At 43.4% G+C, this 142487-nt stretch overlaps 6 protein-coding genes, 1 long non-coding RNA gene and 1 pseudogene across 14 annotated transcripts; 6 read left to right on the top strand and 2 right to left on the bottom strand.

Annotated features, from left to right (window-relative positions):
• Window positions 1-15269: 15269 nt before the first annotated feature.
• Window positions 15270-16481, top strand: LOC110223120 (glutamine synthetase-like; annotated as a pseudogene).
• Window positions 16482-52004: 35523 nt separating this feature from the next.
• On the bottom strand, window positions 52005-64460 carry FBRS (fibrosin). Its single transcript, XM_021008560.2, is given in 20 exon segments — window positions 52005-54006; window positions 54241-54448; window positions 54641-54724; window positions 55444-55524; window positions 55765-55891; window positions 56479-56550; window positions 56698-56727; window positions 57296-57364; window positions 57540-57635; window positions 57904-57948; window positions 58262-58467; window positions 58851-59140; window positions 59962-60109; window positions 60112-60261; window positions 60387-60435; window positions 60576-60605; window positions 60720-60755; window positions 61726-61905; window positions 62784-63239; window positions 63242-64460. Coding segments are annotated over 20 exon segments (2898 nt in total). The 5' UTR covers window positions 63266-64460; the 3' UTR covers window positions 52005-53489.
• A 1121-nt stretch (window positions 64461-65581) lies between these two features.
• PRR14 (proline rich 14) lies at window positions 65582-72632 on the bottom strand. 4 transcript variants are annotated; one of them, XM_021008561.2, is made up of 12 exons: window positions 72059-72632; window positions 70924-71007; window positions 70473-70665; window positions 69745-69842; window positions 69437-69650; window positions 68839-68882; window positions 68219-68325; window positions 67307-67910; window positions 67054-67123; window positions 66868-66959; window positions 66280-66351; window positions 65582-65974 (listed from the first exon to the last, which is right to left on the bottom strand). In XM_021008561.2, the coding sequence occupies exons 1-12, from the start codon at window positions 72238-72240 to the stop codon at window positions 65725-65727; spliced, it is 2010 nt and encodes a 669-aa protein (XP_020864220.1). In that variant the 5' UTR covers window positions 72241-72632; the 3' UTR covers window positions 65582-65724. The 4 variants fall into 4 exon arrangements, with proteins under 4 accessions (XP_020864220.1, XP_020864222.1, XP_020864221.1 ...); XM_021008563.2 differs by lacking the exon at window positions 72059-72632 and adding an exon at window positions 71921-72011; XM_021008562.2 differs by lacking the exon at window positions 70924-71007 and having other exon boundaries at window positions 72059-72631.
• Window positions 72633-73442: 810 nt separating this feature from the next.
• On the top strand, window positions 73443-84885 carry LOC110223195 (uncharacterized). The gene is made up of 3 exons (XR_002328616.2): window positions 73443-73532; window positions 74785-75505; window positions 79314-84885. It is a non-coding gene; the product is annotated as an uncharacterized LOC110223195 (long non-coding RNA).
• A 3696-nt stretch (window positions 84886-88581) lies between these two features.
• On the top strand, window positions 88582-100261 carry LOC110223194 (uncharacterized). Of its 2 annotated transcripts, none has more exons than XM_021008566.2 (3): window positions 88582-89197; window positions 89290-89406; window positions 90790-100261. In XM_021008566.2, exons 1-3 carry the CDS (start codon window positions 89044-89046, stop codon window positions 92073-92075), a joined length of 1557 nt encoding a protein of 518 aa, XP_020864225.1. In that variant the 5' UTR covers window positions 88582-89043; the 3' UTR covers window positions 92076-100261. The 2 variants fall into 2 exon arrangements, with proteins under 2 accessions (XP_020864225.1, XP_020864224.1); XM_021008565.2 differs by having other exon boundaries at window positions 88583-89197; window positions 90787-100261.
• Window positions 98873-109809, top strand: LOC110223133 (uncharacterized). Of its 2 annotated transcripts, none has more exons than XM_021008478.2 (3): window positions 98873-98953; window positions 106730-106846; window positions 107799-109809. In XM_021008478.2, the coding sequence occupies exons 1-3, from the start codon at window positions 98881-98883 to the stop codon at window positions 108629-108631; spliced, it is 1023 nt and encodes a 340-aa protein (XP_020864137.1). In that variant the 5' UTR covers window positions 98873-98880; the 3' UTR covers window positions 108632-109809. The 2 variants fall into 2 exon arrangements, with proteins under 2 accessions (XP_020864137.1, XP_020864136.1); XM_021008477.2 differs by lacking the exon at window positions 98873-98953 and adding an exon at window positions 106337-106633.
• A 257-nt stretch (window positions 109810-110066) lies between these two features.
• On the top strand, window positions 110067-119457 carry ZNF688 (zinc finger protein 688). Of its 3 annotated transcripts, none has more exons than XR_013486052.1 (4): window positions 110067-111204; window positions 111340-111456; window positions 112119-112724; window positions 115821-119457. XR_013486052.1 is itself a non-coding variant. In XM_021008482.2 (3 exons), exons 1-3 carry the CDS (start codon window positions 111051-111053, stop codon window positions 112649-112651), a joined length of 807 nt encoding a protein of 268 aa, XP_020864141.1. In that variant the 5' UTR covers window positions 110096-111050; the 3' UTR covers window positions 112652-112938. The 3 variants fall into 3 exon arrangements, 1 of the variants encoding a protein (XP_020864141.1); XR_002328602.2 differs by having other exon boundaries at window positions 110097-111204; window positions 112116-112724; XM_021008482.2 differs by lacking the exon at window positions 115821-119457 and having other exon boundaries at window positions 110096-111204; window positions 112116-112938.
• Window positions 119458-128850: 9393 nt separating this feature from the next.
• Window positions 128851-139986, top strand: LOC110223156 (uncharacterized). Its single transcript, XM_078151740.1, is given in 9 exon segments — window positions 128851-129227; window positions 129371-129478; window positions 130340-131252; window positions 136492-136671; window positions 136876-136996; window positions 137092-137424; window positions 137585-137933; window positions 138107-139002; window positions 139005-139986. Coding segments are annotated over 9 exon segments (3408 nt in total). The 5' UTR covers window positions 128851-129067; the 3' UTR covers window positions 139353-139986.
• Window positions 139987-142487: the final 2501 nt, after the last annotated feature.

Genomic DNA, 142487 nt, shown 5'->3' with positions numbered 1-142487 from the left:
AATGGGTGGTATATACTTAGAAAAGAAAGTGAGCACAAAGAGCCAGTGTAACTTCAATGAGAAGGCTAACCTTATTTTCCTTTTTTTGACCAGGTCACTGAACTGATAGATCAGGAGAATGCTGCAAGATTAGTTCACCTGGCTTTTAGTGTAAAGTTTGCTTGACCTCATTTTATTTTGCTTTGCATTTACCTTGCACTGTCCCCATCCAGGAGAGATCTTAGTCCTTTCTAGCCACAGGGAAGAATTGCTTGAGTAACCTTAGACAGCTAATACAAACAGAGTTTACATTGACATGAAGTCAATTGAATTTGGGGCTGCATTGGGACTTTTGGTCAATAAGCATTTCTTTAGCGCATACTATGTGCCAGGCACTATGTTAAACTTTGGCCATACAAGGAAAGGCAAGAGACAGTCTCTGTTCTCAAGGAGCTCATAGTCTAATGGAGAGACAACATGCAAATAATTATGTACAAGCAAGATATATGCAAGATAAACTGGGGATTATCAATCAATAGAGGGAAGGAACTAGCATTGAGGGGGATCAGGAAAGTTTCTTGCAGAAGACGGGATTTGATCTGGGATTTGAAGGAAAAACCAGAGGCGGAGGAAGCATTCCAGGCATTTGGGACAACTAGAGAAAATGTCTGGAGCCAGGAACAGAGTGTCCCGTTCAAAGAACAGCAAGCAAGTCAGTGTTATCGGATCCTAGAGTGTATGGCGGCGGGGAGTGGCGAGGGACAGGGAGGAAGATATTAAAAAACACTGGGAAAGTAGAAAGGATCCAGGTTATCCAGGGTTTTAAAAGTCAAATGGAGGATTTCCTATTTGATTCTAGAGGTGATCCTAGAGGTTCGGTTTATTCAATAGGGGAGTGATACCGTCAGATCTGAGCAGAAGATAGACTGGAATGGCGGGAGAATGGAGGCAGAGAGACCAATCTGCAGACTATTGCAACAGTGCAGGCAGCAGGTAATGAGGGCCGGCACCATGGTGATAGGGGTGTCCGAGAAGAGGAGTCATACATGAAAGATGCTATGCAGGTAAAACAGACGGGCCCTTGTTTCTTCTTTCACAACATGACTAATATGGAAATATGTTTTACAGGACTGTGCATATATGAAAGTTTGGAACTCAAATTTTTTTAAATGAATGTTAAAATTTGACTTTACATGTAATTGGAAAAGATACACTAAAAATAATTAATTAATATTAAAAATAATTAATCCAAAAAATGGGTAGGCCTTGGCAACAGATTAGGTAGGAAAAGGGGGAGAGAATGAGGAGCGAAGGATTCCACCTAGGTTTAAGCCTAACTGGGAGAAAGGTGGTACACAATAGAGAAGTTTAGAAGGGAGAGTTCCATTTTGGACATATTGGGCTTAAGATGTCTATGGGACATCCAGTTTGGGATGTCCAAGAGTCCGGAGGGCAGGAAAGAGGATAGGGCTGGCTAAATTTATATGAAAGTCATCAGCACAAGGATAATTGAAACCATGGAAGCTAATGAGATCACCAAGTGAAATAGTCCAGAGAGAGAAGAGAAGAGGACCCAGGACAGCGTCTTGGGGGATCCTTATCTTTACTGGGCATAGTTTGGATGAAGGTCCAGCAAAGAAGACTGAGAAAGAGTGGTCAGACGGGTAGGAGGGGAACCAGGATAGAACAGTGCCCTGAAAACCTAGTGAGGAGAGTATCAAGGGAAAAAGGGAGATCTCAGTGGTGTTAAAAGCTGCAGAGAGGCCAAGAAAGATGAGGACTGAAAAAAAGCCATTAAATTTGGCAATTAAGAGATCATTGGTCATTTTGGAAAAACTGATTTTGTTTGAATGATGAGCCAGACTGTTAAGAACTAAAAGGAGAGCAAGAGGAAAAGTAGTGGTGGCACTATTGTACACGGCCTTCTCAAAGAACTGAGTTACAAAAGGGAGAAGGCATTTGGGACAATAGGTAGTGGGGATGGATGAGTACAGTGAAAGTCTCTTCTGTTAGAGGAAATACTCCATCCAGAGGGAGCTAGAGAAGAAAACACAGAAAACGCTCAAGATATGCCAAATAGATAGACTGACCCTACAGCACTAATTCTTGGAAATGGTGTCATCTACCCTTGGGGACAAGACAGATTGGTGATTATCCAGGAAAAGAATGTCTTCTCTACAGAAATCTTATGTAAATAATTACCTAAGAGATGTAATGAGGTGGTTCCCTTTTGCCCCACTTGTAACTTGGATATGGGGGTGGGATACACTTGGAAGCATTTTTCTTACTCCAGTGCCTTTCCTCTGTTATTTCCAATATAGCTTGTTGTACCTAGCTATTATTTTTTTTTTGAGGCAATTAGGGTTAAGTGATTTGTCCAGAGTCACAAGCTAGTAAGTGTGTGAGGTCAGATTTGAACTCAGATCCTCCTGACTCCAGGGCTGGTACTTTATCCACTTTACCACTCACTGTCCCAGTACCTAGTTATTTAAATGACATCTCTCCCATTGTACTGTGAGATTCTTGAGAACAAGGTCTTTTTACCTGTCTTTGTTTCTACAGCAGTTAGCATAGTGCCTGGCACATAGTGGACAATTTTAAAATTTTCACTGACTGACTGGCTGACTGAAGACCTCTGAACACCTCTCCTTTCCTTATGAGAGCCTAATAGCTTGCCCCAAATGAGAGGGAGGGAATTCGATGGAACCACTACAACTTAGAAGTCTCATTTAGAGACATACTTTATTAGTTTCCATTCACTAAAAAATCCTTTTCACCTGCATACGTACAATTAACTCTCTTTTTGGTCAATCAATATTGAGAAGTAGATAAGAATTCCATGGGAATGAGAACAAAAGCCATTTGGATAAATTTTAAATTGCTATTGGAAATCTTCATGTTTGATGCTTTAAACTAAAATAAAACAGACCTTGATTTTTGTGAGATACTGAAATAAAGGCTAGATCTGAGGAAAACAGCTTGTACACAGGGAAAGGGCTCGCGCAAGATAACTCAGGGCTTGGAGCACCACCTGGTGGTTCAAACAGAGATTGCAAAAAGAGTGGCTGTCACAACCCTATCCCCAGGAGGCTCATGAACTTAGCTTGCCCTTTCCCCACCAAAGTGGAAAAGGTGTTTTTGTGGGGAGGAGAGGTTTCAGGCTGCCTCAGTGAAGGGTTTGATGAGTTCTCTCATAATGTTCTTGTCGACAAGATGGAGAGATGGAGGCTAAACTATATTACAGATAAGTAGATTTTAACCTGGTTGAATGGCCAGAGCCAAAGAGAAGTCATTACAGGTTTAATGCTAGCTAAGAAAGAGGTCTCCAGTGGAGTACACCAGGAATCTATGTTTGGGCTGTGCTAATTAACACTTCAATTAATACTTTTGATAAAAGCAAAAACAACGTTTATCAAATTTGCTGATAACATTTTAAAGCTGCTAACACATTGGAAAACAATGTCAATTTTCAAAAAGGTCTTGGCAGGTCAGAACATCGAGCCAAATAAAATGAGATTAAATTTAATAGGAACAAACTTAGATTAAAAAAAAACCTTCAGAAGTATAAGATACTGGGAAATAAGGCTAGAGTGCAGCTCATTTTTTAAAAATTTGAGGATTTCAATGGATTCTTAGCTCTTTATGAATCAACAGTCTGGTATAGAAAATAAGAAAACTAATTAAATCTTAGGCAATATTTAAGGGAAGACTTTTTTAATTATTTGGACCTTTGATTTCATTGAAATACATAACTTCCAGTGTGTAAACTTTATTCACCAATACATAATCACTCATCCACAATCTACAGTCTTGGAGGATTGCCCAGGACATTAGAAGTTAAGCAAGTAGGTCATAGAGGTAATATATGTCAGAGGCAGGTGCAGAATGTAACTGATAATAATAATGATAAGGATAATGAGGCAATAGCCCTACTGTACTCTGACATGATCAAACCACATATTGAATATTATATCAAATAGTTCAAAGATATGAACAGGAAGTTTTCAGATGAAGAAATCAAAGCTATCTGTAGTCATATTAAAAAAATGCTCTAAATCACGATTGATTAGAGAAATGCAAATTAAAACAACTCTAAGTTACTACCTCACACCTCTCAGATCGGCTAATATGACAGAAAAGGAAAATGATAAATGTTGGAGGGGATGTGGGAAAATTGGAGCACTAATGTACTATTGGTGGAGTTGTGAACTAATCCAACCATTCTGGAAATCAGTTTGGAACTATGCCCAAAGCACTATAAAATTGTGCATACCCTTTGATCCAACAATGCCACTACTAAGTCTGTATCCTGTAGAGATTTTTTTTAAGAGGGAAAAGGACCTATATGTACAAAAATATTTATAGCAGCTCTTTTTGTGATGGCTAAGAATTAGAAATTGAGGGGATACCCATCAATTGGGGAATGGCTGAACAAGTTGTGGTATATTATTGTAATGGAATACTATCATGCTATAAGAAATGACAAGTAGAATAAGAAATGACAGATTTCAGAAAAACCTGGAAAGACTTACATGAACTGATGCAAAGTGAGGTAAGCAGAACCAGGAAGACATTGTACACAGTAACAGCAATATTGTATGATGAAGAACTGTGAATACTTAGTTACTCTCAGCAACACAGTGATCCAAGACAATCCTGAAGGACTGGTGATGAAAAACGTTATCCACTTCCAAAGAAGGTTGAGAAGGATGGAGTCTGAATGCAGATTGAAGAACACTATTTTCACTTTCTTATTTTATTTCACTTATCTTATTCATTTTTTTTTTGTTGTTCGTGTTTTCTTTCACAACATGACTAATATGGAAATCTGTTTTGCATGATTGCATATGTATAACCTATATAAAATTGTTTACTGTCTCAGGGAGGAGGAAGGTGAGAGAATTTGGAACTCAAAAATGTTTTAAAGAATGTTAAAAATTGTTTTATATGCAATCAGGAAAAAATAAAATATTAATTAAAAAAAGAATATTATATCAGTTCTTGGCACCATATTTTGGGAAGAATATTAGTATTCTAGGGAGCATCTAGGCGGCAGCTAATTGTAACCAAGACAATGAAGGATTTAGAGTTCATGATATGTAATGGTATGTATGTTCAAGTAGCTTGGGATATTTAGCCTAAAAAAGAGGTGGGAAACACATGGTAACTATCACTGACAAGGTGGAAAAAGTTGGGAAGAGACAAATTTAGATTTGAATCACAGCTGTTGAAAAGTGAAAGGGGCTGTCTCAGGTTCTTCTTCATTGGAGGTCTTTAAACAAAGACTAGATAACCACTTTTCTCGTAAATTGTAGAGATTATTTTTCAGGAATGAGTTAGATTAGATGGTCCCTGAAGTTCACTTTTCACCTTGCAATTCTGTGATAAATTCAAAAAGTAGTCTCCAAATTGGGGTATATAAACTATTAGAATTTCTACTTTTGTTTGTTTCTTATCTGAAAAAAAAACCCTTGTATTTCATATACAGGCTGTCCTTGGCAGCTTGATTCAGGCAATATATCAGATTATTGGCACACAAAGTATTCTGGGGTCAGAGTGGTAGTTTCACAATGCAGAGGAAGTGACAATGGTGCCCTCTTTCATTCATTCACTTTAAGCATATTGTCAAGTCTGAGAAGGGTTCTGAGTTGTTAGGGGTTGGCCTCTTTATGCCCTGAGTGATGAGGAAACCACATCAATGGTTACAGCTCTAATTCTTCTGACCAATAAAAACTTGGAGATATCTTCCCTACCTTTTAGGGGAAAACTAGCCCAGCCAACACGGCAGGGACTCTAGTAGATATTGCACCTACCACATAGGTTTAGTGTTGGAAGGATCTTAGAGATAATTTAATCCAACTCCCTCCTATTGCAGGTGAAGAAAAAGGTTCAGAGAGTTTACACATCACGTGGGTAGTGAATAGCAAAGTCAAAATTCAAACCTAGAATTTCTGATTCCAAATCTAGTATTCTTTCCACTTCACCACTCAGTCTTTTGTTTCTTATCTGTTAAGATATAAGTAATTTTGTGATGTTTAATGCTTGCCACATCCAGTGGCTTCTGACTCTTTTTGAAGAAAGTACTCATGATAGACTGTGGGAACTGAGAGATTAAATAATTTACCCATAGTACATCACATAGTTATTTAATGTCTGTGGTGGGACTTGAACACAGGTCTCCCTGATGCCAGGTCCAGAATTCCACATTACCTCTTATTTTCTACCATATTTTTTTTATCCTCCCTCATGATCATTTTTTCATCAGTCATCAAGAATCAGGTTGCATGTTGACTTCATTTGGGGGATCTTATCAAGGTTCTCATTGAATTTCTCTACTTTTTTTTACCTTATGCAGCAAAGTTAGCACAGAAGCTGCTATCATCTTCGTTGTAGTTCATTTCATTTGCATTGTAAGCCAAGATGACCAACTGCCCCACGGAAAAACGTAATCCACCTAGTCCTTTATTCATCTCTCTGGGGGAATCCTGTTAGCCATCCTTACATATAGCTACAATAACTTTACATATTCCAGTTTCTTTTATGTCAACGTGGAGATGGTTCAAGTCCACCAGTATTGTATCAGTAGAGTAGTCATTAGATGAAGACCACACATTAAGAGTATGAACAGATAAATAATTGCAAACAGTCCAAGAACTGTTCACTTTAATTGTTTTTCTGCCATCCTGTAACTATTACTACAGAAAAAGAATGGAGTATGCAATGTCAGGGGACTGTTTTTACATGCTACATGGGTTGTCATGGCCCAAAGAAACTCATAACCTAGTGACCAAACACTGATGCTATGCCCCTCTCTGTCTATAGCTAGACCCTTAGATGTGAGATACTGTCTGTCTCTGAGACCGTAATCAAAGCTTTTTCAATTGGTAGAAGCTTGCAGTCTGCTGGCATAACCCTCAAGATCTCATAATCACCAGGATGATTTCAAAAAACCTGAAAAGACTTACATGAACTGTTGCAGAATGAAATGAGCAGAACCAGGAGAACATTGTACACAGTAAAAGCAATATTGTACAATGAACAATTGTGAATGACTTATCTATTCTCAGCAATACAATGATCCAAGACAATCCCAAAGGACTCATGATGAAAAATATTATCTGCCTCTAGAGAAAGAAATTTTGAAATATGAATACAGACCAAAGCATCTTATTTTTCACTTTCTTTCCTTCTTTCATTTTTGGAGGTTTGAGTTTTCTTCCACAAAATGACTAATATGGAAATACATTTTAAATTATTGCACATGTATAACCTACATTAGATTGCATACCATCTCAGGAAAGTGGGAGGAAAGAGAGGGGAAGGGGAGGGAAGGAAGAAAGAGAGAGAGAGACAGACAGAGAGAGAGAGAGACAGAGAGAGAGAGAGAGAGAGAGAGAGAAGGAAGGAAAGAAGAAAGGAAGGAAGGAATAAAAGAAGAAAAGAAAGAAAGAGAAAAAAGGAAGAAAGGAAGGAAAGAAGAAAAAAATAGCATACTTCAGTCAATATTCAGACAATATAATTTCTTTCTCTGGATACAGATAGTATGCTTCATCATGAGTCCTTTGGGATTATCTTGGATTATTGCATTGCTGAGAGTAGCTAAGTCATTCACAGTCCTTCATCATACAATATTGCTGTTACTGTGTACAGTGTTCTCCTGGTTCTGCTCACTTCACTCAGCATCAGACCATACAAGGCTTTCCAGGTTTTTCTGAAGTCCGCCTGCTCATCATTTCTTATAGTACGATAATATTCCATCACAATTATATACCACGTCTTGTTCAGCCATTCACCAATCAATAGGCATTCTCTCAATTTCTAATTCTTAGATATTACAAAAAGAGCTGCCATAAATATTTCTGTGCAAATAGATCCTTTTTTTTTAAATCTCTTTGGGATATAGACCTAGCAGTGGTATTGCTGGATCAAAGGGCATGCACAGTTTTATAGTCCTTTGTTGCCAGCGGATTCTTGAATAACTGCAAGATTCATTACCCCACAGACAAGCCGAAGTTCTTGGTTTTGAAGTGGACTTTCACCGAGAAGTACCAATATGTTGCAAGTAAGGACTGCTACAGCCCAATTAATTAAATTCTCACCAATGCTAAATTAGGTGCTGCTTGCAAGAGAGAAAAGCGATACTAGCCAACCACCCATTGAGGATACAATACTAGTCAAGAAAGAATAGTATGGCTGCAGATGTTCTATCCCAAAGGCCATGACACAAAAGTTACAGTGATACCAAAAGAAGTGAAAGCTTATAGTTTTCCTTTACAATTTGAACCCTCCCTGGTTTAAGCAAACCATAATTATGTCATTGAATTTGGTAGGACTTCTTCCTTTCCTATTTTTTTAAATAGCTTTTGTAGTATTGGAATTAATTGTTCTTTAAATGTTTGATAGAATTTGCTTGTAAATCTATCCTGGTTTTTTTTTCTTCTTTTTGGTGCTCACTAATGGCTAACTCTATTTCTTTTCCTGAGAGGTTAAGGCTTCTACCAGATAGCATGCAAGCAATGTCAATGACTCTCACTTCATTGAACCAATGTTCTTTGCCTCAGCTGATTTGTAGATGACCACCAGTAAAAGCAGATGGCTGATGACGGACAACAAGAAGCAATACAAGTTAAGAAATGAGGTGATGATGTTAAGAAACTCAAATCCCAGTCTTATGAAGACACCTTACTGTTGAGACAATGGCGGAAACTAGAACTGGGAACTGAACTGAACTGCCACTTATGGTACCAATAAGCAGTTAGTGCTCCTCAGTAGATGTTACCCTATAGCTATGAAAACTAACAAATGACATAATATTTGTAAAGCACTTATCACAGGCATGACACAGAGTAGGCATTGGATAAATGCTTGCTCCCTACATCAATTTACATGATAACTTTGGATATATGGGTCAAGAGAAGACCCTGGAGCTGATAAGGAACAGATTCTACTGGTCTAAGAGGGCTATGGATGATACCAAGAAATGGGAGATCTATGCCTGTTGTGTAGAAAGAAAAGTGCTAGAGACTCATGCTTCCTATCTGGAGAATATGAATGCTAGCAAACCTTTGGAACTTGACTGCAATGCCTTCCTATCTCTGAGGGGAAATAATGAGAATATAAGTCTTATATTAAAGGTGAATGGCCATTTAGCAAAATATGCCCATGCATACTCATCTAGAAGCCAGAAAACTTCCCAGATTGCTAATATGTTGTGGAAGATGTATTTATCAGTGTATGGACTTCCTGTCAAGATCCATTCAGGCCAAGGCATTAAATATGAAAGTGCATCATTTAAGGAGATGTTAGCTGTGGCTGGAAAGAAAATGTCTAGAACCCTACCTTCTACCCTCAAGGGTACCCATACCCTGAACATTTTAACCATATACTACTGAATTTGCTATAGGCATCTGGGTGGCACAGTGAATAGAGTGCCAGCCCTGAAGTCAAAAGGACCTGAGTTCAAATGTGACCTCACACACTTACTAGCTATATGACCCTGGGCAAGTCACTTAACCCCATTTGCCTTACTTCCTCATCTGTGAAATGAGCTGGAGAAGGAAATGGCAAACCATTCCAGTATCTTTGCTAAGAAAACACCAAATGGAGTCAGGAAGAGTTGGGCAAACCTAATTGGCCAATGAACATGATAGAGACATGGAGACCAGAATGAAAATCTCAGTTGGAAAAAAAAAAAAAAAGAAAATTTCAGTTGAATTAACATGTGACTTTCCTAGAACATGCCTAGGACTCCCTAAGAAATGGTGCCCGCCACTTTATTTCCTACCTACTGACGTTTGGGGAAGACCTATGTTTATGCATCAGCTTATATTTCTGAGAAGGAGAAATCATAGATACTCACAACCAATACATTTCTCACATAAGAAAAAAGCTGAAACTTACTACTTTACAATTTCATTTTACAATAGTGCTGACAGAAAAAAAAATAATAGTATGATACCTGAGTTCATGGTCAAGACCTTCAACAAGGAGGCAGAGTTTTGCTGAGAAATTTGGGTATTCATAGGACACACAAGTAAGTAAATTGGTGGAAAATTCCTCCATAGATAACTGTTGAGGTCATGGATACCTTGCCTGTTTACAGGGAAATCATAGAAATAATTGATAATTTCACTAAAGATGATGACAGCAATGAGATGATACACCAACCACCAAAGCAGTCCTTCAGGGAAAATATGTATCTCCAAACATTTTCATCAAGAGAGAAAGAACAGAGCACCGGCCCTGAAGTCAGGAGGACCTGAGTTCAAATCCGGCCTCAGACCAAACACTTGACACTTACTAGCTGTGTGACCGTGGGCAAGTCACTTAACCCCAATTGCCTAAAAAGGAAAAAAAAAAGAGAGAGAGAGAGAAAGAACAAATTAAAAAATTGACCATGCAACTAAAAACAATGAAACTAGAAAACCAACAAATTAAAAAACTACAATTAAATGCAAAATAGAAATCCTGAAATGGTCATTCAGGTGGCGCAGTGGACAGAGCACCAGGCCTGGAGTCAGGAAGACCTGAATTCAAATCTAGTTGCAGATATTTACTAGCTGTGAGATCCTGGAAAAGTCACTTAACCCTGTTAGCCTTAGTTTCCTCATCTGTAAAATGAGCTGGAGAAGGAAACAGCAAACCACTCCAGCATCTTTGCCAAGAAAACCCCCAATGGGGTCACAGAGTCGAGCACAACTGAAATCTCTGAACAGCAGTAAGAAATCATGAAAATCAAAAAAGATATTAATGAAATTAAGAGCAAAAATAAACAACAACATTGAATTAATAAATAACTCTAACAGCTGCATTTGGGAGGGAGGAAAGTAAAATGGGCAAAGCATTAGCATGGTTTGCATACTTGTGGACTATAACTATTAACACGGTGAATTGCTAATTAATTTATGAAAATACTGAATGGGGCAGGCCTGCTACGATGGAGGTGGAAAGTGAGACTGTAATCACACTTTAATAAGGCACAGAGGATATGTGGACAAAGAGCACAGAAAGTACAGAGACAAGTGGTGGAAAAAGGCACAGACTCAATGGCTGGGGATAGAGTGGTAGAGGAATGCAGGTAGCAAGAGGAAGAGGATGGGGAGGGGGAGAGGCACTGAGATTCACTTAGGTAACCATGGATTAGACTTGGGAGCACTGAGCATCATGGTCCTGATGGAGATGGAAGAGAGCTACATGGGGTGGGGGCAGGAGTTTGAGGTCTCATTTTATAGGGTTCAGGGGGAACAGACTAACTCTTATCTGTGCCACTTTGGGGTTAGTTCATTAACATCCAATTCCTCTCAAAGTTGTTGGTAAAATGTTAAAGTTAACATATCCATGTCCATTTTACATTTTTCATTCGGTCCTAAATTCTTCTCTTATCCATGGATCTGACAGGCAAATTATTCCATGGTCCTCATTTTAAAAATAATTGTGATTAAAATTAAAACAGATTGTGCACAAACAAAACTAATGCAATCAAAATTAGAAGGAAAGCAGAAAACTGGGGGGTGGGAGGAAATCTTGCAGCAAGTATCTCTAATAAAGGCCTCATTTCTCAAATATGTAGAGAGCTCAAATATATAAAGTCAAATTTATAAGAATACAAGTCACTCCTCAATTGATAAATGGTCAAAGGATATGAACAGGTGATTTTCAGATAAAGAAATCAAAGCTCTCTATAGTCATATGAAAAAATGCTCTAAATCACTATTGATTAGAGAAAATCAAATTAAAATAACTCTGAGGTACCATCTTATACCCATCAGATTGGATAATATGACAGAAAAAGAAAATAATAAATGTTGGAGGAGATATGGGAAAAATGGGACATTAGTGTACTTTTGGTAGAATTATGAACTAATCCAATCATTCTGGAGAACAATTAGAACTATGCCCAAAGGCCTATAAAACTTGCATACTCTTTGATCCAGCAATACCACTACTAGGTCTATAGCCCAAAGAGATTTTTTAAAAAAGGGAAAAGGGCCTGTTTGTCAAAAATATTTACAGCAGCTCTTTTTTGTGGTGGCTAAGAATTAGAAATTGAGTGGATGCCCATCAATTGTGGAATGGCTGAACAGGATTATGATTGTAATGGAATACTATTGTGCTATATAAGAAATTAGCAGGATGATTTTAGAAGAAACCTGGGAAGATTTACATGAACTGATGCAGAATCAAATGATCAGAACCAGGAGACCATCATACATAGTAATAGCAATAGTGTATGACAAACTACTATGAATGATTTGGCTACTCTCAGCAATACAATGATCCAAGACAATCCCGAAGGACTCATGATGAAGCATGGTGTTTGCCTCCAGAAAAAGAACTGATGGCATCTGAATACATACTGAAGTATATACTGTTTTTCCCTTCCTTCCTTCCCTCCTTCCTTCTTTTCTTTCTTTCTTTCTTTCTTTCTTTCTTCTTTCTTTCTTTCTTTCTTTCTTTCTTTCTTTCTTATTTTTTTCTTCTTCTTTTTTTGGCTAGGCAATGGGGTTAAGTGACTTGCCCAGGGTCACACAGTCTTTCTTTTTAGCTCAAATTTTCTTCCACAAAATGACTAATATGGAAATATGTTTCACATGATTACACATGTATAGCTTATATCAGACTGCTTACCATCTCGGGGCGGGGAGGACAAAGGGATAAAATTTGGAGCTCAAAACTTTTAAAAAAATGAATGTTAAAAATAGTTTTTATATGTAATTGGGAAAAAATAAAATATTATTTTTAAAAAGATATCCACGTCACTGGTGTTCTGAAGGTCTTACTGTGAGTGTCTGGAATTTATCTAAGATGTACGTATCATACAAAAGGCACTCACAGCAAAGCATAGATGACTTCTTCTGATGTAGTACACATTACCAGGATGTGATTTTTGATTAATATATGATATAATTTGTAAATTATTCTCCTTTAATCTTTGGGTCAGTTTGTATGAGATTTCTAGGTTCTCCTTTGCAATCTTACTCCCTGTTATTGCTACTTTATACTGGCTACTTACAAACTTGCCTACTATACTTACTACAGGGGGAGAGGGATGGTCACAGAAACCAGATACAATTTTAACACACATAATCAGTCTGATTAAAAAAAGAAAGAAGAAAATCAAATTGCCAGTATCAAAAATTTAAAAGATGAATTCACAACCAATAAATTAGAAATAAAATTAATTATTAGAAATTATTTACCTGATTATATGCCAATAAAGTTGACGATCTAAACGAAATGGATCAATGTTTATTAAAAAATGTGGAGAGCTCTGATTAGCAGAATAAGAAATAGAGGACTTAACTCTGATTAGCAGAATAAGAAATAGAGGACTTAAATAAATCGATCTCAGACAAAGAAATTGAATAAGCCATAAGTGGGTTCCCAAAGGAAATAACCCCAGGATAGATTTATAAGCAAGTTCTATCAAATATTCAAAGAATAATTAGTTCCAGTACTACAAAAGCTGTTTAATAGGAAAAGAAAGTATTCTACCAAGTTCCTTCTATGATAAAAATATTGTTTTGCTACCTAAACCAGCGAGTGTCTAAATAGTAAAGGAAAACTATAGGCCAATATCATTAATAAATACTAATGCAAAACATTTTAAATGTAATTCCAGAAAGGAGACTATAGCAACATATCACAAAGATTATATGATATTATCAGACTGATTTTAGACCAGGAATACAAGGTTGGTATAAGATTAGGAAAATGATAAACATAATTGAATGTATTATAATCAAGAACAACAAAAATTATGTGATTATATTAATAGATGCAGAAAAAGTTTTTTACAAGATACATTTATTGCTCTTAAAAAAACACCGTAAAACATAGGAATAAATGGATTTTCCTTTAACATGATGAATAGTATATCTAAAACCAAAAGCCAGTATTATCTGAAATAGCAGTAAACCAGAGGCCTTTGCAATAAGAGCAGGGGTAAAGCAAGGATATCATTATCCCCATTACTATCTGATATAATTCTAGAAATGGTAACTGTAGTGATAAGACAAGAAAAAGAAATTGAGAGAATAGGCATAGGTACAGAGGAAACAAAATTAATGGTTTGGTTTTGTTTTGTTTTGCAGATGATAAGATAGTTTACTTAAAGAATCTTAGAGAGTCAACTAATAAATTAATTGAAATAATTAACAACTTTAGCAAAGTTGTAGGATATAAAATAAACCCACATAAGTCTTTGGCATTTCTGTATATTGCCAACAAAATCCAGCGAGAAGAAATAGAGAGGTTCCTTTTAAAATTACTACAGAAAGCATAAAATACGTGAGAGACTTCTAGTTAAGATACAGAGTTGTATATGAATAAAACTACAAAACACTCTTTATACAAATAAAGATAGATCTAAATGATTATAGAAATATTAATTGCTCATGAGTAGGTTGAACCAATATAATAAATTGACTTAGTAAGTATTCAGTATCATACTAAATAAACTGCAAAAAAGATTGCTTTATAGAGTGCGTAAAAATAAAAACAAAATTCATCTTGAGGAACAAAAGGCCCAGAATCTGCAGGTAAATAATGAAAAAAGAGGGGAAAAACATATCCTAACAGAACTAAATCTCAAACTACAGTGCAAAGCCATAACTATCTAAACAATTTGGAACTGAGTAAGAAATAGATCAGTTGATCGTGGAACAGATTAGATATACAATACATAGAAGCAAATGAGTACAATAGCTTCATGTTTGATAAAGACAAAGATCCCACTTATCTGAGCAAGAACTCACTATTTGACAAAAACTGTTGGGAAAACCAGAAATCAATCTGGCAGAAACTAGTTATATACCAACATCTCATACCCTATAGCAAGACAAGCCTCAAATGAATACCTGATTTAAATATAAAGGATGATACAGTGGAACAAGGAAGAAATTACTTGTCAGATCTATGGATAGGGGTATGTGCAAACAAGAGATAGAAAGGTTTGCAGGAGATTAAATGGACAGCTGTGGTTATTTAAAACTTAAAAGTTTGTTCACGAGCAAAACCAATTCAGTTAAAATTAGATAAGAACCAGGAAAGCATGTGAGGGGGAGGAGGGTGGAGGGAATACTTACAGTAAATTTCTCGGATAAAGGCCTTATTTCTGATATGTAGGAAACGAATTCAAATGGAGAATGGAAGCAGGGGCCATGGCCTTAGCCACAACACCATGCAAACCACCAACTAGGACAGCCAACAGCCATCAACACAAACATCCCACACTCTCCACTTTGACATGTGGTTCCTGTATGCTTCCCAGGCCAAGGACAGTTTTCCACATGGCCTCCTCAGCCAGTTCCCATTTGAACAAAAATATCAAGCAGATGTATTTGACCCAGTCTCAAGGTAACAAAGGCCTGGTTATATGTGTCTGGATTGAAGGCATTAAACTGGTACAAAACCCAGACTCTAGACTATGACCCTAAGAATACTTGGATGAAAGTATTTATAGCTCCAACACTTTTCAGGCTGAAGGCTCTTAGAGTGACAAGTACTTTATTTCTGCTGCTCTGTTCTGAGACCCCTACTGAAACAAATAAACTGGCTTTCTGTGAGGTTTTCAAGCACAGCTATAAGACTGCAGAGACTAACCTGAGGTGTACCTATAAACAGATAATGGATATGGTGACCAATAAGAAACCCTGATTTGGCATGGAACAGAAATATACTTTCATGGGAACAGATAGGTAACTTTTTGGGTGGTCTTTCAATGGCTTCCCTGGGTCCCAAGGTGTGTGTTATTATGATTTAGCAGCAGATAAAGCCTATGGATGGGATGTAGAGGAAGTTCATTACTCTACTTGCCTATATACTGGACATCAAAACTGGGGGTACAAATGCTAAAGTAATATCTAATTGGTGGGAGTTTCAGGTAGGAGTAGGACCCTGTGAAGGGATTAAAATAGGAGATCATCTCTAGGTTGTCCACTTCATCCTCCATTGGGTGTGTGAATATTTTGGGATGATCATAATGTTTGATCCCAAGCCCATTCCAGGGAACCAGAATAGAGTTGATTGCCACACTAACTTCAGTATCAAAGTCATGAGAAATAAGAATGATCTGAAGCATATTGAAGAAGCCATTGAAAGACTAAGTAATCAGATTGTGCGTTGTCTTGGGGAGGGTGGGGGGGGGGAGGAAGGGGAAGAAAAATTTTAAACTCAAAATAAATTGATAAAATTTTTAAAAAAACGAAAGAGTAAGTGAGCAGTACCAGTAGCACATGCCACCCTATGAACCCAAAAGGGATCTGTACAATGCCCATTGCCTGACAGTTTTCCATGATACATCCAACATTAAGTTCTCTGCCAGCATGGCTAACTGCAACGGCAGCATCCTCATCCCCAGCATAGTTGGCCAGGAGAAGAGGAGCTGTTTTGAAGATTGACATCTCCCTGCTGACTACAACGCTTATACAGTTACAGAGGTACTCATCTGTACATGTTTTCTCAATGAAACAGTAGAGGAATGCTTTCAGTACAAAAACTAAATGGACTAGACAAACAGATACCTTATGTATCTCCCACCCCTTTCCTCACACCCTCTTCTACCCCGCCTCTCCTTCTTCCAAGTTTCCCTACTAGATACAGGTCAGAGAGTACAAAATAACATGGTGTTTTTATGCCCACAGGGAAAAAAAAGAACACGAGCCACTCCCTAATTGACAAATGGTCACTGGATATAAACAAGCAGTTTTCAAAGGGAGAAATCCAAATTATCAATAGCCATATAAAAAAAATGCTCTGTCACTAATGTTTAGAGGAATTTAAATTAAGACATAGGCAGTTAGGTGGCACAGTGGATAGAGTGCTAGGAACCAGGAAGACTTGAGTTCAAATCCAGCCTCAGACACTTAGTAGCTGTGTGACTCTGAGCAAGTCACTTAACCCTATTTGCCTTAGTTTTTCATTTGCACAATGAGCTGGAAAAAGGAACTGGCAAACCATTCCATTGGTATCTCTGTGTCTCTCCCAAGAAAACCCCAAATGGGGTCAAAGAGTCTGACACAACTGAAAAACAACTGAACAAAAATTAAGACATCTCTCAGGTATCACCTTATTCCCATCAGATTGGTAAAGTTGACAAAAAAGGAAAATGACAAATGCTGGAGGGGCTGTAGGAAAGCAGGTATAGGGGCAGCTAGGCAGTGCAGTAGATAGAGCACCGGCCCTGTAGTCAGGAGGACCTGAGTTAAAATCTGGTCTTAGACACATAATACTCACCAGCTGTGTGACTCTGGACAAGTCACTTAACCCCAATTGCCTCACACACAAACACACAAAAAAAGGAAAGCTGGTATACACTGTTGGTGGAGCTGTGAACTGGACCAACCATTTGGAACTATGCCCAAATAGCTATTAAACTTTGCAAACCCTTTGACTGCTACTAGGTTTATACTTCAAAAAGATCAAAGAAAGAGGAAAAGGACCTCTTTTTTTTGTGGTGGCAAATAATTGGAAACTGAGGTAATGTTTATTAATTGAAGAACGGGTAAACAAGTTTTGGTATATGAATGTCACGAAATACTATTGCTGTGTAAGAAATGATGAAAAATGTTTAGTATGAATATCTATATAGAGCCTATATCAGATTGTACACCATCTTGAGGAGGGGGGAAGGGAAGGAAGGAAGGGGAGGAAGTTTAAAATTCAGAATCTTATGGAAGTGAATGTTGAAAACTAAAAATAAATTAATTAAAAAAAAAAGAAATGATGAAAAGGATGGATTCAGAGAAACCTGGGAAGAGCTGCAGGAACTGATACGGAGTGAAGTGAGCAGAAACATCAGAAGAATTTATAGAAAGACAGCAGTATTAGAAAGCCAAATAAGTTTCAAAGCTTTAGGAACTCTAGTGTAATGACCAGCACTGATTCCAGAGGTCTTGTGATAAAGCATACTGCCCATCTACAGATTGAGGCATATTTTTATAGCCATGGTCATGGGAATGTTTTGCTTAACTATACATGTTTGTAGCAATTTTGTTTTTCTTATTTTTCTTGGGGTGAAGGAAGGATGGTGCAGGAGGGAAGCTGGAAGCAACAAATGTTAACCTGAAAATAAAATAAAATTGAGTTTAAAAATGTAATCCAAATCTCTTATGCACAGGCAGCTAGGTGGTGCAGTGAATAGAGCACTGGGCCTGGAGTCAGGAAGACTTCAGTTCAAATTTGACCTCAGACACTTACTATGTGACCCTGGGCAAGTCACTTAACCTCTGTTGCCCCCGTTTCCTCGGCTGTAAAATGGGTATACTAATAGTATCTATCTGTCAGGGTTGTTGTGAGGATCAAATGAGATAATATTTGTAAAGCACTTAGGACAGTGCTAGGCACATAGTAGAGGCTATATAAATGCTCATTCCCTTCCTTTTCCCTTTCTAATCGATATGCTAAGTGTTGGGCTTCAGTGAGACAGTCCTTGTTCTCAAGGAGCTCCCTCTTTAATTGGGGGAGACAAAGCATAGTAGGGATCAGGTTAGATTATGAGGCCCAGAGGACTTTAGAAAGCACTGGCAGGGAATCCTCCATCTTACCAAAGGCCAGTTTTGTTTGCTCTTCAAGTTGGGGGACTGGTGGCCTAAGTCTGGTGGGGAAGAGGGAGAGAGGAAGAAGGAAAAGGGGAAAGAGGAAGAATACTCCCCCACCCTCACCCCCATCACCAAGTGATGGGATCTGGATAACCTGTGTTGGGAACAGAAGGAGGGAAAAGAGGAGGAGGTAGAAGTATGGCAAGCGGAGGGAAAAAGAAGGTTACCGGTTCCTCTTTCCAGCCTGATTAAGCCCTGCCTCAGGACTCCCCATAGACTCATAATCTCCAGCCTGCTCTCCATGGTGTCTGCTCCCTCCTTCTTTCTTGCTTCCCTAAGACCTCCTTTGTTTGGCTTCTACATCTTTTACCCACAAGTCTCTTCCCAAGGCCAGGCTCTTGAGCCCTCTAGGTAGTTTGTCTCTAGATCAAGTCTGAAACTCTCCTGGAATTTATGTAATGTTGGAGGGAAGACTGTCCAACTTACAGGAACCACTCCATCCCCCTTGGTTTTGTGTTCAGGTCTTTTGGCTGAGCATAATTAACTAAATGGCTATTGCTAAAGCCCATAATGACCTCACTGGTGTATATAGGATGTAGTAGAAACAGAAGCAGAAAAGCAGGAAAGGTCAGTTTGTCCTGAACCCTCTGAAACTATTTAGAGATCATTGGAATGAGAAATGAGAACAAAGTTTTATTTTCATTCTGAACTTAGCAAACACCAAATGAAATGAGCATATCCACACACATGCATATAGTAAAACTGAAAAGAAGATTGTACGGTGAAACTGTAAATCTCTATTATGTACAGCTCAGTTTTCTTTTTTTAAATATAATAAATTTAATATGTGTAAATTAGCTTCTGGAAAACAATGCCCTGTAGCCATCCTTACTATCAATCAGTACATTTATGTCTGAGAGGCTGCTTTCTTTCAGGTCCTCTCAGAACTGTCTGTTTCTCTTCAAGCTGCTTTTCTCTACATTTCTCGTACAATTGTTTTTTTATGCCCTGTTCATCAGACTTCATCTGGGGACAAACTACTAGAGGGCTGAAGAGCCTGACCTTGGGAAGAGACTTATGGGTAAGAGATATAGAAGCCAAACAAAGGAGGTCTTAGGGAAGCAAGAAAGAAGGAAGAGGAAGGGATAGCTAGGTTGCCCAGCAGTTAGAGCACTGGCCCTGAAGTCAGGAAAACCTGAATTCTAATCTAGCCTCAGATACTTACTAGTTGGGTGACCCTGGGCAAGTCACTTAACCCCAATTGCCTAAAAAAAAAAAGATCCACTCATTTTGGAGAGCAATTTGGAACTATGCCCAAAGGGCTATAAAAATGTGCATACCCTTTGACCCAACAATATCACTTTGGGGCTGTATCCCAAAGAGATCATAAAAATGGTAAAAGGACCCACATGTATAAAAATATTTATAGCAGCTCTTTTTGTGGTGGCAAAGAATTGGAAATTGAGAGGATGCCCATCAATTGGGGAATGGCTGATCAAGTTGTGATATGTGAATGTAATGGAATACTACTGTGCTATAAGAAACGATGAACAGTCTGACTTTAGAAAAACCTGGAAAGACTTGTATGGTCTGATGCTGAGTGAAATGAGCAGAACCAAGAGAATGTTGTACCCAGTATCAGCCACGTTGTGTGATGACTAACTCTGATAGACTCTTCTCAGCAATGCAAGGATTCAAGACATCTCCAAAAGTCTCATGATGGAAAATGCTATCCACATCCAGAGAAAGAACTATGGAGTCTGAATAGATTGAAGCACAGTAATTGCTCTTTTTTCCCTTCTGTTTTTTTTTCTTCTTTTTTGTGGTTCCTTCTATTAGTTCTAATTCTTCCTTACAACATGACTAGTGTGACAATATATTTAATAGGAATGTATATGTAGAGCCTATATCAGATTGCACACCATCTTGGGAGAGGGAGATGAGAAGGGAGGGGGAGAAAAATTTAAAACTCAAAAGCTTATGGAAATGATTGTTGTTAAATCAAAATTAATTAATTAATAAAAAAGGAGGAGGAAGTGGACACCATGCAGATCAAGGAGGAGATTATAAATGTCTATGGGGTGTCCTGTTGAAGCCTTGATTCATGACTGAAAAGGTAGACAAACTGGAGGAGTATAACGTAAAAACTGACATTAAAAGCTAAATCTAGAATACAGAATACAACTGAGCTGAGAAACTAAAGTGCACTGAGAAGTTGACAGAAGCAAAGGACAGTGGAGATAGATAATACTAGCACCTGTTCTCAGCTGATATCAGCTAATTAGAGACAGGTGAGCTCTGCGTTTGTTGCAGGGTGATGATCTGATTTAGAAACACTCTAATGCTGGAAGCTGATTAGAGAAAACAGAATCTACTGCTGTTTGAACAGCTAACTGGGGAAAAACTGACTGCCCTGTTTTGAAGCATCATCTACATCTGCAGAGAAAAGGAACTCCTAAGAGGTTTACCTACTTTTCCCTTTTAGTGCTTTCTTTGGCTCTAGAAGGGGTAGACCTTAGATTTCTGAAAGTAGACCTGAAAAGCATTGCAGATCCCAGGCTTAACAGCCTTTTTTCACTGAAAGTATCTATTGCAGCACAAGGGAGCATCCCTGGGACATCCTGATGATCCAGGCTTCAGGCTGATGTTTGCTCAAAAAATTCAACAGTGCTTCAACCGTCTGAGAATAGCAAAAAAGTAGCTTCATTCAGCAGAATAGAAAAGACCCAGAAGAGGTCATATGCAACAGATGATACATGATGCAGACTGTTCCCTGAGGAAATCCAGGACATCAAAGCTTACAGTCCAGAGTTGTGAATTGCCCTGGGTATGTAGATTTCCCTAGTCATGTGTCTTACTATTAGGTTTTTATAAATTTGTGGCCACTTTCTTCCATGGATGTTGTCTGCATTGGTGGGAGTGTGACTTGGGTTTTTAAATGTATAGTTGTGTTATATTATTGTAACACAGGACTGGCCAATAAGCCCAGTCACCATGAGCCTGTGCAGAGAGCATTAGACTGCTGCTGATACAATTCCAGAGCAGAACTGAACCAGTTTCAGAATGTCTACACATGCTCCAAAGTCTCTCCAATGTACTACCGTTACATATTACCATGATTCCCCCTTAAGCAGGCTTCCCAGCCTCTTCGTTATTATACCAGCAGAGCATACTGATGAACTCTGTGCAGGTTCGTTAGGACTGGGCTTATTGACCAGTCTTCTATTGCATTTATGCCCTGTAAATTCACAGAGTAAGGTTTGCCTAGAAGCCCCAGGTACTTATTTGGGGCCTGAAAGTTCTCGTCCTGGGTTTTGGTCTGAGCAATAGATTTTGGGCTTGTCCCTGGTTGGAGTTTCAGGAGACTGATGCTGGACTCAGCCAACTACCAGCCAGTCTGCTGGTTGAGTAACAGAACTGCAGGTTCCCATTAGGCTTGGAGTTCCTTCACTGTGTTTTCTGCTACAGGCGTCAGACTGGCCTGGAGGCAGACCTCGCTCAGCTTCTGGGGTCAGAGCCACATAGCTGCTAGCTGATTTAAACTTGTTACTCATTCAATACACAGCATGGGACCCATAATCACCCCTCACTCTGAACTGTCACCCCTAGGCCCAGCTTCCCTCCTCAGTCTACTCTGGCTCTGTGACCACAGCCTGGGGAGTGAGTGACAGCTGTCAATTAGAATCTGTTCTCTGCACCCTGTGCAAAGTCAGGCCTCTCAGTGCTGGATCTGCAACATCTTCTTGCCCTGGTGTATAGCCTCTCTCTGTCCTGGAATGCTTTGAACTGCCCTTTCTGACTAGACTGCACCCCTAATGTCTACAGACTTCTCTGTTTGTCTCTTTTTGCCAATCTTGGCTTGAAAGAATGACTCATTGTTGGGGCAGATAGGTGGCGCAGTGAATAGAGCACTGGCCCTGGAGTCAGGAGGACCTGAGTTCAAATCTGTCCTCAGACATATAAAACTTACGAGCTGTGTGACTCTAGGCAAATCACTTAACCCCAATTGCCTCACCAAAAAAAAACCAGAGTGACTTGCTGTCACTTTTTTCTTGGGTTTCCCAGTGAGGACTCAGTCTGGTGCATTTTCTAGATCCTTGTGGAAAAGTCAAGGGATAAAATTCAACTATACTTCTTCCTACGACTCCACCATCTTGGGTCTGCCTCCTGGGTGTTTTCAGTTTGGGACTTCTTTCAGTAAATGACTGGCAGATTCTTTCTGTTTTCACTTTGCCTTCTGGTTCTAATAGATCTAAGCAGTTTTCAGTTATGAATTCTTAAAATATGTTATCTATTTTGTCTAGTCATGGTTTTCAGGGAGTACTATGAATCTTAAATGATCTCTCGTTGTCCTGTTCTTTAGGTCGGGTGTTTTTGATAATAGATACCTTTCATTTATTTATTCTTTCAATCTTTTTACTTTATTCTGATATTTCTTATTGTCTCATGGTATCATTAGTTGTGTTCACTCCATTCTGGTTTTCAAAGTGTCTACTACTTGGATAAGGATTTCCATCTTATTTTGTAAGCTATTTATTCTCCTTCCAATTTCTTCCTTTAGAGTTCTTATTTTTTTATTTACTGCTTCATTTCTTCCAGCCATTCTTACAGTCCTTGTGGTCGAGTGACTTTTTTTTTCTCTGTGGCTCTGCCTATACCTTTTACAATGTTACTCACTCCTTCTGGGTGTACCTCCTGGGGTTCTCTTAAACCATATAGTATGTCTTCTCTGCTCTTGGTGTTTTCTTCTGTTTATTCCTATCTCCTTGAGATTTTATGCTAGAGTCAGACATCAGACCCCTTCCCTTCTATACTATTTGATGGGATTAGAGCCCCTGTTTAGACCCCTCTGGAGTCCAAATGCTATTGCTGCTCTGTATGGAGTAGCTTGGACGACTCTGCCCTCTTCCAGAACCTCTGGCTTTCAGCTCCATCTTCTGGTGGACCAGCACGGATTTAGCACCCTGTCTGGTCTCTGTCTGCTCTTAAACAATTCTTAAGGGGCAGCTAGATGGTGCAGTGGATAGAGCACTGGCCCTGGAGTCAGGAGGACTTGAGTTCAAATCTGACCTCAGACCAAACACTTGACACTTACTAGCTGTATCACCCTTGGCAAGTCACTTAACCCAAACTGCCTAATTAAAAAAAAAAACACACAATCCTCAATGGGAAGCTGACTTTATCCATTAATGTGGCCCTGACAGGTCTCAGTCGAATGTTGTAGATTGCTTCAGTAGCAGGTCTCCTGTAAAGGCCCTCCACTGCATATGCTTCCTGGGCATTGCACTGGTCTTGTAGGGTTTTGGGGTTTTTTTGCTTTTTTTTTTAGTTACAACAGAATACAATGTTTATTTTAAATATTTCTATGGGAAGAAGGTTTTGGTTTTGGTCTTTTTTTCTCTCAGGTGGTTTTGTTTTGGTTTTTTGTAATTTTTTAAAAATTTTACACTTAAATACAAAATGAGAAAAAGAAAAAAAAAGCATTGTCATGTGGACAGCAGACCAGAAGAGAGGATTTATTATAAAACAATAAATATCTATTTCAAGAAAACCATATAACAAATACTACACATTGTCTTCAAAGCTGCCCATGCTTTTCTTTGCTTCCTTGTTGGTTTTCTTTTCTTATCTGCTGTGCACTTTTTACTTTATTTTTCCCCTCACTCCCCCATCCATCCTAAAGAAGGATACAATTTAGTGTGGATATATATACATATACATAGATATCTATATACATAGACATATATACACTCATACACATATATGAGTCCAGGTCTTTCCATGTTTTTCTAAATCAACCAGCTCATCATTTCCTACATCACAGCAATATTCCTTTCTAGGTTCAAATAGCAGCTTCTTTCATAGGATCTTTGAGATTAGTTTGGATATTTACAATAGTCAGAATAACTTGGTTGCTCAAAGTTGTTCTTAAAACAATACTGCTGTTACCATATACAGTGTTCTCTTGGTTTTACTCATTTTGCTCTTTATTATTTTGTAGCTTTTCTAAAATCATTGAGCTCATCATTTCTTATAGCAGAGTAATATTCCATCATGAACATATACCACCATTTGTTTAAGCCATTCCCCAATTGATAGGCATCCCTGAAATTTCCAGTTCTTTGCACCATAAAGAGAGCTGCTATAAATATTTTAGAACCTGTGGGTTCCATTTTCCCTCATTCTCTTGGGAAACAGACCTAATAGTGGTATGGCTGGGTCAAAGGGTATAAGGCAATTTAATGACTCTTCAGGTATAATTCTGTATCGGATCAGCTCACAGTTCCACCAAAAAATGAATTAAGGTCCCAATTTTCCATATCCCTTCCAATATTTGTCACTTTCCTCTTCTATTATTTAGCCAATTTGATAGGTGCAATATGATATCTCAAGCTTGTTTTACTTCGCATTTTTCTAGATTTTTTTTACATGACTATAAGTTATTTTGATTTCTTCGTTGGAAAACTGCCTGTTCATATCCTTTGACCATTTATCAATTGGGGAATGACTTGCATTCTTATAGATTTCACACAGTTCTTTATATATTTGAGATATGGACCTTTATCTAAGGAACTGTCTGTAAAATTTTTCCTCTAGTTTTCTGCTTTCCTTCTGATCTTGGCTACATTTGTTTTATTTTTACAAAACCTTTTTAATTTAATGTAATCAAAATCATCTATTTTACATCCTACAACACTATCTCTTGTTTGTTCAAAAATTGTTCATAAGTTTGATAGGTAATCTGTTCCATGTTCTTCAAATTTTCTTGTAATATCTTCCTTTATATCTAAGTCATGTATCCATTTTGACCTTATCTTACTAAATGGTGTAAGATATTGGTCTATGGCCAATTTCTGCCAGACTGCTTCCCAGCTTTCCCAACAATTTTTACCAAATAATGAATTCTTATTCCAAAAACTTAAGTCTTTACACTTGTCAAACACTGGGTAACTATATTTGTTTGCTACTGTAGATTGCATGTCTACTCTGTTCCACTGATCTACCTTTTTATTTCTTAGCCAGTACCAGATGGTTTTGATAATTATTGCCTTATAATATAGTTTAAGATGTGGTGCTGCTAAATCTCCTTTCTTTATGTTTTTTTTCCATTAATTCCTTTGATATTCTTGGCCTTTCAGTCTTCCAAATGAATTTTGTAATTTTTTTTCTAGTCCCTTAAAATAATTTTTTTGGTAATTTAATTGAGATAGCATTGAATATATAGATTCATTTTGGCAAAATTGTCATTTTTATTATATTGGTCCTGCCTACCTATGAACAATTAATATTTCTCCATTAACTTAAATCTGATTTTATTTGTGACAGTTTTTTATGATTTTGTTCATATAAATCCTGGGTTTGTTTTGGTAAGTGCATTTCCTATGTATTTTATACTGTCTAGAGTTATTTTAAATGGGGTATCTCTTCCTGCAGGAACTCATGGTAATATATAGGAATGCTGGTGATTTATGTGGGTTTACTTTGCTACTTTGCTGAAATTCTTATTTCAATTAACTTTTTAGTTGAATCTTTAGGATTTTCCAATTATATCACCATATCATTTGCAAAATGAGATAGTTTTATTACCTCATTCCCTATTCTGATTCCTTCTATTTCTTTTTCTTCTCTTATTGCTATTGCTAGGATTTCCAGTACAATGTTGAATAATATTGGTGACAGTGGGCATCCTTGTTTCCCACCTGATCTTACTGGGAAAGCTTCTAGTTTATCCCCATTACAAATAATGTCTGCTAACAGTTTTAGGCAAATGCTTCTTATCAATTTAAGGAAAAGTCCATTTATGTCTATACTTTTAAGTGTCTTTAATAGAAGTGAGTGTAGTACTTTATCAAATGCTTTTTCTGCTTCTATTGATATTATCATGTGATTTTTGTTACTTTTATTATTGATATAATCAATTATGTTAATAGTTTTCCTTACATTAAACCATCTCTGCCTTCCTGGTATGAATCCCACTTGGTCATAATACATAATTTTTGTAACATATTGTTATAATCTTTTAGCTAGTATTTTATTTAGGATTCTGGCATCTATATTCATTAACAAAACTGATCTATAATTTTCTTTTTCTGTTTTTGCTTTTCCTGGTTTAGGTATCAGTATCATATTTATTTCATAAAAGGAGTTTGGTAGGACTCCTTCTTTGCCTATTATTCCAAATAATTTATTTAATATTGGAATTAGTTGGTCTTTAATAGTTTGACAAAATTCACTTGTAAATCCATCTGGCCCTGGTGCTTTTTTCTTAGGAAGCTCATTTATGGCCTGTTCAATTTCTTTTTCTAAAATAGGTCTGTTTAGATATTCTATTTCCTCTTCTGCAAATCTGGGAAGTTTGTATTTTTGTAAATATTCTTCCATTTCACTTAAGTTGTTAAATTTATTGGCATGTAATTGGTTAAAATAACTCCTAATAATTGCTGTGATTTCATCTTCTTTGGTGGTATATACAGCCTTTTCATTTTTGATACCACTAATTTGGTTTTCTTCTCCCTTTTTTTAAATCATATTAACCCATAATTTATCTATTTTATTAATTTTTTTGTAATATGAACTCCTAGTTTTAGTTATTAATTCAGTGGTTTTCTTATACTCAGTTTTATTCATATCACCTTTAATTTTTAGAATGTCCAATTTAGTGTTTAATTGGGAATTTGTTATTTTTCTAAGTTTTTTTAGTTACATGCCCAGTTCATTGGTCTGCTCTTTTTCTTTTTTATTGATGTAAGTACTTAGAAATATAAAATTTCCCCTGATTACTGCTTTTGCTGTATCCCACAGGTTTTGATATGTTGTTTCATTATTGTCATTTTCTTTAATGAAATTACTGATTAATTCTTTTTTTTGTTTTGTAAATTTTTAAATTTTATATTTAAATACAAAATGAGAAAAGAAGAAAAAACATTGCCATGTACACAGCAGACCATAAGAGAGGATTCAGTATAAAACAATACATCTCCATTTCAAGAAAACCTATATAATAAATACTACACATTGTTTACAAAGCTGCCCAGCTTTTCATTGCTTCTTTGTTGATTTTCTTTGTTCTCTGCTGTGTACTTTTTACTTTATTTGTTTTTCTCTCTCCTCCTACCAACCAAAGAAGGCCACAATTAAATGTGAATATATATATATATATATATATATATATATATATATATATGTATGTATATATATACACACATATACATATCATAGATACCTATAAACATACACATATACACTCATTCACATGTAAGTAAGACCATAATGTTATTTCCTGCTATCTCCTGTATCTCTAAAGGTGGATAGCATCTTCCTTCATAAGTCCAACTCTTTCCATGCTTTTCTAAATCAACCAGCTCATCATTTCCTACACCACAGCTATAAACCAACCCAATTACATCCTATATGAGAGATAGTCCATGAAAGTTTTCCCCCCATTTTTCTGCATTCATTCTATTCTTGGCTACATAGGTTTTATTTATGCAAGAAAATTTTAATTTAAAATAATTGAAATTATCCTTTTTTACACTTCAACAATGCTCTCACCTCTTAATATAGTTTAAGGTCTGATACTGCTGAGTCTACTTTCTTTATGTCTTTTTTCCTTGGTTTCTTTGAAGTTCCTGACCTTTTGTTCTTCCAAATGAACTTCATTATTATTTTTTTCTAACTCTGTAAAATAATTTTTTAGTAATTTAATTGAGATGACATCCAATAAATAGATTAGCTAGGTAAGATGGTTATTTCAAAAATTATATTAGCTTTACCTACCCATTAACAGTAAATATTACTTCAATTATTTATATTTGAGTTTATTCGTATAAAAAGTATTTTATATTTGTGTTCATATAGTTGCTGTGTCTGTTTTGGCAGGTATACACTCAGGTATTTTATATGGTCTAGGTATTTTAAATGATCTAAAATAATATTGAATAATATTGCTGACACATGGTTCCTCCCATTAGTTCTAATTGTTCTTTACATCATGACTAATGGGAAAATATGCTTAATATGAATGTATAAGTAGACCCTATATCAGATTGCACGCTGTCTTAGGGTGGGAAGGAGGAGAGGGAAGGGTAGAAAATTTAAAACACAAAATTTTATGAATGTTGAAAATTAAAAATAAATAAACTGATAAAAAAAATTGCTGACACAGAGTGTAGTTTATTTTTCACTTTTGATTAAATCTGTTTTAACTTTTGCTTTGTCTGAGATCATGATTACTATCCCTGCTTTTTTTTTATTAAATTTTATTAAATTCTACTCCTACCCTTTATTTTATCTTTGTGTGTCTCTCATTTTTATGTTTCCTGAAAGCCACATATTGTTGAAATCAAATTTTTAATCTGCTACCCATTTGCATTTTATGGGTAAATTCATCCCATTCACATTTTAAACTGCCATTGCTTGTGTATTCTCCTTACCATCCCTCTCACCATATTTACTCTATCCCTTCTCCTTTGTTTTACTTCTACCTGCTACCTTGACCTCCTATTCCTTAACCTACCCATCCCTCTAATAGTCCCTCCCTCATCCTCTCCCCTACACCCTTATAAATTTTAATTCACACACCCTTCTATGTTCCTCCCCTTATCCTGTCTCCTCACCCTCTTATTTCTTCACAAATTTAGAAGACTTTTATACCATTCTAGACATATATGTTGTTCTCTCTTTAACCCAGATCTGATGTGAGTAGGGTTCTAGCACTACAAGCCCTCCTCCCCCATTTGATTACTCTGTATCAGTTCTTCCTCTTGCACCTCATTTGTATGAGATAATTACTCTTTTTACCTTTTCCTGCCCAGTTTTGCTTTTATAGGATCATATCAAACTCAGCTCTATCCCAATCTTTTTTTTTTCTTAGAAAGTAGAATAAAATTTATTGTATTGAACCTGAATGCCAAAAATACAAGAATTCATAGCATCAGAATTTTGGAGCTAGAATGGACATTAGAGCTCAATAAATCTTAGAGAACCTTAGAGTTGTAATTATGATTTGAGATATGGAAATAGTAAAAATATGTTCTCTCAAGGGAGCAAAAGTAATTAAATTATGTGTTAGGAAACCTTATATAATGAAACAATGTTAGTATTGGATAAAATAAATCAATCGGCATAACATTTAATTACTTAAAGCAAAAGAAATTAAAATACCCCAAAACTCAAAGAGTAAAACAAGAATTGTAGGTGATTTTAATATGCCCCTTTTAGACCTTGACAAATACAAAGTAAAGACAAAGAAATGCAAGAAACAAGATGGAAACTTCAGATTTAACGTATAAAAAATGACATTTGAATAGATTCATGACAATTATTAAATGAAAATCTTAAAGATCATCTTTTTAAAGTATACCAACTTTTCAGAGTCAATGGGATCTTTACAGAATTTTATCACATGATATGGCCTAAAAATTCATAAATTATCACAGAATGGTAGAAATATTAAATATATCTTTTTATAGATCATAGCACAATGAAAATTAAAACCTTAGAAATAAGGAAAAAAGATGAAAATATGGAGACAATGATATTATAAAAATGAATGGGTTGCCCCAATCTTTCTTTTGAACTGCCCAATTACTAATGACAATCTCAGGCATATGGTTTATATTTCCACATATAAAAAGTAAACAATTTGTCCTTATTGAATCCCTTGTATTTAGTCTGTGATGTTTACCTTATATTTCTCCTGGATCTTGTATGTCAAATTTTCTATTAAGTTCTGGTCTTTTTGCAACAAAATCCTGAAAGTCTGTCAACTCATAAAATGTCCATTTTTTTTTTGGCTCAGGATTATGCTTAACTTTGCTAGGTATGATATTTTTGGCCACAACCCCAGTTCTTTTGCTCTCCAATATATAGTGTTCCAAGACCTGTAGTCTTTTAGTGTAGCCGCTGCTAGGTCTTGTATAATTGTGATCATGGCTCTGATGTATTTGAATTGCTTTTTTTCTTGTTGCTCTTAATATTTTCTCCTTAACCTGAAGGTTTCAGCATTTGGCAATGATATTTCTATAGGTTTGCATCCCAGGATGATTGGGTAATGATTGGTGGATTTTTCTATTTCTATTTTCCCTTTTTATTCTAAAACTTCAGGGCAATTTTCTTTAATTATTTCTTTTATTATTATATCCAGATTCTTTTTTTGATTGTAGCTTTCAGGTAGTCTGATTATTCTTATGTTTTCTCTTCTTGATCTGTTCTCCAAAGCAATTGTTTTTCTTATGAGAAGTTTCACATTCTCTTCTATTTCTCATTCTTTTCATTTTGTTTTTATTATTTCTTGGTCTCTTATAATGTCATTGGCAATGTCATTGCCCAATTCTAGTTTTCAAGGAGTTGTTTTCTTCCTTAAGATTTTGGATCTCCTTTTCCAGTTGGTTTTCTTGGATTGTTCTTATTTTTAAAAATGTTTTCCTCAATCTCTTTTATTTGATTTTTAAAGTCTTTTTTAAGTTCTTCTAAGAATTCTTTTGGGGCAGGTGACCATTTGACATCACTCTTTGCGGTAGGAGAGGCTCTTTTTGCTTCAGTATCCTCCTCTGAAGATGAACTCTGGTCTTCTCTATTCCCATAGTTAATTGTCTATGGTTGGGTGCTCTCTTCTTTGATTGCTCTTTTTTGTTTTGTTTTGTTTTTAGCAGCTTGTTCTGATAATCATCTCTAGTCTTGGGGTGTAGAGGATGGTGCCTCTGGCCTCAGATCCTTCTGTTCTTTTTTGAGCTTTGTCCTGCATCCAACCTCTGCACTCCTTTCTCCCTCTGAGCCACAGCTAGAGCCCCCCACCACAGTATGCTGGAAATGCTTTTGCTCCCTGAGGACACTCCAGTGATTATAACCTTCAGTTCTCCCCTCTGGCCTGGAACCAAAACCAAGAACTCAGCTCTCCTGTAAGTGCCCACAGCCAGCAGCTTCCTGCCCCAGTGCTTCTACACTCACTGGTCACTGGTTCCTTCTCACCTTCTGCCACAGCCCAGGATGCATTTTCACAACACAGCTGGGCCTGGTGTCCCTCTGCAGCAAAGGTTCCTTCAATCTTCCTGCTCATGTGTCTGACCCCTAACACTGTCTGTGAGGTGAGAATTCCAGTGGCTGAGGTTAAGGCCACCTCCCAACCCAGCTGCCCCCAGGGCTTGTTGTTTGTTGTTTCAGCAAAGATAGCCTGGAAGTGTTTACACTTCACTCAGGCAAACCCCCATCCTGGGGTCTTTCTTTGGATCTTCTCCAGTTGTCCCCCCAACTCTTGTTTATTTTTGCTGCTCTGGTTCACCCTGAGGTACGGTTTTGTCTTATTTGTAGAGTTCTACTATTTATTCTTTAACCCATACATTCTCTAATATTAGGTTGTTTAGTCTCAAATTAGTTTTTTCCCATGTCTCTTATAAAATATAATTTTTTTATTGCATTGTGGTTTGTACAGGAAGCAATTAGTATTTCTGCTTTTAGCTATAAAATTTTTGTGCACTAATATATAGTCAGTCTTTGCAAAGGTACCATATGCCACTAAGAAAAAGGTGTATTCCTTTCTATTTCCATTCAATTCTCTTCAGACATCTATCATTTCTAACTTACCTAAAATTCTGTTCACTTTCTTAACTTCTTTCTTATTTTTTGCTTAGATTTGTCTAGTTCTGAGAGGGGAAGATGAAAGTCTCCCACTATTATAGCACTACTATCTATTTCCACCTGTAATTCATTTAATTTTTCTTTTAAAAATTTAGATGCTATGGTATTTGGTGCATATAAGTTTAGTATTGACATTATCTATGGTACCTTTTTATCATAATGTGGTTTCCATGTTTATCTCTTTTAATTAAATTTATTTTAGCTTTGACTTTGTCTGATATCACGATTGCTACCTCTGCTTTTATTTATTTATTTTTTTGCATTGGCTGAGGCATCATACATTCTACTCCAGCCCTTTATTTTAACTCTGTGTGCATCTCTCATTTTTAAATGTTTTTTTGTAAGCAGCGTATTGTTGGATTCTGATTTTTAATCCATTCTGCTTTCTACTTCTGTTTTATGTGTGAATTATGGGAAGAAGTTGTAGAACTTTCAGAGAGAATACATTTGAAGGGCTACTTAGAAGATCATCGTGTGACTTCAACAATTCATTCAAAATGGTTAGCTTCTTCAATTTTTTAGAGTTGATGGAGTTCCCATTCTCTCATGTTGTTTGCTATACTTCCCATCTTGAATTGGCCTTTTCTTTCAGAAGGGTCTTTTATTCTAGCTCAGGGGTGGGGAAGCTGTGGACTGAAGGTCACATGCTTGGGTACAAGTTCCCCACCCCTGTTCTAGGTAATCAATAACAGTGCCATTTTCTAAATGCTCTAAATCACTATTGATTAGAGAAATGCAAATCAAAACAACTTTGATGTACACATCATACCTATCAGGTTGACTAACATGACAAAACAGGAAAATGATAAATGTTGGAGAATATGTGGGAAAATTGGAACATTAATACATCGTTGGTGGAGTTGTGAACTGATCCAACCATTTTGGAGAAGAATTTGGAATAAGGGCTATAAAATTGTGCATACACTTTGACCCAGCAATATCACTTCTAGGTCTGTATCCCAAAGAGATCATAAAAAGGGAAAAGGTCCCACACGTACAAAAATATTTATAGCAGCTCTTTCTGTGGTGACAAAGAATTGGAAATTGAGGGGATGTCCATCAATTGGGGAAGGGCTGAACAAGTTGTGGTATATGAATATAATGGAATACCATTGTGCTATAAGAAATGATGAGCAGGCTGACTTCAGAAAAACCTGGAAGGACTTGTATGGACTGATGCTGAGTGAAGTGAGCAGAACCAGGAGAACATTACACATAGTACCAGCCACGTTGTGCGATGACTAACTTTGATAGACTCTTCTCAGCAATGCAATGATTCAAGACAACTCCAAAAGTCTCATGATGGAAAATGCTGTCTACATCCAGAGAAAGAACTATGGAGTTTGAATGCAGATCGAAGCACACTCTTTGCCCTTTTTTTTCCCTTCTGTTTTGTTTTGTTTCTTTTTTCTTGCAGTTCCTCCTACAAGTTCTAATTCTTCTTTACAACATGACTAATGTGAAAATATGTTTATTAGGAATGTATATGTAGAGCCTACATCACATTGCAAGCCATCTTGGGGAGGGAGATGGGGAGGGAGGGAGAGAAAATTTAAAACTCAAAAGCTTATGGAAGTGAATGTTGAAAACTAAAAATAAATTAATAAAAAATTATTTAAACAACATCCAAAAACAAACAAACAAACAAAAACTGCCATTTTCTGAAGGACATCTTACTTCATTTCTTTGCTAATGGAGCTCTAGCTCAAGCTGCCTGGACATTGCACTGACTGGATGTTTTTTCTGGCCCCATTCCTGCTATAGTTCTAATATGAGCTGCCCAGCACCTGTAGCTTTGACCTTCTCTGGTATGTCTTTCCTCTGTGGGCCAACCTGGACTTAATGGAAGAGCTTAATGTTGTTTCTCTTCTAATTTATATGTAAATGTTCCTCGTGGAGCACTTTTATGGGAAAGCTGGATTCCTCTACAATTTTTTACATTGCCATCTTAACCAGAACCTTCCAAGTGGAGGGTTTCTGGGATTTTCCATTCATTACTCTCTTTCCTATATTCTCAAATGAATGAATGAATAAACATTTATTAAGCACCTATTATGTGCCAAAAAATTATGCTAACTGCTGGAGATACAAAGAAATAAGTGAGACTGTACCTGTTCTTTCAGAGTTTATACTAAGTTGGGAAGACAAAATTTAAAAGCAGCTAAAGGGCAGATGGAAAGGCCCAGAAACTGAGTACAACAATAAGTCAGATAGCTAGGCTTAAGAGTCCACTTTGTGTTTTTTTTTTTCAGTACCTCTATATGGCAGGAAAATGAAAATGTACAGAAAAATCCAGCCAAGTACATATATTTAAATATCTGTTTACATGTTATATCCCCCCAGTAGAATTCAAGTTCCTGTTGGCAGGGACTGTTTCTGGTTGTCTTTGTATTCCTGGTGCATAATTTCACGCATTGCACATGGTAGGTACCTAATTAAAGATTGTTGAATTGGATTAGATTGGTTTAGATCTATCATATTTATGGTAAATACTTTATAAAGGTGGTGATCAATAGAGTTTCTGATCAATTTAATAAGTTCCCTTGATCAACTTAATGAGGAAGTAGATATTCCCCAAGGAGCTGATTTTCATCATTAAGCACCAGCCATCTAGAGAAAGTATGTCTTTTACTTATTGTTTTGCTTTTCGGTGAGGCAATCAGGGTTAAGTGACTTGCCCAGGATCGCACAGCTAGTAAGTACCAAGTATCTGAGGTCACGTTTGAACTTAGGTCCTCCTGACTTCAAGGCTGGAGCTCCATCCACTGCGTCACATAGATGCCCTGAAAGTATTTCTTTAAAAGCATGCTTCTTAAAAATATTTCTTAAAAAAAAATTTAAAAATTAAAAAATATATTTCTTTAAGAACTTACTTCTCAAAGGTGAAAGGGACCACCAGTGGAAGGATCCTAGAGCTGGAAAAACTAAAACCAAGTCAGGAAGAACAAGGAGAAATGGACTTGGTCAACCATCCATGATAGTGCCATGGGCCTGCTCAGACGATGAAGATCTGAGGTGAATGGAAACTATTCATTCATTAATCCTGCAAAGGAGCTTACCTTCTGGAGGAGTCTAATGAGTGCAATAAGCTATCTGAGCATTTTACGCTACCTTGAATTTACCTACATTTGTTTATGCGGGTCTGTGAATCCTTTGCATCTTATATGTTTTCAGTGGTAGGTGAAACACAAGCATCCGATACCTGATACTCATATTGCACATTGAACAGCTGTCTAAGAGGAGGGCAGCTAGGTAGCAAAGTGGATAGAGTGCCAGGCCTGAATGCAAGAAGACTCATGTTCATGAGTTCCAATCTGGCTTCAGACACTTACTACCTGCATGACCCTGGGCAACTCACTTAACCCTGTTTGCCTCAGTTTCCTCATCTGTAAAATGAGCTAGAGAAGGAAATGGCAAACCGCTCCAACATCTTTGACAAGAAAACCCCAAAAGGGGTCATGAAGAGTCAATCATGACTGAATATCATCATCATCATACCCATTTTGGGAAAACCTGGACGTGAACCTTACCACAGCATTGTTCTGGAGGTTTCCTTGGAGTTTTACTAAGAAGAGGCTGCAAAGTCAAAGACAGAAAATAAAACTTTGGGGATAAGATCCCTAAAACAATACCTGGTTCCTATGAGCCAAGAGCGTTGGTGGGCCCTGAGCTTTGGTGAAAACTTTTTCCTCCATTCTGTAATCTGTTGTGTTTTTTTTTTAAACATAAAAAACAAGCACATCTATCTTTTCCATAATAATTCCTTCTATTCATTGAAATGAAAAAAATTCATCTCCCTATCACAACTAAAATAAATACTTTAATTGATTTTCTTCCATAATTAATTTTGTTTACTTTGGTTCTAATTGGACATCTAGCTGGGATTCAGTGAATTATGTGATATAAAAAGGGTGTTAAAATCAAGGGTTCTTAACCTTTTTTGTGTCATATGCCCCTTCAGTAGTCTGGTGAATTCTATGGACCTCTTATCAGACAAATGTTTTTAAATGCACAGAATCACAAAGAAAACCCAATTATATTGAAATAGTTATAAAAATATTTTTCAAAAGACAAGATCATAGACCTCAGGTTAAGAACCCCTCGCCTAGGATGTCAGAGTAAAAGCAGGGACTCACCTGAGCTCTCCCCCAAACTCCTCCAAATACCTGCAAAAAATTACTTTAAACAAATTCTAGAGCAATAGGACCCACAAAAAGACAGAATGAAACAAATTTCCAGCCCAAGACAACCTGGATAGTCTACAGAAAAAGTCTGTTGTGCCAGGGTGGGAGAGGAACACAGTTCAGTGTGTGCCACCCCAGCAAAGACCCAGCTCCAGCAAACCCGGAGCAGGCCTCAGGGGGCTGAATCATGGGCAGCTGTGGCACTTTCCAGACTTCTCAACCCACAAACACTAAAGACAACTTAGAAGGTCAGTGGAAAAGGACTGTCAGACCTGGGTGAGAGAGGAGCTCAGTGCAGCCCCCCAAGCAGCAGCAACAGCAGTGGCAATGGCTGCTTCCAGAGCTCTCAGTCCACAGATAGTAAGGGGATCGAACAACTGATCACAAGGAGATTACAGGGGTCTCTTTGCTGGCACTGAGGCAGGATTCTGTTGCTTTGCCAATACTTGGATCTGGGTTGCAGTCCTGCATGGCAGTCCTAGGGTGAGGAGAAGCACTGGCACAGCAAAGCTTGTGGCACCAGTGGAGAGGGAACCCTCCTCACAGGTCCAGGGCAGAAAAGAGCACTTGTGGTCACTCACAGACCAGAGCACAGGCCAGGAGAGGAGTAAACACCTCACACTTGATCATACCAGTCTGGAAGAACTGAAAACTTACAGATCCCTAGAAGTATCTCTGAAAACAGCTGCACAAAACCCCCGAAGCTTGGGACAGTATGCCCTCCAAACCGGAAGCAGAGCCCTACTTTTAACAAAGAGTTAAAAAGTCAAGTAATTGGTTGGGAACATGAGCAAACAGCAGAAAAGAAGTCAAGACTATAGCATCTTACTTTGGTGACAAAAAAGATCAAAACATACAACCAGAAGAAGACAACAAAGTCAAAGCTCCTACAACCAAAGCCTCCAAGAAAAATATGAATTGATCTCAGGCCATGGAAGAGTTCAAAAAGGATTTTGAAAATCAAGTAAGAGAAGTAGAGGCAAAATTGGAAAGAGAAATGAGAGTGATGCAAGAAAATTATGAAAAACAAGTCAACAGCTTGCTAAAGTAGAACCAAAAAAATAATGAAGAAAATAACACCTTGAAAAATAGACTATACCAAATGGTAAAAGAGGCCCAAAAAGCCAATGAGGAAAAGGAGGTGTTAAAAAGTAGAATCAGCCAAATGAAAAAGGAGGTCCAAAAGCTCACTGAAGAAAATACTTCCTTAAAAATTAGAATGGAGCAAATGGAAGCTAATGACTCTATGAGAAATCAAGAAATTATAAAACAAAATAAAAAATGAAAAAATAGAAGACAATGTGAAATATCTCACTGGAAAAACAACTGCCCTGGAAAATAAATCCAGGAGAGATAACTTAAAAATTATTGGACTACCTGAAAGCCATGATCAAAAAAAAAAAAAGAGCCTAGACATCGTCTTTCAAGAAATTACCAAGGAAAACTGCCCTGATATTCTAGAATCAGAGGGTAAAATAGAAATTGGAAGAATCCATTGATCACCTCCCTAAAGAGATCCCAAAAAGAAAATTCCCAGGAATATTATAGCCAAATTCCAGAGTTCCCAGGTCAAGGAGAAAATATTGCAAGCAGCCAGAAAGAAACAATTCAAGTATTATGGAAACACAATCAGTATAAACAAGATTTAGCTGCTTCTACATTAATGGATCAGGGGGCTTGGAATATGATATTCCAGAGGTCAAAGGAGCTAGAATTAAAACCAAGAATCACCTACCCAGCAAAAGTAAGTATAATCTATGAGGGGGGGAAAATTGTCATTCAATGAGATAGAGGAATTTAATGCATTCTTGAGAGGCCAGAACTAAATAGAAAAATTGACTTTCAAATACAAGACTCAAGAGAAGCATGAATAGGTAAACAGGAAAGAGAAATCATAAGGGCCTTATTAAAGCTGAACTGTTTACATTCCTACATGGAAAGATGACATCCTGTAATTCATGAGACCGTTCTCATTATTAGGGTAGTTGGAGGGAATATATATAGATAGTGGGCACAGGGTGAGTTGAATATGAAGGGATGATATCTAAAAAATAAAACGAAGGGGTGAGAGAGGAATGTACTGGGAGAAGGAGAAAGGGAGAGGTAGAATGGGGTAAGTCATCTCACATAAAAGAGGCAAGAAAAAGCTTTCACAGTGGAGGACAAGAGGAGGGAGGTGAGAGGGAAGGAATGAACTTTACTGTCATTGGATTTGGTTTAAGGAAGGAATAACATACACAATCAATTGGTTATGGAAATCTACCTTACCCTACAGGAAAGTAGGGGAGAAGGGGATAAAAGAGGGAGGGGTGATAGAAGGGAGGGCAGCTTGGGGGAGGGGGTAATCAGAAGCAAACACTTTTGAGGAGGGACAGGGTCAGAGAGAATAGAATAAATGGACGGCAGGATAGCATGGAGGGAAATATAGTTAGTCTTTCACAACATGACTATTATGGAAGTGTTTTGCATGACTACATATATATAACATATATTGAATTGCTTGCCTTCTTAATGAGAGTGGGTGGGGAGGCAGGAAGGAATATAATTTGGAACTCAAAGTTTTAAAAACAAATGTTAAAAACTGTTTTTACATGCAACTGGGAAATAAGATACACAGGCAATGGGGTAAATAAATCTATCTTACCCTACAGGAAAATAGAAGGGGAAGGGGATAAGAGAAACAGGGAGTGATAGAAGGGAGGGCAGATTGGGGAAAGGGGTAATCAGAATGTATGCCATCATGGGATGGGGAAAGGAGAGAAAAAAAATAAAATAAAAAAGAACCCCTAGGCTACATACTTTCCCTACCAAGTTGCTAACCAATTTTCTCAAGTATATTTGTTAAATAATTATTCCTTTCCCCAGGCTTTATTTTCTGTATGGAGTAGAGATTGATTGGATTGGAGCTCTGAGTGTGCACTCTCTGCTCTTCTAGTAAGAAATGGATTCTAGCCCCTTCCTACAGAATATATGTTAGTCCCTTTGTGATGCCCTAACTAAAGGTTGTGTTGAAGATTATTGGTGAATAAACCAGAAAGAGCTGCCCTTTCAGTAGGTTATAAGACCAGACATTCTAAAAAACAGACATTTCTAGTTCTGGCAGCTAACTTGCAAATTCAAAAATTCTTAGGTCCCTGAGGTGATGCTTATTGTCCAGAAGGAGTTTTTTCCAGCAACTCCATCACTGCTCAGAAGAAATGACTATTTCAAGGAGAATGATTCAACTCAAGGCATGGCATGGCTGGCCAGGATACCTTGTCCTTGTAAGTTGCCCAGGCAGACATGTCTGAGATGAAAGTGAAATATTTATTCTATAGTTCTAAAAAGTTGTCTTTACCTTCCAGCAGAATATAATAGGTATGATGAGTTATTGATTTATTTTTAAGTATTTTTTAATGTAGGCTTATGCATTTTTTGTGTTTTAAGGGGTTTTTTTGTGGTAGAAGAATAGCTGTCCTATACCTGATATCAACTTTGTACATTGAGAACCTTCCTGGAAGGGTCCTATTGCTCCCTTTTAGGGGATAAAGTAGACTAAGCTTACTGTACATATTTTCCTAGGAGTTCTACCACGCAGCTGAGGCCACAATGTACCAGAGGAATAAAGAAAACTGAGTCCCCTTTTCTAGGTGTCAGGCTCACCCAGGATAAAGACTGATCTGTTTGAGTTCAGAATAGGATTTCCTTGTAGAAGAGCAGCTTCCCTCTAAACCATGGGTGACATTTCAGTGATCAAACATTAGTCTTTTGTATACATTTGGTGAGATGTCTGATTTACCTATTCTAATTCTTGGATTCATACCTCTATTTTTCGTTTAGTACCAGATAGTTTTGATCAGAGGTATCTAACATGCAGCTGGGATACCAGCCAGAGTAAGGTGAACCAGATTTAAATGTATTTGGAAAATATTTAACAAAATAAATAGAAATACAAAAGAATATAGATCATGTTAATATGTGGTTTTCTAAGTCAATATGTGGCCCACAGGGATCCTTATATATATATATATATACATCCTGTTTCTATTTGAATTTGATACCACTGGTTTTGATGATTGCTTTAGAACACGTTTTAAAGTCTAGGAGTGCAAGGCCACTTTCATTAGCTTTTCTATTCAATGCATCCTTTGAAGCCATCTCCACCTGCCACCCTTACTCTCCTACTCCCAAAGCCCCATCTTCTCCTCTTAGCTGAGAACCAGCAGTTTTCAGCCCTTGGCTGTGAGCTATTTAAGGTGGGGGGTAAGGACTGAAAGTCTCCCCACCACTTTTGATTGATGTGAGACAAGCAGGTCAAGGAATCCTAAGGATTTGGTTGGTGAATGTGGTGGATGAGGATATGGACTACACCTTTGCTCAGTCCTAGCTGATCTGAGAAAGGAATCATACAGCTCACTGGAGCTTCACTGGCTCTGGGTTTGGGACTGGAAGCCAGTCCTGGGCTCCACTTTAGGTGACTTCCAGCAGTTATGCCTCTGAACCCAATAAGCTCAGACCAAGGCGGGACAAGAAAGAGTACCAGAAATCTCTATTCCCCCCATCCCCAATACTATCAGGCAGGGAGATGGAAGGGAATAGACGGAAGGGCTGAAGAGGGCAAAGGCCAGGTCAGTTGCTACAATTTGTTTATTCATTCCCTAATTAATGAATAATTACTTTGTTCAGGGTTTCCCTCCCCATACCTCAGGACCTGTTAACAGGAGCTACATGGACAATATAATTCCTGAACCCCTGCTTTCTGCTTAGAGGAGAAGAAGAGTCCTAGACAGGGTGATGACAGGATCTAGCCTTCTAGCAAAAAGAAGGAGATTGCTAGGGCAGCACTAGTCTTATTGGGGGCCTCACTGGAAATGACTGGGTGAGGATAGAGGCAAGATGGTGGAGTAGCAATCAATCATTCAAGCAATAAACATTTATTATGCTCCTACTCTATGCTAGCCACTGGGATAAGCACTGTGGATCCAAAAAGAAGCAAAAGACAATCCCTGCCCTCACTCACAAAGACCTCACAATCTAATGGAGGAGATCAAAAAACAAATATAATATACAAAGAAGCTATATACTGGACAAATAGGAAATAACTAACAAAGAGAAGTCACTAGAATTGAGAGGGGGTTGGGAAAGACAGTGTAGGAGATAGGGTTTTAGTTGAGACTTGAAGGAAGCCAGAGAAGCAGGGAGGCCGAGATGAGGAGGAAAAGCATTTCAGGCATGGGGGACAGGGGGCAGCCAGTGAAAATGCCCACAACTGAGAGACAGGGAATGTCTTGTATATGAAACTGAGACCAGTATCACTGGATCAAAGAGTATACGGCGAGGAGTAAGGTACAAGAAGAATGGAAATAGGGCAGCTAGGGGGCACAGTGGATAGAGCACCACCCTGGAAATCAGGAGGACCTGAGTTCAAATCCAGCCTCAGACCCAATACTTAACACTTACTAGCTGTGTGACCCTGGGCAAGTCACTTAACCCCAATTGCCAAAAAAAAAAAGACAGGAAAGGTAGGAGGGGTCTAGGTTATGAAGGCCTTTGAATACCAAACAGAAGATTTTGTATTGATTCTGGAGGCAATAGGGAGCCACTGGAGTTTATTGAGCAGGGAAGGTAACATGGTCACTCCTGAGCTTTAGGAAAATCACTTTAATAGCTAGATGGAGGATGGATTGGAGTGGGGAGAGATTTAAGGAAGGCAGACCCACCAACAGGTAACTGTAATAGACTAAGTATGACGTGATGAGGGTCTGCACCAGAGTGGTGGCAGTGTTAGAGGAGAGGAGGGGGTGCGTTTGATATTGCAAAGGGGAAATTAATAAGCCTTGACAACAGATTGGATATTGGGGAGGGGTGGAGATTAGGGTAAGGAGAATGAGTTCAATTTGGGGCATGCTGACTTTAAGATATCTACTGGATAACCAGTTTGAGACATCTGAAAGGCAGCTGGAGATGGGAGGTTGGTGGTCAGAAGAGAAGTTGAGGTAGGATAGGTAGATTTGAGAATCATTGGCATAGAGATGGTACTTAAATCCAAGCGAGCTGATGAAATTGCCAAGTAGCAAGAAGTAGGGTAATTAGCTCCCTCCCAACACCGTCCCCCCATCAAAAAAAAAAAAGAACCAAAACTCCTCCAACAGATCTAGAAAATGCACCTGACAAAATTCTGATGGGGAAATGCAAGACAAAGTCCCCGTGAGCCATTTTTCCAGCCCTGGTCAGCACAGGAAGACAGAGAGGTCTATAGACAATGAGCATGAGTGTGGCACACGTACTTCAGCAAGGCTGTGCACCAGGGAAGGAAAAGATTCCAGATCCACACCAAGGCGTTTCAGCAAGGATAGGTGCCAACTGAGCTTTGTTGCCCACTACCTAGTTCCAGGTCACAGATCAAGGGCAGGCTGAAAAGATGCCATATGCCCAGAAGTGGCATTCTGGGGTAGGAGGAGGTGGAAGGCTCCAGGCTATGCACTTGAGAGAGGACGTTTAACAAGCAGCAAAATGGGTCTCTGATCCCAGAAGCAGAATGGAGCCTCAGTTACTGCAGCTAACCCAGTCTGAAGCTGGCATAGGAATAACCCGGGCAGGGATGTCAGGTCAAAGGGAAACCTTAAGCTCTGACGCTGAAACTGTAGAGTTTTCTGAAAGCGGCCAAGTCCAGAGCAGGCAAGTCCACAGGTCTGTTGCTAAGACCCAAACTCAGGTTGGCAACATATAGAACTCAGATGGGGAAGGGTCTGGGGCACAGAAATCAGACTTGCACTAGATCAGACCACTCTGGAAGCCCTGAAAGCTTTCAGGTCCCAGCCTGAGCTGGCCCTAAGATCCTGGAATAACACAAAACTCAGTATCTCAAGAAAGCATCAGGATCAGCTCAGACATCCTCTCCAGAATATGGCCCTAACAGAAAAGTCCAAAGCCAGGAAGCAGACTAGAAGAATGAGCAAACAAACAAAAAAAAGAATTCCTCCATAAAAAGCTACTGTGGTGAGACAGACACGAAAGACACAAAATTAGATGACAAGAAAGACTCCAAAACATCTACAAGCAAAGGCTCAAAGAAAAACAATTTGGATTGTGAAATTCAACTAGAATTTCTGGAACAGATGAAACAAGAATTTCAGAAAGTTTGTTTGTTTGTTTTTTAATATATAAATGATTTACAAGAAGTATAAAAGAAAAATCTGGAAAGGGAGTTAACAGCTTGGCATAAAAAGTACAAAACCTTGCCCAAGCAACAAGTTCCCTGAAAATTTAAATACAGTAAAATAAGCATGAACTCAGAATCAAAGCTTAAAAAAAAAATCCAAACAGAAACAAGGGGAAACATTTAAATGTGAAAAAACAACAGGTATATGGGGGAGACACAGGGTTCAGGGTAAAAAAGGAACAAATTTTTGTGGGTTAGACAAGAAAGATGTTCTCCAGCCTTCACACAGGTTTTTGTTTTGTTCCCTTTTTTAAATCAAAATGAAAACTCTTGCAAGATAAGAAAGCAGGAATTATTACAATATTCCTGTGGATAGGCTCCCACATGTAAGATATGCACATATGCTCTTGTAATATAGGGATATATTCACATGGATTGTATAAAAGCATAGATATGCCTCACAAGAGGCATATTTGGATAATATATGAGACCTGGCCTGCCTCTTTGGAAAGGAGGAAAGCCTAGGTCAATGCCTGCACCACAGAGAGCATACTACCTGGGGCAGGAAGAGGAAAAAGCCCCAGGAGTGCTGAGTAGGTGAGCTCTCTTTTCTCCAGTCTCCAAGAGATGTACATAACTAGAATTATAACAATCTACCTTGCTAAATATTTCCGGTCTAGGGGTATGTGTCTGGTTCAGAACAAAAGCCAGTTCCTGGTCACTAGCCTTTACCTTCCATTAACTCTTTCCAACCAAATGCTGGTTACATAAAAAACTATCATGAATAGTGGAAAAACTCATCTATCCAAGCAAACAGCAAGCATAAATCAGAGAGGTTATACAGATTAGAATATACCAGAAAATACAGAGGAGTGATTGAGCTCTTTAAATGGAATTGAGATGAGATCTCAGCTCAATCAGCAGAGAGGACCCAATCTCACCCATAGAAAAATTGTGTCTCTGAAGTCTTTAGGGAGACAAGCTGGAAATCAAGGGATGAGTTGAGGATTTGGCTGCCTCTACATGTCTGCCGTTTTCAAAGTCTTTCCCTATTTAAGTGTCTGTTCTCAAAATCTGTGATATATTCCAAAAATCTTTCATCAATTTTACCCTTAAGCAGGTACTTAGCATCATATCACACTCTGCATTCTCTCCATCAGTCCTAGTAGTTTTGTCTCCTGTGCACGCAGCAGCACACAGAATGCCCCGGGCTTGGGTGAAAGCCCAGATACATGGATAAGTGAAATTCCTGAGCAGTTTGCCTGGTGGAGAGAAGAGGATTTCCCCCCAGGTCTCTCGCAGTTGATAGATCAATAAGGAATTAAAATCACAAAAAGGAGGAAGTGAAGACCTGTAATTTGTTCTCCACTATTATTGCTATTTAGACAATAATGATTGAATGGGAAAGGGGTCACCTTCTAGCAGCCCCAAAATGCTTGCTGGGTGGATTCCAAATCACAGAGTGGCTCGTCCGAGAACGACTCTATAGGACCCTTTGGGATAGCTCAGGATTCACCAGAATATTGCCCTACTGGCAACTTAGAAGTCATTTCCCTTTTGAGGGGAATTCAAACCATAGGGTGACACTAAATCAGGACTTTAGGACCCTTGTAGAAACTTGAGACCCACTGGAGAAGGAATATTGTGTTGACTGTTTATGGGCTACTGAGAGGATTTTATGTGTATTCTGCACATTGGCTCATTCCAGTTCTTTGCATCTTCTGCATGAGGAAATAAAGGCTGACCTGTACACAACAGCTTTTGTTAGTTCGAATATTCAGGCCAGGATCTGGGGACTCTGGCCACGCATTTGTAGACATTTAGCGTAGTGCCTGCCTAGGTAGGTGGTTCCTTCCTTCACATTTCTCTGGTCTTGCCTAGGACTGTATCTGAGATCAGAACCAGAGTTGGGGGGGGAGGGGAGAAGCAGCCATGTCATAAATAGTTGCTCAAATGAGGCGCTTTAAAGGACTGCAACATATGGCTACTAGCTGCTAGAAGTGGTAGGACAGAGTCAGGCAGGATCCCCAAGTGACAGCCAGACCCGACTGCCATACAACACACAATGACATATGACTTTGTATATCAGTGAACTCCATATCCCCCTCTCATGCATCCTTGAGGGCAGACATAGGACTGCCTGGGATCCTGGAGAGGTGACAGAGATTTACCTTAGTGTAGCTATTGGAGAAACAGGGATTGTGTGCCTGAAGTGGAAGTTGCTGAGTCCTGGGTCACAGGGAGCCAGAATTTGAACATCAATTGGCCAGGAACAAACCATAAATTACAATTCACAAGAGTCAGCTAAGAGTTGCCAAACATGCTAAAGAACAGACCATCTTTTTCCCCCTATGTGTGATGGTAACCTGGGGAATAGGGGAGGGTTGGTGCAAATGAACGATATTTTTCCTTTGCCAATAGCTTCCAGGTGATGTCATTCCTTTGGGAGGATCTCAGTTCTCTTTGGAAGAGAAAATATGTGAACTCAGCTATTAATGGGACAGCAAGTGCTAAACACGCAGACGGGTGACCTTTTTACCCATAGAGCCTAAGAGGTCATTTGTAAATCTCTATTCTATTCCATTGTTTATTTCTTGCAGTGATTGTATCTAAAATATAATGTATGTTTTCCTTTTGGATCACACAAAGTTGGGCTAAATCTTAATAGGAAAATGAGAAAGATTTCCCCAGAGTTTTATGCCAGGGTGAAGTTCGAGTCAAGCTGTGATATTTATGAAACATCATATGCAAATGATCTTTTATGAACATCATATGCAAATAAGCCTTTAAAGTTTAAAGATCCTAGATCATGCCTAGAGGAACCTGGGTCAAAGTTGGGGAGATGGGAGTGGAGCATTTGCTGCAATTTCTATCCTAAACAAGTGGAATAAACTCTTCCTCTCCTATTCTTAGCGATGTAATGAAATCTCACCTCTTATGAGAATCCATACCAATCGATATACATGAAATAAACATCACTTTCACACTATTCATGAACTACACACAAACAATATTTGGAAAATTTCCTAAACTCTTGGTGGAGAAAAACCAGCCAAAAGATTGACCTTTTGGAGTCAACCCCCGCCCCCTTGCAAATCATAACTGATTTATTTGAGCTTGGGAGCACTGGGCAAAAGATTACATCTCTGAGATTCATGTGGGTTGTTGGTTTTATTTACTGGGTAACCTTCAATCTATCCTCCTGCCCAGGGCCAAATCCCTTTTAAGAGGTAATCAGGGCCTAAACCAAGATGGTGGCAATGTCAATGGAGAGAGGAAGGGACAGATGCAGCAGATGTTGGCAAGGTAGAATTGACAGCTTATTGAACCCAACAATGAGGGAGTCGATGGTGATAATTTCAAACCTGGGTGATGGGAAAAATGATGGTACCATCAATAAAGAAGGAAGTTCAAAAAAAGAGGCAAATTTGAGGGGGTGGAAGATGAATTTAAGTTTGAATATATTGAACTTGAGAAGTTAGCAGAATATACAAGTGGAGATAGATATACAGAGGATAGTATGGAAATGGAGGACTAGAATACAGGTAGAAAGATTGGAGCTAAAGGTAGATTTAAGAGATATCTGCATTGAAGTGATGACTGAAGCCACGGGAATGGATGAGATCACCAAGGACAAGAGATGAGAAAAGGGATAATGACAGATCCCGGGGATACACACTGAGAAAGCAGAAGGGAGAAGATAAATTACTGAAAAAGACCAAAGAGGAGTAGTCATGTAGGGAAAAAAACCACAAAAGGGCAGTATTATGAAAGCCAAAGCAGTAGAGTATGTCAATGAGTGAGAGGCCAACTGTCAAAGACTGCAAAAAGGTCAAGAAGCAGAAAGAATGAGACAAATTCACTGGACTGGTGACTGGGTCATGAGTGCCCTGGCAGAAAGCATTTTGTGTAGAATAGTAAGGACGGCAGCCAGATTCTAGGGGTTAAGGAGTCAGTAAGAAGTGAGAAAATGGAGCCGTCAAACATGGACTACTCTTTTTGGAAGTTTAGCAGTGAAGGGGAGGAGTGAAATATATTGATTTATAGTAAATAAGTCTGACAACTGATATAGATTTTTGTTAAGGGACAGCAGGGTATCAGGATCTTTAGGGTTCCAGACATGCAGATTCACGTAATGTTCAGGCAAGCAGTCCAGGGCTACTCAACAAACAAGCAAGCTCTGGTGTGCTGTCCTAATTTACCCCATGCTAGGGCAAATAGTCCAGCTACAAAAAGAATCAAGTAATGGAAGGCTACTCCAAAGAAGTATGGTTCTCAGAAAAGGGATTTGGCACTGAGGAGGATAACTTATCCCACATGAACCTCAGAGATGTAATCTTTTGCCCAGTGCCCCCCAAGCTCACATGAACCAGGTCTGATTTGGGGGTTGACTCCAAAAGGTCAATCTATTGGCTCACTTCACTCTGCATCGGTACCTACAAGTCTTCCCAGGATTCTCTGAAACTATTCCCTTCATCATTTCTTACAGAATAGTATTCTATCACATTTATATAATTTGTTCATCCATTCCCCAATCAATGAGCACCAGTTCAGTTTCCAATTCTTTTTTTTTTTTTGGCTAGGCAATGGGGTTAAGTGATTTGCCCAGGGTCACACAGCTATTAAGTGTTATGTGTCTGAGGCCAGGTTTGAACTCAGGTCCTTCTGAATCCAGGGCTGGTGCTTCAGTTTCCAATTCTTAACCACCACAAAAAGGTTATATTTTTGTATATCCATAGTTTGTTTTTCTTGGTACTAATCCTTCCCATAACCTATCCTCCCTCTAATTCCCCTTTCCTCCTTCTTGCTTTCCCTGTTTTCCTGTTGAATGAAACACATTTCTATAATCAACTGGGAGTGTGCATATGCTTCCTCTGACTACTTCAGAAGAGCATGAGATTCAGGTGTCACCCCCTCCTCCCACCCTTCTCCTAGTTTGTATAGACTTCTACTTGCGCACTTCGTTTTAAGTGAAATAATTGTCTCTAACCTAACCTAAACTCCCTTCTTCCCCCAACCAATGTATTTCTTTTCTTCTTCCTTGCCATTCTTCTTTTAAGATCATCAGTCAGTCAATAAACACTAAGTGGTTACTATGTACCAGTTACTGTGCTAAGAACTGGGGACACAAAGAAAGGCAAAAGACAACCCCATCCCTTAAGGAGCTCACAATCTAATGGAGGAGACAACACACAAATAGCTACGTACAAACAAGTTATATACGGGATAAATAGGAAATAATCAACAGAGGAAAGACACTAGAATTAAAAGGGTTCAGGAAAGGGTATTACATAACAGAACCACTCCCAGTCCTTTTGTCTAATCAGACTCCTTCCTAGAACAACTAATGATGATAGGGTTCAAAAGGGACACATATCTTTTTCCCATTAAAAAAAATGTAAGCAGTTTAACCTTTAGTCCTTATGATTATTCATTTATGTTTACCTTTTTCTGTTTCTCTTATCTCTTGTGTTTAAACTTCAAAGATTCTATGCAGTTTTATTTTCATCAGGAATACTTGGAAGTCTTCTATTCCATTAAAGTTCCATTTTTTCCACTATAGGATTATACTCAGTTTTGTTGGGTAAGACATTCTTGGTTCTACATCTGTATCTTTTGCCTTCTAGAATATTCTATTGCAAGGTCTCCACTTTATATTAGTTGTTCTAAATTGTGTGTTATACTGACTGCGGCTTCTCAGTAATTGAATTCTTTCTTTCTGGCTGCTTGTTGTATATTTTCTTTGACCTAAGAACTCTAGATTTTTGGCTATAATGTTCTGCGGATGTTTCATTTGGTTTCTTTCAGGAAGTGACTGGTGGACTCCTATTTCTACTTCATCCTCTAGTTCTAAAAAGTCTAGGTAGCTTTCTTCTACGATCTCTTGAAATATGATGTCTAGGCTTTTTTGGTCATGGTTTTCAAGTAGTGCAACGATTCTAAAATTTTCTCTCCTTGATCTATTTTCCAAGTCAGTTTTTCTGCTATGAGATACTTCACATTCTTTTTTTTTGGTCTGACTTTCAGTATTTCTTGTTTTATGAAGACATCGGCTTCTATTTGCTCTGTTATAATTTTCTGGCAGTTTGTTGCTTAGGCAAGATTTTATACCTCTCATGCTGAGCTGTTAATTCTCTTTCCAATTCTTTTTCTCATTGATCTTGTTTCTCTTCCAATTTTTTCTAGTATTCTCATTTCATCTATAAAAACCTGTTTAATTTTTATTTTATATCTTCCAGGAAGTCTAGTTGAATTTGTGCCCAACCTGCGTTTTTCTTTGAGGTACCGTTTGAGATGTTTTGGTGCCATTCTCTTTTTCTGGGTTTGGGTCTTGAGTGTCCCTGTGTCACTATAGTAACTATGGAAGAATTGTTTGACGATTTTTCCAGCTTACTTCTTGATTTCAGACTTGAGGTTAGAGCCAGGCTCTGCACAAATCTGGAAAGAATGTCTGGGGCCAATTCTGCTGCTTTCTTGGGGTGTTGGGTATTGCGTTATTCCAGGATTTCAGGGACAGGTCAGGCTAGGGACCTGCAAGTTTTCAGTGCTCCCAAAGTGGCCTAATCAATGTTTCCCTGGTCTGAGCTCTGCAAGTTGCCAACCTGAATTTGGGTCTTTACAGCTGACCCGTGGACTTGCCTCCTTTGGAGTTTCAGTAGATAGCTGCTGCTGGACTTCGCCACTAAGGCCAGCTGGAAAACTCTACTGGTTTACAGTAACAGAACTGCAGGGCTCCTTCTGGTCTAGGACTCCTGCCCTATTATTATTCAGCAGACTGCAGACTGACAGTAAGGTGATGAGACCCCATTCCACTCCTGGGATCAGAGCCACACAGCTGTTTGCTTCTGAACTTGTTCCTTACTCAGGACGCAACTCAAGCCCACAAATTCTCCTTACCCTGAGTGCCACTGCTCAGCACGGGTCCCTTCCTCAGTGTGTCTTGGATCTGTGACCCAGAACTGAGTAGTGGCAAATCTGCCAGTTGGCACATGTTCCTGCACCCGACACGAGGTCACAGTGCCCTGCTGAGTCCTCAGCTTGCCCTGATGCATCCCTGAGAGCTGGAATGCTCTGCAACTGCAGTTTCTGGCTAGACCACCATCCCGTGATGGCAGACAGACATGTCTGCCTCCCTACTCCAACGATTTTCTTTCAGTTGGCTGGCACAGTGTATAGAGTACAGGGCCTTAAGTCAGGAAGACTCATCTTCCCAAGTTCAAATCTGGCTTCAAACACTTACTAGCTGGGTGACTCTGGGCAAGTCCTTTAACCCTGTTTGCCTCAGTTTCCTCATCTGTAGAATGAACCAGAGAGAGAAATGGCAAACCACTCCAGTATCTTTGCCAAGAAAATACCAAATGAAGTCACTAAGAGTCAGACACAACTGAAAAACCTTGCATCATCACATTTGTTCACATCTTACCCCTCAGCTAAAACATAAGCCTCTTCGAAGCAGATACTGTCAAGTTTTTCATCTCTGTATCTCTAGTGCTGGGCACAGTGGCTTATGCATAGAACATGCTTAACAGATGTTTTAACTTGTTCAATGCTAGACAGTTTACACTTCATTACCTCCAAGTTTCCTTCAAACTTAAGATATTGTGACCCTAAAATCGTTATCATTTCCCCATCTGAGAGTATATAGGCATTTTTCAGTGGCCTGCTGGAGATGTTAATTCCTTTTAAAAAAGGAATGAAGCAAGCATGATGATTTGGTCATCAAGGCTATTGCAAACTTATAGCAAGGTGCAGGTCCATCACCTGCCATCACCTCCGCATCCAGCTTGGCCTTTGTGTTCTATTCAATTCAGCAAAACCTATGTAAGCATGTAAGGCCAAATTTACTCAGCTGTTTTTATTGAGTTCTTTGGAAGGGCAGATGAGTAGCTACAAATGCAGAGATGAGAATGCCTGGGTGAAGAGTGTTCTTTCCCTCAAAAATTTTTGGCTTGAAAACGTGAAACAAAAATATATTTCTACCCCTACTCACAAAGAGTACGAGTAAAAACTGGAAGCAACCTTGGAGATCATTTTACAGATAAGGCTAAGGCTTAGATAAACAGTGGATTGCCCAGGGTCACAATAAACCCTGGGTTAGACCAATAACTCGTCAGAAATAGCTTCAAAACGCGGTGGTTGTTCTTTGGCCTTGGAGCCTCACCTAAATTTTGCTAACTTTAATAAAATGCAAACGGCCAGCCAAAAGGAGTAGAGAATAAGTGATATGGGTTCCTGACTCATGGATCAATGTTTTTGTCATTACATCCTGATGCTTCAAAACTAGGTGTGTACCCCCTATTTAATTGGCTTCATTTAGCGAAATTAATTTTAACATGAGGATAAGATGAACAAAATGGGGGAAAACTGAAAAAGTCCCCAAAGTACCCAGTCTACCTCCTACCCCCAATCCTGGTCATAACGGTCTCAAAAGTTTGTCCCCTGGCCCACACCACCCAGTCCGGGCCCCCTTTTCCTCCCTCCTCCCACCCAGTCCCAGGCATACAGTCAATGAGGAGGAAGATAAGCTGCATTGTAACACTCCTTTTTTATATAAATATCCGCAAATATTACAGAGCCAACATCCCCCATTTACCCCATGGAGGGAGCCAACTGAATATCTTTGTTTTTTAACAAACCCACCACCTTAATAGTCTCTAAGGTGGCCCAGAACACAGGGGTACCTGCAAATCCCTGAGGCCAGGCTGGGGCTAGGGTTATTGTTAGGAAGAGTTCAGGAAGGCAGGTAGCTTCTGAGGACCTGCCTGCCTTGCTCTGCTCCGTCCCCTGTTCTTTGGTCTGTGGGACATGATGAATTCAGCCTCCCTGCCAGGGAATTCAGGGACTCTGAGGGGAGGAAGCAGCATAAAGGTAGCCACCAACTTCTGCCTCAGGACAGCAGGCCCCCAAGATTCTTGGGAACAGGAAAACTGACTCCTGGGGGATGCTTGGTCCAGAGCACCAGGACCTACACATTGACAGGGACAGAATTTCTGAGGCTTAAGAGTTCAGGCTATTGGAAGCCTGGGGATGACAAGAAACAAGATATAAGGCTGGAGGGGAAGTGGCCTTGCCAGCCAATCAAAGAGGACTTTCCCCTTCCTCCTAGAATGGCAGGGTAAGATTAATTCCGAAGATCCTGGACCAACTGAAGGACTCAGGGAGGCCATTCCCATGTTTTTCCCTCACCTAAATCACCAATTTCCTGAGGAAAATAAAGCCAAGTCCCTGGTACCTCCTGCTGGGTTCCCAACCCCAACTCCCCACCAGGCTTTCCCCTTTCCTTCCCTTCTTTCCCCCCTCCCCCCAGACAGAGAGGCGAGAGGCTGGGAACAGAGCACCAGTCTGAGGATTTAATTAAACAAGGGAGGGGGGAAGAGGGGTTGGGCTGAGGGGGCACCCCTGTAAAAATGTACAAAACACCTGGGGGGGCCATGTGGAAGGGGAGATAAATATGTACAGGGAACCCCCCTCCCCCCTAACCCCCCCATCTTCTCAGACCCTATGAAGGAGGGTCACTGGTGACTTCTGATGTCCCAGCAGCCCCACCCTGCTTCCCCCCAGGAGGGAAAGGGGAACAAGAGGCCTGGGTGTGTGTGACTTTGGCCTCAGGCTTGATAAGCCTACTGGAGGCTGTTGGGAGGCTTAGCATCCAAGGGACCCTCTGAGGGAGCCCAGATTTAAAAGGGGAAAGGGGAGTGGATGGGAAGAAAAGGAGAGGGAATAGCACTGCCTCTCAGGTGGTCAGAACCTCTGCCCTCCAGGTGACCCCATCCCTTTAGAGAGTGGCTCTTGCACTTAACCCCTTTGGGGGCAGGTGGGTCTGGGACCTCTATTTTCAGGATGATCCCATCGCTGGGGTAGTGACCTCTGACCCCATGACAATTCCACAGAAGCCTAGGGGTCATGACCTTTGCCCTCCCAAGTAGGGTCAGAACCTCCACCCTAAGGCTGGGTGGGGAAGTGAAAAAGGGGGAAGGAAACGGAGCTCTACCCCCAGCCCCTCCCCTCCCCTCACCTGTCAGCTCTGGGTGGCCCTGGTGGCCTAGGGGGGGAGCCAGGCCGAGGTGCGGGCACCAATGGGGGCGGAGCCCCCAACAGGGCCCCAGGAGGTGTCTTGCTAAGCAGTTGAGGGGGCCCAGGGGCTGCGGTAGGAGGTGGAGGGGCCAAGCGACCATACAGTAGAGGATGAGTAGGCTCCAGACCATAGAGGCGAGCTGTGGCCACAGCTCCTGCCCCTCCCAGCTCTTCCCCTGCCTCATAGAATCGTGGGGGGCGGGCCAGGCGTGGAGGGCCTGGCAGCCAGGGCTCTAAGAAGGGGGCACAGCGGTCCGAAGGACTGGGACCCAGGAAGGGGGGTGGTCGGGGCCGATCAAAAAGCAGATGTAGGCTGGGAGGTCCAGGGACCTCCTCCTTCCTTTCTTCCTTCACCCTCACAGGCTCCTTGGGGGGTCTTACCCCTTCCTCCCCGGCCCGGGACTTGGGGGTGGCTGGGGAGACTCGAAGCTGTGGTCGGGAAAATGGGAGATCCCTAAGAGAAGGGAGAAGACATGTGCTTAATAAATGGTTGTTGCATGAATGAAATGAAGAACTGACAGTCACAAAAGAAAAATGAAATTAAGAGAAGCTAGAAACTAGATTCTTTCTTAATGTGTGGGAGCAAATGACAGAGAAATGTGAAGGAGTCCGGTTAAGGTCAAGGGGAGCTAAAGTCAGAGGTATAATAAAGGAGGTGAAGGGTCACAGTGCCTGGACAAAGCCATACCTATCTTTCTCCTCTTTGGGAGCTGAGGGCTCTCGCCTCTCCACTGGACGTTCTTTGTCCGAGCCAGGCGTCCGTGCAGCCTCAGGGGGTCGGGCCCAGGCAGGAAAGGCAGGGGGGCCACGGTGCAGCCGGGCCCATGGATCAGGAGGAGAGGCAAAGGCAGGAGGGGCCCCTGGGCTTTCTTTCTGGGCAAAGACAGCACCAGTGTCTAGAAAAAGGGAAAAACCAAGTTGGCCAACTCTGAGAACCAGGAGCTTCAGGCTAAGTGTGAAGGGACAGGATCCAACTAGCCAGCTGCTTCACCACTAGATTACGGGACAACACAACCTGAAGAGATCGGGTGCTCTTATCCGCCCGACTCTTTTCCCCATCTCCCTGACCACAGCACCCCCATACTCACTGAATGTAGGGCTGCCCAGGCCTCCAAAGGCCCCATTGGAGAGGGCAGCCAAGGACGCAAAGCTGGTAGGACGCCCAAAAGGATCTGAAGGGGAGACAGGGGAAAATCAGTCAGTGAAGCACTAATGTAGTGCTTGCCTTTCTCTAGCCCTGCGTTTAGGACATAAGAAAGTATGACAAGGTCCCTACTCAGAGGAACTACGAAGTCTTCCAGGGGAGACAAGACTACCACATAAAAAGTCAAATAAGAAATGTAAAATGGTTGTAATATAAGATTTCAAATGAATAGGAAAGACAAGTGTTACACCTTTCCAGAAGGGAGAGGTCACATTAGGCTGGGAAGGCAAGGGATTTCTTAATCCCAGAACAACAGAAAGGATGTCGTTGTTTGAAGGGACCTACACATCATTCAGTCCAACTCCCTCATTTTATAGAGAAATCAAGGCCATGAAAGAAAGGCTTGCTAAATGTTACATTACTAATTCGTGGCAAAGCCACTTTACCCCAAGGCCAGGGTCTTTCCACTAAGTTTTGTTACTTAATGGGGGACAGACTTAAGCTGAACTCAGAACAATTTACAGGCTCTAGATAGGTGGAAGGACAGAGATGGGGATGTCAGGCAAGTGAAGAACAGAACAAGCAAAGACTTAGAAAAACGTGTGTGGTGCATTCAGGGGACACTGAGGTAACTGGCCATGGATAATTGGGAAGAACTAAGGGCTCTTGGCCTCTAGGCATGGGGTCATCATTCCTTAGCTTAGTCTTAGGGCTAACATAGGGATGACCATGAAGAATGGCTCTTACCAATGTGGGTACCAGGGCTCAGAAAGGATGCAGGGGGCCCGGGAGCTGCTGTGAAAGGGTTGGCAGCAGGATGGACAGCACCTGAGAGAAAAATGGAGATAATGCTTTCCACAAAGGAATTCAGAACCAAGACTCAGATTTACTAACCAACAAATGGTAGAGCTGTAAGAGACTCACTTTACAGACACAGGTGGAGAAACAAAAGCTGATAAAGGAGCCTCAAGTGACTTACTCAACATCATACAATTTTAGTTAGTGGCATAGATGCTATTGGAACTGAGGAAAACTGACTCCCAGGCTAGTGCTCAATGGCAGACTCACCTGTTGCGGTGAAGAGGGAAGCTGGGTGGGAGAGCTCCTGCCCAGGGGGAAGGCCTCCATAGGCCCCAGGGAGGCAGGGCAGAAGGTCGTTCCGAAAATCCAGCTTGTGAGGATCACCCTGCATTAACTGGAGAGAAAGAACTCTGGTGAGGGATTTTAGTATCCTCTTCCCTTCTCTATTCCCTTCCCCAAGGTTTCTTTAAGAGGCTCACTCCTTGAAAGAATGGGGAAATGGACAAATCTAGTCTTCGGTCTCCTATCAACATCCTTTTGAGAGTTGATTGCCCTTCACTGGACACTGCGCCAACGAATTTCTCTCTGAAACCTGGCCCCACTCCCACTAAGACAACTGATTAGAAAACAATTTGATAAATTATACCCTGTTAAGAGTTTATGGGAATACCCCTTTTTCAGTATATGGGGTGGGAGAGGGGGCAGGGTTTTGCATTTTTATGGGAAATTCCTGAGAATTGAAAAATTGTCAAGCTCCAAAGGAATGAAGCCTTGATGCTAAAGCTGCAGGCATCCCTACGAGCAGATAGGGGAGTGGTTTGGGAGCAGAGGGTTCTCCTGCTGCTCATCTACCACTTTGTGCCCTAAATCAGTTAGTAATGGCTCTTCCAGCATCCTGTCTTTCTTCAGCTCAGACTCACATGCCGCTAGTTCCCCACTCTTCCTGATTCAGTTCCACCCTCTCTCTACCAGTCCTGGTACCTTCATCTTCTCCTGGTGCCTCAAGATCATATAGGCCACTCGCACATGCATGGCACACCACTTCCCCGGTTTCTGAGGTGCAGAAGTAATGGAAGAGAAGTGATGCCATTAGCCTTCCCCAGACAAACTTCATCCCTTCCCCATCACCCATAAGACCCTAACCCATGCCCTTCTCCATCCCTGTCCCTTTGAACCCACTCCCTTTGCCATCCTACTCACCCTCAGTGGAGGGCGGAAATGGTCAGGAATCTGAAGGGCAGGAACAGAAATGGGAGGACAGTTTAGTCCCATGTGCCAGCACTCATTCTGGCAAACCCAGACTCTAAAATTCCAGCTTCCCTTTGCCCCTGGGGTCCTGGCCTCTGAGCCCAGAGATCACAGTTCTCAGAGCTCTTTCCCCTTAAAATAGCCCTCTCCCTTAGAATAACACATAGCTCTTTTATTAAGCCCCTTCCCTGGACCCTGCTCCCAAAAGCCTGTCCCAAAAAGTTCCAATTGCCTAACGAGCCCCATCAATACTTCAGAGGTCCCAGAACTTTCCTCTTCCGGATACTCTCCCTACCCTGGTCATTTCTTAAAGAATTCTTTCTGTCTGAAACCCCTGCTGCTCATTACTAGGAAAGCAAAGACTATAGCCCCTAGGAAATGCCTACAGTGAGAATATTTTTCCTTTTTCTTCCCTAGGGGGTGGGGGAAAAAAACACAAATCCAATCCATTAAAAGTTCCCTACTTTGCCTATATAGCATTTCATCTTCCCAATGTACTCACACCCCTCACTGCCAAGACCTGACCCTCTTTTGTCTCCCCCAGGCTCACCTGTGTCCCCTTCTGGGGCAGCCCACTGGGGACCGGCCCCAGTCGTGGTGGCAGTTCTGGATTCGTGCTCTGGGGAAAGGAAGGGAGACACGGTGAGGAGACAGAAACAGAGATCTGGTGACTGAAGGCACATCTGGGATTTAAGAGTTAATTTCCCTAGGGCTTTGGAAGTGGGACAAAGAGCACGATTTACTGAGAGATAGGTGGGAAAGCAGAATATAGTATCTGTGTTTTGGACACTCACCTTAGGCTGGAAAGCCCCCTGCAGAGAACCAAAGGAAACAGCAGGAGGCAGACCAGGGGGGAGGCCAGGGACAGCAGGGGGGAAGGCCGCATAGAGCTGTGAAGGAAAAAATGACCAAACTGGGGGTAGAGAACAACAAAAATACCTCTTTTCTTGCCAGTTATATTGCTCCGTTACTCTATAACTAAGAATTCAGTGAGATCTCATCTTCTCCTAGGACAGACTTGGTTGCTGCTGGCAGCCCGTGTCCCTAGCACATTGCGGAGTCCTCTATACCAATCAAATGCTCACTAAGCACCAAGAGAGAAGCTTGTTAGAGTATTCCCACATCCAGTTAGGACCCAGGACCCCTCATGGCACTCACATTATGCCGGAAAAGGCCTTCGATTTTTCCTGGATATTTCTCGAACTATGAGAAAGAAGGTGGGGACACATTAGAAGGCAAAGACACTAGACTTCCCTATCTCCCGCAGGATGGCTTACAAGGATCCAGATGGTTCCCTCCCACCCCAGCCCCAATACACACACACACACACACACACACACACACACACACACACACACACACACACACACAACACACTCCTCCCCACTGTCCACCTCAGAGTGCACTGAACCATCCTTCACCCTCAAATAATCAGGCAACTTCCCCCCAACCCTCCAAAGTTTTCAGATGCCCCTTCCCACCCCTACTAGGTCCTTGAACAGGAGGGGAATCTCACCATGTGGGGGCCGTGGGGGGGCAGCAAACCAGGAGGGTAGGGGGTGAAGTGCTGGTGGGTGTGCTGGTGGGTGTGCTGGTGCTGGTGGTTGTGCTGGTGGAACTGGAAGGCCAGGGGCCGGGCTGAGCCCCCCGCCCCCCCCACCTCGGGGCCTCCCTGGGCGCTCAGGAACCGAGTGCTCAGGTCCTGCCGCATCAACTCCTGCTCTGTTGAGAGGTGACCAGGATGGGGTAGGGTGGAGGGAGAGAGGAATTTATGCTCCCCTCCCCCATGCCACCCAACCACCCTACTCAGGCCTCACCCCCATGGGCTCTGATCCCTTGTTTCTGCTTCTTCCTTCTCCAACCTTTCGTGAATCAGTCCCCCCCTTGCGCTCTTCCTCTCTGGAGTATCTTTATTCTACTTCTATTACCCAACATTTATTCCTTCGTCCTTTCCTTTCAGGCTTCAACCCATACCTTCCTCCTGAATCCATTATCTCTTGAAATCGAATTTTCCCTGATTCAAAGAGAAGAATGCCTGCCCCAGTGCTTCTTTCTCTAGGATCTCTCTCTACCTTTCAAAGCCATACAGGCTCTTGAAGACTCACCAGAGAGGGCACTGGCCGTCGCAGCCCCAGGGTGGCCTGCCACCTGCAGCAAAGGTGGGGGTGGGGGTAGAGTAGGGCCAGGGGAGAACAGGGCAGGATGGGGTGGTGGGGGAGGTGCCCGTAGACCAGTAGGGGGGAAGCCATGGGTGGCCAGAGGCAAGGGTAAGGAGGGTGTTGGAGGCCGATGGGAAAGTTGAGCTGAAGAAGATGAAGAAGAGGAAGAGGAAGAGGAAGAAGGAGGAGGTGGGGCCGCTGGAGGGGCAGGAGCCTTGGGAGGTGGCCTCGAAGAGCTGTGGAAAAAAAGCAGGGAAACATGAAAAACTTCGAAGAATCCCATCTATTTGGGGGAAGGTCAGACCTGCTAACAGCACGCTTCTCATATTCAATGCATTTATAAAGTTTTTCTCCATTATGAATCTTCTGGTGTTTAATAAGAAAAGACCTCAAGATTTAAGCTTACAGACAAATATGAATATGTATCCCCCAAGGGCCCATTCTCAGGCAGAGAAGTCTTTCATTTCTTCTCTTTCTGTTGCTTCCTATCCCTGATCCTTTCCCACCAACTTTTTCCATCCATTCTAATTTACCTGGCCTATACTGATCTCTCTCTTCTCTGACTCCCATGAATATGGACACTACAAGCTATGGCATTTAAGCACAATGCATTGTTTTATATTACTCTAAAACCATACAGCCTGAGACTACAGCATCCCAGGACATTTCTCTCAAGTCTTCCTTTTCCCAGGTTAAGTTCTCTTTTTCAGTATAGCTCCTTTTTAGAGTATGAAGTCACAAAAAGAACAACAAACAGGAAAAAGTCAGAAAACCTAGTCTTGACTTTGTTACTATCTTACAGCATGGTCTTAAACAAATCATCTTCCCTGAGTCTCAGTTTCCTTATCTGTAAAATGAGCCCTAACATTCTATTATTCTTAGTGTTTCACACGAATCTTTTCTCTCCCTGGTGAGAATGATTGGTCCTTTAAGACAGGGACACCAACTTTTTTCACCAGTGCCCCATGGCACCTGGAACAGTACAAGTAGAAAGAATGTACACATATACACATACGTAAAATATGATGCATCAAATCAGCTTTCTGGGGTGACTTACCTGCCAGTGCTGAGGTCCAGGCCACTGCCGTAAGTAGAAGAGCGGATGCCGAAGGGTGAAACCCGGAGCTGCAATTGGGGTGGGGGTGGAGGTGGCAGGTTCACAGGGGCTGGCATCGGGGCTGGGGGGGTGGTTGGGGGTCGGGGGCCGGTGGAGGCAGTGGCTCCTTGGCAGGGAAAGGCACTAGCAGCGGGTCGGGTCCTGGGGGCTGCTCCTGACTCCGCTCCAGCCCCGACACTTTGGGGATCACAGAGAGTTTCGCTTCACAGTTCCCATTTAAGTTGCCATGGGGGCCCGAGGCTGGAAGGGGAGGGGAAGGTATAAGGTCAGTGGAAAACTGGGTGCCTTGCTGTCCCTCCTCCCTTCCTGGGAGCAACTAATCTCCAGGCTGTGCTCAGCTTCAAACCCTGGCCCTGGGAACAAACCTTTGCTGGTTGAGACAGTAAACGATGGATCGAGGTCATCATCAGAGACCTGGCAAGGAAGAGCAGGGAAAGCAGTCAGTTCCTGGTGGCACAAGAGACTCTACCCAGAGGTGTCACAGCCCCAAGTCCAAATAGCCTTTGGGCATCCTTGGCAAGATCTGCCCCCACCCAACACAAGCACCAACTCACCCTCTCGTCCAGGTCACTCTCCGCGTCACACTGGAGAGAAGGAGAGACAGAAGTGTCAGGGGAGGGGAGAAGAGTTGGCAGGGGGCACGGCGGTGTCTGCTGGAGAGAGAGTGGGAAAAAACTGGGCAGGGAAGGACCACTTACTATGTATCCGGCTTCCAGAGAGTTTCGGGAGGAGGCCTATAAGGGAAGAGTACATAGGTGAGGGACACTCTATCAGGAAGAAGTCAAAGGCAGGGTCAAACGGATATTTGACTCCCAGAAGTGGCTGTTGATCAATTCAAGTTCAAACTCCACAAACGTGGGCCAGTTTGCCCTACACTCAGCCTAAATTTGCTTTTATCAGAAGATTTGATCCAGTACTAATTAGTCCCAATCCTAAGGGGTTACGGAATCAAATATTAATAGACATTTTAGGTCACTTAACTCTACCTCCCAACCTGAAGAAATCTTTTCTTTAATGTGACATATGGTCACCTGTAGCTTCTGCTTAAACACCCCCACAGATGGGGAAATCACACCTCCAAAGACAACCTTTCCATTACTGGACAGTTTTAACTGTTAGGAAATTCTTCCTGAGCTGTCTACCCCTTGGGCCTTGGTGCATGACACATTACAATACTTCAAAAGAATGTTTAAAGATATCTGTATTCCTCCTACCCTCTCAATCCCACAAAGAAGTGGAGAACTCTCCTATTTATGAAAGGTCTGCAGCTTTGGCCTGCTCCTTCAAGATTCATGTTCTGAGACCCCAGACCATCATGCCCTTGGAGAGCTGTTTCCTTTGGGTCTCTAAGTTCCAAGATCCATTCCTCTAAAAATCCTTGAGTTAGAAGTAAACTTAAGGATTATGTAATCTAACTTCCCACTGAACACAGGAATTCCTCCTCAACTATGTTCCTAAAAGAGCAGTTTCTATGTAAACTTTCACCCATTGGTCCTAGCTCTGCCCTCTGAAGGGCCATTCTCTGGACCTGCTCCAGTTTGCTCGTATCTCTTCTAAAGTGTAGTACCCTCAACTTAATCACAAAGCACTGAAAGACCAGATTACCTATACAAGGACCAAAAGATGGATTGCAGACATAGTATAGTATAGAACACATAAAAAACTCATGGAAGGATAGGAGAATGGGGGGGTGGCACAACTCACCTCTTTCCTCCTTCGCTTGCTGGACCTTTTTCGGGCACGGTCCCCTGGGGGCCGGCCAGTCTCTCGCTCTGAGCTGTCTCCTGGCTCCCCTCGGCCCCCCCCTACACCCCCCCGCTTCCGCTTTCCGGAATGTTTTAGCCGATGCTCCAGTCGCTCTGGGGGCTGAAGGGATGCATCCTTCTGTGGGCACAAAGTAGACAGTGGGGGTGTGTGTGTGTGTGTGTGTGTGTGTGTGTGTGTGTGTGTGTGTGTGTGTGAGAGAAGAGAGAGAGAGAGAGAGAGAGAGAGAGAGAGAGAGAGAGAGAGAGAGAGACAGGCAGACACTAAATAATAACCATCATTTACTGAGCACTTTTAAGGTCTGCATAGTTCTCTACAACCATCTCATTTGGTCCTCATGTCATCACTGAGGATCAAACAAGTATTTATTAAGCACCTACTATGTACAGGTGCTATGTTCAACACTGGGAGTATAAATGCAAAAGTGTTACAGGCATGACTCCCACTTTATACATAAGGAAACAGGCTGGGAAAAGCAAGAAGACTTATCCATGGTCACACAATTAGTAAGTACCAAGGGTGGGACTGGAACCCAGTTCTCTCCTGACCCCAAAGGCCAGGTTTTCTGCTCCTAGGCCTTGTGACAGGCAGTGCTTGTTTTCTGGGGTAGGCCTGGCTCCCTCCTCCCCCGCCCACCCTGGCTGCTGCTTCTCTTTTCTCCAAGGCCAGCCCCACGGCCTGCTGATGAATGGCCGGCCGGGAGGGCGGACAGCAGCCAGCCAGCTCCGGGGTGTGGTGACTCCATCACAGCCAGGTGGCCCTGGGGATCGGCTCCCCTCCCACCCCCCGGGGAGGCAGAGGCCTGGCCAGAGGAGCCGGTTGCTCTGGTTTGGGATGCCATCCCCCCTGCCCCTCCTGCCAGGCCGGCCCCTCACTCCGGGACGTTGCCGGCCGGGCCTCCTCCCCCGCTTTGCCCCCGGGCTCCAGTCCCTTCCCCCCAGGCTCCGACTCCGGCCCTGACAACCCCCAGCCTGGGTCCGGGCCCGCCGAGGCCTCACCTGCAGGGCCTCAAGGCTAGCGAAGCTGGCGATGGCGAAACCATCGATGAGGTCCTCCTCCTCCTCCTCCTCTTCCTCCTCCCCCTCCTCCTCTTCGTCGTCGTCCTCCTCCTCCCCTCGGCTGCCCGAGCCGGGGGGCCGCTTCCTGCCCCGGGGCCGGGGGGGCCGGCGCCGACGCCTCTTTCCCCGGGGGCTGCCTCGCTCCCCGGAGGAGGCGGACGACCACGGCCGGGCTGGGGGCGGCGGCGGCGGCGGGGGTGGCGGGGGCGGGGGCGAGGACGACGACGACGACGAAGGCAGCAGCGCGGAAGCCGCCCCCAGCAGCGTCCGCGGCGCGTCCCCGGCAGCCGCCCGCCGCCCCCCGCCCCGGCGCCGCCGCTCCCGGTCCCGCCGCGAGCACCGCCGCTGTCGCCGCGGCTGAGAGGCGCCCTCGCCGCCCCAGCCCGGGCCGGGGCCGGGGCCGGGGCCGCCGCGGTCTCCATGGTGACCGCCCTCAGCCCCGCATCCGGGAGCAACCGGAGCCACCCCTCAAGCCCGGAACCCCGGGGGCTACAGACGGAGCAGGAGGAGGAGGAGGAGGAGGAGGAGAGGAGGAGGAGGAGGAGGAGGAGAAGGAGGAGGAAGAGGAAGAGAGGGCCACAGCCTCCCCTTTAAGGCGGGGTTTACAGTCCTCCCGGCGAAAAGCTGGGGGCCGCCCCTTTAAAGAGGGAGCCGAAAGTCCTGAGGAAGATGGGAGCCGGCACCACCCCTTTAAGAACGGGCTCAGAGTCCTCCGGGCGGTGTAGGTCACCCCTTTAAAAGGGGCTTAATGTCCTCCTGAGGGAGAAGGGGGAAGCCACCCCTTTAAAGAGACTTTGAAGTTTGCCAGCAGCAGCCCCTTTAAGAAAGCCTTGTGCTTCTCCGAGAGCAGCGGACTTCCCCCTGGGAAGGGTGGTTTTCAAGTCCTCCTGAGGAAAAGCAAGGTTCAAACCTTTCAAAAACGGCACGAAAGCTCTAAGACAGATGCAGGCCCAACCTTTAAAAGGATTTAAGACCCTCCAGATAACGAAGACTGCTAATTTCAAGGCTTTAAGGTCCTAGTGACAAGAACGATCCCTTTAAGGGAATGAGTTCATTTACAGTCCTTCACATGCGTCAACTTCCCCTTGAAACCGAATTTAAAAGGCCTGGGTGAGGAAGGTAGAGATGAGAAGACACTTTCTCCCTAGTCTTTCCGATGGCCCTGTCCGTGATTTGGCAGCTCTTGTCCGGCAGCTTCCCCTTTAAGATAAACGTTGGTGTCCTCCGAGTGCAAGCAACCTCCCCTTTAAGAAAATTTAAAGGGGCCTCCTCTGAGCCCAGTTTCTCCAGCCTCCTCCTCCGGTCGCCATGAAAGGCGTGAGGGGGGGCGGGGCTGAAGGGGCAGCCCCCAAATCCCCGGATGTGAGGCAATGGTGATGGGGAATGGCTTTGCTTTCCGCCGACATAAAAAGTCCTTCCTTCTTCCCTTCTCTTCCTTTTTCTCTCCCTGACTTGCCCCTTTAAGGGCCTGGGAGCGGCCGTTGAGAGGGCGGGGGTGCTGGTAGCGCTCTCCCGTTGTCTTTAGGTTCTCTCTTCTTCTTCTCCTCCCCTCCCCCGCCCCTCCTCTCTCTCCCCGTCGTCTTCTCCTTCTCCTCTTTTCCCTCCCCTTCGAAGGACTCGATTGTTGATAGGCCAAGACGGTGTTCGTAATAGGAGAGTCTGGGTGGAGATCAGTGGCCCAAGGAAAAGTAATTGGATCGTGTGAGGAGCGGACCCCACCCCTTTCCTCTTCCCGAATCCTGATTAGTCTGACGTATTTCTGGTCCCGGTCCCCCGACTCCCCCGCCCCTTCTTGCTGCTCTCTGATTGATCGGCCCGGGTGACGGAGGCCTTGCGTAGCTGGGAGGTGGCGCGCGCACGCCGCCCGAGTCGGTTGGCTAATTCTTAGCGCGTGAACGCGGACCGAACCAAGTTCTCCTCCTCTTGTCCCCCTCTCCTCGGGGTAGTTTCTTCCCCATATCTCACATGCGCAGTTTCTTCGCCCCACCTCCGTCGAGCCTAGTCCAACCAGTGGGGCTCCCAGGTGCAGCCCACAGTTTTATCTGATGCAGGGGTGGGGGCTGGGGGGTCCTTTGAACACTGCCTCGTGCTGCCGGCCGGGGAGAAAGGTGCCGCCTGGCCGCTTTGGCCGCAGACCTTCCCAGGCCCGCCGCTCCGAGAGTTCCTACATGGGCCGGGAGCTCGGAGCCCACCTCGGACCCTCCTCCGCCTGGCCCGGAACCTTTCTTGGCCTCCAGGCCTCGTCTGTGAACCGAGGTGGAGACCCCTCCCCGACTAAAGCTCTGAGCGTACACCACCTTTGTGGTTGGGAAGCCCGCAGAGCCCAAGTCCCGATCAGCGGCCTAAGTGTAAATCCTATCAAGCGCTACGTCACTGTGCCCTTTCATTCAGGCTCCAGACTTTCCTGATAGAAGAATGGTGGTAACTTCCAGTAAACACACATTTGCTGGGATACTTGGGTCCGACAAGGTACTCAGAAGATCTTCGAGCCATCTCACACTTTATCAACTCCAGGTCTCTGATTACATCGTTCTCTTCACCAGAACGTTCTCCCCCGAGTTCAAATCCCAGGCTTGGCCACAAAGTATCTGTGTAACTAAGTCACTTAACATTCCTTAGCCGCAATCCCTCATCTGTAAAATGAGGGCGATGGCTGGACTAGGTAACTTCAAGGATTCCTCCCAGCTCTAAATAAGAAACTATGATCTGAGGGGTGGGGGAATCACAAAGGGACAAAATAACCATATGAAAAACTTTACTAACATTAGGGAGATAAACAGTCTTCTGACTGAACACCCCTCTCCAGGACCCCTCCTCCCAAGGTCAGGGCCCACTTTCCAAGGCTGGACGGACAAGCTGCTTGACGTAAAAACTAAAGCTCCTAATCCTTGCCTGGCTCTTCTTCCTCTTGCAACAGCAGGGCATCTAGTTCCTCCAGCCTCTGCTGCAGCAAAGGTCCCAGGTCAGGGGTAGGGGCTCGGCCTGGAGCAGGGCGCACTGCCCTGGAAGGCCTTCGATGCCGAGGGAGGCTGCAGTCTCGGAATTCCACTGCTCGTCGAAGCTTCCGAGAACTTGTGAAGACCAGGGTTCCATTCCGCTCTCGTGGCTCTTCAAAGATAGTCTCAAAGGACCTAGAATATCCAGGGGCAAGTTAGTGTTCTCTAGAATCACATCAGACCTGGAAGGGGCCTTGGAGACTAACTTGTACAACTATACTTCATTTAACAGGTGAGAAAACTGAGCCTAAAAGACTTGCCTAACACCATCCAGCAGAGGGTGGGACTTGAATCCATAACTTTTCACAACATTAGTTACCTCCTGTCGAGCCTTTTTGATAACCACTGATGCCCTCTCCATGTTGGTACCATCCCACCATCTACTCCTTAAATGTTACACTCTTTCCCCAACCTTTCCCCAATTCCTCTAGTCCACTCACCTTTTGGCTGTAGGGGACCGATAATTCTTGTTGGTGTAAATTTCTTCAAGGCTGAACTCCTTCTTATTCAACCTGTGGATTAAAAAGGGCAAGAAGCAGAAAATCCACTCAACCTAACTCCTGACAAAATTACTAAATCCCCTCAATTAAGCTGGTTGAAAGACATTAATGTTTGCAAATGGCTGAAAATCTGGAATTCTTAAGTCATGGATCCATTAAAAGTGACAATGGCCAACAGTGATATTAATATAGATAATTTCCTCTCCCTCATCTTAAAAGTCATTGTTAAATACTTTTAATTTTTGTTATTTGAGAACTCCTAACAAAAAAAATATGGTAACTCCCTTTGGCAGGGTACACTGAAGAGCCAAACATAACTTCAGGGCCTCAGAAATAAAAACAGGCTTAGTATAAATGGGTCTTTCCAATGTCCTAGGCAAGAAGATAAGTGAAAAATTAACCCAAATTGAGAATGCTGTAGTATTAGTTCTTCCCACAGTGAGAACAGGCCACACCCACAGCAGATAGCAAAATTATATAGTACTTCTATATAAGGGCAATGGGTGTGGAGCTGACAGAGCCTCTCACCTGATTGGTCGAGGCAGCCCCATTGGAGTGAGGTTGGGCTGAGTCCTGGATGGTGTCCTGCGGATCCGAAAGCAGGAGACCTTTCCCACAGCCTGCCAGCAGGAGGAAGGGAAGGGACAGGTCATGAGGTCTGCCCCAATCCCTTAGTTCAGAACCTCCCCCAGTCCCTCCCTCAAATAGTTCTACCTTGGTCTCAGAGTCTGACAGCACCATGTCCTCTGGGCGTTGTTGCTCCTCTCCTTGGGGGGAGCAAACCCTAGGGGAAAAAAAGAGCACTGCCTGAGCATATAAACCCATCATTTCTCTTAGACCTCTTTATCTAGCCCATATCTGGCCCAAAGCCCTACCCTTGATCCTGCCCCCAGGAAGGGGGAAGAGAACAAACAAGAATCTAGAGAAGAGAGAACAGCCAGGATACTGCAGTTAGATGAGGGGTTACCTGGATTCTGGCAGGTCCGAGAAAGAGGAGGAAGTAGAAGCAGCAGGAGAGCAGGTGGCGACAATGTTTGGGGGTGCACCTGACCCTCCCAAGGGAAAAACCTCTTTTCGAAGGCAAGGACGGGAAGGCGGTGGGGCCCGAGCCAGCTCCCCACCCCCAACTGTGTGCCTTCTGGGCCGAGGCCTATTTGGATGTGGAGGGAAGGCTGACCATGCACATCCCTCTTCCCCAGGGGGCCCCAGGTCCGGGCAGGAGTGGCTTCGACCCAAAGGAGGCCTAGGGGCAGCAGGGAGGCCAGGGTCCTGGGCCCTCCACTGACGAATGGGTGGGCGAGGGCTTACAGGCCCCTCCCCCTCCTCTACCCGGACTCGCCCAGACTCAGGAGCTTCTGAAATGGCAATCTTCAGCTCCAGTTTCATGGGTGAGGCTGGGGATGTGGGGCTTGTGGGTGGGGCCTGGGGAGTTTTGGTTGGGGTGAGGAAGATGTCAGCAAAGCTCTCCAGCTTAGAGCGGACAGAGCGGAAGAGTGGTGCCAGGCCCCAAGGGCTCAGGCGTGGCCGCAAGAGGCTGGAGGGTGGGGGAGACGGGGTCTCTGGCTCTGAGCCTGTAGAGGAGAAAGAGAAAAGGAAGGTGAAGGGGGGGAAAAGATTCTAATATGGGTTCCTGAACAAGAGCTATCCTTCTAAATAGACTTACCCATTAAGGAAAGAAGCCCCAACCCAGAAAGCTAAGCTCCACCTCTAAGGTACCTTTAAGCTACTTTTTTTTGACATTTTCACTGAATAGCCTTCTCTTATGTTTACAAAGACTTTACTTACCTCCTTCAAGAGCCAAAATGTATATGCTATAAAATCCAATGCCACCTACCAACCCTCCAGAAGGATAGGCTAAGGAGTTCAGTGCCCCACCTACCTGGCAAAATGCATTCAGAATGGTCCACAGGAGAGGCCTGCCGAAACACTGAATCCAAATCCATGGAGGAAGGCTTTGATTGGTGAATAGCTGTCATATGATCAACTCTAGGGGAAAGAGAGGGGTAGACAGTATTGGTTTGGGGGAGGAGGGGGGGAGGGAATAAAGCAATGCTGGATGAAATCCCCAGCTACACCAATTCATCCAATCAAAGCCTGTCCCTCTCTCTCCAGAGACTTCATCTCTTCCTAATTACAGACCTGTAAGGGTCACCTTTAAAAAGGGGGTGGAGATGGAGAAACAGAATCCCAAATGATGCCTTCCCCTAATCCACCACATTGGGTTTCAGGTAACATTAAGAAGAAGCATGAAGGGAAAATGGAACTCAGGAAGGGAACCCCACTTTAGACTGTACCCACTCAGAAAGGAGATAGATCATAAAAGCTATAGGAAGCAGTTCCTATCCCCCTGCCACACTAAAACCAAACCGCTCCCCCTGCTTAAAGCCAACTTTCCAGGGCATTCTGCCACTGGGGTTGCCTCCCCAGAAAATGTTGCAGGTCAGTGGGAAAATGCCTGGCTGACTTCTGGGCTAGTCCCAGCTGACCCAGGCCCCTCACCTGCATGCTGAGATCCCTGGGTCTTCAGTCTCATTGTTGAAGCCCTGGGGATAAGCGGAACAGAACTCACAGGGAGGGGAGCCACACAGAGAGACCCCATAGGACTCCATTAACACTTAGTTGTTGCCTGCTACCTTTCTAGAACTTAAAGTTATTGACACCAGTTCTCCCTTATCCCTAACCTCCCCTCTTAAGAGTGACCCCCATTTCTTCATTCATGCTGTTTCTCCTACCTGGAAAGTCCTCCATTCTTCATTCAGCTTATTTAAACCTATTCATCCTTCAAGGCCAAGCTCAAGCGCCAACTCTCCACAAAGCTTACCCCAAATACTCAAGTATACAGTGATCTCACCCTTTTGTGAACTGCTATGAATTTACAGGCAGGAATACACAATTTAGCAATTAAGCTGTTCTATTTTGTACTATTAGTTTTAAAGTGTAATCAGCTGGAGGGAAGGCCCATTTTGTATGTTTCTTCCATATTCCCCAGAACACCTGTCACAGGGTTGACCACAAAGAAGAACTCAAAAAGACCTGACTGATTTAATACCCCGGTGTCCCTGCCCTCTACTCTCCATTCCTCTCTTGGGATCCTCACCAGCAGCTCCTGGGCCTTCACTGGAGACTGAGGATTTTTGTTGTCCTCCAACATCACAAGCAGGGCTGGCTGGGAGGGCTTGTCTTGGTGTGAAGGATTCTCCTCAGCCCCCCGCCTGGATGTTCCCAGTTGTAGTGGCCTCCTCCTCTGGATTCCCATACGCTTTGGAGCTCGAGTTAGTGGCTCCCGGCACAAGGTAGACCAGTCAGGAGGTCTGGAAGGGAAGAAAAGGAAGGAAAAAGAGTCAGGTAAAATCTAGACTTATTTTCCCGACCTCAGATTCCACCTGCTTCAATAGCCCCATTCACCTTGACTGAGGGCTCCAGGAAGACTGGGAGCGGTTGGACTCTAGTCTACTGCTCCGTCGTGGTGTAGTTGAGGACACTTCAGAGAGCATCTCTTGGGACTACAAGAAAGTTAATGGGAAGGAAAGGAAAGTGTCAAAATGGAAAATAGCCAGGTTGACTTCAGTGGCACTGAGGGAAATTAGCTGTCCAGATGCACTAGTGAAGACTGGCTTTTGGTGGACACAGAGGGACCATTTTGTGGACATGAGTAAACAAAAAATGATGATACCAATTTCAGAGGCCAGCATGGAAGAATAAATATATGAAGATAAACAAGAGGAGAATGAAAGAAAAGAAAGAAACAGGCTCAGGGAAAGCACACAAGAATGCAGCCTGATCAGCTAACTCCTTGCATGGGTTGCAAAAGCTTCCAGTACAGGGTAAACAACCCTGGGATATACACGGCAGCACCCTTGGACCCATCACTGGCATTACCATTAGTTTCTGCCAGGAAGCTGTTTCTAGAAATACTACATACCAAGCAAACATGCTAAGTATTTTTTTGGGGAGGCAATCAGGGTTAAGTGACTTGTGCAGGGTCACATAGCTACTAAGTGTCTGAGGCTGGATTTGACTCGGGTCCTCCTGTGGGCAGGTCATCTGTCCTAGCTGCTCCTAAACATGCTAAGTATTGAAATCCATGGTGGGGGTAGGGCAGGATCTAGTCCCTTCCCTCTTAATGGACTCACCATTCTGGTGGCAATGACATCCTCCAGCACCACTGTGAGGACCCGCTGAGAAGCCTTCTCTAAGGGTGATGGAGTCCCTGCCACCCTCGGGCTCAGCCTGGGTTCTCCAAGCTGCTGCTGCACCCTTGGCCGCTTCCGAGTTCTTGCTTCCCATGGTGCTCTAACCAATGGTTCCCGGTTGAGGGAAGGCTGACTAGGGGGGTTAAGGGGTTGGGGGGAGAAAAGAAGAAGGTGTGTGTGTATATGACTCCCCCAGGGGGGGTCCTTGATTAGCTCCATTCACATACCCTTTGCCTGGTAAGAGTGTTGATAGGTCAGGAAGGAAATATATCCCACAATGCCCCCGTACTACCACCCCCAGGCTCCCACTACCCTACAGGGGGACTGAGTCTCTTCCCTGAGGAAGAAGGATGAAGAAGATCTAGAGGGAGGCCACGGGCCACGCTCTCACCTGGAATCTTGGGGCAAGTCCATAGGGATACCGATAGCTTCAGGGAGTCCCTGAAGGGTCCCAGGTTTAACCCCTGGCTGCAGCCTGGGGTAGGGGGGAGGGGAGTAGGGGTCAGCCCGTCTTCTAGGGCTGTCCCCAACATGGCACCCTCTTTGCTAGGCATAAAACAATACCTTTAATCTTTTCTGGAGAATCCCTTCATTCCCAGAATACTATTTTATACCCATCTCCTTGAAGGAGTCCATTACAAATTACATCCCACCAATTCCTCAGGAAATCCCCTAGAATCTTTTCCCCCCTGGAAACCTTTAAAATATTACCTGTTTCCTCAAGCCCAGTGAAGAATTACTCTTTCACAACTGCTTGGACCCTTACCTAGATCTTTTTCTAGAGCCTCAAAGATTCTCCCAACAGTCCTTTCTCTCTCCCATCGGGTCCTTGGGGGAGCCCGCCCAACCATCTCTCTTAGAAAAATCCTCTTCACCATCAAATCCTTTATAAGTCTTTGTACCATAAATTTGTGCACCTTCTCCTAAAAGCCCTCAAAAGCTTCCTTCACGTTCTCCTAAAAGCCCTCAAAAGCTTCCTTCACGGGGCAGTAGAAGGATATTCTCTGAAACAGCTTCCCCTGGTTACTTTCCTCCTCTCTGGCGAATTGCAACTAGTTTCCTCCCCCTAGACCGACTCAAAAGCTTTCACCCTTACAAGTTTTTCAAGTTCTTCCCACCAGGTCCCACTAGCGGACTTTCAGCCTTGCCAGATCCCTGCACAATCAATCCTTCAGCCTCAATCTCTAAATCAGAAATCCACGGGACGAGTAATAGCCCTCCCCTAACACCCAACCTGGAGATCTTTCCACCAGATGTTGCCAGAAATACCCTACTACCAGATCTCCCCAGTGATCTACCTCCGGAGATCCCTCGGGATCCACTGTCAAACGGATCCCCGACCCATAAAATCCCGAGAACGTCCCGCCCACCCTGGATCAATAACCCACCGGGCTCTCTTCCCCGCGGGGGAGAGCATGGGTCGGCTTTCCTCCCTTCATCCCTCCCCGCCGTTCGCTCACTCTCTTTCTCTTTCTCTCCCCGCCCCGTTTCCCTCCCCTTCGCCCATCCCTCCGCCGGCCGCTCACCGCCGCCTCCCGCAGATCCCGGTTCTCGGACTGTTCCCACCTACGGCTCCTTTAAAACCTGCCCTTCCTGACCCGGCCCAACCGCCGTACACCTTCTTCCCTGGGCCGACGGGAGCCGCCCAATCGCCGGGTACAGTCTTCCGGGGTGGTAAAAAAGGGCGTGAAGCCGCCGCTGCGGCCATCTTCCCTATGGGCAAGAAGCCAAAGCCCTCGCCATCGTGCTTGAGGGCAAAGAGGAAAGTGCTATGAGGGCCAGAGAGGTCGAAGTGGCGTCATCTTCTAAGAGAGCAATAAACAGAAGCTGTTAAAAAAGCTTCCTCGGGGGTACGGACAAAGGTGGCGAAGCTAGGGCAGAGCCAAATAGTCTAAGGGAATCTTCCGGTTCGGTTGCCCCACGTCCCAACAGCCATTGAGTTAGCACCACTGAGCGCCTTGAACTCCCTGAGTCCTAGAGGAGCCGCACAAGAAGCTACTTCCGGCCCCTCTGCGCCTCTCCTCGCCGGAGAGGGCGGGGCTTCTCTAGGTCCTCGGCTTCGGAGTCTGCGACACCCGAAAGTGCCCGAAGGCAGAGGCCAGAGCTCTAGAGAGCGCAACGCTGGAAAGTGGGCGGGGCCCTTAACGGGCGGGGCCTTAGCTTAAGGAGTGGAAGGTGTTCCAAGAGAAAGATCGCGCATGCGCCGGCTGGGCTGACTGGGCGTGTGTTACCCTGGAGAGCGCTGGACTGCTGCGGTAGAAGGGTCTCCCCCTGACCGCGCGCGAGGCCGGGCCGGGAACGAGGGGCCCCGTGAGCTTCGCCGATGTGGCCGTGTACTTCTCCCCGGAGGAGTGGGGACGGCTGCGCCCCGCGCAGAGGGCCCTGTACCGGGACGTCATGCGGGAGACCTACGGCCACTTGGGCGCGCTGGGTGAGGGGCGCGGCCAGGGGCGGGTGAGGCGGGGAGGGGTCCGGAGGAGGTGCAGAACCAACCCGGGTTCTTTGAGGCTCTGCTGAGCGTGGGGACAAGGACTCAAGGTGATCGAGAGCAAGGGCTCTTAACCTTTTTTTGCGTCTTTGGACTCCTGTGATAGGTGAAGCCTGTGGACCCCTTCTCTGAAGAATATTTTTAAATGCATAAAATAAAAACAAAGGATTACAACGGAAACTAATTATATTTATCAAATCAAAGTTGTCAAAAAATGTTTTTAAGTTTACGAATCCCAGGTTAAGACCCTGTGATCTAGAAGAGAGAAAGGGTGATTGGGCTCTTCTTGACCTTGGGAATGGGGAGGAGTATACCAGCATGGATGGGTTCACTATATGAGAACCTTTCAACCTTAGGACTTGGACTTGAAAACTATTAATGGATTGTACTTTCTTGTCTCCTCAGGGTTTCCAATCTTTAAATCAGTACTCACCTCCTGGTTGGAACCAGATTGAGAGGGCTGGGACCCAGATCGGCTAGATCAAGACATATTACAAGAATAACCTGGAGAGGTGAAGGATGAAAGAATGGTACAAGCCCCCAGATGACCCACTGAGACCTGCTCCCTGGATGTGACCTATCTTGGAAGTCCCTTGCCAGCCTTTTCCTTCAGTTTTCTCCTTTGGGGGGGGCAGGGAGACAACTTTTGAGATTCTCACTGCAACATCTTTACTAGTAAATTTGTCTCCCCCAGACTTCACAGTCCACCCTGTTACAGGTTTCCAGGGTACAAGCCTAGGTACCATTTGACCAGGACCCTAATGAGCTGAGCTTATACCTACCAGCACCTCCTAGAAGGACCGAACTGCTTTATAGTCACATATCTCCTGAAAATGTTCATGTTAACACTGAATGTCCTTACCTGGGATTGGTGATTTTTCTGAAAGTACCCGTACAATTCAAATGTACCTTATCATACAGAAATAGAACATAAGTTTTGTATAGATTCTAGGTCAGGATCATAGCTGACATTTATATAAGTGCTTTAGTTTTCCTAAGCATATTTATACAGATAGCATCTTTTGATTCTTATAACAACTCTGTAAGGTTGGTAGTACAAAGGCATCTACTTTACAAACGAGGAACTTAATGTGCCACATTTGTACCCATGACTCTTAACTCTTCGTCCAGCCCTCTCTTACATTACACATACAAAGACTCACTGAAGAATTTTCAAATCCTCTGGCACATTTTTAGTAAATGTGTTCCTCTTGTTCCTGTGTTGCTGTGCTTTGAGTTGTTCCTTATGCCATGTCTGAATCTTTTAGCTAGATTAACTATTTCTAACTGATGGTTTCCACAAAATCATTTTAAAATCTTCAAATTCTCTTACTCTAGAATAGTGGGAAAGATATTTAAAGAACCTGAGGTAATTTTCACTTCACATGTTAAACTGTCTCTGTTAAATTTTTAGGTAACTTGGTCTAGAGTGAAGCTCAATTTACAGGGAGCCTGGGTTCAAAAAGTTGAGTTGTCTTTTTGCAAAGAGGCAGCAGTCAGATGCATATTATATTCTCTGACCACCTACAGCTCTTAGAGCCCCAATAAGTCCCCAAAATCTTTCTACACAGGAATTTTGTAGGGTAAAAGCTTTAAAATAAGATTGTCTGCTACTTCATCCTCAGGGTCACTAGACCTTCTATTCCCTCTCAACAGGAGATACTGGTCAGTCATTGAATCCTCTGTCAGAGATCCCTAGTTTGTTCCTTTGTGTTTTGGAGGTGAATAAAGTATTTCATCCCCACCTTTTCCTTCTTCCCACAGAAGAAATAGTCATTGTAGCATGGGATGTTTGAGTTCTGGATTCCTCGTTTCTCAACAGAAGCCAGAAGCAAGGATGAGAAGCACAAACAGATGGAATCTGAGGGAACCCCTCTGAGGATTCAGCTACTACATCAAGGACATTGATGAGCCTTCCTCCAAAGCCAGCTATGGCAGGACTAGGCACCAGCAAGCTCACAAGAGCTTGGCACCTTCAACCACTGTTTCAGCAGCCTTTTTAAACTGCTCCTCCACCACTCCATCTGCTCTGGAGAATACTCACATACCTGCATTTGGTTTGGATAACATTTCTATTACAACTAGCAGTGTTGCTTGCCACCTCTTCAACTATAACAGTGAGCAGCCCCTGCCCCACTTAGAGAATTTCTTCACCCAGAAGTCAGCTGTGGAAGCGAACCTATGGATTGATTGTCCTGGTGTTGGGAGGCAAAAGGACTGGTCACCTAGGGAGGACTGTGCTATCTGCTTCTGTCCAAGGTTATTTAGATTTCTTCCTTGGCTTCCAACACTACTAGAGCTCTTCCAGGAGGAGGAGAAGTGACCAGCTTGGTCATGAGCACTGAGGAAGGATTGAAGAGGCCCACACACAGCCAGACAGATACTCGAGGATTTGAAGACACAAAACCCTTGTTTCTAGGTATCCTAAGGGACCAAGAGGGAGCTGGACAATCAGTGAGTTCCTGTGCCAACTCTGAAAGGCCAGGTGGGTAAGAACAACTGCATCCCTACTCTTCCTCCTCTGTTTGCCTTCCATTGAATTCAGATCCATATCTATCGCCTCACTCCTATCTGTCCTTGACTTTCCTTCTTCCCCATACTCTCTTTCCTGTCTCCCCCCCACCCCAAGAACAAAGGCGCCAGGTTTTCATTGGTAGGCTACAAGATCAGAAATTCATGTGTGCAAGCTACAAAAATTTAATTATTCAATTAAGTTCACCACCACTTATAATTCATTGGTCTAAGCCTGCTAGCTGGATACCTCATGGCTCAGCTCAACAGTACTGGTGGTCTGGTGATTGGACCTTAGGATATAGAATTATGCAAAATAAATGGTGGGGACAGGGTGCAGTAAAAACTGGGGAAGAGTCAAGAAAAATCCTTTTGAAGGGTATAGCCTTTGAACTGAGTCTTGAAGGGAGAAAGGAGCTACAGGTTCCAACAAGACACAGATGAGAAGGGATGGCATTCTATGCATCATGTATGCTACCTAATCGTACTTTTTTATGCTAAAAATTTAAGACCTGTATGTTCTAAGGATGGGTCCTAGAGTCAGTCCTCAGCTAAAAGCATGAGGGCTGGCTCCTGCTGGGTTTGAGATTAGGTCAGACTGAGGGTAGAATAAAAGCTTTTCATAATATAGTTTTTTTTTCTTTTTGCTTGTTGGTAAGGCAGTCGGGTTAAATGACTTGCCCAGGGTCACACAGCTAGTAAGTGTCAAGTGTCTGAGGCTAGATTTGAACTCAGGTCCTCCAGACTCCAAGGCCAGAGCTCTATTCACTGCACCACCTAGCTGCCCCCCTTCCCTAGTCCTGAGTTTCTTCATATACTTCTCTACCTTCCCCCTTTCACCCTCTCTTTCCTTTCACTATCTGGGGAGACACTGTCCTTTTAAAGGGAGGGCCGGGGTTGCTGCTGCCAGAAGAAATGGGATGGAGGGAGTCAGCAGGTTGAAGCTGTCCGAGTGTTTGGGAGCCTAGACAAGAGCATCAGGTCACCTGAAGGGCAAAGGGGAAAGATGCACTCAAGACAGGGTGTCCCAGATAGTCTCTGTCCGCACTGAAGTGAAGTCAGACAGCACCCCTCCATGTCAAATCCAGCCCATCACCAAAGAGCATCACTGCTGACCCTGACCTGCCAACATCCTGAGTCACCCACCCTCCAGTTCTACTTTACTGTCTTCCTAGGGACAGTGACAGAACCACTGGGTACCTGCAGGGCTCGGGTGTGGGCAGAGCTGGGACAGGGACAGCTGAATCTTCCAAGCACTCCCTCCTCTCTCCTAGAGCGGAGGTTGTGAAAGCCTGGCTGGGGCTGCTTAGAAGCACAGCTGAGGATGAGCGAGGCTAGACTGAGGGCAACAGGCGTGAGCTTCTCCCCAGAGGAATGGAGGTAGCTGCACCCCACACAGAGTGCCCTCTTTAAGGATGTTGTGCAGGTGACCTACCAGCACCTGGGTGCCCTGGGTGAGGCCTCTGGGCTGAGCTGGATGGTGCCATAGGTGGAGAAAAAGTCTTCACTGCCCTGGCCCTCCCTGGGCTCCAGCCCTTCCTGCAGAGCCTTCCCATGTTCAGGAGATCTTCCCCCTTGTACCCCAGGCCCTACATTATCTTTGACACAAAGCAGCCAATGCTAACACCTTACCCTGTGCACACACCCCTTTTTCAACCTGGAGGCCAAACCTTTGTCTTCCAACATCTTAGTTAAGATGGAAAATGAAGATCTTAACACTACGGGTAGGCCTGTACTTTGTTTAATTTTTCTATCAGATAAGTATTAAGAACAATATTTCTTTACTTCAGGAATCCATCACTTCTTGATGTAAGAAATGAGTTTTTTCAAACCTTCAGGAACCCAGGATCACCTCCATTACACAGTAAAAGAAGATGTTCATGAGGTTTATTATTATCGTTAATACCAGTTTTTCATTTGTATAGGGCTATTAAGGTTCACAAAACATTTTCCTCACACTAACCCTGTGAAAGCAAGTATTATCCCCATTTTACAGATGAGGAAATTGAAGTTCAGGCATGTGAACTCTCCAGGGACACAACTGTAAGAGCTGAAGCTAGAATCCAAACCTAACTCTGCTGATGTCTATACCAGTACTTTCCCCACACATTATTGCTTCTCAGCATTATTAAGATTAAAGCTGTTTTTCTTAAAGCCACCTAAAACCCAGCTTGCCTGTGTTTCTTAGACTGCCCAAAGAAATCCCCTGATCTTTCTTCATTCTGGATATGCTCAGCCTTCTTCAGCTTCCCTTAGTTGATCCTTCTTTTAGATCTTTCCCTTAGGGGTTTGTTGAACTTCGTTGAAGTTTGGATTCAGCCAGAGTGCCTCACTTGAGGACCTGGAGGGCCACATGTGACCTCGAAGCTGCAGGTTCCCCACCTCTGCAGCTATTCCTATTCTAATGCTTTTTGGTAAATTGAATCACTCTTTTGAAATTCAATGCTGGACAGCTCCTCCTCAGTTTTCCTCAGAAGCCTGCCTATGTTGAATAAATCCCTCCGATCTATCCACATGACTATACGATCTATACTATGCTAACCCTCTCTCCATTTTCTCCCATCTGTATTCCTATACCGTGATCCTCCAGCCTTCTGTAGGAACTTGGCAGGAGTGAGTGGTAACCTACCTTGGGGAACATAGGATAGAGCATCAGTACAACTCAGTGAAATGTCAGAACTGGGGCTGAATCTGAGTTGTGGAATATAGCTTGGGAGTCAGGAAGCTTAATTGCAATCCATGTTCTGTCACTAGTTTTATGTGTGGAGGGAAAAGTGCTAGACTTGGAGTTCAATGAGCCTTGAGTTCCAGTCGAGCCTCTGACTACCTAGCTGTGTGGCTAAGTCACTTAATCATTATGAGCCTCAGCTTCCTCATCTGGAAAGTTAAGATAGTACCCAGTGTTGTGAGGACAAAAGAGAGAATATTTCTCAAGCATTCTGTAAACACTAAAGTGTTATATAACTGCTAGTTATTATATATTAGCAATATAATACCTAGCAGTTCGGTTTGATTGTTGTTGTTGAGTCATATCCAGCTTTTCATGACCCCATTTGGGGTTTTCTTGGCAGAGATAATGGAGTAGTTTGTCATTTCCTTTTCCAGCTCATTTTACAGATGAGGAACTGAGGCAAACAGGATTAAGTAACTTGCCCCAGGGTCACACAAGTAATAAGTGTCTGAGGCTGGATTTGAACTCAGGTCTTCCTGACTTCAGGCCAAGCACTCTATCCACTGTTCCACCAAGGTGCCTATTTATTTCCTCACAACTACCGTATAAGATAGGTGCTATTATTTTCTTCATTTTCCCATATGGGGAAACTGAGGCCAAAAGGTTAAATGACTTGCCCAGAGCTACATAGCTGGTGAGCGTCAAAGGCAAGATTTGCACTCAGATCTTCTTGACTCCAAATCCAGCATTCCTTCTACTGTGCCACTTAGCTTCCCCCTCAGAGGTTCAACATGAATATGAGCTGCTTTATAAACCTTAAAGCACTATGTAATTGACAACTGCTAGTATCACCATAGACAGTTTTTCTCCCTATCTAGTTGTTAGTTTCCTCCTATGATATCTCTTCCAGCTTTACTAATGAATGACATTCTCCATGCTTCTGACCCAAGGCTGAAGAAGAGAGGCATTCTTGTCTGTGTGGAAGGGAGGAAACAGAGGACTCTGGGAAGGAAATGTGGGGGTACTACCTCATGTCAGTAGGGGGATTTAAGCTTCCATCAAGTTCTAATCTTAGAACTTGAAGATGACTGCATATTTTCTGTTCCCCTAGGATTTCCAGTCCCCTAAACCTGCCCTCCTCTCCTGGATGCAACAAGAAACAGAGGTGTGGCACCTAGAAGCCCAGGATTCTGAGGAGAAAAGGAATTGTCCAAGAACCTGCAGAGGCAAGGAAAGAGTATTACATTTGAACTCCTAGGTTTAGTTCTTTGGAGAGATCTTCTGAGCCAGACCTCAGTGGAAGATTTTTTTTTTTTGCCTTCTTACCCTTTAAGGATCTGATCTTTTAAGCTACCGTTGGATCATCTCCCCAGAAAAGGTTCTCTCCCCAAGATTACAGGCCTCCTCTGTGGCTTCTATTGAAGCCACCTCCCTGCAGATGTAAGAGATGATGTAGTGCTTAGCTGTCTCTCCTACACCCTTAGATTTCTACATAAGTTGCCTTTGCGATTCTTTATTCACTTGCCTCAGACTGGGATCTTGGGAATCTTCCTCTGGAGGCTATTTCTACCAGACATTAACCTCTTTTTCTCTACAAGTACTGTTGTGAATCTTTGCTACCATGATTCCTTTGTTTGTTGCTCCAGAAATTGCTGATGCTTCATTTTTTGACTTGCTTCTCCTGATAGCTCTCCTAGCAAATTCTGCAGCTCCCCAGGGCCAAACTAAGTGTCAAAGCTAAATTTAAAATACACACACATAGACATCCTGAAGCTAATAAACAAAGGATACTTTTACCTGGCCCTTTTCCTCATTTTCTTCACACCCGTGTGTATTGGATCCCAGGTGTAGACCCCATCTGGTCCAACTCTCTCAATTTTACAGATCCTGGGAAGGGAAGTGATTGGCCCAAGACCACACTGCTAATAAGTGACAGAGCTGGGATTCAAACTGAGTCCTCTGATTCCAAACTAAGTATGCTTTCCATCAAATCCTACTGGTGTCTTCAAAGCCTCAATTTTATCCTCAGTTTCTCCTTTCATGGCTAAGAGTGCCTCCTATTTCCTGGCAAAGAGATGGTGGAATATAGGACATTTTGTGACACTATTAATGTGTGAAATGGTTTTGCTTGATTATATTTATTTTTACAAAGGAAGGCTTTTATGGAGGGGTTAAGTACAGAGAGGTTATAGATTAGGAATAATGTAAAAAGGAAAGAATAGAGCATCAGTGAAATACTTTTTAAAATAGAAGAAAGCAGAAAGAGATACAGACAAGCAGGGCACTGTTAGTATTAAACTTAACATATTTTTTTAAAAGCCAAGTGGTACAAAATAGAGATTTACCGGGTTTTTTTAAAGGCTCATCCTTCACCACTCTTATTCAATATTGTATTAGAAATGCTAGATATAGCAATAAGATAAGAAAAATAAATTGGAGAAATAAAAATAGGCAATGAGGAAACAAAACTATCAGAATCAACTAAAAAACTAGTTGAAACAATTACAACCTTAGCAAAGTTGCAGGATATAAAATATGTTCACATAAATCATCAGCATTTCTATATACTACAAACAGAACCCAACAGGAAGAGATAGAAAGAAAAATTCCTTTTAAAATAACTGTAGACAATATAAAATACTTAAGTGTCTATATGAACACAGTTATAAAACACTTTTCACACAAATAAAGACAGATTTAAACAGTTGGAGAAATATTAATTGCTTATGAGTAAGCCAAGCCAATATAATGAAAATGACAATTCTGCCTAAGTTAATTTACTTATTTAGTGCCATACCAATCAAACTTCCAAAGAATTATTTTATAGAGCTAGAAAAAATAATGGCAAAATTCATCTGAAAGGAAAAAAAGGTCAAGAATATCAAGAGAATCAGTGAAAAAAAGGGTGAAGGAAGATGGCCTAGCAGTACCAGATTTCAAAGTATATTACAAAACAATAATCACCCAAAAAATCTGTTATTGGCTAAGAAATAGAGTGGTAGATCAATGGAATAGATTAAATACAAGATGCACAGTAGCAAATGACCACTGTAACCTAGTGTTTGATAAACCCAGTGATCCAAGCTTTTGGTTTAAGAATTAAACATTTGACAAAAATTGCTGGGAAAACTGGAAAGCAGTTTGGCAGAAAGTAAGCATAAACCAACATCTCACACCATATGCCAAAATAAGATCAAAATTGGTAAATGATTTAATGGATAAAGTACCAGCCCTGGAGTCAGGAAGACCTGAGTTCAAATCCGGCCTCAGACATATAACACTCACTAGCTGTGTGACCCTGGGCAAGTCATTTAACCCCAATTGCCTTTAAAAAAAAAGTTGGTAAATGATTTAGACAATAAAGGGTATTATAAGTAAATTAGGGGAACATGGAAAAATGTACCTGTCAGATATATGAATATGGGAAGAATTTATGACCAAACAAGAGATAAAGTCCATCATGGGAACTGAATAATTTTGATTACATGAAATTAAAATTTTTTTGCACAAACAAAACTAATGCAGCCATAATTAGAAGGAAAACAGGTTACTGGGGGGAAATTTACAGTAAACTTCTCTGATAAAGGCCTCATTTCTCAAATATATAGGGAACTGAGCCAAATTTATAAAAATATCCTCAGCGGACAGTCAAAGGATATGAACGAGCAGTTTCCAAAAGAAGCCACATGTCACATGAAAAAATGCTTTAAATCACTATTGATTAGAGAATACAAAATTAAAACAACTCTGAGATACCACCTCAACCTATCAGATTGGCTAACATGACATAAAAGGAAGATAACATGTGGGAAGGAATGTGGAAAATTGGGACACTAATGCACTATCGGGGTTGTCCACTGATCCAATCATTTTGGAGAACAATCTGGAACTATTTCCAAAGGGCTATAAAACTGTGTATCACCTTTGACCCAGCAATACTGTTACTAGGTTTGTATCCCAGAGAGAGATCAAAGAATAGGGAAAAGACACTATACAAAAATATTTATAGCAGCTCTTTTGTGGTGGCAAAAAATTGGAATTTGAAGAGATTCCCATCACTTAGGGAATGGCTGAACAAATTGTGGTATATGATTGTGATGGAATACTATTGTGCTATAAGAAATTACATGCAGGATGCTTTCAGAAAAACCTGGCAAGACTTAACAAGAACTGATGCAGAGTGAAGTGAGTAGAACCAGGAGAACATTGTACACAGTAACAGTAATATTGTAAGGATGATCAACTGTCAAAAACTTAGGTACTCTGATCAAGACAGTGATCCAAGAAAATTCCATAGGACCCATGATGAAAAATGAATGGTATCCATCTTCAGAGAGAGAACTGATGAACTCTGAGTGCAAACTGAAGCATACTTTTGTTTTCTTTATTTTCCTTGGTATTTTTGTGTGTGTATTCTTTAGCAACAAGGCTATATGTAAATATATTTACATGACATCACATTTATGATCAATATATTGCTTGCCTTATGATGGGTGGTAAAGGGGTGGGAGGGAGAATTTGGAACTCAATTTTTAAAAAAATGAACGTTAAAAAAATTTACATGTAATTGGGAAATATGTAACAAAATAAATGTATAAAAAAATTTTTTAGAAGGGGTGAGGCTAAGAGGATCTCTGTCCTCCTATACCCTCTTCCCCCTCACCCCTAGAAAAATTGATCAAGGCCAGCAACTGTTTTTACCTTTCTTTGTATCCCCAGAGTTTATTACAATTCCTGACACATAATAAGTGCACAATAGATTTTTATTGACTGATCATTTGATTGATTGGTATAATCATACAATAAAGATAGACCTATGTATGTTTAAAAAAAAAAAGGCTTATCCTCAGACATCCTCACCAGTTCTGGGAAGATGGCTTTCTAGACTCCAGATTTTTGCCTATCTCCCAACCCTCTCCCCTACCACCAACAAAGCAGATTTTTTAAACTGTTCTAAATCATGTTATCAAATCATTGCTTTCTTAACCCTCCTTAACTTAGATTCTTTTTTTTTATTCTTTTCTATTAGCACAAGAACAACATACCCCACTACAGACATGCTATCTAACTTATTCTTTAAGTTCCCAACTTAAAATTTCATTTGTAAATATATTTTTTGGAACTCTAAACAGCCTTTCAACATGTTATTATAAATGGGGCTAAGTTCCCAGATGGGCCCCAGAAGCCTACTCAGCCCTCAATTTTTTTTCTCCATTTCATACTTTTTAAAAAACTACATAATAAATACTAGACATTGTTTTCAAAGCTACACTGCTTTTCTGTGTTTCCTTCTAAGTTTTCTCTTGTTCTCTGATGGGCTTTTTTTTCTTTCTGTCCCACCCCACCCTAGAAAAGGCTACCACTAGACACGTGTGTGTATGTGTGTGTGTGTGTGTGTGTGTGTGTATATGTGCACGCGCGTGCGCGCGCATACTTCTATTTATCAGTTCTTTCTCAGGATATGGATAGCATCTTTCTTCATAGGTCTTCTGTAGTTGATTTGAATATTTATAATATTCATAATGACTTAGTTGTCTAAAGTTGTTCTTAAAACAACATTGCTGTTACTGTGTACAACATTCTCTTGTTTCTGCTCATTTTACTCTTTTGTTATTTCATACAAGTCTTTCCATGTTTTTCTAAAATCAACCAACTCATCATTTTTTATAGCACAGTAGCATTCCATCCAGCCCGTAATGTTGGTGAACTATATAGTTACTGCCCTAATAACCTCTATTGAAAACCTCTCTGCCAATTTCCCCCTCTTTCCACCACCCCCCAGAAAAAGCTTAACTATAGAGGATAATTCCATTTCCTTACCCTCTTCACCTTTCTCATTCTATACTATCATTGGAAGTGGTTTCTCTTCATAACATGAAGAGATTACCATTTTCTCAATAAAAATACCAACATTTTGGGTTTTGCCTTGAAACAAGGACTTGCACTTTTTTCCATGCCAATTTTTTGAGACACTGAAGTATAATGGAATGAACACCAGACTTGGAGTTAGACACCTAGGTTTGAGTCCTAGGTCCAGCACTTATGCACTAGAGAATCTTGATCAAATCAATTCACCTGTCTGAACCCTAGCCTTCTCACTAAGCAGAGCACAGTACTGGTTGCTAATTAAAAAAAAATTCTCCAGCTGTATATACTCTCCCTGCAAGACTCCTCCTTTTCAAAATATCTGATGAAATACATTTGCAAAAAAAGTCAAAGTCAGTGGCCTTTGCCTTCTGTCCAGCTGTATTCCTCATGGTTCCAATGAATCCCCAAACTGTCCCCACAGCTGTATTTACATTAGTTTGTAAAAAGAGATGTTCTCCGATTCTCCCTCAGGGCCACTGGAGACGGTCCCAATTTTACCTCCTGATGTCAGAAGGTGCTTAATAAGTGTTTGTTGATTGGCTGGGCCTGGCCAGAGAAGTAGATGCCCTAGGGTGAAAGTATCCTTTGTGTCCTTGTAACCAGCAGAGAACCTAGTCTGCTTGCCTTAGTTCCAAACTCTGTATCTGCTATAGGGATTTGAAACTTCCTTCTACTATGCTGTTCTCAAGACAAAAAAAACCAACCCATTGACTCTGTCCCCTTCACACCCAGCCATTCCTGCTACTATTACAAACGGAATAGCTGTTCCCTCACCAGGAATAGACTTAATGAAATAAAATGGGCTATATTCTTGAGTTTTATCTTTTCCTTATCTCCCTGCTGGAGCCAGAAGTGAGAAAAAGAACAGAGAGAAGGATCTGGGGCTGAGGACCCTTTCATTGCTCTTCTGAGGAAACCATCTCCAGATCTTCAAACCAAGCAGAAGGAAGCAACACCTGACAGGCCCTGAGAGCTGCCAGATCTGCTGTCCAAGGCCCTGGCCATGCCTCAAGAAGAAGACAGGGGCATTGCCATCTGCTCAGACTGTGGCAGGACATTCCAAAAACCCTCAATCATGGCACTCCACCAGTATACTCACAATCATAAACATCCCTACCCTTGTCCTGACCGTGGGCACTGCTTCACCAATTCTGCCCAATTCATCAGCCACTGGGGGAGGCACTCTGGCCTTCATCTTTATGCCTGTGTTGACTGTGGACACATTTAGAGTCCAGGCAATCTGATCTGCCACCAGCGCATTCACTCTGGGAATCACCCATTTGCTTGTGCACAGTGTGGGGCTCAATTCAAGAGAACCTTGTCCAATGCCAGCTTCTCCACACGGGGGAAAAACCCTACCACTGCCCTGACTGTGGACACTGCTTTTGGCAGAGTGGGTCCCTGGCTGTCCACCAGCACACCCATACTGGGAAGAGCTGTATCCCTGCCCTGAATGTGAGAAGCACTCTTTGGACAATTCATCCTCAGCCAAACACCAGCAGATCTATCAAACTGCCCAAAAGAATCACGTTGGGCCTCTGTCAGCAGGACTGGGGCCAAGGTTTTTTGACCCAGATCTCCCTGTAGGCTTTAAATACTACCCAGATACCTTCCAAGAATCTGGGTGACCTTGATTGAAAAGACAAAAGGAAAACTGTCAAGGGAGTGAGGTGCAGTGCCAGGCCCTGAAGGGAAGGTGTTGAGGCCTTGAAACACATCGTGTCTCTAACTATGTATGTATGCTCGTATAAAGAGTCAAATTGCTTAAACCCATGAAGAATTAAGTAAAAAGAAAAAATGACCTGGCTTCAGCCAAGCAGCTTTTCATTTAGGAGCTTAACCTAGTGACTACTATATTATGATGCATTGCTCAGTAACGTTGTCTAAAATTTAAATCAGAATCAACAAACATTGATAGAGAATTTACTAAATCCTTTGTTAAGTGTAAAGCACTATATAAATGTAAATTATTGTTATAAATGAGTAAGGATGAAAGATGCCTTGATGGATAGAAGGGTGTGATCAACTAGATTCTAAGATCCATGAATAGATCAATGATCATATAATCCATTCATGGATCTTAGAATCTAGTTAGGAAGAAAGACACAAATATGTGGAAGGTTAAAAACCAATGCAACAACTAAATAATGCATTTCAGAAAGCAGTTCCATGATTAATTGCCTATTGGAAAATAAACCCCTAGTTCAGAGGAAGGAGTGATTACTGTGGGCTTGAGTGTGATGGGAAGGAATCATCCAACTGGGATGAATTGCACCTGGAAGAATGGAAAGGCCCTAAATAGGTAAAAAGAAGAGAAATGAGGAAAACACCTGAACAGATATAAGAAAGTGTGTGTTGTTTAGGAGACCTTGACTAAGGGGATGGTTTCAAAGTGGAACTTCTCTAAGCTTATTCTGATAAAGATAATTAAAGAGGGATTGGAGCAGGGGAGACAAAAGGTCAGGTAGACCAGTTAGAGATTAAGTCCAGCAGATAAGACAGGTCGGAGTAGAAATGGAAGAGAGATTGCAAAGTATCAAAAAGGTATTGATTGTGAGTGATGCTATCTTGCTGCTCCCCTATGCTCAAAACCTCCAGCATCTGAATCTGAATCACTTCTACCATACACACAGTATCTGGGTTTTGGCTGAGAATGAATTCAGTCTCAATTTTCCCATTTATAAAGGGAAGAGAATAAGCATTTATATAGCACCTAGTACATGCCAAGCACTATGTTAAGTGCTTCACAAATATTCTCTCATTTAATCTGTAAAATGAGAATGATAACCTTGAGGAGCTGTGAGGCTCAAATGAGCTAATGCATATAAATTGCTTTATAAGCTTTAAAGGACTATATTAATATCAATTATAGAATCATTTGGTGGGCCCTAAAAGGATTAAATAAAGCCAGAGCTAGCAAAGTACAACTCTAAAGGCACTCTGAAAAGCTGGCACCTACAGACTCCTCCCCACCCACCCTCTTCTCTGACGTGCCTCCTGGCCCTCAAAGGGTAAGAGGTGGTCCCCAGAGACGTTGGTGGAAAAATAATTCCAAACATCCTCCTGTCTGTATCAAAGTCACAGAAAGAGAAACTGAACTATCTCACTTAATGTCCAGTGTTGGGCCTCCACCCCGAAGTCCTACCAAGACAACTTGAGCTAATTGGCAGATGAAGGCTGGAGCTCTGTGAGTAAGCTGAATGGTCAGGCACTTTCCTCCCAAGAGGTTGGCATCACTTCCCCATGAACTGATTCTGCAAGTTCACTATCCATGCTATCTCTGGTATGTCTCTTGTTTCCTATGTTTACTTCTCTGTCATCTTTTGGAATGTTTCTTATAAAGAAGGCAATTCTCTTTTTAATTGCTCTGCTGTAGCTGGATATTTTCTTTCTGTTAACCCCAGGCAACTCTTCTTCCCAAGCCTGCAGTTTCTATTCTTTGCAGAAAAGAAAAACCATGCCATTTTAAAAGCAAGTGATTTACTTTGCAGAGGCAACATTGCAAAGTAGATAGGGGCTGACTCTGAATCACTAATCATTTTGAGCTGAATGTCCCCATGGATTCCTCAAACTTACACATTGAAAACAGAACTCATCTTTCCCCCTAAAATCCACCCCACTTCCAAAATTTCCTATTTCTGTTAAGGACACCATCTTTTTAGTCATCCAGGTTAGCAATCCTGGAGCCAGCCCCACTTCTCCTTCTCCCCAACCTTACATACTCAATGAGTTGCCAAGTCTTGCCCATCTCATCTCTACAAAATCTCTTCCATCTGTCCTTCTCTACATAGATCCTTACTATCTCTCACCTGAATTACTGCAAGTCTCATTGCTCTCCTTGACTCCAATCTTCTGCCTTTCTAATTTACCCTTCCCACAGCCTCCAAAGTGATATTCCTAAATTACAAGTCAGACCATGCCATTTGTTGTACTCAAGAAGCTTCAATGTCTCCCTACTTACTCTAGAAGGAACTCCATTATCTGGCTCCAGCCTAACTGTCCAAATGATTTTACGTCATCCTCCCACCCCCAATGCATTCTAAGGTTCAGAAAAAGTGGCTTTCTTGCTGTTCCTTCCAATAAACTATCTCCCATCTCTGCCTTTGCACAAGTGACCCCCATGGCAGGAAAAAACTTATTCCTTACCTCTGCCTTTTAGAATTTCAAGCTTTCTTCAAAGCTTAGCTACAGTCCCACTTTCTTCTGGAGGTCCCTCCTCCTTTCTTCCCTTCTCCTGAAGCTAATACCTCCCCTCCAATCCCCGAAAAAAAATAAATTACCTTGTATTTATTTTGTAGGGCCGCTAGGTGGCGCAGCAGATTCAGTGCTGTGCCTGGAATCCAGAGACTCATCTTCCCGAGTTCAAATCTAGCCTCAAACACTTGCTAGCTGTGTGACCCTGGACAGATCTTACAACTCTCATCTGCAAAATGAGCTGGAGAAGGTAATGGCAAACTACTTAAGTATCTTTGCCAAGAAAACCCCAAATGAGGTCACAAAGAGTTGGGCACAACTGCAAACGACTGAATAACAAAATTTATTTTGTATATGTTTTGCACGAATTTGTAAGTTATCCCTAATAGACTGTAAGCCCCTTGAAGGCAGGAGCTGTTTCATTTTTGTATTTGTATCGCCAATGCCGAGCACAGTACCTGTACATTGTAGGCGCCTGATGAATACTTGTAGCTTGAAGACAAAATGCCAACTGGGGGCATTTGTAGCCTAACAACCCTGAGGGCGCCCCGGCGCTCCCTCGGGACACTCGAGCCCCCGGTGCCTCCAGCCCTAGTCTCCTTCTTGTGAGCCACCCACACGTCTCCGCTCGGGGTTTGCATGTTGCCACTTCCGGTCCCATCGGCTCCTCCCGCTCCCGAGTGGGCCGGGCCGGGCCCTCGCAGAGCTCGAGGCGTGGGCGGGGCTGCTCTCAGGAGCCCCGGGTGCCCGGGGCGCGCAGGGGAGGCAGCGCGCACGAGATGAGCCGGCCCGAGCCGGGGGCGAGAGACCCCGTGAGCTTCGCCGATGTGGCCGTGTACTTCTCCCCGGAGGAGTGGGGACGGCTGCGCCCCGCGCAGAGGGCCTTGTACCGTGACGTCATGCGGGAGACCTACGGCCACCTGGGCGCGCTGGGTGAGGGGCGCGGCCGCGCGGGGCCCGGGCGCGGGTCGGGGGTGCAGCATGGGTAACTCACCCATCAGACTCGACCCCTGTTCTCCTTCCAGGTTTCCCAGGCCCCAAACCCGCCCTCATCTCCTGGGTAGAGCAAGAGCCAGAGGTCTGGGGTCCAGATGCCCGGGACCCCGAGGAGGAAAAGGAGAGCCCGAGGGAAGAATGCCCAGGTGAGAGTGGAGGAGACCATGCACGGCCCCTCCGCCCCGAACTGAAACTGGTTCAGACCCAAGAGAAGCCCCAGCCCTTGCCGAGCCCTCCCCTCCCCCAGCAAGGGCCCTCTGTGCAGGTTTCTGTTTGTACACCTGCCCAGGTCAAGTTCTGCGTTCCAGACTACAGACCTCCTGCCTGTCTCTGACACGTTTCCTCTTTACAGTTTGTTCCAGCCCTGGACAGCAATCAGGCTGTCTCCTGTTACCCTAAGTCCACTGGGGCATCCTCTGAACAGCCACAGCATCTACTCTGTTATCGCAGGCCTAGGGCAGGTAGCACTGTATTGGCTACTCATTTTTGTTACCTCAAACAAGTATGGTAATAAGTTTACTATGCCTGGCCCTGTTATTTCATTGGTGAAGTAGACTCAGTCTACCAGTGGAGGTCAGTACCTACAACTGCAATTTATAGAATAAACTAGGCTATGTCAGGTTATATGCTCATAGGCATGTAGGCAAGTATGTGTCAGAGTTGGGTCTTGAACCCAGATCTATTTGACTGAAGTCCAGCCCTCTATCCAGCAACCATGGTACCTCTCTGATAATAATAATAATATCAGATATTTATATATCACTAAAGCACTTTAGCACACATGATCTCATTTGAGCCTCATGACAAATCATAGGAACATAGAGATTTGGAGCTGGAAGAAACCTTAGAGACCATCTTGTCCAACCCCTTCATTTTACAGATTTAGGTCACACGGTTAGTAAACAACAGGAAGTAGAATTTGAATCGAGGTCCTCTGACCCCAGAGCCAATTTTTGTTTTTCATTGTACCACACTGCCTATGAGGAAGGTATTACTAGCATTGTTATTCACATTTAATTCCCTGGTTTGTCAGTATTAAATAGAGACCTGTTTGCGCAGGGATAATAATTTGATTTTGCCATTCTCTTTCCAACTGTAGTTTTCATGAATCTCTAGCTTTATCTTCATAAAGAAAATACAAATTTAAAATATCAAAAGGATAGTCTCCAGCTCCTCCCTAAGGGTCAACTCTTCCTTCCTCTTCTCCTTTCCACCTCCTTTGAACCTTAGTAGTAGGAGCTTGACCTTGATTAGAAGCAGCCCACTGAAGGGTGAGATGGTTTCTTATGTCTCTGTGGACATCATCAAGCCAAAACTGGCCCTTGCTAATGAGGGTGGTCTTCAGATGCCCTAGGAATAGGGCCTAAGGTTAGCTCCAAGAGCTTGGAAAATCTCCTTCAATGAAACCAGTGGCTGGGAGGCCCTTTCCTCTAATTTCAGTGGGAGGAGCATGCCATCCCCATAACAACATTAGGACAGGATAGAATGTGCCTAATTTTTAGTTAAAAATTCTCTTCAATTTTTAGCAGCCTCTGGAAAACAGAACAAGGAGAAGAAGTGGAAAGAAAGGACTGGATTCCAGGAAACTGAAGAGTCTGTAAAGGAGGTTTTGCCAACTGAGGTACTGCATGCCTTCCGCCAGGGTGATAGAGGCACTCTTCACCAATGTATCCCCAATCTGAAGAGGCCCTGCCCTTGTCCTCAGTGTGGACGCCATTTTGCATTTCCTTCTCTGTTGGACAGTCACCTGCGTGTGCACTCTGGGGAGCGTCCTTTTGTCTGTGCACAATGTGGGGCACGATTTTCACAACGCAAAAGCCTCATCCAACACCAGCTCATCCATACAGGGGAGAAGCCCTTTCTGTGCCCAGACTGTGGGCGCTGTTTCCGGCAGAGTGGGTCCCTGGCCATCCACCAGCGTACACACACAGGCGAAAAGCCCTACTCCTGTCTTGACTGTGGGCGCTGCTTTGCCTATCCTTCCTTGCTCGTCAGCCACCTACGGGTGCATACAGGAGAACGACCCTATGCCTGCACTCATTGTGGAGCAAGATTTTCCCAAAGGAATAATCTTGTCCAGCACCAGCTCCTCCACACAGGTGAGAAGCCCTATCCCTGTTCTGACTGTGGGCGATGCTTCCGCCAGAGTGGATCCCTGGCGATCCACCGTCGGGCACACACGGGTGATAAACCATACCCCTGTTCTGACTGTGGGCGCCGATTTGCTTATCCCTCCCTCTTGGTGATCCACCAGCGAACCCACACAGGTGAGAAGCCATACTCCTGCCCTGACTGTGGGCGCTGCTTTGCCTATCCCTCCCTATTGGTCAGTCACCAGCATGTGCACTCTGGCGAACGCCCTTACCCCTGTCTACAGTGTGGGGCACGTTTTGCCCGCCGGGAGAATCTTGTCCAGCACCAGCTCATCCACACGGGTGAGAAACCATATTCCTGTCCTGACTGTGGGCGCTCCTTTCGGCAGAGTGGCTCCCTGGCCATCCATCGACGTAAACACACAGGCGAGAAGCCCTACCCTTGTCCTGAATGTGGGGTCTGTTTCACCTATTCTTCTCTACTGGTCAGCCATCGTCGAATTCATTCTGATGAGCGTCCTTTCCCCTGCACTGAGTGTGGGAAGTGTTTTAAGCGAAAGTACGCTCTTGAAGCCCACCAGTGGGTCCACCGGTCTGGCACTGAGAAGAGGCAGAGTGGGAGAGCTGCTATACAGCCTCTTCCCCAGGCTTCTGTGAATGGGATCCAGGATCCCCCGGTGGACTTCCAGTACTACCCAGATATATTCCAGGAGTGTGGGTGATCAAGTCTTTGGGGAGGGAAACATGAGAGATCCCAGTCTTCTCCATAATGTCTAAGGCATGGCCATGTAGTGGTTCCGCTGAAGAGGATGATGGAAAGATGTTAGAGGGTCTAGGGGAAAATGACAAGTTCTGGAATAACTACCAGGATTAAGGAAATCAAAAGAGAAATAAAAGAATTGACCAGTCCCCGTGACTGAGGTTGAAGTTCAACATTATGAATCTGAAAAGGCTAGTAGTTCTACCAGGCTAAGGATAAGACTGTATCATTTCTTAGTATTTTCCCTTAATGTACCAATTTCTTGGACTAAAAAGAGGTTTAGAGTTTACACAGTTTACAGCTGTGGGTTTAACGCACATTCAGCACTGGCTAATGAGGCAACTGAACCTATAGGTCCTGGATCCTAGTTGGTGGTATATTTTTCCTCAGGTGGGCCTTTGCCTTATAGAAGGGTGATTTGCTTCTCGGATGTTAGGGAGCCTATAAGTAAATGAGATGTGCCCTAGCTGTTATGGCCACCTTCCACACACACACACCTCAGTCCCGGACCTCAAGGAGTTTGCTGTTTTATTGAGACTTTCTCTACTTCACAGTTATTTTCCATTCACCCTCCCCTCCAAATTGAACCCTCCCTTATGACAAAATGGAGCAAAAACATCTTGATCCAGAGATCACACCTGATGGCGTATACTGTGTTCTGAAGGCACTTATGTTGTGCTGGAGAAGACAAATTGTGTACACATAAATCTATACAAAGCACATGCAGGGTAAATAGCAAGTAATTTTGTGGAGGGCAGAGCAGGAACTGGGGAGATCAGAAAAGGCCTCCTTTGGAAGGGGGCACCTGATCTGAACCATGAAGGGAGCTGGGGGAGTTCTGTAAGGTGTAGATGAGGAGGAGGAGTATTAAAGGGAAGAGGGGAGAGCCTGACCAAAGTCACGAGAGTGAGAAATGAGATATCACATGCAGGGAATAGCACGTAGACCAGCTTGGTCATAAGGTAGACTCTGCCAGAGGGAATGATGTGAGATCAGCTTAGTTTATGAGGCTGGAACCTGATGATGAAGGGCCTTTAACTCCAAACTAAAGGGTTCGTATTTTCTCCTTGAGTGAACAGATAACAAGCCATCAAGCAGAAGGGTAGCATTTTAGGGACATCATTTTAGCAGCTGAGGGGAAAGATGGATTGAAAAGGGAAGAGACTTGAGGCAGGGTGACCAGTTAGGAGGTTATTATTATAGTAGTTTAGGCAGGAGATAATGAGGATCTAAATTAGGATGGTGGCTGTGAGTGGGGAGAGAGATGCAGGAGATTTTGTAAAGGTAGAATGCACCAGACTTGGCAACTGATTGATTAAGAGTGGTGAGGGAGAGGAAGGATTTGATGATAACTCCAAAGTTGCAAACCTGAGTAACTGGAATGCTGGTGGTACCTTCAACAGAAATAGGAAAGGGAGGAGACATGTTGAGTTTGGGACATATTGAGTTTGGAGTGGCTATGAAATACCTGAGTAGAGATGTCCAGCAAACAATTGGTAACATGGAGGTTAGAGTTTTGGAACAAGATAAAGGCTAGATTTGTATATTTAGGACTTATCCTCATAGAGGATACTAGCTGTGTGACCCTAGGCAAGTCACTTAACCCCAGTTGCCTCACTAAAAAAATGCATATGAATCTATGAGAGCAGATAGGATCACCAAAAAGAATAGAAAAAAAGAGAATAAAGTACAGTACAGAGCCTCGGAAGTACACCCATGCAAAGGAGGTGGGATGTGGATAGTTGTTCGATTGTTTTCTGGTCATGTCCAATTCTTCATGACCCCATTTGGGGTTTTCTTGGGGAAGATACTGGAATGGTTTGCCATTTCCTTCTCCAGCTCATTTTACAGATGAGGAAACTGAGGCAAACAGGATTAAGTGACTTGTCCAGGGTGACAGAGCTAATCTGAGGCCAGATTTGAATTCATTTGAATGCAGGAAGATGTCTTTCTCCTAATGATCCACCAAAGGAGACTGAAAAGGAATGGTCAAACAGGTAGAAAGAGAACCAGGTGAATATTATGTCGCATAAACCCAGAGAAGAGAGAGAGAGAGTCTCTAGGAGGAATAAGTGATCAATGGTGTCAAAAGCCATAGATAGGTCAAGAAGGATGGGAACTGGGGGAAAAAAGGGTCAGTAGATTTAACTGTTACAAGATCACTCGTGTCTGTGGAGAGAGCAGTTTCCATTGAGGATTGAGCTTGGAAGTCATATTGCAAGAGGTTAAAAAGTGAGTGAGAGGTGAGATAATGGAGGCAGTGAGCACAAGAGTTCAAGGGCAAATAACAGCATAATGTTGAACTGTCTAACTATAACATCAGGACATGTAACGGAGGAAAGTGAGGCCAGAGTAAGAATGAATGATGTGAAAAGAAGGGAAGTTTAGACTGAGGGACAGGAGACTTTGGTGAAGATAAAGAACAGGTTTAGGAGGAAAATAACAGGAAAAAATGGAATGGCATGTTCTGCAGAGCTTCACATGCTCTCAAAGAACTGCTACTACCACCAGCCTCTTCCCTGTCTGCCTGGATGTCTGTCTGGAATTCTCTAAACGGGAGATTACTTGACATGTTATATCAGGAAACTACCATACATCATCTGTAGGGGTCAATGTATTCCTCTAATTATCTTAAAATGTTTTCTTAAAATATCAGACCATGGGGACAGCTAGGTGGTACGGTGGATAGAGCACCAGCCCTGGAGTCAGGAGGACCTGAGTTCAGATCTGTCCTCAGACACTAGACACTGGCTGTGTGACCCTAGGCAAGTCACTTAACCCCAATTGCCTCACCAAAAAAAAAAAATACGTATACATCAGACCATGGATTTGATTGATCCCTATTAACTTTTAAATTTCCTTCTCAATGAGCCTCTTTCCATCACTGTACCCTCTAAGTTTTGGTTCTGTGGGGTACAAAGAACCTCTAAAAGCTACAGGTTTGTATTTTATTCATCAGAGCACCAGCTCAGCTCCAACTACCCAGAGAGGCCAGACTGGCACTCAGGAGAGATCTAGTCTAGAGTATCATTCTTATGTCTGCTAATAACAGTTGAATTTTTGTATTCTGGGGTTCTGCTATTAACTCAAACCCAGTATGTTTGCCAATCAGTGCCTCACCTTCTCTTGACTTGTTTCTCTTGATGCCATCATAATTCCCCCATGACTATTCACAAAACAACTTTAGGCATTTTTAATACTACTCTCTTATGTTCCATATTCAGTCAGTATTATTCTGATTCTCTCATTTCTATCCCTTTCCATTCTTATGACCTTCACTTTAAATGTAGCCCCTTATTATCTCCCATCTCAGTTATCCACAGTGCCTTCTAACTAGTAAACCTGCTCCAGGCTCTCTCTGTTCCAAGTAAAAATAATATAATTTAGAAATGGTTAATGAACCTTAGTAGCCATGTAGTCCAGAAAAAGGATCCCCACCATCAGATACCCAACAAACAGTCATCAACCTCTGCTTAAAGACCTCCTTCCAAAGAATGAGGGGGAAGCTACCGCCTCTCAAGGGAACCCAATCCACTTGTAGATACATCAAACTTAGTGTGGCCTCTTTTCAACTTCTAACCATCCTCCCCACTTCTGCCCTTTGGAGCGAAACAAAATAAATCTGAACCCTTCATGTGATTGTCCTTCAAATGCTTGACAGTTTTCATGCTAAGCACTGATGTGAAATCTTCACTTGACTTCGAATCTTCACTTCTTCCCACCTCCATGTTTTTCAGCCATGGCTTCAATGGCACTCTTCAAGGCCCTTAATCATCCTAGTTGCTCCCCTCAGGATGGCTTGAGTATCCTTTCTAAACTGTGGCACCCAGAACTGAATAGAATGCCTTTGACATGGTCTTGTATCCTGTAGCAAGGCTGTCAGTCACCTCCTTATTCCTAGAAGCTTTACACTCAAGTAACCCAATATCATAATAACTTTTTTGCGGAGGCCATATACTGTTGACTCACTAAAACCCCATACCTCTTCCATACAAACTTTTGGTTAATCATCTTGTTCTTGTGAAGTCAAATTTTTGGACCCAAGCATGAGACTTTTCAGTTATCCCTATTATTTGATTCAACTCCAGTGTGCATGCCTGTTGAACTCTTTTTTGATCCTGATTTTGTCATCCAGTTTGTTAGTTATCCCTTCTAGCTCTGCAGTATCTGAAAATTTGATAAACATTCCATCTGTGCCTTATCTAAGACAAATAGCACAGGGCCAAGCCCAGATATCTGAGGCACTCCACTAAAGACCTGCCAAACTGACATTGAGCTATTAATGACTACTATTTGAATCTGAATGTTCAACCATTTCCACCAGACTGACCTTAAAAGTCTCTTTATATAAATTTTTTTCAAAAGCTTTTGATGGCTTCCCGCAACATATGTAGGATAATGTCCAAACATTTTAACATGTCATTCAATTGAATTCAGCCAAATTTGATTTTAAAACATTTATTAAGGTCCTACACAACTATAAGCATTGGGAGACACGGTTCTCCCAGTGGAAAAACCTTGTCCATCATTAACATACTGAAACCAGTATTTTACTAGGACTCTACTTCTAAAGAAGAAAAGTGGTTAACTGGCCATCCACTGGCAATATAGACTTACATAGGTTGGCCTGGGGTTCCCCAATGCACTACTCATGAAGTTAGATGCCTTTGTCTTCTTCTAGTATTTCACATGCACCCCAAGAGTAACAGTCAGCAACAACTCCACGGGACAGAACATTAGAAAGCCTGATGGCTGAAAATCACTCTTTGCTCTTTTAAAAGTGACACTAGAGTTCATTACCAATCAGGACCCTTATGGTTATTCTTCATGGTAGTTAAGCTGGGAGTTACTCAATTCTACACATAAAGCTCAGTTTGGAAATAGGCAGTTTAACAGATATTATATCGGGAGATTGCCACATACAGAAGGGGAAACTGGCTTGCTCTAGGTCACCCCGTTATCACCTGGAGATGTATAAGCTATCACAATAGTAATAATTTGAAATTTCTGGAACATAGACGCACTCTAAACAGGAGGATTACATTTTTTTAAAAAGAGCAGTCCTTAAGGTAAAACCTTGAGAAACATACTTGCAAAATTTTTCAGATCTAACCACAGAGATTGTATTTTACAAGAACAAAAGTGGTTCTTCCAATTATCCCTCAGATCTTAAAGGAAAAAGGTGTGTGTAGGAGGAGGGGAACATGTACAAAGTGAAAAGAAACTTAGCTATTACAAGTTCAGAATCTGGCCACATTGACTTTTCTCTTAAAAAAAAAAGAAGGAAATATTTAAGGAGTTAAAGGACTTGAGATAATTGGTAAATGGGTCCTACAGAGACTTGAAAATAGATGAATTAGAGAGAAATCTCATAGAAACTATCATCATCATCATCATCATAACTAGCATCTATAAATCACTTTAAGGTTTATACATGTCATCTCATTTTATCCTCACAACAACCTGAAGACATAGATGCCTATTTTTACCGATGGTTCCCCATTTTAAAGATGAGGAAACTGAGGCAAACCAGCTAAGTGACTTGTTCATGGTCACAGAGCCAGTAAATATCTGAGGCCAGATTTGAGCTCAGGTCTTCCTGACTCCAGGTCCAGCTATCCACTGAGCCACCTTGCTAGCAATTGGTTGTGTATATAAGGAAGAAAAAAAAACCCTACAATGTTTTAAGTATCTTACCTAGACTGTTTTTGAGAAGGAATTGTGGTTCACACTTCTGGGTTTGAAAGAAGGTTTATTTTTTTTTTTTGTTCCCTGTTGCCTTAGCATTGTCCTAGCAACAGTCTGCTTTCTGAGTAGGTAAGTACAGAGAGGCTACTTGGTGATCCACTCTTTGGCCATAGCAACCCATGAGACAAAGAAATATACAAAACAGCTCACAGCCAGAACAGTGGCAGAGTGGTGGAAGAGAAGTTAGAAATACCACAATTTTTAGACTATCTACAAATTTCAACTTATAGCTATTGGTTTTTTCTGAGACCCTTATCCAATGATCAGTGAGTGTGAACAAACCATTCACTGGAGGAGCTGGATCAGGTCAATATTGACACTTCAGCAAAAACAAAAGCAGAAGAAAGAAGCCACAGCTAAATGGGAACAATGGCTTATAGGTACTCCTTAGAGAGACAAAAGAGTTTGTCTAAAGGCAACCAGAAACATTTCATGGGACATTTGGTCATCTTACAGTGCAGTATAAGTAGTACTCGTGATAAGTATTTGGGGAAAGAAACCATCCTGAAAATAATCACAGCATATATACCATCAGTTGCAGGGAATAAAGATGTAGAGAACCCTATGAAGATCTCGGTAAGATCCTCCAAATTAAATCAGTTTATACTTTGATTGTTGTCAAAGGATATTAAAGAAGCATATGGTGTGTGTGAGAAGGCTGCAACTTGTCATGTATAACAAATGAAGAACTTCAAAGAAAGGGAGTAAAAGATGATCTCTGGGAATGTATGAAAGAAAAAGATGTACTCGTCATGTGGTAAGGATTAAGGATGAGAAATGAACAGCCCTCCTGCTCCACTTGGACATATCAGAAGAAAGCAAGGAAGGCCCTCTGGAGTGTTAGATGCCTACCATCCCCCATATATGGAAAAATATGGACAAAAGCTGTACAGGAAGGACATGTATGGATTTTGATCTGCTTGGTTGAAGGAGCATCCACATTGATGTAATCTTAGAGTGAACTGAGTACCCGTCTTGGTACAACTCACCTTACTTGAGTATTACTGACAAATGTGCATATGTACACTAGATGGCCTCTGAAGTCACTGAAAATTCCGAGAATCTGTGATCCAAGATTCTGTACTTTTGGAGGTGAGTATGAATTGAATAGTGATCATTTTTTTGGTTTGGGTTTGGTAGCCTGTTAACTCTGACAACAGGCACTCTATTTTTGGCTAGGGCTTTCCCCATTCATTAGGATTCATCTTCCAAGTGTGGTGTCCAATCATTGGGCAGGACTGTTAGAAAGGGATGAAGTCAGGTGGCAGTCATGTTTAATGTGGGCCGGAAGCATAAGAACACTCCACTTGGTTCAGTCGTAGCCAAGCAAACATGAAAAGTGTGGGCCGACGAAGAACTTGAGGGATGGGAAGTCTTTCCAGGTTCCTGCCAGGTCACTGAAAAAACCACGATGCCACATGTGCCAGCCACTCTATACCAAGTCACCCTTCTGGTTCTGAAAAACACCTTTGCCGTTGGGTCAGTTACAGAGAGGACTGAGCAACCTCCATACGATAAAAAGCCACTCTCACCCTCTAGTGGGCCAGGCCTGGCTGCTTGCAGAGTTTGAGGCATGGGCAGGGCTGTTCTTAGGAGCCCCGACTCCCTAAAGAAACATAGCAGGTGTCACCTGGCATGCAGGAAAGGCAGCTCGGGCTGGAGTCAGGGGGCAGAGGAGGTGCCCCTGACAACTACTATTAGTGAACAAGTAGGCCAAAAAAAAAGAAGAAACACATCTGCTTAGTTACTTACTTAGACTTGGGTCTTATGCTTTTCTAAGATTTGGTTTTTTCCTGTAGAAAAGATCAGATATTCAGGTGCCCATAAGCTTGTTAAATGATCTGCAGACCTACTCCAAAAAATAAAGTTATCTTTGGCAGCTGGCTAGCCCCTCTGGATTCTGAACTTTATATCTACTTTACCTGCTTCTTCTGGGAATGAGTTAGCCTGCTGGCTTTTATATTCCCTTCTGGCAAGGCTGCATTTTAATTTTAATCCCTTCCATTCTCTATTAAATATAGGCAGCTTGGTGAACAGTAGAGAGAACATAGAACTTGGAGTAAGAAGTCCTGAGTTTAAATGGAGTCTGACATACTACTAGCCATGTGATCCCAGGAAAGTCACTTAACCTCTCTGTGCCTCAGTTTCCACATATGCAAAATGGGGATAATAATAGCACCTTCTTTCCAGGTTTGCTGTGAGGATCAAATGAAGTAATTGTAAAGTGCTTTGCAAACCTTAAAGTGATATATAAATGCTAGCTCTTATCATTATTATATGAGATATTTGTAAAGCATTTTGAAGACCTAAAAATATTATATAATGTATTTATATAGTATATAAAGTAATATATAGTGTATTATATAAAGTATTATATAATCATAACTACTTTGAATATAATGTGGTCATTTTTTTTCCTTCCTTTGAGATAAATTGAATTGCAACCGTCAGTTCTGAACCACAAGGGCATGCAACAATTGCTTCTTAAAAGATCTCTTAACTTGTTATCTTTCCCAGGAGCACCTCAGCCCCTTTTATCACTTGACAGTGGAGCACCTCATCTGAATTCTAACATGACATTCCCAAGTGTGCTTTCTGAGGAAGTGGAAATGACACACACACAAACAAAGATGGTAAAATTGGTTGGACTAGACCAAGTATGCATAAGGGAGGTCTATTGCATGAGGTGACATCATTTTAAAGGGGGAAGTCAATTCTCAAGTAATCTGGTGGGAAGGACACCAAAGGTGCTACCCAGAAAGAGCATCAATAACTATTCATTGATATGCCCACATTCCCTTCTATATAAAACTTTCACAAGAATGATCTAAACCTGCATTGAGGACGTCAGAGGGGAACAAGGAGACTTTCATTAGCAATATCCTACAGCAGTTCACATCTTTACCATCACGCAACTGACTAAAAAATGTAGAGAATACAAGTTCCTACTTTGCTTATTTGTTGATTTTTAAAAGCATTTGATATAATGGAGAAAAATGCTGCCTTAAAGATTTTCAGTAAAATACCTCCCCATGGACATATCAGAATTATGCAAAATTCCTCCAAAGGTATAACGGATAACCTTGTTTAATAACACTCTAATCATTAATAATAAGGTAGGCATAAAACAGGCAGATGCCATTGTCATACAGGACAGTGGTCGCATGTAACTTCCCTATTAACCAGGGATTCTTAATCTGGATTCTGAGCATTTCTTTTTATAATATTCTGATAACTATATTTCAATATAATTGGTTTCCTTTGTTATCCTATGTATTTTATTTTATGTAGCTACAAACACTATTCTTAGAGGGGACCATAGGCCTCACCAGACTGCCCAAGATCTCCATAACACAAAAAGGTTAATAACCCTTATTACAGATGGTGAGGTCCTTCAGGTGCTCCTATTTTGGTGACACGCTGATTTAAGGAAATCTCAGCACACTTTAGTCTCCTAACTGAGATCCAAAATCATTTTTTTTGGTTTTTGTTTTTTGGCTAAGCAATGGGGTTAAGTGACTTTCCCCCAGGGTCACACAGCTAGTAAGTGTCAAGTGTCTAAAGCTGGATTTGAACTCAGGTCCTCCTGACTTCAGAGCTGGTGCTCTATCCACTGTACCACCTAGCTGACCCCCACAATCATTTAAAGGGTTCATTCTCACTCAACACAGGAAAAACCAAACAGATGAAATTTATTGTCCAAACTACAGTATGTAGTTGGATGAACAATATATAGAGCTTGTAAATAAAGAAGAGACCCTGGAAATGGACCCAGAATTTAATAGGAAGAGGAGAGTGGATTCATTTGCTTTTAGAGAATTGAAAAGTTATTTTAATGACCCTGACTTTTGCCCTGAAATAAAGACATGTTTTTTAAATTTTTAATTTATTGTAAATATCAAGCTTTTTGTTTTCTCCTACCTTCCCAATCTTCCACTTCAGAAACAAAGAACTCTAATAACAAATAAGCATAGCCAAACAAAATATATTGATCATCTCAAAAAATGTGTGTCTCATTCTGTATAATTAGTCCATCCCCTGTGTCAGGAGACAGGTAACATTATTCATCATGGTTGATCATCTTTCTTATAGCTTTCAAAGTTGTTTGGTTTTGCCAAATTGCTTTTATGGTGTGAACTGTGAATTGTTTTCCTGGTTCTTACTTCCCTCATCATCAGTTCATATAAGTTTTCCCAGACTTCGCTGAAAGCTTCACTTATATCACTTCTTACTGCATAACAGTATTCTGTTACATTCAAATAAACAAGCATTCAGCCATTCCCCAGTTGATGGGCACCTTCTTGATATCCAGTTCTTTGCCACTACAAAAAGCTGCCAAAAACATGACTTTTTCTCCTTTCTTTGATATCTTTGTACATATAGGACTAACAGTAGTACAGCTAGGTCAAAATGTAGGCAGTTTAGTAACTTTTGGGGTGTAGTTCCAAATTGCTTTCTAAGATGGCTCAACCAATTCACAGCTCCCCAAAAGAGCATCACCATCTTTGTCTTCCTGAAGCCCCTGCGATATCTGTCATTTTCCTGTTTTGCAAGGGTATGTTGTTGGAGGACCAATGACATCAGGAGGGTGTGTCTTGACTTGCGAGTGAATTGGATTTAAGCAGGGATTGTCTTTTACTTTTCTTCAATTTCCCAGTGCTTTGCACAGTGCCTGGCACGTAGTAGGTACTTAATAAATGCTAGCTGACTGACTACAACACAGAGAAGTAAATACAAAGTAATCGGAGTGGGGCAATACCTGGAGGAATCAGACAGTTTGATAGAAGGTGGCACTTGAGACTGAGGTATTCCAGGTATGGAGACAAGAGATGGAAGGCCATGTATACCAGGGCAGCCAGTTTGGCTGAAATGTAAAATGCACGTGGAGGAGTAATGACAGATGAGCCTGGGAAAATTGGTTGAAGCTCAATAGTGAATGATTTTAGAAGGAAAAATGGAAGGAGTTTGGAATTTTTTAATTAATTAATTAAATTATTAATTTAACTTAAATATACAATAAGAAAAGAAAAAGAAACATATAAACTTAAATCTTAAAACTTAAAAAGAAAATAAGAAAATAGCATTGCCATGTGCACAGCAGAATGTAAGAGAGGATTCAAATTATACAATAAACTTCCATTTCAAGAAAGCTTATATAATAAATACTACACATTGTGTTCCAAGCTGTCCATCTTTTCTTTGCTTCCTTGTAAGTTTTCTTGTGTTCTCTGCTGTGCACTTTTTACTTTGTTCTTTCCCCTCCCCCTTTCCCCCCCCCAAAGCTACAACTAAGCTCAGATATATTTGTGTATGTGTATAGGTATATGTATATATGCATATATATACATACATACGCATATATATGCATACATAAAAACAGATTCATATACTTACATACACATACATATACTTAGATATCTATAATCATACTCTTGTATAGATACATACATTCACATGCATCTATGTAAGATCGTACCATACTCGTTTGTCGTCTGTTTCTCCGAGGGTGGATAATGTCTTCTTTCATAGGTCCAAGTCTTTCCCTATTTTTCTAAGTCCACCAACTCATTGTTTCCTATACCACAGCAATATTCCAACCTTATACTGTCTGGTTATTTTAAATTGTCTACAACAATACTGATTAATATTGCTGACATATAGTGTAGTTTCCCTATTTTTCTCTTCTGGTTAAATCCATTTTGTTTTTGTTTTGTTTTGTTTATTTTTTATTAATTTATTTTGAGTAATCAACAATCACTTCCATAAGCTTTTGAGTTTTAAATTTTCCTCCCCCCTCTTCCCACCTCCCTCCCCAAGATGGCACACAATCTAATATAGGCTATACATATACATTCCTATTAAACATTTTCACGTTGTAAGGAATAATTAGAACCAATAGGAGGAACCACAAGAAAGAGGAAACAAAACAAAACAGAAGGGGAAAAAAAGAGCAAATAGCTTGCTTCCATCTACATTCAAACTCTGTAGTTCTTTCTTTCTTTGGATGCGGATCGCATTTTCCATCATGAGACTTTTGGAGATGTCTTAGATCCTTGCATTGCTGAGAAGGGCTAAGTCTATCAAAGTTAGTCATCGAACTATGTGGCTGTTGCTGTGTACAACGTTCTCCTGGTTCTGCTCACCTCACTCAGCATCAGTCCATACAAGTCTTTCCAGGTTTTTCTGAAATCCGCCTGCTCATCATTTCTTATAGCACAATAGTATTCCATTACATTCATATATCACAACTTGTTCAGCCATTCCCCAACTGATGGGCATCCTTTCAATTTCTAATTCTTTGCCACTACAAAAAGAGCTGCTATAAATATTTTTGTACTTGTAGGTCTTTTCCCCATTTCTATGATCTCTTTGGGATACAGAGCTAGAAGTGCTATTGCTGAGTCAAAAGGTATGCACATTTTTATAGCCCTTCGGGGGTGGTTCCAAATTGCTCTCCAAAATGGTTGGATCACTTCACAACTCCACCAATAATGCATTAGTGTTCCAATTTTCCCACATCTTCTCCAACATTTATCATTTTCCTGTTTTGTTATGTTGGCCAATGTGATGTGATACCTCAGAGTTGTTTTGATTTGCATTTCTCTAATCAATAGTGATTTAGAGCATTTTTTCATATGACTATGGATGGCTTTAATTTCTTCATCTGAGAACTGCCTGTTCATATCCTTCGACCATTTATCAATTGGGGAATGACTTGTATTCTTACAACTTTGACTTAGTTCTCTATATATTTTAGAAATAAGGTCCTCATCAGAGACATTTGTATGATTAAATCTACTTTAGTTTTAACTTTTTCTGAGATCATGATTTACTGCTCCTGCTTTCTTTCCTAATAAATTCTACTCCTCATCTTTATTCTGTTTGTGTGTATCTCCTATTTCCTATCCTTCCTGACTGCTCTTGACTTGCCCTCCTATTACTTAACCTACCCCACCACCAAAGATCCCTCTCTTATCCTCTTCCTCCCACCCTAAAATCTCTCTTATCATTTCTCCCCTCCCTATCCTCTAAGCCTTTTATTTCTTTCTGAATTTAGAAGACTTTATACTCTTCTATGCATTGTTCCCTCTTTAAGCCATTCCTGATGAGAGGTTTCCAACTACCAACTCCCCCACCCCCACCATCTACTTCCTCTGTGTCATTTATGTAAGATAATTACTCTTTTTATCTTTTCCTAGACCATTTGCTTTTTAGTATCATATAATATTTAACTCTACCCCAATCTTTCTTTTGAACTACCCAATTACTGACAATCTTAGACATACAATTTATATTTCCTCACATAAAAAGTGAACAGTCTGTCCTTACTGAGTCTCTTGTAATTAGTCTTTGATGGTTGCCTTATATTTCTGAAGTAACATGAAACCAGTGAATCTTCTTGAGCTTGGGGGACTGATGTAGTCAGACCCATGCTTTAGGACCGTCAATCTCATAGCTATTGGGAAGTTGGAGTAGAGAGGTTACACCAGGTTCCCAAACTTATTTGCCTTACTGTCCCTTTAAAAAAAATTACTCAGTGCCCCCTTGGAAATCTATTTCTTTAACCCTTTAACATTTTTTAAAATTTGCGTCATTTCAAAAAAATTAAAAATATTTTTAAATGACATCTTAAATTTAATAATTTATGGTAAATTTGTGTTTTTTCCCTACATGTTCGGCAAGCTTTGAGAAAAATAAACCTTCACATGCAGCCTAATTTTGTTTGTCTTTTTAAGAATGAACTTAGAAATGGTTGCCATATCTCATTTGATTTTTACAACAATCCTGGAAGGTGGGTGCTATTATCCCCATTTTGTAGATGAGGAAATTGAGGCAGGCAAAAAGTACAGTGATTTTCCAGGCTCACAAGGATAGAAAGGGTCCGAGTCTGTATTTGAACCCAGTTCTTCCTGACTCCAGGCCAGGGGTTCTACCCACTGAGGCACCTTGCTGCCCCTAATTTGTGCAAAACACGCGAGAAGCCGTTTTGGAAGCGGGGCAGACACAAGGCTAGTATGAAAGGCAGGGTATCGAGGGGCAGGGATGGCGCAGGAACGGGCTGCAAACACCCTACAAGCAATCCTTGAACCCAGAGTGCTCACGGTCAAGGTAATGCCCGTTTTCCGAGGTTTAATGACCCACTATTCGCTTCTCCTGCAGTACCCTTACCTCCCGCTTTCAAACGGAAGGTGTCAATCTTATTCCCAATAACTCCTGCTGCCCTGCAGTCGCGGAACCGAACAACGTCCCGAAACGCACCCCAGGCATCTCCTTGGAACCAAACAGCCCGCGGTGCCCTATGGCCACCGTACTTAAAGGCTGAAAAAGGGCATCTCAGGGCATTGAAGCAGGTCCGCGGCCATGTTGGAAAAGGGCGCTATTCGGAGACTAGCGAAGAACCTTAGTCTGAGTAGGGGCAGTGAAGCCAGTGCGCCGCCAAGTTTTCTGAGGGCACCAAACGACTTCCGGCGCCTCACATCCGGGCAGTGCTCATGTGACCAAATCCGAACGGCTTCTTCGGACTCTAGGGTCTCCGGAAGGTCACTTCCGGTCGCTTAGGCTGCTGAGGCGGGGCGTCCGTGAAGGGAAGGGTGCGCGCGAGCTCTCCGGAGCGGAGGATGAGCGGGCCCGGGCCGGGCGCGAGAGGCCCCGTGAGCTTCGCCGATGTGGCCGTGTACTTCTCCCCGGAGGAGTGGGGACGGCTGCGCCCCGCGCAGAGGGCCCTGTACCGGGACGTCATGCGGGAGACCTACGGCCACCTGGGCGCGCTGGGTGAGGGGCGCGGCCGGGGCGGGGGCGCGGGGCGCACGCCCATCGGGCGGGTCTTGCCCTCCACTGTGAGCTCCCAACTTTCTGTTCGCTTTCCAGGTTTCCCAGGCCCCAAACCTGCCCTCATGTGCTGGATGGATGAAGAGACAGAGGTCTGGGGTCCGGATGCCCGCGACCCCGAGGAGGCGGGGGAGAAAGGAACGGAAAATTTAGGAGGTGAGGTGATAATCCAGCCTAATACACCCATGTTTTTCCTGGGTAAGCCCTAGAAAAGCCTGTCTCCCACCCAGAGTTGTCCCATTCACGAGCCTTTTGTATTGGGATCTTCCGGCACCAGAGTAGTGTTTGTTCTCCACACTAGCTAGTTTGGGGAGAATAAATCCCTTATTTCTCGGTTGTGCAGAACTCATCCTCTCTCCTGTGCCCCTAAAATAATTCAGGTATCCTTGTTCAGTCGTGTCCAACTCTTCCTTGACGTCATTTGGGTTTTGCAATTTTATGCCCAGCTCAATTTACAGATGAGGAATTGAGGCAAACAGGGTTAAGTGACTTTCTCAGGGTCACCCAGCTAGTAAGTGTCAGAGGCTGGATTTGAACTCAGGAGATGAGTCTTTCTCACCCCAGGCCCAGCACTCTAGCCACTGAGCCCCCCCCTAGCTGCCCCTTAAGTTTGCTAAGGACTGCCATCATCAGTTATCTTCCTACTTCCTAATGATTATTGTGTTATACTAGTGTGTCAGTGAATGATTAGATTAAGGTTTGATGAGCTATTTCTATTCCTGAATGCAGGGCCTCAATGAATCCTAAAACTGTTATCAATTTAGAAACTTTATCATTATTATGAATATTAGTTAACTATGCAATTAACATTATAATATTCACTCATGTTGCAGTTGAACCTCTCTAATCCTTCTGAACCTAGACTGGCTATGTGGTGACTGGGTTACTCCTAAAAAATCCACAAGCACACCCGCAGACACCAAACTAGTTACAAATAATTAATCCCCTTTAATTATCCTGAGGGTATGAGTCCCATGTCAGTTTCTGTGAATCCCAACCATTCCCCATATCACTTAGGAGATCTGTTTGTTGTCTTATTTGACATAGGAATTATTGGACAAAGCCTGACAGTTCCAAGTTCTAGAGTCTCTTTTTTTTTTTCTAATAGGAGTCAGGAACAGGGCTGAGAAGTGGAAGAGAGAAGAACCTGGAGTCCAGGAGTCTGATGAAGCACATAGGAAGAACAGTCTGTCAGTTGAGGCTCTGCCAGGCCCACCCCAAGAACCAAGAGACTCTTCCTGCACTGACTGTGGCAAGACTTTGCGTAAACATTCTATCACTGCACTCCACCAGTGTAATCCCAACCGAAAGCGGTCATATATATGTCCTGATTGTGGACGCCACTTTGCTTATCCCTATTTACTGGTCAGCCACCAGCGAATGCATTCTGGGGAGCGTCCCTATCCTTGTGATCAGTGTGAGGCACGATTCTTCCAAAAGAAATACCTTGTCCAACACCAGCTAATCCACACAGGTGAGAAACCCTACACGTGCCCTGAATGTGGACGCTGTTTCAGACAGAGAAGGTCCCTAGTCATCCATCAGCGGCGCACACACACAGGTGAGAAGCCCTATTCTTGCCCTGACTGCAAGCGCCAATTTGTCTATCCCTACCAACTGGCTACTCATCGTCGTACTCACACAGGGGAGAAACCATACTCCTGTGCTGAATGTGGCTGCCGATTCACATATTCTTCCTTACTGATAAGCCACAGGCGTATTCACTCTGATGAAAGGCCCTTTCCCTGCCCTGAGTGTGGGAAGCGGTTCAAACGGAAGTATGCCCTTGAAGCACACCAGTGGATCCATCGTTCTGGCACTGAGATTTGGAGAAGCATGCCATCAGCAAGACAGTCTGCAGCAGAATCCTCTGACCAGGGTATCCGTGATCCCCCTGTGCACTGCCGTTATTACCCAGATATATTCCAGGAATGTGGGTGAAGGAATCTGGGAGAGACGTGAAGAAGCTCACACCTACTGGCTTGTATCTTCTTTATAAAGTATGAGGTCAGGCCGTCTATGTGTTGGGAGGGAGTAATAAGAATTGAGGGTTTAAAGAAACAAGAGGTCTGGTAGAACTGCTGTGAGGAGTGTTACGGAAACAGAAGGAGATGGGTTAAAGGACTGATGATCTCCATTAGGAGTTTAAGTTGGACAGCTGATCATAACAGATCTGTTTCTGTTGGATTAAGGTTGAGACTCCAGCCTTTTTTGGTACCCTGCTCACAGTGCCAAAGTGTTTTGGAATCAAGAAGGGAGTTAAGCGTAGGTTCTACCCCTGAGGCTCTCAATGTAGAACAAGTCAAGAAGGCAACACTCCCTCCCCTACAATTTTGCCAAAACTGGATGTAGGTTGGTTTTCTTTTATTGCCTTATGAAAAACCTGGTAGGTGGTGTCCCACTCAGACATGGGAATGCCTTGTGACCAATTAGCCTATTAGATGATCCATGCACTCACCCCATAAAATAGAATGACTCTAGGCAGCTGGCTAGTCACCTTAAAAGTTTAAACATAAAATCTCTGGTCCCTACCAGTGTGTGTCCTGCTAGTATCCATGTCCCATTCTAGAAAAGATGCTCCATATATTATCTACCAAATTTATGTTACTCTAAAAGGGAGAATGTCCATTGTTTTATGGCAGAGGCCTAAGACACAGTCTCTTCTTTTTATTCTAATTTCTGTCCCTCTGTTTTCCTTCAACTCAAGACCTGAGTATTAAGTCTGGAGAGTGGGGTGCCCCATGTGTAAGGTAGCTATATATAGTACCATCATCCTCACTGTAGTACATTTTCTTCCACTGGGATAAATAGAATTTTAACTGATTCAGGCCTGCCATGGAAACAGACTTCTTTATTAATAGATCTCTTTACTTGTTATCTCCAGTTACAACAACTCACAGGGCTCTTCTAATCTGTAACACAATTGTTCCATCACTATATTGACCTTTCTCATGGAAGGGACATGTAATTGTCTGTCTTTTTTTTTGTTCATCCTTCTGACCTTTTATAGGTGTGTTTCCCTGTTCTTGTTCAGTTTCGTAAAAAGCTTTCTGGACTGTCCCTTACAAGTGCCTTATTCATAGTTGTCTTGATTATTAAATTATTTTGTCTATATGAGATGTCAGACTCTACTTTGTTTCTTTTGCCAAAAAACATGTTACCTGTTTGCACAAAGAATTATTTTAAATAAGTGAGGTGGTCTTAATTAAAGATCCGTAACTTAGAGTGTATAGGTGTCCTGCCAAATCCTGTAAAAACAAACTGGGCTTCTATAATTTTCCTTGGCGTTTCCATGTTATGCAAAGTTCTGTCTAGCTCATGCAGTTTGTTTATATACTTATCTTGAGGCGTAGTTCCCCAAACCATCGATTTGTCTGATCTCAAATTCTTTTAAAATTTGTTTCTATTGGCCGTATTTCATTGGTAGATATACAGAGGATTTGGAATTAGAGGACCTGGAATTGAATCCCCACTTTGGAACCTATCTGTGTGGTCTTGGACAAGTATTTTAATCTATCTGGGCCTCAGTTTCTTCATCCGAAAAATATGGGGCTTGGACTGAATAACCCTTAAGGTTCGTTGCTGTTCAGAATTTGTTATCTTACATGGGGTAAGCATTTCCTCTAAGCCATTTTTCTTTGGGGATACCTCCCTTTCTGCATCCTTTTCTTTTCAGAGGCACCCCTGTCTCTTTTCTACACGATGTTAACATTGGCATATTTCTTTGAATTTCATTTCCCTAGACTACTCACTAGTACCTTGTAGCAAATTCCAAAGCTGGGATTTTGGTATCCCCTTAATTCATTTCAAGCATTTATTAGGTATCTACTGTAGTATTTTAGAAATATATATATAATCACACAGCACACTGTTGTAGGTTAGAGGTAGGTAGTTCTGGTCAGGACGATACTTTGTAACTTTTCCGAGATAGGGCTCAGATGTTCCCATTAAACCTCCGCAGCCAAGAAGCTGTGATGGCGGCCATCTTGGAAGAGGGCGCCTGCAGGCATCCGCGCAGGAGGAATCACCTGTGTAGGGGGAGTGAAGTCAGCGCGACGCCATGTGCATTTCGGGCACTATTCGGCTTCCGGTGGCTGCAGCCTCTGAGACAATTTCTCACGGCCTTGGTCCAGCGTCGGTCCCCTCTTTGCCTCTGCCTGGGACGAGGATCTCGGATCTCGCACCCGGGCCTCGTTCCTGACTCCCGAAGGCGGAGGCACGAGCTCTGGAGGGGGTGGGGCAGAGGCGGGGCAGCAGGTCGCGCACGCGCACACGCTCGCGCGCTCCTCGGAGCTGGGAGGGAGCCAGCTCTCCGGGAAAGCCCCGGGCTGAACGAGTACTAGAGGCCGCCCCGGGGACGATGAGCGGGGCCGGGCTGGGGGCGAGGGGCCCCGTGAGCTTCGCCGATGTGGCCGTGTACTTCTCCCCGGAGGAGTGGGGACGGCTGCGCCCCGCGCAGAGGGCCCTGTACCGGGACGTCATGCGGGAGACCTACGGCCACCTGGGCGCGCTGGGTGAGTGTCCGGCTGGGCTCCCCGAGCTGTCCTCCGGCCGGCCTCGTCTGCATGCGGGCCGCCACTGCTGGCCCCCTCATGGCCTTCCACGGAATCTGGCCCCATTTTCAGACGCCTTCTCTGTTTCCTCCCCAGGATTCCCAGGCCCCAAACCTGCCCTTATCTCCTGGATGGAACAAGAGACAGAGGCCTGGGGTCCGGCCGCCCAGGACCCGGAGGAGTGGGGGGGAGATGTGAGAACAGCTTGCAGAGGTAAGGAAGGAGGAAATGACTGAAGGCCCCGGTGGCCTCCCAGGAGAATCCCAGGAGCGTCTTTCAAGGAGCTAGCATCAGCACAGCTGAGAATCATGTAGAACACATTGAAAAATGAGTACCTGATGTAACCCAAGGAATGCTTGGGATAAATGGGAGGGGTGGATTAAAGATATTGACTTTTCAAGCCAGTATTATTGAAGAATTGTGGTACTCTAGGCAGAAACAGGGAAGATGGAAAGAAGAGATGATCTTTCCAAGGATAAGAGCTTAGTTTTGGACATGTTCCAAGATTGATGGGCTCTGTCTCAGCCCTTAACTAGATGGATGGTGAAATAGCATGTTTTAACTCCCAACAAAGAGGTCACAGAGAAGAGCGTGCAGATCTCTCCCTTAATTGTTTCTTTGGGGTCAGAGATGTTCTGACACAGCCATAATGAGGCTATCCCATCTCCGAAGCAGCAGTAAACAGCCCAGAGTGTCAGTTACAGATTCTCCTTTCAACTACAGCATCCCAGGTTAGGCGAGTCCTGACTCAGGAACATGAGGACGTTGATGTCTTTCACAGAAAGGCAGTTCTGTCTGTCATCAGATCAGGAATAAGCTCTATGGAATAGAAGAGGCTAGGTTCTGAGCTTTGTAATCTCCTTATCCCTCAGCAGGAAACTGGAACATAAACAAGGAGAAATGGAAGAAAGAAGAGCCTCAAGCCAGGGACCCTTTGGACATGCATGTGAGAGGCCAACTACTCGAACCTGGCATCAAACTCAACACACATCACTCAACACTCAACACAGACTCAACACACAATGGATCCTTGGAACTACCATCCAAGGCTGACTTCAACAAGACTTTACCTCAGCCCCCTATCCCAAAACCCAACTTGGACACTCAGGCTAGCCAGCGGCGCCATGCCTGTCCTGATTGTGGACGCCGCTTCACCTATCCCTCCCTGCTGGTCAGTCACAGGCGAATGCACTCTGGTGAACGGCCCTTTCCTTGTCCTGAGTGTGGAATGCGCTTCAAGCGGAAGTTTGCTGTTGAAGCCCATCAGTGGATCCATCGATCTTGCTCTGGGGGACGGAGGGGTCGTCGGCCTGGGATACGGGCTGTGCCACTTGCCCCTGTTCGGGGTGACCGTGACCCTCCTGTGCTATTCCGGCACTACCCAGACATCTTTGAGGAGTGTGGATGACCTACTTCACTGGGGATGGGGGAGAAGTGATTGGAGAGGAGCTGAAGGTCTAAGCATGGTCAGAGTGCTAGAGGTAGGCTCTGAAGGGCATGGAAGGGAGTAACCAAGTGAGACTTGGGACCTGAACCAGTTCCTCATGCCTCCTTTGGGGCATAATTCCTTATTTGTTTAAAGGGGGGGAGGTGTACCTGTAAGAAAATCCAAATTAAACTTTGTAAAAAATTCATTCATACAAACAGAAGTTATGAAATAGATTAAATTTTAATGAAGCCATACAGTAACTAGAAGTACAGTCTAGTCCAGCCTGCTGTCCATCTCCTCTTTAAGTATCCACTATATGAACAAAGTCATTGGCAGCACTGAGAAGACATACAGTGAGACGAGGAAGCATGAGAAGAAACTGGAGCTGGGAAAGATAAGCCATAGCTGGGTGGTCAGGTTAGGGGTTACAGTAGTAAAGACATTCTGAGTTAAGGCCCAGAAAAGTGGTTAAGGCAGAACTAGAGGTCCTGGACCAAATGAACGGTCCATTGTTGGCATAATTCAGATAACAAATATCACAGCAGGCAATAGTTCTGGAATCAGGGATAAATTTTGGGGAGTAAGGATTAGCAACCTATCAAGGGGTTTGGGTTAGAGAAGGCTGGGGGTGGTGAAGAGTTGGGAGACTGAAACAACATATAATGGGACAACAACCTCAAGCAGGGCATCAAGAGCCAACACTTGTAAAGGTAGGTTGGGGCGAACCGTGGCCCAGCCATGTGCTTGGAGTTTAGTGATGCTGGGATGATCATTTTGTTTCTGTGCACAGGATACACTGAAAAATGTAAAGACCAATCACATCAAGACCAGTTAGGACAGTATACTAGTGGTTCAGGTGATTGGTAATGATGACATGGCCTAGCCTAGTGGAAGTTCAGTTATAAAGGAACAAATGGAAAAACCACAATAGAAGAATTGGTAGCCGTGGCTTTGCAACTGTTTGGCTGGTGTGGGATGGGACATGAAAGACAGAAGAGTCAAAGATGATGCAGTTTCAAGACAGTTTCAAGCTTGAATGTTTTAAGAATGATAGTACCATTGACAGCAAAAGGAAGGTCGTGTTGAGGACATGGTTTGGAGAGCACAGCGGAGTGGAAGACTTGTGATTCGATTGTGTTGAGCAGTTTAAGGTGCCCACTGGACCAAGGTGGAGATTATCAAGTGACAGAGTTGTCAAAGACAAGACTTTGGGACTTAAGAATAGGCCTGGAGATAGAGATTTGAAAGTCATCAACATAAAAGTAATAGATATAGGAATGACATGATCATGAAGGGAAAGTATGAAGGGGGAAAAAAAAGGCAAGGACAAAGCTTTGGCAAATGCCTGTATTTATGGGGCAGGAAGGGAAAAGAGTGCAAAAGAGAGCAGTGAGAGAGGAAGCAAGCCTTGCAAGTCTTGTAATCCATGGGAAGAGTGTTAGAAAGAAGGAGATGGTCAACAGTGTCATGCTGCACAGTAGTAAAAGAGGATGAGGACTGAGAAAAGGCCATTGGTTTTAATTATTAGTACACTTCAGAAAAGTGGTGGGAACAAAAACCAGATTTAAAGTGGACATGAGGAAGGCCCTTAGCTGAAATACAAAATTCGTATTAGACAGTGACAAAGTTAACTTGTGTCAGGATTAGAAGGGATCTTAGAGATCCTCTTGTTCAAACCTATGATCTTATAACTTAGAAGACTGAGTTTTAGAGAAGTTATCTGGCTTCCCCAAGTTAACAGAAAGGCAAAATCAAACCAGAATTCAGATCTCCTTATCCTTGTTCTCTCTACAGCAGCACACTACCTTTAACTTTCCACCAAATTTAGGCAGTTCACAGACACAAAGGCAGACACACTCCTAGAGCAGGGGGAAGTATCCAAAGCCTCGAAACCATAATACCAAAGAAGCATATGAATCTCTTAACATGTGCTCCAAAACACGTTATGGTCTGAAACTTTGTTATCAAGGATAGAAACCATATAAGCTACATAAGGGATGCATCCCAGGACATAAACTCACTTTCTCATGCCTAGCTTGATTTTTGTTAATAAGCAGAGAGTGAATGAGCAGTTATTTCTGTGGTCACATTTATCAGAAAACTGCCTAATCTTTTTTTTGTTTGTTTTTTTGGTGAGGCAATTGGGGTTAAATGACTTGCCCAGGGTCACACAGCTAAGAAAACTGCCTTTTCTTAGTGCATGACTGAGAGTCTACTTGTTGGAGGCGAAACTTTAAGACAGAATTATCTTCTATTGAGTCAAATACCTATTTTGTAGGAGTAGGAGAAGTAATTAACAGAGCAAATCCTTGTATCCTCTGCAGTATTCAATCCTGTAACTCCAGAAATGTGGCTTGCCTTAGACAACTGTGAAAGACTATCATCTCCTCCTCCTTTTCTTCAAGGGTACCCATAGACATGTGCATCACTCTCAGATTTTATAAAAATGAGAATTTTTATCTTCCTTCCCCCAAAATGAGAATGTAGTCATATGGATTAGTAGCTTTGAAAGCCTCTCAATCACCTTTTTTGGGTGATAATATCCATAATTTCCCATTTTGTACCTTCCCCTCACTTGGATATTTAATGAAATGATCCCCCTATTGATTTCAAGGTTGTGTTACTTCCATCATGGATTTCTGTGATGCATACCTGTCTGCCTAAACATCACGTCAGTTCTCCCATGTAGCGTTAGGATCCAAATGTGATGGTTCCTTTGTCACTGATGATAATGAAAATAGGTGGTTAAAGGAACTTTGATGAATTTGTTTTAATCTGTTCCATTTCCATTCCAAGCATCCAGTTCCTGCTTGTTTAACCTATGAATGCTTTTTCGTTTATGTCACTCAGTTCCCATGTCAAGCTTTCTGTGGCATTTTTCCCTTCCATTACTTTTTGCTGTTTTATGAGATAATTCTTGTAATATCCATCTTCTTCAGCGTTTAACAAATGAGTTTGTATTTTAAACCACTTTTACATTTGTTACATCCTCTCTTCTTGGCAAAGAGAGCAAATATTTTCTGATCAAGGCTGTTTCTGTCCTCTTTTGGCCTCCTTACTGTGGCTGTTGCTTTACATTATGTATGCTTTTGTAGGAATAAGTGATATGGTCAACATCTTTGCCTTTTTCCATTTCCCATTTTTTCAGCCTTGACAAACTCATTTGAATAGATGAGGCTGAAACTGTTGCAACTGTCCTTCCAACAGAAGAATGATAAAGGGAGCAGAGACTGTTGGGAAGATTAATCTGGAAATAGTATGCTGGAATCACACTGGAAGGGATGTCAAATCCTACCAAGGAGACTGAAAAATGATTTTGCAATCAACACACCACTGGTGACCTTGAAGAAGAAGCAGTTTCATTGAGTGGTAGGTATAGGAATCTTATTTCTGGAAGTTAAGAATAGGTTGCAAAGTAGAGGCATTGAGTATAAAGTGCTCATGTGAGAAGTTTGGCAGTGAAAGAAATAGAGGGTCTACTACCAGGGTTAACATACAGGTCTTTTCCTATAATAAGTGACATATATATAGTATTTGTTTGCAAAGTATTTTGCATATATTACCTGATTTGATCTTCACAACAACCCTGTGAGGTAAACACTAGTTTTATGGAGCAGCTAGGTGGTGAAGTGGATAGAGCACTGGCCCTGAATTCAGGAGGACCTGAGTTCAAATCTAGCCTCAGACACATAACACTTAACTAGCTGTATGACCCTGGGCAAGTCACTTAACCCCACTGCCTAGCAAAAACAAACAAACCAACAAAAAAACTCTAGTTTTATTATTCTCCTGAAGGAACTGAAGCTAAGAGTTTAAGTAACTTCGTGTGTTCCAACCTAGTCATTTTACAGATGAGAAAACTGAGGCTCAGGGAAATTAAGTGACTCGCCAAAGGTCACACAAGACAGAGCCGGCATTCCAATTCAGGTCCTAAATTCTAAATCCCAACCTCCATCTATTAGGTAGCCACTTTCAAAAATGAGAAAACCAGGGCATGTTCTTGAAAATAAAGGGCAAGAAAGCATTGAGTAGGGAAACTGAAGGCCCTGGAGACAGCAAAGATCTTGAGATGAGTTAGGTATACTCTGAAAGGCACAGGTGGAAGAATTATTAACTTTTGAAATGAGATAGCTCTGCAGTTGAGCCTGAAGAGCAAGGAAGAAGAGGCAAGAACAAAAATAGAGAAATTTTGCATTAGGTGTGTCATCCATGATGAGATATAATAAATTTTTTCTCAACAAGATAACACAGCAGATTGGGGGTAGGGGGGGATGAAACTAAGAGAATGGAAGGTGGTTTGGAATAATAACTGTTGGATGTTTGTTAGGAATGATAAAACAGACTAATAGGAATCAATATGAATTTTTGGTGTCTCACATATGTTCCTTTATCTTCTGACTTCCACTGTTGTCACTTGAGTTTATAATAGTCTCCAACTTCTGGCTTTATCTCCAGGGTTTACAACCTAACATAGGCCCGGCACTCTAGTGTGGTAATTGGAGGGGGTGGGGATGGACTAAGGAGTCAGGAGATGTCAATTCTCATTCCAGCCCTACTACTAGAGACTACTGTGACATTACCAAGTCATAGCTTCTGTTTCTTTTCCAAGGGCTGTTTCCTTCCAGCTCTGAAATGTTTATCTATGATTCTATGGAGAAATCTTTAAAAACATAGGGGAGAAAGACTGGAAATGCTGGCGACAGAATGAGGTATTTGAGGGAGTAAGGTCCAGGGGATAGGATGAACAAAGCTGGGCCGGCTATGGGGGAGAGGTATTTCTTCCCTGATACTAGGGGAAAGAATGAGGAGGAGGATGACTAAGTAAACAAGTTCTCATCCCAAAGACTGTCAGTAAATGGGAAATGGGGTCGCATCCACTCAAAAGATAGTCACTGACTTCATGGATTTTGAGAGGATGGGGAGAACGACTCCAGGCTTGTGAGATGAAGCGATATTTGGCTAAGCCTAGGACCGAGTGATGGCGGGCGAGCGCAGGGGCGGAGAAAACGACCTCGGGTGCCCGCGGCCGGCCCCTCGGGTCCGCCCACCTCGGTCTGCGGATCTCCCTCGGACAACGACCGGAGCCCCAGCTCACCGCAACTGCCTCCGATACGGCTTCAGCGCCCGCCTCGGGGCGAGGGCAGCGGACCGCTGGCAGCTACAGGGTAAACTCGGCGAAACTCAACCGCCATCGCGTCTTCTGCCGGCATCTTCCGCTTCCGCCGGAAACCACGGGCGTCCGGCGGCTTCCCGGCGTCCCAGCCGTCGGCGTCGTGGGGTGACGTCACTTCCTGTGCCGCCTGCGCCGCTTCTTGGAAAAACTGAATTTTTTTCTCACTGGCTGAAGACGGAGCTCGGCACCGTGAACTCCTTCCCTTTCTTAGCATTTCCAGCCTGAAAACCAACTCTTCTCGCCGGGATAGAATAAGAGAAACGTGGGAATTCGAGCCCGCCTGGTGGAGGACCGAGAGCGCCGTGGAGACAAGTTTCAGATTTATGCCGCGCGTCACATTCGTCACCCCCGCAGCAGCCCCTGGAGCCGTTTGCGGTTGTCACCATTTTACACCGGAGGAAACCGAACGTTGTGCAGATCCCCAGTTTCCAGCAGCGGCCGCGCGGGACTGAAATCCGGAGCTAAGCAGAGGCCCAGGCTCTCTCCCCCACACCTGCCTCGTGGCATGCAGGGCTATGCTGATTCTGGAGTCGGTTTCACGTCTAGCCCCGAGATCAGAGAGTAACTTAAAATCCCCGAGCTTCAGACGACTCAAGACTATCTTCTAATCAGAGGTGCTTTTTTAAGTGGAAGAAGGTCCTGCTCTTGGGAAGTAAAATCCGAGATCCTTTTTTTTTTTTAATTTTTTTGGCAGTTGGGGTTAAGTGACTTGCCCAGAGTCATACAGCTAGTGTCAAGTGTTTGGTCTGAGGCCGCATTTGAACTCAGGCCCTCCTGACTCCAGGGCCGGTGCTCTATCCACTGAGCCACCTAGCTACCCCAATCCGAGATCCTTAATGTAAGTTCCTGATACCCTCTGCGGTTTAGGATAGAACGGCCTGCACCTGGTCCTTTTTTATTTAAACCAAGCCTGGGGTTAGAATGTTCCATGAATTGGCTCCTTATAAAGGATCATAGTCAGGTGTTTTTATTTTCTACCTTTCTTAAAACCTGTATGAACTCCAGAACTTCACAATGCATGTGACCTGAAGGTTTTTAAAGGACTCTTGGCGTCCTGCCCTCCCCTTGCTGTCCCCAGTGGAACTACCGAGGTAGCCTAGATTAAAACTCTCCCCTCTGCCCCTGAGGAAGCTCGGAAAGGTTTCCCTGCTTGATATACATTTGACTCCTAGAGATGCCAGAATGTCCAGTATTGTCAGCTAGCTTTTGATTTGGTGTATTTGAAGTGTGTGAGGGGGAGGTGCCTAAAGGCTTGGTCCCCTGTTCACATGTGAGTGTTCACATGCAGAGAGGTCACAAGTTCATATACCTGTTTAGACAGGCCATTTTTTTTTCTAACTCCCGATCCCCATTAAACTCTTCCTACCAGGACTTTTCAAGTTACGTGATTTAAAAAGAATTTCATAAACTTTTTAGTACTAAGATGAAAAAGTGATCATAAGAGGGAGATTGGGCAATTAAGATGGTACTACTATTATTATTTTGTTAGTGTGTGTGTATAATATATAACATATAAATCAAATGTAAATAGTTTGAAGGCAGTTTTTTTATTCCATGTTATTTATTCCATATTTTGTTGAGATTGTTTATAATAAACAAATGTTAAATCAAAGCAGTTTCACACTTTCATTTTAGGGTTGTTAGCTTCCCTTTCATTAGGCTAATAATCTCATTAGGATTATGAACCCTGAGGTGGTCTCAGAGTTACCCTCTGGCTTCTTCCAGTTCCTGATGCCTAATAGGAGACTCCATCTAATCAGGTGGAAAGCAGCTCCTCCAATTAAAGAAGGTCTGCTTTCTCTTTCTAGCTAACAGTGAGAATGGGTGAGAAATGGGAACCAGATTTTATCCAAGTTGTGAGGACTTGGAGATCCCCATCAATCACTTGGGGTTGAAAGATTCCTAGTTGATTCCAGAGACTTCATATCCAACTATTATTGATTCTTCCTGTGGGAAGACTGGCTGTCCCATAACCAGAGCAAGAATATACATCATGGCTAGAACAGGATCTTAGTTATGGATTCTCCCTATCTGCCAGCAGGTATCAGAATCCAGAACAAGGAAGAGGATATAAAGATAGAAAAGTCATAGTCTGACTCTGGGAGAGTGGACAGTAGATCCTGAGATCAAGAATGTTGACCTGACATGAGTCAAGGTCTTGGATCAGCCTTTATCTGAGGAAAACTGTGGCAAGACCTTCCCTAATCCAAATCAGATTAAGGGTCAGGGAACTCATAAGTCTTTGGCCCCTACCCCTGCCCCTGACTGGATGCTCTTTCACTAACCCCTTCAATTTGATTTCACACCAAGTGCACACTGGTGTGTGTTTGTAGTATGGAGCTTGGTTCAGAACTGGCCAACATGTCTCCCTGCATCTGCTCACCCACAATAACCTGAAGACCTACCTTTGTTCCCAGCATGGGATGTGTTTTAGCCAAAAGTGGGCTGTAAAAGCACACCACTAGATTTACCAACCTGGTGTTTCAGAACAGAGGGGCTGACCAGCTAGAGTAAGAACTGCCTACCCAGAATGACCTGAATTTCTCCCCCTCACCCCTCACTCCCCACCCCATGGGCTTTCAACACTACTCAGAGATCTTCTAAGAATGAAAGTGACCTCATTGATATGGGAAGAAGGATGATTGATGTTGAAGATCAAAGGACGGTCAAGAGCCAGGGTGCAAAGAAGACAGAAAACCCATCTTACTAACTCCTTTGAGGGCAAGAAGCCTGAAAAGAGGTGAGAAACAAATAAAACTGTACTTAACTCCCTGTGAGCCTCGTGGATAAGGAGCAGTACAGAGGTAATGCAGTCCATCCTTTCCTGTCTCTAAATCAGTCATACTGACTTTTGTGCCCTCTGGCTTTTTGCTAAATACCATGGCCTTGGGTTGCCTCCTGGAGCCTCTTCCCCTATCTCCAGTTTCCTCTGTTCCCCTGACCTGGCTCCATACTCTCTTCTGTGTAGTGTGGGACAGTAAAAGCTCTTCTAAAAAATGAAATCAGAGAATCCCTAGATTGACATGAGAAGCTAGATGAATTCAGTTCATTCAACTCCACAAGATTAACTGGGTAAAAGGAAAGCCTTGGTCACTAGGTCATAAAACAACACGAATGCCAAGCACACACCTTGCGCTTTTCCCTTTGTTCCCCCTAAGAGTTGATAAGCTCCTTAGAGGAGTCGGGGCAGAGAAAATCTGGATGATTATGTGACCAAGGAAGTAGCTGCCCTGAAGGAACTGACCACCAAACTAGAGATCAAATTTCCAAGGATAGGTTATACCGTTTTAAGTCTCTGAACCCTTTGAACCCAACCTGCCATTCATTCAAGAAACATTTTACCACCATCTACAATGTATAATCAATCATTCAACTAATATTAAGCACCTGCTTACTAGGTACCAGGTACCTGGTCCATGAGGCCCAAGACTGTGTTAAATGCTACAAAGATAACAGTTCCTGTCTTTACAGAAATTATAGTCCAATTTACAGGGAAGATAAGAGAAACACATAGTAAAATGCTATGAAAGTGAAGAGAGGGGATATTACTCCTCAGCAGGAAGGTCAGAGAAGGCTTTATGTAGGAAATAATGGAATGATGTCCAGTTAGGAAACTAGCAGTTGGGGTCTGGGTCATCTCTTGACTCTTTTAAGCCTTTTTCTTCATCTATAAAATGAAGAAGTTATACCAGATTGTTTCTGGAGTCTCTTTAGCCAGACATAATGCCTGGCTAAAATTTGAGGTAGGCACTTTGAAGTTGAGGCTCAAAGGCTTGATAGGAAGCTGCTATTGATATTGGTATCAGTATTGGTATTCTAGGTATTAGTAACAATGTGTTCCAAGGCACTGAAGTCAATAATGAGCAGCCTAATTTGGAGGGCAAGTAGAGTTATAGGTAAGAAGAGACTAGTGGAAGGAGTTAAAGGCTTAAAGGAGGGGGGGCAGGGCAGGGACATTCATTCAACAACTTAAGCATGTCCTAGGAACTAGAAATACAAAGACAAAAAAAAAATGGAACAGTCCCCACCCATGAGTTTACATTCAATTTGGGGAAAATAATGTGTACCTAGAAAATTAAATATGAAATATTTATGTGTACAGAAAATAATTTCTGAGGGAAGGTTCTAGCAGCTGAGGAATCAGGAGAGGCTTCATGAAGAAAGCAACACCAGCTGAACCTTGAAAGAAGCTAGGGATTTCATGTGTCAGAGGTGAGGGATTCTATGAATACAATTACAAAATACTCTTAATGCAAATACAGATCTAAACCACTGGAGAAATAATCATTGCTCATGGGTAGCCAATATAATAAAAATGACAATTCTGTCTAATAAATAATTCTACATGACAATTCTACCTAAATTAATTTACTTATGTAGTACCATACCAAACTTCCAAATAATTATTTTATAGAACTAGAAAAAAATAAAATGCATCTGGAAGAATAAAAGATAAAAAATGTCGAGAAAATCAATGAAAAAAATAGGTGAAGGAAGGTGGCCTAGCAATACCAGATTTGGAACTGTATTACAAAGCAGTAATTATCAAAACAATCTGGTACTGGAAAAGAAATAGAGTGGTGGATCAGTGGAATAGATTCAGTACACAATATATAGTAGTAAATGATGTAATCTAGTGTTTAATAAGCTCAAAGATCCAAGCTTTGTGTTCAAGAACTCACCATTTGACAAAAATTGCTGGGAAAACTAGAAAGCAATTTGGCAGGAACTAGGGATAGATCCACATCTCATACTATATACCAAAATAAGGTCAAAATGGATAAAATGATTTAGACATAAAGGGTATTATCATAAATAAATTAGGGGATCGTGAAAAAATGTAATTTTAGCTGCATTGGTTTTGTTTGTACAAAAAGTTTTTAATTTCATGTAATCAAAGTTGTTCATTTTACTTCTTGTGATCCCCTCTGTCTCTTGTTTGGTTATAAACTTCCCTTATCTATAGATCTGACAGGTATATTTTTTCATGATCCCCTAATTTATTTATGATAACAGCTAAAAATATACCTGTCACATCTATGGATAAAATTTTTGTACAAACAAAACCAATGCAGCTAAAATTAGAAGGAAAGCCAGAAACTAGGGGGGGAAATTGTGTATCCCCTTTGACCCAAAAATACTACTAGGTTTGTATCCCAGAGAAATCAAAGAATAGGGGAAAAGACCTATTTTGTACAAAGATATAGCAGCTCTTTTTCTGGTGGCAAAGAATTGGAAATTGAAGGGATGCTCATCAATTAGGGAATGGCTGAACAAATTGTGGTATATGACTGTGATGGAATACTATTGTATTATAAGAAATGACAAGCAGGATGCTTTCAGAAAACTTAGCAAGACATATAGGAACTGATGCAGAGTGAAGTGAGTAGAACCAGGAGAACATCATACACAGTAACAGCAATATTGTAAGGACTTACCTATACTTATCAAGACAGTGATCCAGGACAGTTTCAAAGGACTCATAATGAAAAATGCTATGCACTTTCAGAGAGAAAATTAATAAACTCTGAGTGCAAATTGAAGCATAATTTTTTCACTTTATTTTTCTTGTGTTTTTTGGGGGCGGGGGTTGCAACATGGCTAATAGAGAATTGTGTTTTGCATGACTTCACCTTTGTGTGCTTGATATATGGCTTGCCTTTTCAATGAGTGGGTGAGGGGCAGAAAGGAGGCAGGGAGTTTGGACTTCAAAAAAATTTAATGGATATTTAAAAAATTTAACGTAATTGGGAAATAGTTTACAAAATAACTAAAATATAATTCAGTGGTGATTTAAAAAAACAAGTCTTGAAGCCATTACACTGGACATTTTTCTTGTTGGCAAGAAGATGAATTACTGAAACCTTACCAGCCTCAGCATCTCAGAGTGGTCTTACAAAAAGTTAGCACACAGTAAGCATTTAATAAATGTTTATTATATGAATTTAATTCAAAAGACACTTATTAACTACCCATGATGCCTTGCAGTATAGGCATTGGAGGAGTTTCAAAGATCAAGAAAATAGCCACTGAATAAATACATGAATGAAAAAGCATTTATAAAGCACTTACTGTGTACACAGCTCTGTGCCCGAAAACTGATTGTTAGCAATGGGAAGGTAGACAGAAGTAGGCTGCAAATGCCAAGAAGGGGCAGTAGGGGCTTTGATATCAAATCAAATTGATCTCGATATCAAAGAGAAATGTCTCCAATTCTGTGGTTTTATATTGTTCTTGTGAAAAATAGGAATCAGTCCCAGCATGGCCAGGCAAAGCTGAGAAATCAAATGTATTTCAATTACCTACCATGTGCTAAGCACTGAACTAGTAATTTGGAAGACTGGGAGTCCTAGATCTGAGCAGCCGCTTTGGCAGACAGAGCCTGACAGATGGCAACATGGTTGTCCAAGTGTTACTAAAGGCAACATAGTTGGCACAGTGTTACCACCTCTGCGGTTTCATTTGCATTCTGAATTTCTTTTTCCTCTTTCAGTTATATTAAACAACTCCCACGTAGAAGGCCCTGTGGGTAGTCGCTGAGGAAATAAGATGAAAGCAGTCCCTGCTTTCAAGGAGTTCATCATTTATTAGCAAAAAATAAGACATACAAATGTAGTAACTTTTTAAAAAAGATTTCTTCATGAAAATTATATAAAGGGGGCAGCTAGGTGGCACAATGGATAGAGCACCGGCCCTGAAGTCAGGAGGACCTGAGTTCAAATCCGACCTCAGACCAAACACATAATACTTACTAGCTGTGTGACCCTGGGCAAGTCACTTAACCCCAATTGCCTAAAGGCAAAAAAAAAATTATATAAAGAGATATGGCTGTCTAGAGAAGCCCCTTCAGATGAGGAGGGATCAAATAGAAATTATATTTGCCCTAGGCCTTGAAGGATGGGGTAGTATTTCAGATGAGAAAGATGCAAATAGAGCGACTGAAATGTGCAGATGTGTGGAGACAAACTGGAGCAAAGTATATATGAAAAATGGACAGTACGTCTGGATTTGGCTGCCAGAGCATAGTATGTATGAAGAAGAGTGGGGGGACAATGTTGAAAAATAGATTAAGGCCAGATTTTAGAAAGTACTAGATGCTATGCTAGAGAATTTGGATTTTACCCCTTAGGTGACGAGAAATCAGTGAAGGTTTTTGAGCAAAAGGAATTGCTGTATCAGAGTAGTGCTATATGTAACCCTAACGTGGGAATAAAATGTTTGATGGAGGAGTAAAGATTGATGGCAGAGAAGCCATTTAGGAGGCTACTGCAGGGATCCAGTTGCAGCCTGCTCCAAGTGAGGCACCTAACGAGAAAGAGCTTAATGAAGAAATGTGGGCCAGGTGGGTCAGTAAGGACTGGGCCGTTTATTCATCTGAGGGTTACAGTATATGTAGAGAAACCTAACATAACTACAAAGAGGCATTCCCGTGAGACACTCCCCATACCTATTCTGTATATGTGACATTAGAACATATGTTTCCTTGTTATCAGGGTTCATAGATCGGGCAGTATATTCCAAGACCTTCCCTGGTGCCACCTTAATGGAAGAATGGTATATAAATCTAAGGGTTCAAAGAGCAGGAAGGAATGTTCCAAGAACCTCCCTTGCACAGGAGATTGGTGAGCCAACTTCCTAAGAATGTGAGCCCTAGGGGTCAAGACTAGGCAAGAGTCAAACTCCGTCCTGGATCTTCAACCCAGATCAGACTCTTTAGGGCTGGCCCTCAACATCCAGTGAGGGGTGATTAGGGCCTTAATTATGGGAGCTGCAATCAAAACAGAAAGAAGGGGACAGATTCAAAATATAATGAAAAAGGAAGAAGTGACTGAAGATCAACTGATTGGATAGTTGGAGCTGGTGTAAGGAAGGGAGAAGAGTAAAGGATGACCAGAGATGTTAAGTCTTGGTAACTAGGAGAACGGTGATACCTGTAACAGAAATAGGGAAATTAGTGAGAGCAGTTTGGGGGTGAGGAGAGTTTTAAACATGCTAGGTCTGTGGTGCCATATAAGATATCTTAGCTGGGGTTTGCTGATTAATTGCAAATGCAGAACTGGAGTTTTGGAGGCTGAAGATAATAGATTTGAGAGTCATGCTCATAGAGGTCACAGCTGAAGTTGGAACAGGTACCGTCTACAGAAAAGAAAAGAACCAAGGGCAAAATCTTGGGGAACATTTATAGTTTGGGCGCTGGCAAAGGAAGAAAGATCAGTGAAAAGGATAGAGGACTGGTTTCCAAAGCGAAAAGGCGTTTCAGGAAGAAAGGGGATGGTTAAGAGTTTTACATGTTACACAGAGTTAAAGAATAAGGACTAAGAAAAGAACATTGGATTTAGTGATTAGGAAGATGCTGGTGACTTTTGAGAGAGTAGTATCAAGGAGGTAGTGGAGATAAAAGTTACATTGCAGTGGGACAGTGAGGAAACCAAATCTGGTCAAAGTGCAAAATTCAGAGATGGGTGAGGTTGCAAAAGTAGCCCACAGACCTTAGAAAGTGAGAGCTCAGAAACTTTAATGACCATCTAGTTTAACCCATCCTCCAAAACTGTAAGCTTCTTGAGGACGGACTATTTCATGTTTCCCTTTGCATCCTTAGCATTTAACTCTGTAACTCACACATAGTAAGTCAACTTAGTGAATGTTAAATTTGTTGTTGAATGTGGTGACTTCCACACAGAGGTAAGGTCACAGCCTGTCACACAGCTGCCAAGTGGGAGAGCTAGACTAAGAAACCAGGACTCCAGAGGTGTAGTAATGAAGGCAACTCTCTCCTTCTCATCTCTTCCTATGCTACATTCTTTTCTATCTCTAAGACTTCCCTATCTTGAAATCCCTAAATATCCCTCATCCCTTCCTTTGCTCCAGTCTCTTGATGAAGGGGTGGCCCTTCTCATCAAGGCCAACCTCTCTTCTTGTGCCCTTGATCTCACCTCTTTCAGTCTCCCTCAGCAGGCTGCCATCACGGTTGTCATCCCCCCTCCCATCTATGGACTCCTTCCATACAGCCTGCCAGTATGCTCATCTCCTCCATCATCAAAAAGCCTTCCCTTGACCTCGTTATCTCATACGATCATGGATTTATACTTGGATTGGCCCTTTGAGGCCATCTAGTGCAACCACCTCGATTTACAGAAAAAGAAGCTATGATCCAGAGATAAAGTGACAGGTTAGCAAGTGACAGCAAAATTCAAATCTAGGTACTCTGACTACAGATTCAGCCCCCTTTCCACCGGACCTGGATGCCTGGTCTTTCTCAGCCCAATTCCCAGATAAAGCTATCTATTATTTACATGTAGCCTCAACTTTCTTGTTCAAGTCTCAATCTCTTACAGTCTGGTTTCTTAAATCATTACTCAGCTGCTTTCTCTGAGGTTACCCATCATCTCTTAAATGCCAGATCCAACACCCTCTCTCAATTCTCATCCTTCTTGACTTCTCCACAGCATTTGACATTACTGACCACTCCTTTCTATGATCCTCTGTCTTCCTGAGTTTTCATGACACTTCTCTGTTGGTTCTCTTACTATGCAGATCACACACACACACACACACACAATGTCAGATCTATATTTCCTTGTCTTTCTCTTGAACGCTATGGTCTCACATCACTAACTGCCTACTGGGACATTTACAGCTGTAATTTCATACGTATGCCAAAGTTAATATATATTTTAAAAGAATTCATTCTCATCCCTCTTCAAGCCCTCCCATCTTCCTAATTTCTGTCTTTCTGTTGAGAGCATCAGCATGCTTCCAGTTACACTGGTTCATAACTATGGAATCATTCTAAATTCTCCCCTTTCACACCCCAGAACCAGTCCACTGCCATACTGGATTGATTTTGTCTCTAAATAATCTCTCACATCCATTCCACTCTTTTCACTCACACAGCTACAACCTTTGTTGTCAGATTCTATGGATTTTTATTTGGCAGTTTTCTCAAATCTGCCTTTTTCTTCAGTTTTCATGGTCACCACACTAGTTTTAGTGTTTTTTTTTAAAAATCACTCACCATACCACTTAAATTAATTCATAATACAGTTATTTCTTGCACTCCAACTCATTTTGCATACAAGCAATAGATTAATCTTCCTAATATCACTTTGATCAGACCATTACCCTTGTTAAACAAAGTTCCAACTCAGCCCTGACACTCAAGACTCTTCATTATCTGTAACCTAATTTTCCAGCCTCAGGTTATTTTCTCTCTCAATTGTACCCTATATTCCAGACAAATTAGTTTGGCTCTGTCACAAGAAGCCTTCACTCATGTAGGGGAGGGAATGCCTTCATGAAAGAAGCCTCGGAGGAAAAGAAGTTTGTGTTGCCTTCAAAAATCATCCCTAACCTCAGCCAATGAATTTCTGACTGTCTCCTTTGGTCTCCCTCACCGTACTAGTATCATATTCTCGTATTTTGTATTACGTTTGAAGGACCCCATACCTGCAAGCCCTTTTTGCTCCTGCCTGCTTGCAATGAATCTGGACCTAGAGTAAGAGCAGCCGGACACCAAAACCTCCTTGAGGGCTTGGGTTTCTTGGAATAATGAAAACTGCAGGAGTCTTGTATTTGTCGTGTGACTCTCTGACGCGTCATAACCTTTCTGGCCCTGAGTTTCCAGCATCTGTAAAATGGGAGGATTGAATCGGAGGATCTGCTACGGATAGCCAAGGTTCATGGATGCAGCAGACACCCGTGGATGAAACCCAGGAAAAGGCACACATTCTTCTCTTAACTGTTATTTCTGAAACAGGAACAGGGTCTTTCGAAGTCTCGACAGGGTCTAATCTGCATGCGCCACCTCCGGTTGGCGGTTCGTGCGGACGTCGCTGGGGGACAGCTTTTCAATGACCGTGAACTTTTCACGAGCAGAGACCGAAGCGCAGTGGCGCCATCTTGGGTAAGGTCAATATCTGAAAGCAGTGGGGGGGCTCCCGCTGCCTGGGGCGGAAGGGCAGTGAAGCTGATGCGCCGCCATCTTTTCTGAGGGCACACTTCGCTCCCATTTCCCCCCACCCCCCACCCCCATCACAGCCACCGCCAGCCCAGTGGGAACAGGGGAAAATGCCACCGGCTTCCCGCGGCTACGGTCACGGCGGCGGTCTAGCAAACACTTCTGGTCCTCTCGGTTCCCGCCCATCCTGTGTGGGCAGAACCGGGGCTGCCCAAGGTAGCTGAAGCCAAAAGAGGGCTACCCCATCCAGTCTGCGCCGCGGAGGATGAGCGAGGCCGGGCCCGGGCCAGGGGCGAGGGGGCCCGTGAGCTTCGCCGATGTGGCCGTGTACTTTTCCCCGGAGGAGTGGGGACGGCTGAGCCCCGCTCAGAGGGCCCTGTACCGGGACGTCATGCGGGAGACCTACGGCCACCTGGGCGCGCTGGGTGAGGGGCGCGGCCCGGGCGGGCCAGGGTACCTGTGGGTAGAGGGGAGGGGACTGCCAGAATGGCTGACGAGGGATCAGATCATTCTGGGACCCTCCGCCATAATTTTCTGTGTCCATTCCCCCCACCCCCCCTCCCCTCAGGATTTCCAGGTCCCAAACCAGCGCTCATCTCCTGGATGGAACAAGAAGCGTGGGACTCCGATGCCAAGTCTCCCGAGGGTGAATGGGAGAAGGCAGTAACCTGTGGAGGTGAGGGATGGGTGCAAAGTGCTGGTCTTGGAATCCCGAGACTTAAGTTCTGACTGTTATGCTTATTAGGGTGACAGTGAGGCTGGTGGAGGGTGTTGTTTCCCCCAACAGTGGGCAATAGGATTCAAAAATAAAACAATTCTTTGTTATAAGAGATGATTGGGGGGTGGGGGTGACAGCAAGGGGAAGATATAGGTGATATAAAAGCAAAAAAATAGCACTACAAAGAATTTTTAAGAATAAGCAAAATCTTTTCTGGGGGCAAAGAATAGAAAATTGAGGGGGCTACCCATCAATTGGGGAATGGTTGAACAAATTGAGGTATGTGATTATGATGGAATACTATTGTGCTATAAGAAATGATGAGCAGGATGCTCTCAGAAAAAAACCAGACAGACTTACATAAGCTGATGCAAAGTGAAATGTACTGTGTACAAAGTAACAGCAATATTTTAAGATCATCAGCTGTGAATGACTTAGCTATTCTCAGCAATACACTGATCCAAGACAACTCTGAAGGACATGATGAAAAATGCTACCCATCCCCAGAGAAAAATGGTGTCTGAATACAGATTGAAGCATACTTTTTAACTTTCTTTTTCTTGAGGGTTTTTTTTTTGCTTATGTTTTCTTTCACAACATGACTATTATGGAAATGTTTTGTATCACTACACATGTATTTGCTTGCCTTCTCAATGGGGGTGGGTGGGGAGGGAGGGAGAAAGGGAGAGAATTTGGAAATCAGTTTTAAAAATGAATGTTAAAAATTGTTTTTACATGTAACTGGGGAAATATAAAATAATAAATTTTTAAAATAAAAATATGCAAAATAAGTTGGAGTCTGAATTATTCTTTATCCAGCAGGAGCTAAGAACAAGAATAAGGAGAACAGGAAGATGCTTGGAGCTGAGGAACGAACTTTGATCAGGAGACTGGAAGATGTTGGACAGCAAACAACTAGGACTGGAGAACACAAGCATCAGCCAGCCCTTCCTCCTGCTCCCCGTCGGGGCCGCCCTCCCACAAAGCCCAGCCTGCGGGTCAACCTTCCAGCTCCCAGGACTGACAAACGCCATGGCTGCAACATATGTGGGAAGCACTTTGCCTGGCGCTCCACACTGGTGGAGCACATTTACACCCATACTGGGGAAAAGCCCTTTCATTGCCCTGACTGTGGCAAAGGCTTCAGCCAGGCTTCTTCATTAAGCAAGCACCGAGCCATCCACCGGGGAGAACGGCCTCATCGTTGCCTCGACTGTGGCCGAGCTTTTACTCAGCGCTCAGCCCTTACCACTCACCTCCGTGTCCACACTGGTGAGAAGCCCTACCAGTGTGCTGACTGTGGCCGACGCTTTAGCCAGAGTTCAGCCCTCTCACAGCATCATCGTGTCCACAGTGGTGAGACACCATTCCCCTGTGCTGACTGCGGCCGAGCCTTTGCCCATGCCTCAGACCTCCGGCGCCACCAGCGTACCCACACAGGTGAAAAGCCATTCCCTTGTCCAGATTGTGGACGCTGCTTCCGGCAGAGTTCAGAAATGGTTGCTCACAGACGAATTCACAGTGGTGAGCGGCCCTATTCCTGCCCTGAGTGTGGGAGGCGATTCAGCCAGAAGTCAGCCGTAGCCAAACATCAGTGGATCCATCGGCCTGGTGCTGGGGGCAGGAGGGGCCAGTTGTCTGAGGTGCTACCTATGCAACTTGTCTCTATCCAGGGAGACTTAGATCCCCCAGTGGGCTTCCAGCACTACCCAGAGATCTTCCAGGAATGTGGGTGACTGGCTAAGGACAATGGGATGGGAGAAACCAAAGATCCAAAGATGGTTCAGGATCAGACTGAGAGTCTGAAAGGTAGAGCCTAGGGATGGACATAAAACCTATTGCTCTTGCCTCCTCTGATGGTTTGAGAAAGTCAAAGAGTTGCACAATGGACAGAGTTGCTGTACCAACTCCCCGAGGGCCTAATGAATGAGGATGGTTATCTTCCCCCTCCCTTTTGGAGTTTGTTGTTCAAGTAGTGTCTGACCCTTTGTGACCTTGTGGACCACAGCACACCAATATTGTTCATGGGGTTTTCTTGGCAAAGATACTAGAGTGCTTTGCTATTTCTTTCTCTGGTGGATTAAGGCAAACAGAGGTTAAGGGACTTGCCCAGGGTCACACAACTAGTAAGTGTCTGAGGCCAGATTTGAACTCGGGTCTTCTTGACTCCAGGCCCAGTGCTCTGTCCCCTGAGCTACTTCATGGCCTCTCCTGGAGTCTGCCATCCTTTAAAGCCACATCTCTGACACTGCCCCTGTGCCAAAGGCTCCCTGAATTCTCAGTTTTGAGCCTGACCCTGTCCTGGCTCTTTCCTCAGTTGGTTCCTAGCAGGGAACTTCCGTATATATCTGTAGCTCCTGGCTGTGTTAGGGCCAGGACCTCCCTCCTTTGTACAGTGTAGGACAGTAAAGGAGTTTTCCTAAGAACTGCCTCTGTGTCTTGATAGTATAGCTGGGGATCTGAGTCTCTTCCCTCCCCCACCCACCCCCTTCAGTCACAGTTGTGTTTTATATATTTTTCCTCCTTACTGCAGCAGGAATGGAAGAATGTTAGGAAGGATGACGTAGAGATGGAAGAAACAAGAAAAAAACCCTCCTAACCCCTTTAGTATCATACTTCACTGAATCCTTAATAATTTGGAAAGGGAGATAGAGGAGACTGAGGTTTGGGCTAACACCTGAGTTTAGGCAGTAGAGGGACCTGGGTATGGAGGGAAGAGAAGAAGCTTGTCCTTCCTCCAGCCTCTAGAACCAGTTCTCTACCATACTGCATGCTGCCTCGAGAGCTTAAGGCCCTCACCACTAGATTCTGAGAACCAACTTAGAATGCAGCCCAAACTTAAACCAGTTCAGACTCATGGTAGATAGAACACAAGGCCCACATTCAGACTGGCTGCCTAACTGGCTGATGAACCATTTCTTTCCCTGAACACAAACATTTACCAGTAGCCACAAGCCCAGTCATGTCACACTCTTTATCCTATGATGCTACCTCCCAACATTGAATCCATAGCTAATGGGTGAGCACCTGTTAGTGCAGTACTCTCAGTCTCTCTCATCTGCTCCCCCTTTTAACATGATTAGGACTGAATCCAAACTCCAGCATTAGATACTTCTACCCAAGGAATAGACAGCATTTCCTTTACACTCACCGAAGTGTCCCATGATACTGGCTTTGCAGCATGTGAGTTTGATAGAGATTTTCCCTGGGAGCCATTGCACTGGACTGTGGAATGTTAAGGGTCTTAATCCACCAAATCCAACAGAGATCTCACCAGCATTAATTTTGGCATCCCTGCCAACTGGCACCTGGCAGTCATCGTTCATGCATGAATTTCCAGATCTCCTTTAAAAAGCCATACATGGTCTATCTTCAGACACAGGGGTGGGGAACCTGTGACCTCAAGGCCACATGTGGCCCTCTTAAGTCCTCAAGTGCAGCCTTTTGACTGAATCCAAACTTCATAGAACAAATGACTTGAGGACCTAGAGGCCACATGCCAGTTCCCATCATACCAGGCAAGGGAATGCATCCAGAGACCCTTACTTCTTTATTTTCCCACAAAGCTCTCCATTGCCCCAGAGCTCCAAATGACACATAATGCTCCGATGGTTGGACCCATCTACACTTGACGATTTTCTCTGAGTAAAGCCTCTTGCTGTCTCTTCTCCAGGTATGTTCTCTAGTGCAAAAACAAGAGCAGGGTTCATATAGAATCCTTTCTTATACTCAGGACCTGTATGCAGAGCGAGAGCCTAGCTGACCCAAAACCCAGTGACACACCCCACTGCTACATTTCCTCTGTAGACCAGTGACTAAACCTGGAGGTGAGGTCCTCCCAGAGTTAGTGCTTTGCTAAGACTTCGTGCCACTACGAACACATCTACGCTGGAGGAGGGATGAGCTTACCCCTAAAGTATTTCCCATAGCTGAGACATCTGTAGGCTCTTCTGCCTCTGACTGCAGTGACACTGTTATTGACAAGATTGGTTAGAAATTTCATATGCTCTAGCCATTAGGGAGGCTGCTCCCTCATATGGGAAAACTGCTGCTGAAGCAATTTGGAAGCCCTTGCCCCTCAGGATTCATGTAGGGCTTCTGATCAGGCCTATGGCTAAAGGTCTTGTTACAGAACTGGCAGGACTATGATTATGCCCCAGTGTGCATTATCTTATGTATGATATTAATATTCTGGGAAAAGCCCTTAGGGTAATCTGACCACTACTAGGATTTCTAAACCATTTGAATATAATGGTAGGTGACTGGGTATGACTTCTATGGGAAGTTATTCCCAAAGTCAGAGTTTTTATAGGATTTCTCATCTGTGGGGGTTTTCTGATGCTTGCTGAATGACCAAGTGGGAACTTTGGACAAAATCCTTTCCAAAAACCCTGCAGCCACTTGGATGTCTAAAGACAGAAAAGGTGTCCCTATTTAATTTCTGAAACAATATAGACAGGGTATCCCAGAAGTCTTAGTGCAGTTTAAAGTTATTAAAGTTTCAATGAAATCATCTTTAATCTCTGTATCCTTGCCAAGGTCATCTTCTGTTTGAGAGTTAAACATATTGGAAAGCTGGAAACACTTTGATGATAAACATTGTTGTAAATTTTAATAGCTTAAAATGGAACTATGACTTTTGGGACACTCTATGTCCCCAGACCTGGGATTTTCTTTGAAAATTTCCCTATACCCTGGCCTTTCCCATCTGGGGTTCTCATTCTTACTCTCAGTTCCAATGGTAAGAAAGGGGAATCCAGATGCAAGCCACTTCAGAAATAGTCTTCTAGCTTTTCCCTTTCTTTTTGAGCTTCTTCTCCTAGGCATCCAGGCTAAAAAAGCAGCAAGAAGAATGATTCAAGAGTCTCTAATTAACAGCAACAGCAGGCCTACCCTGAATGGTTCCTACCACACTCACAAAGAACATACCACACAAACAATCCGTTCTCCACAGGGCATGGTGGCCAAGTGCTACAGGGTCTCCCTTCAATTCTAGAGACCTACATTTCACCTCAATTTCCCTGAAAGCAGTGGTACAGGAATATAAAGAAAACTAGATTTGGAGTCAGGAGACCAGGTTTGAATCCCGATTCTGACACTTAGTTTTCCAAGTGTTTGTGGAGATATGTTCATGGACATGTTGTTTCCTCATCTAAAAAACAGGAATAACACCGCACAACCTACCTTTCAGAGTTGTGGCAAAATACTTTCTAAATCTTTAAATACTACTGAAACATGAAGGTTATCATCAGATGCTTCACCCTAATCACTTCTCACTTACATTATTGCAACTGCTTCTTAAATGGACGTCCTACTTCCAGTCTCTTCCCTTTCCAATCTTTTCTCCCTATGTAATCTTCCTAAAGCACAAATCTAACCATGTCATAGGATCAGAGACTTAGAGCTGGAAAGGACCTAGGAGATCAATCTAGTTCTTCTGTCCCCCCAACCCCCCACTTATTTTACAGACAATGAAATTTAGGCTCAGTAAGGGGAAATAATTTGCCCAATGCCTCATGCATAGTAAGTGGCAAACTGGTGATTTGAACTCTGGTCCTCTGACTCCAAATCAAGTTTTCTTTCATCCACCATGTTGTGTTTTCCTCTACTCAGGAACCTTCAGTGGCTCCCTACTGCCTCTAGCATATAATATACACAAAGCCCTTCACAATCTGCCTCCAATGCACTCATCTAGACTTATTAGACATTATACTCCTTCATGGACTTTACTTCTAACTGAACTGACCTGCTTTCTCCATCTCCTGCCTCCTTGCCTTCACCCACACTGTCCCTGTCCCCTGTACCTCTTAGAATCCCCCCAGTCACCTCCATGAAGACTTTCTTATCCTCGCTTTCAGCATTCTCTTCTTACTCCTGGAATTATCAGGCACATACTGATCTCTTGGCACACTGCATCTACCCTATTACTCCCCTAGAATGTAAGTTCCCGGAGGCCAAGTTCTGTTCATTGTTTAGTCTTTGTACTCCCAGTGCCTTAAACACAGTAGGTGCCTAATAACACTTGTTAGCTTGGACTAGTGCCCAGTTCTCTCGGGTTGTGATTTTGGCAGGACCCCAGCCACCTCCACTCCCATTTCCCGACCTAATTCATCTAGATACGAGATCTGGGAAGTTCTTGGCTGCAGAAAAAGAAAAGGCCACATTTTCCTCTTTCTCTACCACCCCCCTCCACCTTTCCCTAAACTTAGGTGGGGGGCAGTGGATAGAGCACTGGGCCTGGAGTCAGGAAGATCTAAGTTCAAACCCGGTGTCAGACACTATATGGGCGAGTCACTTAACCCCTATTGGCCTCAATTCCTCATCCGTAAAATGGGGTCACACTGGATAAGGAAATGGCAAATCACACCCAGTATCTTTGCCAAGAAAACCTCTCGGACAGTCCATGGGGTCACTGAGAGTAGGCCACGACTAACTTCCGAACAACAAACGCAGGCGTCCTGCTCCCCCCTCCTCCGATGCACTCACCTCTCAGAGTCCCATTTCCCCCCGGATCCTTTACCCCTTTGGCAACGAGTGTCAGAGAGGGGAAAGAAGAAGGGAAAAGGAAGCTGAGCACCTAGGAGTCCAGAGATTTAGACCAAGCTGGGGGAGGGGGAAGCGGGAGGGTCGCTGGACGAGACAGGAAGCGGAAGGAAGCGCTCGGTACCCCCCCCCCAGTCTAGGTCCTCTCTAGGATTTCCTGGCTATAGAAGGTGGGCAGCGTTAACCCCTTAGCGTCTGGAATCCGGGGGCATCCCGAGAAGGGTCTCGAGGTGTGGGTGAGTGGGAGTGAGGAATGGGAAGGTGGGGGGCGGGACTTGGGGAACGCAGAGGAAAGGGGTAGTCGGGGGTGGCTTTCCCCTTCATTTGTCAGATAGGGTGAAAAACTGAGGCGGAAAGAGTAGGGACCACTTAAGGAACCCGAATGACCGCAGGAGGTCTGGGGCTCCCCCCAAAGCCCTTCGCGGAAGGTGGAAGACCTCGCCCCGCGAGCGCCTTCGGGCCAATCAGGCTCCGCTGGAGGCTCCTCGCGCCTTGGAGCGACGGTTAACGCCCCCGAACAGGCGGGAAAGGGGCGGGGAGAGAGGAAAATGGGCGGGGCACCCGAGCCATGAGACCAATCGCTGGCCCCTTTCGGATGAAGCAAGGCGGTGCCTCCAGGCCATCCAGCTCGCTCCGCCCCGGAGGCGGAGCCGTCTCCTTGGCAACGATCCTAGACTGGAGGGAGGGGCAGGCTGTAGGAGGGGTGGAATTAGGGCTGGAGAAGAGGGCTGTGAGAGAGGGGATGAGCGAAAGGCGGGGTGGGGGAGGGCCGGGTGAGTCAGGGGGGCCTGGGCCTGAGCTGTGCTCACTAGCGGGGGCGGCATGAAGGGGCTCTCCCAACGGCACGCGGGGGACTCCGCTGACCGCCACGCCGCTCCCGTGCTTCGCTGGAAGGCCGGAGGAGGCGCGTCGCGGAGATCTCGCCGTCTCCGGGTCAGAGGGAAGGGGCGGCGGCGGAGGTTGATCGCTGAGCCAGAGCCAGGGCACGAGCCCGTAGGGCCAGCTGTCTCTCGCCTCGCCGTCCCTAGAGTGTGGGGGCTGCTGCTCCGGAGCTCCGGGGCACGCTTGCACGGACCAAGCGACCAGCAGACAGACGGACAGACAGCCGGCCTAGGATCTGGGACGGAGCGTCCAGGCCACTATCCCTGCCCCACGCGGCAGGTGCTGCTGTTCCTTTAGCACCTGCTGAGGCTCGCACCCAGGGGCCCGGGGCTTGGTCGGCCCTGCACAGGGTTAATGCCACCGAGTCGCACCTCCGGGGCATCCTAGAGCGGCAGCGGCGCCCGCCTAGCGGGGAGCCGGCCGATCCGGACACTTCCTGTGCAGGGGGCGGGGGAAGGGGGCTGGGCGGCCGCAGCCCAGCAAGGGGCTGGGGAGCCGGGCAACCAACACCTGGGTCCCAGGAAGGGTGTCTAGGGGCCGGAGGGCCGTCGATCCTCGGGTTCAGGCCGCCTAGATTCTGAAAGGGGACGGGGGCCTTGGGAGGAAAGTGGGAAAGAGTGAGCTGGAGGGGGAGGGGAGGGGGGCGGGGCTCCGGGGAGGGAGAGCTGGAGGCCTGGGGTCAAGACATCTGGATTCTGGGAAGGGGAGCAGGGCCCCAGAGGCGCGCGCACACGCACCCGCTCCCGCGCCTGCCCTGGGCTGCGGGGAGCCCGCCGCTCAGGTGACTCTTCCCGGACCGCGGGGGCACCCGGGGCCCCACGCCAAGGGGGAGCTCAGACCTGGAGGGCTGGAGAGGGAAAATTACTCTTGTTCTTCTCCAGAGGCTTCCCTCGGCTCCTGATTTCTAAGATGGAGCAAGAGGCCAGGCCGTGGGGCCTAGATCCCCAGAGTCCCGAGGAGACAGAGAGCCAGAGAGGCACCCCCACAGGTGAGAGGCGCGGTGCCCCTCCGGCTTGGAGCTCTCTGCTGATCGGGGAGGGAATACCTGGAATTGGGGAGGAAGGGGGGGAGGGAATGAGGGCTGAGACAGAACACCAGGCAGTGGAAATCGGAGTAGAGAGTGTAGGGAAGATGAGGTTCAGACTACTTTTCTTTCCCCAGGCAGCGAGTGTGGCAGACGGAAGAGTGTGAGTGAGAATGAGGAAGAGATTCCTCAGCAAGAAGACTCTGAGAATGAAGACGTTGAAGAGATACCCTTTGGAGTTGAACCTCAGAGTCCAGGTTTTGATGAAATTCCTGAGATGCCCCTGAGCCCTGAGGAAAAGGATCCTCTTGATCTCTCCCTGGAGGATGATCCCCTGGACTCCTACACTGAAGGGTATGAGGATCAACCCCCTAGGGACCTGCCACTGGGGACCACCTTTGAGATGCCCTCAGGGACCCTGCTCACTGACTCCCGGTTTGAGATACTTCAGGAGAACCCTCTCAGCATCACCGAGACCATCCACAACCAGTCTCGGCGTGGTGGGGGCCCTCGAGGTCAAGGTAGGCAGCCCCCACGTCCCAATATTTGCGGTATCTGTGGGAAGAGCTTTGGGCGGGGCTCCACACTGATTCAACACCAGCGTATCCACACGGGAGAGAAACCTTACAAGTGTGAAGTATGTGGCAAAGCCTTCTCACAAAGCTCTGATCTCATCAAGCATCAGCGTACACATACAGGTGAACGGCCATATAAGTGCCCTCGTTGTGGCAAGGCCTTTGCTGACAGCTCCTACCTGCTCCGCCACCAGCGGACCCACACAGGCCAGAAGCCCTATAAGTGCCCGTACTGTGGCAAGGCCTTTGGCGACAGCTCCTACCTCCTGCGCCACCAGCGCACCCATAGCCATGAGCGACCCTATAGTTGCCCAGATTGTGGCAAGTGCTACAGCCAGAACTCCTCCCTTCGCAGCCACCAGCGTGTCCACACAGGCAGAGGCCGTATAGCTGTGGCATATGTGGCAAGTCCTTCTCACAGCGCTCAGCCCTCACCCCTCATGCCCGAAGCCACACCCGAGAAAAGCCCTTCAAGTGCCCTGAGTGCGGGAAACGCTTTGGCCAGAGCTCTGTGCTTGCCATTCATGCCCGCACCCACCTACCTGGCCGAACCTACAGCTGCCCCGACTGTGGGAAAACCTTTAATCGCTCATCCACTCTGATTCAGCACCAGCGCTCCCATACAGGTGAACGGCCCTATAAGTGTGCTATCTGTGGAAAGGGTTTTTGCCGTTCCTCCACCCTCCTGCAGCACCACCGGGTCCATAGTGGTGAACGGCCCTACAAGTGTGACGACTGTGGCAAGGCCTTCTCACAGAGCTCTGACCTCATTCGTCACCAACGGACACATGCAGCTGGGCGGCGCTGACCATGGAACCCCAGGAAGCAGGAAGAGGGTCACATTGGGAGGGGGTGGGGATAAGCAGCCTAGAGACATAGGTAGAGTTTTTTTTGGGGGGAGGGGGAAGGGAGAAGGGTTAGGGTCAGATATTTGGTTTCAGAAAAGGAAATTGAATACAAAACCTCTCTTGGAAGCTGAGTTAAAAATAAAAACCTCTATGCTTTAGGAGAGGGAGCTAGGAAAGAAGAATTGAGTATTCTGTCTTTTTCTGGGAAAATATCCCTGAAAAAGTTTTCAAATAAGGGGTAGGAGCCAACAGCCAAGAGCAGGCCTTCCCTATGCCCTCTGAAAGTCTTTGGGAGAATCAGAGGAGAATAGGCAGAGAGCTGACTGCCTATGCACCAGTGCCATCTGCTGGACTCCTGGAGATGGCGAATTGCTAGATGTAGGGGGATAGCTCACTAGGTGGTTAGATAGAATGGGAATTAGCTTAGTTGGGAAGCTCCCAGACCCACTAGGAGTCAGGGAGAGGGTGGGACTGAGGATTGGGGGTGGGGATCCGGGTATCTGGATTGGGCCTGGCCCTAGCATTCAGTCTGGGGTCTCCTGTGCCCCATCCTGCTGCATCATCACTGATTCAATAAAAACCTCAATATGGAAATAGAGTGCCTCAGCCTCATACATCCACCCTGGGTAAGGGTTTTTGTTCAGTCATTTCAGTCGTGTTGTACTCTTTGTGACCTCGTGTGGATTTTTTGTGGCAAAGATACTGGAGTGGTCTTTCATTTCCTTCTCCAGTTCATTTTACAGATGAGGAACTCGGGCAAATATGGTTAAGTTTGTGTCTGAGGCTGGATTTGAACTCAGGTCTTCCTGACTCCAGGCCAAGCACTCTATCCACTAGGTGCCCTGGGTTAAGCTGTCGCTATCTCTTCCCCATCCTGATTGGTTCATTCCAGGTTAAACTCAAACTGCTTGGAAACCAGATAGACCTGCAGTAAGGAGACAGGTCAGAGAAGAGACAGTAATGCATGCTTGTTCCACCTGAGCCAAGCTGGTAACAGCCAAGTAGCAGAACTACTTAGGGGAAGAATTGTCTAGTCTACCGGCTCCTCTTTCCAGCTCCAATCTGATCAAAGTCCCTGGTGGCTGGGGCCAGTGGGAATCTCTGCCCTGCGGAAGAGGGCTAGGTGAACAGGTCTCATTGCCTGTGGCTCTTGGGCTAGGAAAGGGTTGGCTTTGTTTTGTTTTCAAAGTGTAGAGGAGAGGGGGCCTACCCCTTAGAAACACTTGGTAGAGTCTTCTGGCTGATTTTAAGTCTGGACTTGAATAAGTGTGGCTTCTGCAGGTTCTAGGACCCTAACTTCTTTCCAACTGGCCCCTCTTTGTCTGCCCTGGCTCCTCTCACATGTTCCTACTCTCTCCTTTCTAGCATTTTGGCCTCCGGTTTTTCAAAACTGAGCTACTGCCTGGCTGCAACATGGCCTTTGTCATTGAGTGCCCAACTCTCCATTACCCCATTTGGGGTTTGCTTGGCAAAGACACTGGAGTGGTTTGCCATTTCCTTCTCCAGCTCATTTTACAGATGAGGCAAATAGGGTTACGTGACTCGCCCAGGATCACACAGCTATTATGTGTCTGAGGCCAGGGATTTGAACTCAAGTCCTTCCAACTCCAGGGCTGGCACTTTATCCACTTTGCTACCTAGTTGCCTCTGCAACGTGACCTAGGGGAATGAAAAGTTGATGGGGGGGGTGGTTCAGGGAAGGGAGCTACCATAACATTGCCCAGGAGAACAGGACCAAGGAGAGAGCTCTAACAGAAAGTGAGCATGCACTGTGACTTGTCTCTGGGTCCAGAAGTGAAGGGGTAGGGAACCTCAAGGGGGTATTTTCATTCTGATTCACATGCATTCACCTATTTGTTTTTTCCAAGTTGGGTCTCTTGCCTGGCACTACCAGCCTGGTGAGAGATGACTGGGGCCCAAGTTCTGATAGTGTGGCCCTGCCCAACCCAACCCCTTTTCCTTAACTCTTTAGTGGCTCAGGCCATTGGTTTCCCAGCTCTAAGTTGGGAAATCCTTGCTCTCTTAAGTATCTCCCTAAATGAATAATGGAAGGATGGGAACACATTCACCTGGCTTATGAGTTAACTGAAGTGATAGCCTCACACCTTTAGCTCCATAAGGCTAAGCAGATACACACTCCTCCACTATTAGTTTAAATCTTCATCTGCAGTTCTTTTTTCTTTTTAGCAAAAAATGATTTCCTAGCCAGTAAGGTGTGCTTGGAGGTAGGAAGGGAGGTCAGCCATGAGTAGAATCCCACCCCTGCAGAGAAACCCCCGATATCACCTTGTGTGATAACGGAAAGTTATAGAACCCTATAATGGTAGTTGTTCATCCTTCATTTGCAAAGAGGACCAATGACATCAGGAGTCTTAAATTGCTCATTTGCCCCCTGTCTCTTCCAGAGTCATCAAAGTCCAGCGGAAGGACGAGAGTCCAGGTGACTGGCAATGGCCCAGTATTCAATGGATGACCTTGGTGCTTTCTGTGCCTGACAAATGCCTTCATGGCCATTGGAATAAATTGTTCTCATCCACTTATTCTGCCAGGGAAAGTCTTCACATGCTTGGGGTAGACATCTCCCTAACTCTTGGGGTTTGAGGCCTGTTACCCTTAACACCTGGCTTAGCCCATTTGCCCAAGAAGATTTACCGGATGTGGCTGCTGTGCCTGCTATAGCTTCTTGGAGTCCCAGCTGAGAGCTGAATGAGCAGCCCTGAAAAGGGTGCGGCAGCCCTCACACCAAAAGTACTATTCCTCCCTGAACGCTCCGTAAACCTATAGAGCCCTCTAGTATTTGTTGAATGAAGAAATGTCCCAAGCTCTGTACCCACTCTGACCACTGGAGGGAGCCCAGAGGCAACTCTTCCCATAACAACCATTTCTCCTCCATTAAAGAGTTGACCTTTGAGATGACAGACTGATAAGGAATTTCAGGCTATTGCCCTCATGCCTTTTCTCTTCCTCTCTTTCTGTCTCTCTCCTATTCCCTCGGTTATAATGGGCAGACAGACCTTAACTACAGGCTACTTGGTTAGGTCACAAGTCTCCCAGGCAACAGCTTCATGTTTGTCCAAAATGTGTTTAGAGATGCC

This window comes from Phascolarctos cinereus, unplaced genomic scaffold, assembly GCF_003287225.1.
Source record: "Phascolarctos cinereus isolate Bilbo 61053 unplaced genomic scaffold, phaCin_HiC Scaffold_4;HRSCAF=312, whole genome shotgun sequence".
In the NCBI taxonomy this organism is placed as follows: Eukaryota; Metazoa; Chordata; class Mammalia; order Diprotodontia; family Phascolarctidae; genus Phascolarctos; species Phascolarctos cinereus.
The sequence above is the reverse complement of the archived record's forward strand: the minus strand, read 5'-3'. Positions and strand labels throughout refer to the sequence as shown.

Excerpts from the sequence above, each read along its gene's own strand:
- PRR14 (XM_021008561.2), bottom strand. The coding sequence starts at position 72,240 with ATGGCCGCAGCGGCGGCTTCACGCCCTTTTTTACCACCCCGGAAGACT. Across the intron at positions 68,326-68,838 it reads CCAGGGATCTCAGCATGCAG|AGTTGATCATATGACAGCTA; the intron begins GTGAGGGGCCTG and ends TCTTTCCCCTAG. Across the intron at positions 67,911-68,218 it reads TTCTGAATGCATTTTGCCAG|GCTCAGAGCCAGAGACCCCG; the intron begins GTAGGTGGGGCA and ends TCTCCTCTACAG.
- LOC110223194 (XM_021008565.2), top strand. The coding sequence starts at position 89,044 with ATGAGCCGGCCCGAGCCGGGGGCGAGAGACCCCGTGAGCTTCGCCGAT. Across the intron at positions 89,198-89,289 it reads CGGCCACCTGGGCGCGCTGG|GTTTCCCAGGCCCCAAACCC; the intron begins GTGAGGGGCGCG and ends TTCTCCTTCCAG. Across the intron at positions 89,407-90,786 it reads CCCGAGGGAAGAATGCCCAG|CAGCCTCTGGAAAACAGAAC; the intron begins GTGAGAGTGGAG and ends TTCAATTTTTAG.
- LOC110223133 (XM_021008477.2), top strand. The coding sequence starts at position 106,480 with ATGAGCGGGCCCGGGCCGGGCGCGAGAGGCCCCGTGAGCTTCGCCGAT. Across the intron at positions 106,634-106,729 it reads CGGCCACCTGGGCGCGCTGG|GTTTCCCAGGCCCCAAACCT; the intron begins GTGAGGGGCGCG and ends TTCGCTTTCCAG. Across the intron at positions 106,847-107,798 it reads AGGAACGGAAAATTTAGGAG|GAGTCAGGAACAGGGCTGAG; the intron begins GTGAGGTGATAA and ends TTTTTCTAATAG.
- ZNF688 (XM_021008482.2), top strand. The coding sequence starts at position 111,051 with ATGAGCGGGGCCGGGCTGGGGGCGAGGGGCCCCGTGAGCTTCGCCGAT. Across the intron at positions 111,205-111,339 it reads CGGCCACCTGGGCGCGCTGG|GATTCCCAGGCCCCAAACCT; the intron begins GTGAGTGTCCGG and ends TTTCCTCCCCAG. Across the intron at positions 111,457-112,115 it reads TGTGAGAACAGCTTGCAGAG|CAGGAAACTGGAACATAAAC; the intron begins GTAAGGAAGGAG and ends CTTATCCCTCAG.